The sequence below is a fragment of the Spermophilus citellus genome (assembly GCF_964194105.1).
Source record: "Spermophilus citellus genome assembly, chromosome: 2".
In the NCBI taxonomy this organism is placed as follows: domain Eukaryota; kingdom Metazoa; phylum Chordata; class Mammalia; order Rodentia; family Sciuridae; genus Spermophilus; species Spermophilus citellus.
In genome coordinates, this window is record NC_138183.1 from 37604434 (window position 1) to 37748612 (window position 144179).

General features: G+C 40.1%; 2 protein-coding genes and 1 pseudogene across 7 annotated transcripts; 1 reads left to right on the plus strand and 2 right to left on the minus strand.

The window, feature by feature from the left end:
• Positions 1 to 9854: 9854 nt before the first annotated feature.
• CIMIP2B (ciliary microtubule inner protein 2B) lies at positions 9855 to 12411 on the plus strand. 2 transcript variants are annotated; one of them, XM_081281518.1, is made up of 6 exons: positions 9855 to 10627; positions 10975 to 11198; positions 11285 to 11502; positions 11697 to 11748; positions 11823 to 12020; positions 12279 to 12411. In XM_081281518.1, the coding sequence occupies exons 1-6, from the start codon at positions 10566 to 10568 to the stop codon at positions 12365 to 12367; spliced, it is 843 nt and encodes a 280-aa protein (XP_081137644.1). In that variant the 5' UTR covers positions 9855 to 10565; the 3' UTR covers positions 12368 to 12411. The 2 variants fall into 2 exon arrangements, with proteins under 2 accessions (XP_081137644.1, XP_081137643.1); XM_081281517.1 differs by having other exon boundaries at positions 11823 to 12384.
• Positions 12412 to 12476: 65 nt separating this feature from the next.
• RUSC2 (RUN and SH3 domain containing 2) lies at positions 12477 to 72601 on the minus strand. Of its 4 annotated transcripts, none has more exons than XM_081281513.1 (12): positions 72298 to 72601; positions 25842 to 27938; positions 18864 to 19505; positions 18470 to 18655; positions 18156 to 18296; positions 16050 to 16126; positions 15675 to 15849; positions 15479 to 15584; positions 14773 to 14819; positions 13520 to 14351; positions 13290 to 13427; positions 12477 to 13205 (listed from the first exon to the last, which is right to left on the minus strand). In XM_081281513.1, the coding sequence occupies exons 2-12, from the start codon at positions 27868 to 27870 to the stop codon at positions 13004 to 13006; spliced, it is 4575 nt and encodes a 1524-aa protein (XP_081137639.1). In that variant the 5' UTR covers positions 27871 to 27938; positions 72298 to 72601; the 3' UTR covers positions 12477 to 13003. The 4 variants fall into 4 exon arrangements, with proteins under 4 accessions (XP_081137639.1, XP_081137641.1, XP_081137640.1 ...); XM_081281515.1 differs by lacking the exon at positions 72298 to 72601 and adding an exon at positions 49425 to 49800; XM_081281514.1 differs by lacking the exon at positions 72298 to 72601 and adding an exon at positions 35250 to 35471.
• Positions 72602 to 126570: 53969 nt separating this feature from the next.
• LOC308642321 (mortality factor 4-like protein 1) lies at positions 126571 to 128327 on the minus strand (annotated as a pseudogene). Its single transcript has one exon. The product of its transcript is annotated as a mortality factor 4-like protein 1 (transcript).
• Between the last annotated feature and the right edge of the window lie 15852 nt (positions 128328 to 144179).

Genomic DNA, 144179 nt, shown 5'->3' on the forward strand with positions numbered 1-144179 from the left:
CTTTATGTCTCTTACCTAGATTGTTGTAATAGCATACATTTTGGGCTTCCTATTAATGACTTTCCCCCTCTGCAGGACACTCTCTACAAAGCATCCAAAGTTTTTTTGGTTTGTTTTTGTCTGTCTGTCTGTCTGTGATGCTAGGTAAATGCCGTACCATTTGAGTTATACCCTCAAGCTCTGGAGTATTCTTTTTTAAATGTAAAGTCAGATCATTTTACCTCTATTCAAAACCCTCTGCATTTCCCCTCCCTCCCTTCTTTCCCTCTTTCCTTCCTGTTTCCTCAGTGCTGGGTTCCAACTCAGGGCCTCACACATGCCAGGCAAATGTTCTACCACTGAGCCATATCCCCAGCCCAATTTTATTTCTTTCCTTTTAATATTTGCACCTTGATTTCTAGTTTTTACCTAAGACTTTCATATAACGTTGAGTGAATTAGTGGTAGTAGGAACACTTAGTCTTGATCTTTAAAAGAATGTTTTTAACATGTCACTATTAAGTGTGATGTTTACTGTAGGTTTTTTTGGTAGCTCTTTATACCAATCACCACAAGAATGCCATGTAACTAACCATATCAAAACTCTGTTGCATCAAACAAAAATTATTTATTTTCAGAAATCTGTGGGTTGACTGAAGACAGCTTTCCAAACTAGGATCTGCTGGAGAAGTTTTCCTCTGCTCCACCTGTCTCTTGTCCTCCTGGACGGGCTGAATAGCCTGGACACGTTCTTCTTGTGGTGATGAAAAGAGAGGGCAAGAAGATCAGCATGGTTGTGCAACTGCTTTCCTGTTTTTGGGTCACATCAACCCTGTCAACATTCCAGGGACCAAAGTGAGTCATATGGCCAAGCCCAATTTTATTTCTTTCCTTCTAATATTTGCACCTTGATTTCTAGTTTTTACCTAAGACTTTCTTATAACAGGTGATATAAGAAGGAAGAAAATGTTTCTAAAAGGACAATTTATTATATTAATTAATTTTCTAAGGTTAAAGCAACAATTTATTATATTTATAGGATAAGTATGTTATTATGTATATTTGCCGCAGCCTGGCTGGCTGGGCAAACTAACCGGGGGGTGACGAGCAACTTGTGTACATTGATACAGCAGGAGTGGGAGCCGTTTTTTGTAGGACAGGAGGGGTATATATACATTCCACACAGCTTATCTTAATTAACATAAACTAGATACAGCAGTCAACCAATAAGGAATCTCCACACTTAATGGCTTGCTGGCGTTACTTCACAAACCACTCCCGCTGCAAAATGCCAGGCGCCATCTTGACTTGTTTAAAGACTCTAAAATATATTTACTAATTTTCTTACTGGTTTTTGTAGGGATTATACTCATAGTCAAACTGTTGAATAACAAAGATGGAATCTTGAAAGTAGCAAAAGAATGTTTATCATGTACAGGTGCACAACATGGTTTCTCAGGACAGAGTGTGTACATTTAAACTTTTGAGAAAATGCCAAAGGCTTTTGCCTGTCCATTGAGTACTTTTCTTTCTTTTTTTTTTCAATACTGGAGATTGAATTTGGGGCACTTAACCAATTAGCCACAACCCTAGCCCTTTTAATTTTTTTTATTTTAAGACAGGATCTTGCTAAATTGCTGAGGCTGACCTCAAACTTGTGGTCTTCCTGCCTCAGCCTCTTTAGTCGCTGGGATTACAGGCATGTGCCACTCTGTGCCAGTTCATTGAGCTTTTCTTGCTTTATTTTTATATATAGAGGTTATTTAAAATGTTTATTCCAGGGGCTGGGGTTGTGGCTCAGTGGTAGAGCTTTTGCCTTGCATGTGTGAGGCCCTGGGTTTGATTCCCAGCACCATATACAAATAAACAAATAAAAACTAAAGGTATTATGTCCATCTGCAACTAAAAAAATATTTTAAAAAATGTTCGTTCCAACTCAAGGCCTTACACATGCCAGGCAAGCATTCTACTACTGAGCCACATCCCCAGACTGGCTTTATGTTATTATTCTTTATCATAGCTTTGATTTTAAGAAATGTCTTTTTTAATCTTTATTTATTTATTTTTATGTGGTGCTGAGTATTGAACCCACTGCCTCACACGTGCTAGGCAAGCACTCTACCACTGAGCTACAACCCTAGCCCTAAACATATTCTTAAAAGTATCTTTATATCTGATAATTATTAAAAAATTAAACTGATAATTTTGATCCCAAGTCTCTGTGGATCTGATACCATCTTTGTTTCTGTTTATTTCACTCATGATGACTAATTTCCTGCGTATTATGTAATTTTTTTTCATGTAATTTCAATTTTTTGTACTGTAAGCTCCGATTTCTTGAAATTTGTGGGTATTCCTTTTTTTTTTCTTTGTCTTGCATCGAAGGTGGTGGGTACCTCCCTAGAAGATTTTTATTTGGGTTTTGGGTTTTTCCAAGGTCCCTGTGTATATTACTGGTTTAAAATTACTTTAAACTGATTATTATTATTATTTTTTTGTGGTGCATTCTTTTTTAATTTTTTTATTATTAGTTGTTCAAAACTTTTTTTTTAATTTTTAATTTTTTTTAGTTGTAGTTGGACACAATACCTTTATTTCACTTTTTTTTTTGTGAAAAAGCTTTTTTATTCTAAATCAAATTAGTTCACCAATCTAATCATAACAATGCTCAACATTTCCCATTTTTGGCAATTTCTATCACTCTCAATTTTTGGTAAATCTGCCCTGTGTTCCCAACATCATCGCACCCATGGCCCTCAGCAACCATTCCAGAAAACAAAGATGATCTAATTATACTACCTGTTCTTAATTTCATCTAGTAAGTTTAAAATTCTTTCTCTACTAAGAATCATTAATAAAGTGTCCATGCTTCTTATGAAAGGCTTGACATCATACAATGCTCCTGTTTGTTTGAAAGCAAGAACAGTTTTCCACTCTAGTCTTCATCATATAACTGTTAAAGGGGAAAAAAGGAAGGAAGATTTCTTGTTTTTTTTCCCCCCAAACCCTGAATTTCTTCTCAATCTATAATGAACGAAATACAAAATCCATATTTCTTAGTGGAACTATTTTTCTTATTTGAGGTTTTTTTTTTTTCAGATCCTGAATTTCTTCTAAATCTACAATGAAACAACCAGTGGATTGACAACATTGGTTCTGAGATAGACCCACTCGGTAATGAGAAAGTCCAATTCCAACTGGGGAAATTTACCTGAGTCCCAGCCTTTTCAGTTTAACATTACACCTACCACTTAGAAAAATAAATCCAAGTACCCATCTGGGTTGAGAAAAGAGTTACTTGTGACTTTATAAAAAATGGAACTATGTAATGTAAAATTCCAAAAAAGTCAAATGGTGCTACATAAGACATTTTTATTTTTCTTAGGAAAAAGGAGTTATATGGAAACTTCTCATTATCTTTTTCTTCTCTTGTATGTCCAAAGTTGAAAGCAGGTCATACTATAGGGTCCATCTCACCTTCTTATCTAAAAAAACTACTCGTGCTACTTTTCTTCCAGTTTTGGCCACACGGAAAACTAACTCTACTGTGCTATATGACTCCACAAAACAGGATGAATAAAACTGTAATACAGCAGCCTCTCATCTTAGGAAGGTGAACAGGGTTCCATCGTGGACTCAAACTGGGTTGTTCGCTTTTACCATTCTTTTAACTAAATGTAAGCACGCACTCCCTTAGCTGCTACACAATCTGGTCCTTCTGTAGAAGAATGAAAAAATTTAAAAAGAGCAAATGTTCCAAGACTTGAAAAAGTAAATAACAGGTTCTGTCTCCAGGAGAAAAACCCCTCCTTTCATCCAAAAATGTGGATTTACACATGTAAAAATATGTATTTGTACAGAATCTCTTTAGGTATCAGATCTGAAATCAATCTTGATATCTTGCCTTTATGCTTCTTTATCACACCAAAGGGTTAACTGCAAAACTGGACCTTCATTTCTATCCAGTAAATCTGTCACAAGATGAACCAGGATATAGAGATATATGTAACTTTTTAACATCTTTTTCTTTTCAAATTACAACAAATATTTGGAATTTACTGCTGCAGTCTCAAATGTGCTTATCACAATAGTGGCCGAAACTGGAAGACATTTTTAAAAAAACCTGAAGTCATCCATACTTGCCATTTATTAGTCTTCTTGTTTGGAGCAAAAGGCTGAGAATTCACAAATACCACGACCTAAGCACCTTTTTCAAATTAAACGTCAGCCTTCAGCTTGCAAAATAATTTTTTGATAATTAAGCAAATTGCAGAAGACCCATCAATTGCTTTTTTTTCTTCAGGGAGAAGTCAGCAGGATAACTACACCCTAAGGGCTTCTTTCTGTGTTGAATTTGAAAGGTGGAACAAAAGAAAAGCAATCTTTTCCAATCCAAACCATGGAGGTAATGTGTAGAAAGGTATCCATATTTCAGTAGGGAAAGTGGCTGGATAAAAGAAGCAGGACTACCTGCTCTAGAAGACAACATAGAAATACCGGCCACATCCTGAGTTCAGAATTTTGTTTATAAAAAGCACCTAAATGTAAGGAAAGTGTTCATCCTGTGTGACAAGAATTCTCACATGGTCCATCAGACTTAGTCGGCTTCCCGGGGGGCCTGTACGCCCCCGGCCCAGAGGCCAAACGGCCACTTGGCCGAGGCGCTTCTTCTCACGTCTGCCTCTTTTTTTTTTTTTTTCAATGTGGTGCTGAGGTTCGAACCCAGGGTCTTGCACGTGCTAGGTGAGTGCTCTACCGCTGAGCCACAACCCCAGACCTAAATTGATTAATTTTTTAAAAATATTTTTTTTTTTAGTTGTAGATGGACACAATACCTTTATTATTTATTTATTTATTTTTATGTGGTGCTGAGGATCGAACCCAGTGCCTCACACATTTGAGGCAAGCGTTCTGCCACTGAGCCACAATCCCAGCCCCCTAAACTGATTAATTTTTTTGGTACTGGGGATTGAACCTAGGAGTGTTTAACTACTCAGCCATATCCCCAGCACCTTTTTATATTTTATTTTGAGACAGGGTCCCATTAAGTTACTTATGGCCTTACTAAGTTGCTGAAGCTGGCTTTGAACTTGCAATCATCCTGCCTCCGCCTCTCAAGCCACTAGAATTAAAGGTGTATGCCACCGTGCCCATCTGAAATCTTGATAGTATTTCAGACTACTCAAGTGGAGTGAATCCTATTTGCAAAATCATGTATGACCCAGTTTGTAATTGTGAATTTTCAAGAGAGATAAGCTCCTCTTTTCCATTGGTACCAAGTTTTAAGGTAGGCAATTTTCCTTGAGTCCTTTGAGGAAGGGGATAGGGCAGATTAATTTCTAATTCACTTTTAAAATTGAGAGGCAGATCTTTCAGTATGCCAGTTTTATGCTGGAAAGGTTTTCTATATGTTGGGTGGTCACCAAGCATTGATTCCTATTCTCTGCACTTCATGAACCTGTGAAAATGAACCTCAAGTTCATGTGATGGTTAAGACAACATTGAGGGACTGAAGATGTAGCTCAGTGGTAGAGCATTTGCCTGGCATGCATAAAGCCCTGGGCTTGAACCCCAGCACTGTAAAAACAAAACAAAAAAATGAGACAACATTATGACAAAACTGGCTTATAATCTTTGCCTAGTTTTTGGTCTCTGTTGATTTCCCTAGTTTATTTTTAACCACTTTATTAAAGTATGATTGTCATATAAAAAACTGCATGTATTTAGGTGTATTCAACTTGATGAATTTGGAGGTAAGTATACCCATAAAATCATCATCACAATCAATGTCATCAATATTTCCAAAAGTTTTCTCCTGCCCTATTATTTTCAAAGATTTGCTCCTGCACTATTATTTATTTAGTGATAAGAACACTTAACATAAGATCTACCCTCTTGGTTTCTTAGCATCTTAGAAGAGCATGCTTGGGAAAAAAGTCTAACCTCTTAGCAAATTTTTAAGTACACAATAAGATATTGCTAACTAGAAGCCCTGTGTGTTGTATAGTAGATGTCTGGGATTTATTTATTTTGCATAACTGAAACTTTGTTCCTTTTGACCAGCACCTCCCTTTTGTCTCTCCCAGCTCCTTGTAATCACCCTAAGTGGCATCATTCATATTTCTTCTTCTATGTGTGACTTATTTCACTTTCTCATAATGTGCTCTAGGTTCATTTATGTTGGTCCCTACTTTTTAGAAGCTCATGGAATATTTTAAAAATTTTATGGAATGTTTTGTAAATATTTTAACTACTGTTAATTCTTGAGAGATATAAATCGATTGTTTGATGCTTCTGCTGAGTCATGCATAGTGGTTGCTTTTTGGTACACTAGTAATCTTTGATTGTGATTTTAATCTGTAGGAGTCTTATATGAGGGTTTGTTTCAGATTCTCTTGTGGACCAGGGTCACTACTAACCAGAATTACCCAAGCCTCCTTTTAGCTTAATAGCTTCAAGTGGGAATGCCAGCTTCAGTTACCCGCCTCACCCCTGGTCTAATTTTCAGTCCACTCCATGTTACAGCAACTTAGGAAAAGACATCATCTCATTTCCCTACTTCCTTAGAAGGAAAGGAAAGTTGCCCTCCCATGATGTGATTGCTGCCATCCATTAGGTACAAACTGTCCTCAGTACATGTTTAGTATCACACTACCAAGCAAGGGCTGTGCTTAGAGTATCCCCTCTCTTCTATGCTGCTTGTCCCTCCAGCCCCATTTGTTTTGAGTGGTACTGGAGATTGAACCCAGGGGTGATCTATCACTTAGCTACATTACAGCCTGTTTTTTGGAGGGGGGGGGGTAATCAGGAATTAAACTCAGTTGCACTCAAACCCGGAGCCATATCCTCAGCCCTGTTCTGTATTTTATTTAGAGATAGAGTCTCACTGAGTTGCTTAGTGCCTCACTTGTTTTGCTGAAGCTGGCTTTGAACTCAAGATCTTCTTGCCTCCAGCCTCCTGAGCTGCTGAGATTACAGGCGTGCACTGTGCCTGGCTCATTACAGCTCTTTTTGAGACAGGACCTCACTAAATTGCCCAGTCTGGCCTCAATCCTTCTGTCTCAACCTCCTGAGTGGTGTGTCACCACTCCTGGCTTTGTGTTACTTTCCTAACTGGCCCTTCATCTTGAGGGTGGGTACAATCTCAGGTTAAACATTTCTCTTCGCAGTCAAATCCAACATTGGCCACTGCATGTGGCAACTCCTATCAGGAGCAAGTTGTATTTGAATTACCATGACTATCCCCTGGACGAAACCACAGAGGCAATAAGGATTCCAACTATACCTTAGTAATCTTCAATCCTTTTCACAGGTCAGAACATTCTTTAGGTGTTTAGCAATGTTCTTTTTTCTTTTTTTGGTACCAGGGATTGAACCTAGGGGCACTTAACCACTGAGCCATATCCCCAGCTCTTTTTATTTTTTTACTTTGAGACAGGGTCTCGCTAAGTTGCTGAGGCTGGCTCTGAACCTCCGATTCTCCTGCTTCTGCCTCCTAAGCCACTGAGATTATAGGTGTGTGCCACAGTGCCTGGCTATAAATGTTCTTTATACAATGGAAATAATAGTGGTAATAGGCTATGTATCCTAAATAATAAAGGTAATAGGAAATAATAATGGAGTAGGCTTCTTCACAAACCATAAATCTAAGAATAATCCTGTTTCTTTTTTAAAAAAATATTTTTTAGTTGTAGATGAACACAGTATCTATATTTTATGTATTTATTTTTATGTGGTACTTTTATTTTAATTCATCACTTGTTTCTGTCATGTTCTTTTTTGCAGAAAAATGTTGTTCTAGTCCCTACATCCTAATCTATAATCCAAATTCTAATGTTTCTGTTTTTCAATTTCACAGACCCTCTCCCCTAACATCTGTTGTTGCCCTTACCTCTTCCCTTCTCCCCTGAACTGCTTAGTCAGCACTTACAATAAACTAGATTCTGAGATAATTGCCTGTTACATACCATCTTATCTATCTTATCCTACTCTATGAGGTGGTAACATTAAAATTTCCCATGGTATAGATGAGAAAACAGAGGCTCAAGAATTTGGCCAGTGTTCATATAGTGAAACTAGAATTTGTAACAATTACATATGTTTTATGGTACTGGGTATTGAAACCAGGAGTGTTCTCTTATCTCCATTCCAAATCCATGTATATATTTGTATTTTCACTTTATTTGAGGCAAAGTCTCATAAATTGCCCAGGCTGGCCTTGAACTTGTGATCCTCTTGCCTCAGCCTCCCAAGTAGCTGCAATTATAGGTGTGTGCCTGCCTTTTAATTTAACTTTTAAAGTTATGATGTGTTTGGCTTTATGGAAAACAAAACAAAGTGGTCTTAACAATAATGAAATAAAAAGGTGCTTAATTCAGTGGCTCTCCATTACTGTCAAAACCTCAGGTGTTTTATTCTGTCAGCCATCTTTGATGTATTCAGGCTTTGTCTCCAGGTTAGCTTTCCAGGCTACCAAGGTTCTATCCTCACACTCCCAGAATATTTAGAGGCAGAAGTAGCCATTTTTTTCGTGTGCATGTCTTTTTAAGAGCAAAGAAACTTTTCCCAGGATGCTCCCCCAACCTTGCCCCAGCAGACTTTCCCTCATATTGCCCAAAACACCAGAATGCTTACCTAGTTATTGGCTAGGGGATCAGTATGGGCCTAAACTAATTAAGGCTGGCTGTCCCTGAAGTTCCTGGCCGATTGTTAGAAGGGAAATAGAAGTAGGGGATAGAAAATAGATAGAAACTTCGACCGGAAGTGTCTGTCATAGAATCTAAAGTCCTGGTTGTTAACCTTGACAGACTTCTGTTATTCTGGGCTCTCCCCTCAGCTCCTACCTTCACTCTAGCAGTTTTTCTTAACTGTGAGCCAGTCTCCTAAATGACACATGCCAAGGCTATGCTTGGCAGAACAGTGAGGAATGTGAAATGTGTTCCTTGGGGCCCCTGATATCCCCTGAGATGTCAATGTTGTGCATGGTCAGCACAGGCAGTCACAGCCTGGGACTGGGAAGATGAGCAGTGAATCTAGGTGGGAAAGTGGCCAGCCCAGCCCTGACTCAGCCCAGAGCTAAGTTCTAATCATGCTCCTCCTTCTCTCTGCGATTTGGTCTTTATAGTGCTTTTTCTTCTCTTTGAATTTGGTTCATTTTCTTAATAAATTCTAATTTGTCCCTTAGTTTTATACTCCAGTGCTAACCTCAAAGCTCCTTCCCCTGAATTTCCAGTAAGAATACCTATATTGCCGGGCATGGTGATTAAGGGCATATGCCTGTAATCCCAGTAGTTGAGAGGCTGAGGCAGAAGGACAGCAAGTTCAAAACCAGCCTCAGGAACTTAGTGAGGCCATCTCAAAAACAAAATATAAAAAGGGTTGGGGATGTGGCTCAGTGGTTAAGTGCCCCTGGGTTCAATCCATGGTGAAAAAAAAAAAATCTCAAAACCATCAAACAAAAAACCAAACAAACCCCAAAACAAAAAACCTATATCCACTGAATGTAAGACCATTGATCTTCCATGTGTCAGAAGCTGAGAGATAACATCAGACAAAAAGAGGAAACGCAGTTCCGGTGGCTGTGTGCCACTTCTTTCACACATACTAACTTACTTTATCCTTAAGTACGTCAGTAGGTTAGGTTATTTTAACCTTCACATATTGTTTAGGAATTCAGGTTCAGAAGAATTTACCTGCTCTGAGAGTTTGTGTCCACTCAAGGCCACAAGCTATTATGAGCCCACATCTGCCTGGCCTCATGGCTATGGCTATGTTCTTCTCTACACAAACATTTTGCTTTCATAGTGTGTGTGTGTGTGTGTGTGTGTGTGTGTGTATGTGTGTATATGGCCAGGGATGTGGCTTAGTGGTAAGAGTGCTTGTCTGACATGCACGAAGTCCTGGGTTCAATTCCCCAGTGCCCCCTCCAAGTGTACATTAATTTGTACCGTACAGCAAGAGTATAGAGTGAGTAGTGCTGTGTGCATTTGTAAACAGACAGTGGGGTTCAGACATGCCCCAAAGCCATGGAACTTAGCTTTTTTGAATGTGCACATACCACTCTTGGTATGCCAAGCAGAACATTGCATACTTGTTAAGGGGTGATTCAGATTATAACAGGTATTCAACAAATAATGCTTGTTAAACTACTTCAATGAAAAAACTTACTACCTAGAGTTCTCCGGGTTCCTTTTTTCCCCAATCATCTCCCCTCAAGGACCTCACTCACAGGGGCACCACAGCTATACCTCCTCAGGCCCCGATCAGACAGGGAGGCCTCAAGGAAGACTTCTGGTAGAGACCTGAAGGGCCCTAGAGGTTTTTGCCCTCCCACCTCAAGGCTTCCTTTTTCCCGGAGTGGACAAACTGGACTTCTCAGCCTCTTCCTTGCCTTGGTGGCTTGTCCTGTGGCAGATACCGGTGAGCCCATTCTCTGGCTCTGCTGGCCTTGGCTCCCACTAGTCATCACATTAGTGTTACCCTACCCCCTCCTCCTCCAGCTCCGCCTCCTTCCTCTGGCTCCACAGCCTTGGACACAGTACACAGAAGCTCAGCAGAAGGGAAACAAAAGGAACTTCCTGGGTTCCCATGGCTGTGTCCAACAACTTCATCCCAGGACTCAGTCCTCTGAACCCTCATTATATCCCAGGGTAAGACTTCTATTCAGAGTACTCCTCTGCTGGCTTCTGGGACTTAGATATAAGAGTTGGGTCACCTACCCCTTGGGGTCAAGTGGATGTATTGGTTTGAGAGATCCAAGGTATCTATGGTGCTGGGCAGGGAGGAAAAGCAAGAGGATGCAAAGTTCTATGTTGTCTTCTCCATGGGAACAGCAGAGAAGTAGGACTGGAAGCCCAGGCAGAGGCCTTAGAAACACCTGCTCCAAATATCTGCACAGCCAAGTCCAGAAATATCAAGGCTTTAGAGGGCTCTTCTGTCTCTGGGGATGGTGAGGCAGGGGGATTCTGGAGGTGAGTGGGTGGGTCCTGTGCTACAGGTACACTGGACATTGCCCACTACTTCGGTTCAGCATGGGCCAGACCTACGGGCAGCTGACTGGTCAGCTACTTCGAGGCCCTCCTGGCATAGCCTGGCCCCCTACCCACCGCACACTTCTGCCTCCCATTCGTCCTCCAAGATCTCCTGAGCTTCCCAGGAAGAGCCTCCCTCCCAGGCATGGGCATGAAAGGCTCAGCTCCAGCATGATCCCTGGGTACACAGGTTTGTATACCAGCCTGAACAGGGGGTGCCATCCCATAGCATGTGTCCCCAGTACTAACATATCTTCCTTGTTCCCTGCACACCAGGTTTTGTACCCCAAGCACAGTTCATCTTTGCTAAGAACTGCAACCAGGTCTGGGCTGAGGCTTTGAATGGTTTTACTCAGTGGCATGGTGGGCAGGGGAGTAAAAAACTGTCAAAGGAGGCCAAGGGGGAAAAAGACAAGGAGAAAGACCAAGAGCCAATGTCAGAGTTAGAGCTGGAGGCAGAGAAGAAACCAGAGCTGAAGTGGGAGAAACAACAAGTAAGACCAAGAAGACTGGTGAGAAGTGTTGTGGGGTGCTTTTCCTTTGAGTCCAGGCCGGGGGTTGACCATGGGTAGTGTGACTGTGGGTACAGGGGTCGGGGCTTGAATGCCCATGTTCCTGGGAGCTTGTGTAAGAGAACAGGGGCTTAACTTGACAGCATTATTTTTCTTCTATCAATTTCCTTCGCAAGGCTTCTCCCTACTCCATGGATGATACAGACCCTCAGAAGTTCTTCATGTCAGGTAAGGAGGTGGATAATAACCAAAGGCATGGGGAGGCCCACAGGATGTCTAACTCAGTGTCCCCATCCACTCAGGCTTCACTGGCTATGTGCCCCGCGCCCGCTTCCTCTTTGGCTCCAGCTTTCCAGTGCTCACCAACCAGGCACTGCAGGAATTTGGGCAGAAGAACTCACTGGGCAGGGCCCAGAAGGATTCTAAAACTCTGCCCCCGCTTCCCAGGACGTACCTTCAGAACCTAGGTCTTCTACCTCACTATGGGGGCTATGTGCCAGGTGAGACTAGCCTGAGGGAGGCACCGTGGACTGGAATGTTTATGTGTGTGGGATGGGAGGGGGCATGGCTTGGAAGATTAGAACAAATGGGGGGATCTTGGATCATATGATTCAGCTTTATCATTAGACAAAAAAGGAAACTAAGGTAGCTCACAGGGCAGAGTTAGGACCAGAGTTTGGGTGGTCTAGGCAACTGGCTGAGAATTAAATGGCTTTCAGGCTACTGGTAATATATGACAGACTCTCTTGGCCACACAGGGTATAAGTTCCAGTTTGGCCATACGTTTGGGCATCTCACTCATGATGCTCTGGGCCTCAGCACCACCCAAAAGCAGCTCCTGGCTTAGCTTCCTGGATTTCAAGTTTGCCCTTCCTTTTCATTCTATCCCGGCCATATTTTTGGAAGAAAAGAGTTGGCGGGCAGGGGGTGGGGGAGTGGGAGCACAAAGGAAATGGTTTGGAGGCTGAGCACCTTTTTTATTAATAGGTGTAATAAATAAATAAATAAATACATAAACAGAAGCTTGGGCTCTTCCTCCCTCTTCTGACGACCAGGCACTGGCCACAGCCTATTTACAGCTTGAGGGGGCTTAGGGATCTGGCCCCAATACTGTTACATATTCTTATTACCACCTTGCCTAGGGAACCTTGCAGATGGCCTTCTAGGTCATCTCCTGTCACAGGTACTTGCTTTGTCTATGTAGACCCCCGGAAGGGTTGGCCCAGATGGGCCAGGGGAATCCTGGCAGCCCAGTGCTGCACCCCTTCCCTCCTTTCCTGGGTAGAGGTGTGGGCGAGGTCACTGGGACAGTTAAAGGGGAGTAATTAATACTGAGCACAGGGAGCAGGTGCCAGCACAGGGATATGTGGCCCCCAGCTCTCAGTCTACTTTCTGTAGCCAAGTCAGAGGGCTTGGGCAGGGCTCTTGGGCTCTGAGTCTGGGGTTGATGAGGGTCCCTGAGGCCACCAGCATGCACAGGGCCTCAGTTTTGGCTGCTTCCAGGGGTTGGACTTGGAGTTGGGGTCAACGTCACGTAGGCCAGAGGCACCAGGCCAGTGTCAGGGCCACGACTGCAGCGCAGCCAGTCTCCTCCAGCTGGCCCCAGCACCCGCAGGATATCTCCCTTGCGGAAGCTCAGCTGTCCTGGGCCTGTGGCCAGATGGTGGCACAGAGCCTGCACCTCGCTGGAGAAATAACAAACGGAAGTCAGAAAAACCCCACTGATAGTCAAACCCAGCTCCCCAATCCTTCCATTTCTCCTAGCTCACCAGGGGGGCTTGGAGGGCAGGGCTGGAGAGTGTGGCTCCTGCAGGCTTTCCTTGGGCTCTGTCTCGCGGCGGGCACCCATAGTCTGTGCCACTCGTTGGAACATGGACTTGTCCAGGCTCAGCCAGTCTGAGGGCAGCCTAGGGGAGAACAGCCAGGCTCTGTCTCTGTCCATGCCCTGGCTTAGGTCAGGCTTCCCTACTCCACATCCATACTATGGGGAGGATCTCACCTGTTTGTGGGCCGGGCTTCCCGCTGAACTTTTCGGGAACCAAAGAGGTGTCCCCACTTGATGCCCCCAGGAGAAGGCTCTGAGGTCCCTTCCTCATTTTCTGCTGGTGGGGCAGTGGGCACCTCCCTCTCCCGACTGCGTCTCAGCTCAGCGAGCACAGAGTCTGGGGGGCTTCCCATCCAGAAGGGCCAGCCCCTCTCCCGGCCAAGGGCCTCCTCAGGGGCAGGGCAGGCCTCAGCCCCTTCCACTACTCCCTCTCGGGGGGGTGGAGCGTGGGGAGGCCCCCCACTTCCTGCCCCTTTCTTCTTTTCACTGCTGCTGCCACTGTTGCTATTGCTGCTACCTCGAGGGAACCTAGAACCCTCAGTGGAGCCATCAATGTAGACCTGGGAGCTTTGCATGAGCTGGTACCACCAGCCAGCCTGTCCACCTCGGGCCCACCTGCCATGGCCTGAGCCCCCAGATGACTCTGCCACCTCTTCTGTCTCCTCTTCCTCGTCCTCTTCTCCTCCTTCTGGAGCACCTACACCCTTCACTCGCTCCCCATGGGCTACCCTGTCCATGTCTCCAGGGCCCTCCTGGCCACGGGCCCGGGCCAACTGCAACGTTGAGTGGGCAGATAGTAGCAGGTCCTGGGACACCCGCAGCAGTTCCTTGTGCTGCCGCTGCTGTTGCCCACTTTGCAGCAGCCGATGTTGGAAAAGCAAGTCGAGGTTGAAAGGCAGCAGGGCCAGAGGCTGCAGCAGTAGCAGCAGCTCCTCAAAGAGGCCAGGGCACACGGTGTGAGCTGCACTCAGGAAGCCCCAGGGATGGTAGTGGGTCTGGATGATATCTAAGGGAAAGAGAGGGAATGAGCAGAGCCTGACCTGAGTGGGACACTGAGGTGGAGCCACTACACGCTGCTGCCCAGCAGTGTGCTGTTATGGTGCACACCAGGCCCCCTGCAGCGGTGCAGTGTACAAACTCCACTACCTGAAGTGACAGCTTTTGAATCTGAAAGAGAGGAGTTTCTGGTCACTCTAACTTCCAGACCACCTGAGTCTCCTGTTGCCTGCAAGGTTCTAAGTCAAGTAGAAACCAGGGGAGGACTTGGGTCGATGCCCAAAGCTCTGAGGAAGAGGCTGTGTGGTCTGCATGTACCCAACCCGCCCCCACCTCCAGCACCTGAAAATACAGTAATTTCTCCCTCTTTTTGAGTCTCTGAGGTCTGGCCTGTATTGACTTTGAGAGACATAGCAGGTTCTGGACTTTACCTTCATGGTTATAGAGGTGATTAAACCAGAACTCCAGGGACCGGATGCTGTAGGGAGACAGGTGAAAAAAATTGAGTCTTGTGTGGATAGAGCCAGATAATAAGGTACAAAGTACGCAGTACAGGGGTCAGAAACAGAGAGCAAATATAGGTGAAATCTCTTTCTGTGGCCTGAATACTACCTAATTCTGGAAAGTCAGTGGGGACATGAGGAATGGGGTAGACATGTAGTTTACAAGTGAGTCACTTCCCCTAGAAGCCTGCACAAGACCCAAGAAGTCAGCGTGGCTACTAAGTGAGAGGACAGGTAGCCAAAGGGGGTGATCTGGGCCCATACCTAAGAAAGGATACTACTACTGCATGGGTTCTAAGGTGGCCCTACAGTTCAAGAAGAATTTGGAAGCAGAGCTGGAGGTGAATGGATCAGGGATCACAAGATCCAGAGAAACCAAAGCCAATTAATTTCCAAATAAGCCACAATATGGATTTGTAAAAGCAGGAGGCCATGTTGGTGATCATTATCAGAGGGTTGTGGGTGTAAAGGGAAAGCAGTGCCTACTGAGAGGCTGTAGCCAGCTGGGAAGAAAGGAAGCCTGGGCCCTGGCACAGATCTACTCCTTCTATCTCAGTTGAGGGAGCTGGTTCTTGAGAGGAGGCAGAGCCCGACAGGGCTGGCTGTAGAGAAGAGCCTGCTGTTCCACACTCACTTGAGCAGGCCAAGAATGAAGGCATTGAAGCGCATTGTATGACTGGTGAGCTCTGGGAACTGGCTGACTTTGTTGTAGAGGCCATGCAGGACCTTGGTGGATGGGCCTGGGAGGAAGGCAGAGTTGGAGGTTACACAACTGACTTCTGTGGCCTTAAATTCAGTATGGGGTTCCAATATTGCCACCCAAAACTTACCTAGCTGTGTAGAAGCCTCAACTACACTCCACGGCATGTTCTTACGCTGCCCGATGATGACATCTAATACAAAGGACTTGAGCCCATCTTCTAGAATAGCCCGGACCGCAGGGCACAAGTACTTCAGAACCAGATGGCCTACATTGGGGCTCACTGAACTATTTCCCAGCTTTGCCTGCAGATGCAGTAGGGAAGTTCAGGAAATCATGTGAAGTCTGACCTTGGTTCTCTAAGTCAGCCCTCAGGGTTCCTTCTCCTCTTGCCATCCCCATCCCCATCCCCGAGTTCCAACTCTGGGCTCTAAATGCAAGAAAGCAAGGGAAGAAAGCAAGAAAGCAGCATACAGGGTGAAGGTCTACAGATTTTCTTGCCTACCTTTACCCCAGGATCCCGGCTTGTGCCAAAATGGGCCACAATGAGGTCCACAGCTGTGTTAACAGCTTTTACCAGTCCTGCAAGAGAATTTGACAAGTCCTTGAACCAATTCTTAGTCGATCCAGTTGGAATGAACTTCAGTGTGGAAGGGGAAGCGCTCCCACACTTACTTGAAGTGTCCCTGGGTCTCATGGAGACACCCAGTCCTTGCCTTTTTCTGTTTGTGCATGTTCAGGCCCCTCCTGTACTCCCTGTCCCACCCTGGTACTGAGAAATTGAGCCTATGAGTGCTCCACCACTGTGTCACATCCCCATCCTTTTTTTAAAATGTTAAATTTGGCGATGGGGTCTCACTGATTGTGGAGTCTAGCCTCAAACTTGCAATCCTCTTTCCTTGCCTTGCCTTTCCAAGTTGCTGGGATTATAAGTGTGCCCACCATGTCCAGCCCCTTATTTCTTTACCTCCCAGCCTGGGCCCAACTCAGTGCCACCTCTGCCAAGACCCTAAACCTTCTCACTTCCCAGCCTTTCTGATCCTGGATCAATTCTACTATCAATATCTGCTCTGAGAAAACAGGCCACTGACTGAGGATGGAGAAAATCCAGGTCCCTCATGTTGGTGCCAAACAAAGGCACTTCTTTGGTATTTGCCTAGTTAGCACCCTCTGCTAAACCCTTAAGCTGCTATGTCAAATGTTTACTGCACTTCAAGCCCTTGGATCTACTTCACACAGAGAACAGAAGCCACTGGTTATGAATTCCTTTAACTTCCCTCTCCCTCCAAAACTTATATTGGATTTGCTGGGCATAGTGATGCACACTGTAATCCCAGCAGCTCGGAAGGCTGAGGCAGGAGGATCACAAGTTTGAGGCCAGCCTCAGCAACTTAGTGAGGCCTTAAGCAACTTAAATGAGACCCATCTCAAAACAAAAAATGAAAAGGGCTGAGGTTGTGACTCAGTGGTAAAGCAACCCTGGGTTAAATCCCCAGTACAAAACAAAATGAAACTAAGCAACCAACCAAACAAAAAATCTAAACCCTACAAAAAACAGTATATCAGATTTATGTCTCCTCCTTCCCTCCCCCTTATCTTGGAGGCAGTGGCTGTTCCTCTTTTTGCCCATTTCTTTCTTCTCCCTAAGCTTTGGATCTCACCTGCCCAACTAACTTGGGCAAGAAACTTTAGTTTCATCTTTTCCTCCTTCCAGGCTTCTACCCTTTAGCCTGCAATTATACTCAATTATTTCCCCACCATCTCCCTGAAACTGCTCTTTTAATTCAGTGGTCACTTATTTGCCAAATAGGGAGGTTCCTGTCATTCCTCATCTAATCAGATATCACCAACATGCTTCCAGAAGCTGCCAGGTCCTCTTGTCCCTTCAGTATGCCCACTACAGCACGTAGGCACTTATTACACAGTGATCTTCCTCACTATACTTTTTAAAAATATTTTTTAAAAAAATTTATTCTAATTAGTTTTACATGACAGCAGAATGCATTTCGATTCACTGTACACAAATGATGCACAACTTTTCATTTCTCCGGTTGTACATGATACAGAGTCATACCATTCATTCAATCATACATGTACCTAGAGTAATGATGTCCATCTCATTCCACCATCTTTCCTATCCTCATGCCCCATCCCCACCCTCCCCTTTGCCCAGTCCAAAGTTCCTCCATTCCTCCATGCTCCCACCACCCATCCCTCACTATACTTGGCTCAGTAAGGGTAGGGGCCGAGGTCTGGTGCCTAAGCATTTGAAAATGACACTTGCTCACTCACAGTACATGAACCTCTACCTCTTGCTCCAGTGCTCTCCAGGTCCTTCTCAGCACTTTGACTTTTTTTTTTTTTTTTAATTTTTTTAATATTTATTTTTTAGTTCTCGGCGGACACAACATCTTTGTTGGTATGTGGTGCTGAGGATCGATCCCGGGCCACACGCATGCCAGGCGAGCGCGCTACCACTTGAGCCACATCCCCAGCCCAGCACTTTGACTTTTAAGACAGGGAGATATTCTGGAGGCCTAGATAGTAGGGCAACAGGCGTACATAGGTAGTGGCAGCAGAATCCCTGGCCTGAGCTGGGGATTGTATGTACCTTTCTTCTGAAGGAGGTCGATGGAAATGGCTTCTGAGTTGCCATCTGGGGACAGACAAAACTCAGCTGGAGGCTTCTCAGTCAAGGAAAAGGGGTCTTGCAAGTCAGGGCAGGTCAGTGTTAACGGCTTCACTACCTGACCTGTAAATAAGAGAAAAAATCAATCCCAAACAACTCTCTTTCCAAGAGTTCCAGCTCAGTTCACTATCTTAGACCCTCTCTGAGACACATTCCTATGGAACTGATCCCTTTTCCAGCCCTTCCCAGCTGTGGCAGAGCCTGCCCTGGGTGTACTGGGGACTTTGCCCACACACCATTTAGTCGGCAATTCAGATGGCTAGCAGCACTGAAGGAACCAGGGAACTCAAAGATGGGGTTCCTGCGGGCCAGCCGAGCTTCCTGTGGCCTTCGGTCTAGGCTCCCTGACAAACCAGGTGGCCCTAGTGGGTTCTTCCGCCTGTATTCCCGCCACTTGAGGGCTTGAGGGGATAGGTGGTTGGCTGGAAGCAGAAGATCAGCAGAAGAAACAGACAAGCAAGAGTTAAAAGGAGACAGCATTTCATGTCCAACCAGTGGGCCCACTAAAGCCTCAGGGTTAGGGCGCTGGGGAAGGAGATGCAAATATTTCAACCCCTGACCCCAGGCTAGAATATAAGAAACCATTCAAAGGAGAGGTAGAATTGCTTGGGCTGGGGATGAAGTCCATACCATTACTGGGTCTGGAGGCCATGCTGCCCTCACCACCTCTTCGGGTCAGGCTTTCTGCCCGGCTGAAGCCAGATCTCCAGGAGCCCAGAGGTGGCAAGCTTCCTGTTCCATGGAGTCGGTATTCAGCCAAGGTCAGTATCTTCTGATCCTCCTTCTGTGGCTGCTGGGAGGTGGCAGGCCGGACGGTAGGAAGACAGGAGTGGTTCCATGGGGGCAGGCTTTCTGTGGCTGTGGCCTGCTCTGGAGGAGGGGAGCATGAAGTAGAGGCAGAAGAGTCAGTGCTGGGCCCAAAGGGGCCAGCACTCCGGATGGGGGAGTAGCTGCCCAGGGGTGATGGCCGTAAGGTTTCTGGCTCAGGCCCAGCTTTCCTGGCACCTCTGCCAGTGTTTCGGGGTGTGGACACCTGTGGCTCCCCTGAGGGAGCTGGGGCTGGGCCTGGAGCAGTGGGGACAGCTAGTGGGGCAGGCTGCTGTGCACGGCTGCAGCCAGAGAGGCTGTAGAGCTGGGAAAGGCTGTGGAGAGCCCGGGCCTTGGTCAGCTGCTTGGGGAAGTGGTGCTGGAACACGAAGGGCTGGATAGGCAGCGTGGTTGGCCTCTGCTCCTTGCTGTAGCGAAGGACTGGTCGGCTCTCAGCACCACCCCCTGTAGCAACAGGTATGGAGAAGGAATCAGACACTGAAACCCACCATGAAGAAAACACAGAAGCATAGACAGTAGATGATGATGCCCCCTGGGGAAGAGGGGCAGGACCTAGGTTGTTCGAACTGAATAGGGCAGGAGTCATGGGAGGGACACTGTTCCTTCTGTAACATGTTTCCTATGTTTTTATGATACTGGTCTGTTTATATCTCTTTGCTGTTCAATCCTTCTTCATTTTCTTCACTTCAAAGGTACATGTACCTTAAGACACAATTCTTATATCTCACTTCACACTTTCTCTCTTGCATAGAATAGCTTAAGTTCAGACTTTCATATAAATGACTCATGAGCCCACAGCATTAACCTTGACTTCCTTTTTGATCTTTAGATTCTTCTGATGTAGGGCTCTTTCACTAAAAATTTGCTACTTTAAAACAGCTTCCCTAATACTTTCTTCCATTTTTGTTACTGGCAGAAACACCATTTTTTTTCTTTTTTTGGTCCTGGAGATTGAACCCAGGAGTGCTTTACCAATAAGCCACAGCCCCAGACCTTTTTACTTTTTAAATTTTGACACAGGGTCTCACTAAGTTCCTAAGGACCATGCTAACTTGCTGAGGCTGGCCTCAAACTTGAGATCCTACTGCCTCAGTCTCCCAAATTATTGGGATTATTGGGACTACAGGTGTGCCACGCCCCACAGAAACACCGTTTTCTTTGTTTCTAAGGCCTAAACTCTTAAGAGTTAGAGTCACAGATTCTCAGTGTCATGTTATTGACTTTGACAATAACTTTGTTATTGACAATAACTTTGTCATGTTATTGACTCATTCATCATCCTGTCTCCACTCATATCAGCTTGTTTCATTCTTGAGCAAATCACCTTTTTTTTTTTTTTTTTTTTTTAGTACTGGGGATTGAACCCAGGGCCTGTCATGTGCTAGGCAAATAAACACTCTACTACTGAGCTGCATCCCCAACAGTTAGCAAGACAGGGTCTCGATCAGTTGCCAAGGCTGGCCTTGAACTTGCAATCCTCCTGCCTCAACCTTCTAAGCAGCTGGGATTACAGGTGTATACCACCACACCCTGAAAAATACTTCTTTACTTGTAGCAGCCCAAACCAGCCTTCCTGTTATCCTTCTACCCCCAAAGCTGCTCTTCCATGACCCTGGCACTGGAACCTCAGAATCCACATCTGTTCCCTCTGCACAAGCATGTTGATGTCTTGTTCTTTCAGTCAGTCTTCAGGTCAGAAACTTCATGAGGTTCAGAACTAAACACAGAACCCCAGGACCGTGTTTGTGTATATACTACATGCCTAAGAAAACACAGAGCATGTGGTGGACCTGTGAATGAACACAAGGTGGCGCCACAAACATTTTCAAAAACCCTGGGTGTGGCTCACTGAAAGAGTGGCTCAAAACTCTATTATAGAGACAGGACTATATTCTTACTTGACAGTTAGCATTTTAAACTTTAGAGACATTAAGTCATTTGCTCAAGTTCATAGCCAGAATTCTGTCTAGGCCAGATTCTGACTTTGGGGTCTAAGTTCTCTCCACCACATTACACTACTCACAATGTGAAGTCAGCCTGGTTTTCCTACACCTCATCTCTTTTACATCAGTGAGTCATGATGGATGGGAACCACAGCCCCATTAGGGAGGTGTTTCAGAAACATACCCTGGGGACATTTTCAAACTAGATCCTCCCATCGTCCCTAGTGTCATTCTCCCTTGCTTACTTTGTTCTAGCCACACTTTCCTTCTGTCCTTACAAACTAATTTCATTAACACCTTGTTGCCTTTTGCACCCGTGACTGTGACTTCTTTCTTTCTAAAATCTCACTACTCAGACATCAACTCTAATATCATTCCTCCCAGTAAGACCTTCTCTGACCACCCTCACCCCTCTGGCAGGTCACTCTGTCTCATCACCCTGTTTCTTCTTCTTTTTACATTTTAATATCATCAGAAATTATTTGTGTATTTATTGCCTATTACTTTTTGTAAACGCCCCAGAAAAGTAGGGATTATACTGTTCTTTGCTGTATCCCCAGGGCCCAACATAGGGCCTGGTACATAGTAGGTAATGAATAGTTGAATGAATCCCCAGTTTTGATTCATGCCAGTTTCACTGCATTCACAATCACTATACATAAATCAGCTAGCCTTTTGACATAATTTACCTTATTTTATCTCCTGTGGTTTCTAATGACCACAGAATAAAGTCAAATGTTCTCAGGTGAGTAGGTGCCTGCACATGGCATAAATCAGGCTGCTCTTTCCTAGGACTTCCATACTTACCTTCCTTAACTCTGTTCTCCCTACCCATCCCCATTTCCTTCTTTCCTTTCTTTTTCTCTCCCTCCCCACTTCCTTCCCTTCTTCTTTTTTTTTTTTTGAAATCTCTATTTTACTTTATTGACATTTTAAAGGTTTTTTAAAAACATTTTTTAATAAGATGCCTTTATTGTAGCCTTTGAAAAGAGCAACTTTTGCTTATTTCTGTTTTAGCACGTTTCTTTGTATGGGTTTTGAGCTACAAAAGCAGAGATTTAAGTTCCTTCCCTTCTTTTTTGGCACTGGGAATTGAACCAAGAGACTGTCACATGCTAAACAAGTGCTCTACAAATAACTATGCTCCCAGTCCTTGAAAAAAATTGAAAAAAAAATTTTTGAAACAGGGTCTAAATTTCTCAGGGCAGCCTGCAATTTGTGATCCTCTTGTCTCATACTGGCAAGTAGCCGGATTACAAACCTGCCCTTCCATGCCCAACTCCATCCCCATTTTTAAGCACACTGCTATCTCCATTGGGAACATCATCCTTCTTTCTACTTAATCACATTTCAAGGCTGAGCTGATGCTGACTATCAGATTAGGTCCTCTCAACCACAGCTTTATTGCACCAACTACACAGAGTATGTCTGAATTAACTATTTATTCCTACTCTTTAAAAAGCCTCCTTATAATATCCCAGGGTGTAAATTGGGGCAGGAGAATCAGATAAGGAGGAGGCCCACTCTGGGGAATATGTCTCATTTCTCTCAGGGAATATAGAGAGCAGGTTTTATCACTTTTCTATGTGATAGTCCTTAAGAAAATTAGAGACAGAGGCTATATTCACTTGAGTTTGTTGTTCTCTGGGTGAACAGCCCAAGTCTTCCAGTTTCTTCTTAAAATGTAGTGCCCAGAACTCTATGGAACACCAGTAAGCACTCATTGGGTCAGAAGTGTGGGGAAACTATCAGCTCTTCCCACTGGAATCTATGAATAAATCTATGATTTTAACTTTGAAAAAAATTATATATATATTTTGTAGTTGTAGATGGACTGAATGCCTTTATTTTATTTATTTTTGCTAAAGATCAAACCCAGTGCCTCACACATGCTAGGTGATTCTCAGCACCACATAAAAACAAATAAACACACAAAAAAAGGTATTGTGTCCATCTACAACTAAAAAAATAAATATTTATAAATAAATAAATAAATAATAAAGGTATGGTGTCCAACTACAATTGTGTGTATCAAGTTAGGATAAAAGCCCTGTGGTAGGTTACTAGAGACTTTAAAAAAATTTATATTTTAGTTGTAGGTGGACACAATACCTTTATTTTATATTTATGTGGTGCTGAGGATCGAATCCAGTGCCTCACACATGCTAGGCGAGCGCTCTCCGAGACACAACCTCAGTCCACTTACTGGAAACTTATAGAAGAGAACCATATCTCACTGATAGAAACAAATTTTGAATGCCTCTCTTTTCTCTGACCAGACTTTTCATGCTCATGGAATGCCAGCCACAGCATCTCACTAAATACACCCACAGACGTTGTAGTCTAAGAAGAAGTGGGTTCCAAATTGTTCTCTCTGGCCAATCCCTGAACCTGCCTCTTCCCTACAGACCTCCTTGTCAACTCTGCCCCAGGGCAGCTGTTTATGTATGTTTGGGTGTGTGCAGTCTTCTGATGGGTTGAGATCCCCAAGAGCACAGGTGACTTTTTTGAAAACACTCTTCTTTTTGGGGATCAAACCCAGGGCCTCACGCATGCTAGGCAGCTGCTCTACCACTGAGCCACACTCCCAGCCCAATACTTTTAACCCCTTTCCTTTGAGAAGCCAAAAGACCCAACCTAAGGCTGCAGTGTGGCTGTGGGAGAACTTGTTCCCTTTGTATTCCCCCCTCTCCTTCCAAGCTCTCTGAGATCTGGCTTCTGCCCTCAGTACTCCTACAGTTGCTCTCAAGATCTGTCCGCATTATCTTGCGGTGATTTTTCTTTTTCACTCTCTTATAGGTTTTCTTCTATTTTCTGGCAAAGTCATCTTAAGTCAGCACTGCCCTTCCAGCACTAGGGATTGAACCCAGGGTCCTCTACCACTGAACTAGACCTCTAGAACTTTTTATTTATTTTTTTAAAATTTTGTTATAGGGTCTTACCAAGTTCTTGAGGGTCTGGCTACATTGCTGAGACTGGCTTCAAACTTGCAATCCTCCTGCCTCTGAATCCTGAATCACTGGGTTTATAGGCGTGCACCACCACACCTGGCTTCACCTCAATCTTTTTTTTTTTTTGTGGTGCTGGGGAATTAAACCCAGGGCCTTGTACATGCGAGGCAAGCACTCTACCAACTTGAGTTAATCCCCAGCCCAACATCAATCTCTTTTGAAGGTTGCTCTATTCACCCTTAAATCGTAGTGTCCCCAGACCTTTATCCTTGTTGGCTTTGTAACTCCACACATTCTTCCTGGATGCTCTTATCTACTCACATAGCTTCAACTATTTTTATTCCACAAACTTTCCAATCTATATGGTGGTCTCTCCTGATTTCCATGGAGACACCCTTTCAGTCCATTGCCCATCCAAACCACCAGTGAACTTTAAAATTAGACTTGGATCTAAGCAAACAACAATAAACATTAAGAGCAGTAACAAAGCTACTTCCCTGATTAAAATCCTTTTGTGCTTCCATTCCCATCCTACAATGGCTATACTGAATTACTACTGTACTTGCAATTCCTGGGACACATCAAGCTATTCTGTGCCTTTGTGGTTTTGTACAGACTATTCCATGAGCCCAGAACATTCTTAAAAGTCTCCACAAAACCTAATGCTCATCATTTTTCTAGATTGGGCTCAAATGTAAACTGTGCTAGCCATCCTCCCCTGAAATTCCATTCTGATTTAGATAACCCTCTCTCTGACCAGCAGCATATACTGCCATCTTTGCATTTGAATGATCTGTTTCCTTCCTTAGTTGGATTTCCTTGAGGGCAGATTGTCCTTCTCATTATTTCTGTCACCAGCACCACCTTAACACAAAGGCTGATATAAAATAATAATACTTAAAACACAATAAAATGAATAGGGAAAAGGCTGGCCTAGGGAGGCTAGGTCACAGGTTCTTTCTCTTTTTAAATTTTTACTTTTAGAGACAGGGTCTCACTATATTGCCTAACTCCTGGGCTCAAGCAACTTTCCTGCATAAATGTACCAAGTGGCTGGGACTATAGGTGCGTGCCCTGGTCCCTAGCTTAAATTTCAAGTTCTTAGGGTAGCTCTAATAATTGATAAAGAATGGACTCCACTGCTATCCAGTGCGGTTTTCCTGTTGGACACAGCCTTTGGTTGTCTCTTAAGCACTGCAAATTCCTAAATATCCAAAATTGAACAACTCCTTTGTCCTTTTTTTTCAATAATTCTACTTCTGTTTCTGGGCTGGGGTGTGGCTCAGTGGTAGAGTGCTCACCTAGCATGCATGAGGCACTGGGTTTGATCCTCAGCACCACATAAATGTAAAATAAAGATATTGTGTCCACCTAAAACTTAAGAAAAAATATATTTTTAAAAAAATCTACTTCTGTTTCTAATCCCTATTCAGGGTACCATCATCTTTCCAGTCATCTGGGTTGAGAATCGCAATCTTATGAATATTTTGTTTCCTAATACATCAGTATCTAAGTCCTGTAGATTCCATCTCTTCAGTGTGTTTTTTTTTTTAACTTTTTTATTTGAATTTGTTATAAAGGCCTTTTCTTTTTTCTTTTTTGGTGGTGCTGGGGATTGAACCCAGGGCCTTGTGCATGCAAGGCAAGCACTCTACAAACTGAGCTATATCCCAGCCCTCCAGTGTATTTTTTAAGCCTCTCTCTTCTTCCCTCTGCTCCCCACCCCTGCTGCCCCCTCCAGGGCAGAAGGACATTGCCCTGAACTGGAAAGATAATAGATCTAGCCTGAGGAATCCCTCATGGTATGGATGGGGTGGTTGTTGGGGACCTATCACAAAGGAGGTCATGCATATATCTTGGTATTCTCCAGCCTCTGAGTTCCTTACCGTCAGCTCTAACTCTTGCATCCCTCTGGGTATGGCTGTTGGCTGGGCTCCCAGGGAGAGCAGACCCTGGATCCATCAGTGGGGCCAGGGGAACCTGCCCAGTAGCTCTGAGGCCAGCTGGTGGAGTCTCACTGGACTGGGGGCCCTGACAGACCTGAGTGGACCAGGGCTCTGGGCCAAGTAGGTCTAGGCCTGGCCCCAAAGGCATGGGTGGAAGGCTATGGCTACAGCGAGTACCCTCATCCAGTGGGTCCACCTTATCTTGCTGGGCTTCTTGGATGGGTGAGAACTCCTGGGAGGAGTCCCCAACGCTCACCCGAAGTGGTGGGGACCCAGAGCTTGCAGTTTTCTTCCGGCCCTTGGCTAGCTCAGCAAAGGAGGTGACTCTCTTGGGTGGGGAGCTGGACCCAGCCAGGGCTGCAGATCCCTCACTCAAACGTACTGGGCAACTCAACATGCGTTCCAGTGAGCCCAGGCGGATAGGAGGGCTGCGCTCAAGACTGCGGTCGTAGCTTCGAGAGCGCTGACGTCCAGTGCTGAGGTTGGGGGGTGAAGTATTGGTGTACACTTGCCCCTCGAGCACAGTGGGGCCCATGGCAGCTACTGCTTCTGTGGAGGAGCCCACTGTCTCTTGTTCCTCTGGCTGAGCTTCTGGCTTCTGGAAGAGGTAATACTCAGAAGGCTGGCTGGGGCCTGGGTCTGGGCCAGGGCCTGGTGGGGGACTTATCTTGGTGTGTTCCTCAGAGCAGCTAGTGATAGAAGAGCCAGCTGGGCTTGGGGATGATTGGGAGGACAGGTCACAGGTGACAAGTTTATAGTAATTTTGTGTGGCCACAACAAGACGGGCCTGGCTCTGGAAGCAGGCTGTGAGGTCAGCCACCACTGGGCAGGGCTCACAGTGTGGGCGGTAGGAGTTACAGTTGGCATCAAGCTCAGGAGATGAGGTGTGAGGACAACCACAGCCCACTTCCCTTCCTCCACTTTCAGGGTGGTGGGACTCACAAGACATCTTAGACTCAGCTGGGGAGGGATGCAGGTCCAGGTAGAAGGCGCCAGGGTCTGAGTGGCTGCAAAAGGAAGAGTCGCTGCAGGACTGTGGGGCTGAGTTGAGATTGGCACGGGAGTTGCCATGCATCTTGTTGTAGAGGGCGCTGAAGGTGACCAGCACACCATCTGAACTGTTGCAGGAGGAGTCACTGACATAGCCCATGGACTGGTCAGCTGCCTCAGACTGACTGGATGTGCTACTGCAGCGGCAGTGCTGAGCTCCTGAGCCAGAGTGTCCAGGGTTCCTTGGGGATTCATCTGAACTAAGTTTCCATTCCTGGTCAAAGGAAAAGCCAGAGGTGTCACTGGCTCCCCCTCCACTGCCACTTCCACCATGTCCCCCACACTCATCCAGCTCCATGGTCTCTGTTTCAAGCTCTGGCCGGCAGCAGTGGCTAGTGCTGCACTGCTGAGTACCCAAGGTGGTCACTGGCTCCTGTTCTTGTCCCTCCACCACTCCAGCCCGACTGCGTGTTGTTCCCCATGGCCTGCCCCCTCCAGGGCCAGAGGGTAGTAATTGGAAAGAAGATAGATGGAAGGTGGGCTGGCTGGTGCTGTGCAGGTGGAAGGACTGCTGGGTGGCACTGTCACCAATGCTGTCATCATACAGGTCCCCAAGTCCCGGCTCACTCACACCCTCCTGCAGCAAGAAGGGATTGTGTCGTTTGGGGACCCCAGAGCCTCTTCCATCCCGTCCTCTACTTTTGGTGCTATCTGCTGACCGTGTGGATGCCCCTGGAGTAGACTGCAGGTTGTTGTATAGAAGGGAGTCAGCTTGTCCCAAGTCTTGGTCAGGCTGGGTGATGCCCAGCTCGGGTGAGCAGAAAGGATTAGGTCTTGTGCTTCCACTATTTCCACTTGCCCCTCCACAGCACTGCCTGTCTGGAACTTGACAGTGCACTAGGGGAATATGGTGCACGATGAGGGTCTCTCCAGTCAGCTTTGGGGGACTATCCATTCTGGAAAGTTCGAACAAGGGCATCAACAGCACCAGACACTGCCCCTGGAGCCCAGTGGGGCAGAACACATTTCATCAGGAGAGCTTGGCACCTGGAGAGAGAGGGAAAGAAAGGGAACCTAATGTCACCTCCCTGGAAGTCAGGGACAGCCCTTCCCAACAGTATTTTCAGTGGAGAAGAGTCCAGGAGGAAAAAAGGCTCTGGGTCAAGATGAAGCCTTGATAGCACAGCCTGATAAGGCAGGTGGGGACCTCATCATACTTTCTGCATTGCACAGGGTCCCTCTTCATTTTAAGGTCACCATGCATCCAATTGTGACAAAAGACCACATATAAAGATCTGGGGATCTCAGGGACAGCTCTTTCCCCTTCTCTTGCAAGGACCTCGTTCTGAACAATAAACAATGACTAATTCTGCATAGTGACATAATTAAGGGAAAACCATTTAGGATGTCTGAAAAGGTCCAAGACACAGAGGGGATACAGATATGCCTCACACAGAGCTCAGCATTCAAGTTTATGGACAGGCGGAGAAATCAAGACCAATACATTATATAGTCATAGCTATAAATTTGTAAGAAATGAATATATTTATTTTGTAGACTGAGTATTGAACCCATTGGCATTCCACCACTAAGCTATACCCAGAGCCCTTTCACAGGCTGCCCTTGTATATAAGGAAGTCAGCCTGAGATTCAACTCCCTCAGCTTCCTGAATAGCTGGGATTATAGGCATGTGCCACCATGCCCAGCAAGAAATGTATTTTTAAATATACTATATTATTTGACCAAGTGGCTGTCACCTCTGACCCCCTTCTCCTCCTAAAAATCCCAGAATACTTGTTCTTCTCCTCTCTAATGACTATGAATTCTAATATTCACACTACTATACTGGGGCTTCTTGAGTGTAAGCTGAAGTGGACATTAGGGCGACTGCAAGTATGGTTGATGCTGGCCTCTTCCCTCCTCCATGGGGGTGGGGACTATTTTTATCTCTTTTGTTTCACTCTATCATACCATTACATAAGGCTTGGCACACATGATGGGCCTAATATATTTCTGATATTTGTCTAAGGGTACAGACCTCCTGAACCATCCAAATTCTGCTAAGTTTGAGCCCAGAACTTTCACTACTAGAATTCCCTAGAAAGTCTTTCTTTCCAAGTTCACCTCTGATACCTTGAAGTTCTCTCTTGTTGCCTGGCTCCAAGGACACAGAGTCCATTCTGAGATTCTCTGGTCTCTTGGCTGTACCATGGCAGAGTGGCTTCCTCTAGTTCCAGTCTCTGTACCTCCAAGTGCAGGTCCCCACAGTCTTCTCTTCACTTAGACTCCTCATATATCATTTTCCCTGATTCATTCATTTCTTTTCTTTCCCTTTTTATTCCTATCATTTTCTTTTTATTTACTCTTGAGTCTAAATCCCCCACTATCTTTCTTTTATTCATCATTTAACTGAACCCCTGATATGGATTTCTGAAGATTTCTAACTCATTTTGACACAGGGCCACAGCTCTTCATGAAAAGTACAGGAAAGAGCAAGTAAGTTACACATGCTCAGGGACATGAACAAGTCATACTTGTTAAAGAAAAAATGCAAATGGCTAATAAATATATGTGTGAGGGAAAATTATAATAAAATATAATTATTTATGTTAAATTAAATCATATTAAAACTAAGAAGCAAGTATTTAGATTCTTCCTCCTCCCTTTTCTGAGAAGAAGTCTTCTCTGTTGGACTCTAAACCCTTGTATGTTGACTTGGGTAATGAGGTAGAGATAAAGGAAGGCAGAAACCAGAGAAGCTAAACTGAGTTACAAGATTATGAGTTACAAAAGAAGATACACAATAAATATTTGTTATTTTGAATTAGGTGATAGTTTCTTAGGACACCAAAAGCAAAAGTGATAAAAAGAAAAAAACAGATAAAGTGGATTGCACAAAAATTAAACATCTTTGTGCTTCAAAGGATACCACCAAGAAAGTGAAAAGCCAATTCATTCTATGGGAGAAAATATTTGCGAATTATGTATCTGATAAGATATATATCTTTGAAAGGCAAGCACTCTACTAACTGAACTATATCCCCAGCCTGAAAAGATATATATATCTTATATATCTTATCAAAATATATAAAGGACTTTTACAACTCAATAGATAACACAGAGAATGTAGCTCACTGGTAAAGCACTTGCCTAACATACCCAAGGCTCTGGGTTTGATCCCTAGTGCCACAATCAATCAACAAAGATACACAATTTAAAAATGTGCAAAGAATCTAAACAGATACTTCTTCAAAGAAGACATAAAAATAACTAAAGGCACACAGTATTAGTCAATAGAGAAATAAAAACCACAATGTAGTGCCACTTCGCTTCCACTGGGATAGCTAAAATACAAAATAAAATAACAAGTGTTGATGGTGTGAAGAAACCAGAACCCTCAAACATTGCTGAGGGCATTGTAAAATGATGCAGCCACTTTGGAAAAATGACCCGGCAGTCCTTCAAAATATTAAAAACAGAGTTACAAGATCCAATAATTCTACTTCTAAACTTGTATACAAACATTCAAAGCAGCATTATTCAAGTGGAAACAATCCAAATATCCAAAAACTGATAGATATACAAAATGTGATATGTACATGCAAGGAAATATTATTTGGTGATAAAAGGAACAAAGTCTTGATACAAGCTACAATATAAATGAATCTTAAAAATATCACACTAAGCGGGGTGTGGTGGAGCACACCTGTAATCCCAGTTACTTGGGAGGCTGAGGCAGGAGGATCACAAGTACAAGGACAGTCTTAGCAATTTAGGGAGACCCTGCCTCAAAATAAAAAATAAAAAAGAACTAAGGGTGTAGCTCAGTGGTAAAGCACCCCTTGGTTCAATCCTCAGCACAAAATTAAATTTAAAAAATGAAATAAAATAATGCACTATTTAGCTGGGCATGGTGGGACACACCTATAGTCCCAGCTACTTGAGAGGCTGAGGCAGGAAAATCACTTGAGCCCAGGAGTTCAAGACCAGTTTGGGCAACATAGTGAGGCCCTGTTTGAAATAAATAATAACAATGATGTTGTGTTAATATGATTACTGACTCGGAAAGATGTTTACAAAATGTTTTTAAAATTTTTAGTTATAGATAGACATAATTCCTTCATTTTATTTATTTATTTGGGTACCTCAGGGGCACTTGACCACTGAGCCACACCCCCATACCTATTTTCTATTTTATTTAGAGACAGGGTCTTACTGAGTTGCTTAGCACCCTGTTTTGCTGAGGCTGGCTTTGAACTCACAATCCTTCTGCCTCAGCCTCCACAGCTCCTGGGATTACAGGTGTGCACCACTGTGTCCAGCTTATTTATTTATTTTTTGTGGTGGTGAGGATCCAACCTTATACATGCTAGGCAAGTGCTCTACCACTGAGCTACAACCCCAACCCCACAAAATATTTTTAAGTTTGTGTATGTGGTACTGGAGATTGAACCCAGGGGCTCTCCACCACTAGGTCAGCCTTACTTTTATCTATCTATCTATCTATCTATCTATCTATTTATTTATTTATGAGACAGGGTCTCACTATAAGTTGCCCAGGCTGACCCTGAATTTATGATACTTCTGCAACTTCCCAAGTAGTGGGATTACAGACATATGTCATTGTCATCATGCCATCATGTCTGGCAAGTGTTCACAACATATTATATGAAAAGAGCAAATTACAAACAGCATGTATAGTATGGCACATTAAAAAAATATGTGTATATGCATGGAAGAAAATCTAAAACATATGCAACAAAATGTTAATAGCTCCTACCTCTATTGAATGATTCTGGATTATTTTAAATTCTTTTTGTTTCATCTGTATATTCTAATAAATACCCATTATGAACACAATTTAAGGATTATTATTATTTTTTTTTAAAAGGGAGATTTTTCCCTACATAGAGTGCTATATTTTCCCTAAGATCCAGGCCATAATTCCAAGGCCCGGACTAAAAGGAGTATGGAGAAATTTCGTATACACATACATAATTTTAAGAGCACCTATGGGTTATAGCCACAAATGATTTTTAATGGGTACTTCCCCCTTTTAAAAGTAACATTTTCAAGAACTATTCACAAGTATACAAGAGTTTATGATTCTTTCCCTAGAACAATCACCAGCACATGCATGTATTCATATGGCAAAACACTGATGCACAGATACAGTCTAGAACACTGGTCCTCTAAACTGGGGATAAGAACAAATATATATGGAAGGTAGCACAGGAGCCCTTGGCTGGAGGGCACTGACTGTTTTGTTTTGTTTCTGTCTCCCAGTTTAGAATGCAGGTCAGAGGTTAGAGACTAACACAATCAACTCTGTGTCCCTAGAACTTACTACAGTGTTTGAAATCTGGTAGGTGCTTGATTATCTGAGGACTATTTTACTCATTTTTCAAAAATTGAGTTGTCTTTTCTTTATTGAGTTGTAGGAGTTTTCAAATTTATTTTGGATACATGTCTTCTGCAGGTACATGTCTTATGAATATTTCTTCTCAGTCTATGGCTTGTTTGTGTGTCTGAGTCCTTCCCCACCCTTATTTCTCTTTTCAATCTCAGCTTCCACAGCTCGAGGACCCTTGTTTTGCATCTGTGGTGGAAAACTGTTTATTTTATTTCTTTTTAGATATAGATGGACATGATACCTTTCTTTTATTTATTTTTATGTGGTGCTGAGAATCGAACCCAGTGCCTCACACATGCTAGGCAAGCGCTCTACTACTGAGCTACAAACCCAGCCGCTGTTTGTTTTCTTAATGGCATTTTTTTTTAATTGTTAGAAGTTTTTAATTCTTATAAAGCTCAATTTTTCAGTTTTTTTCTTTTAGGGTTAAAACTTTTTGTATCCTGAGATATCTTTATCTAACCCAAGATCATAAAGAATTTTTTTTTTTTTGCTTTTATTCTAAGAGCTATATAGTTTTGGCTTTTACTTTAGGTTATATGGAATCTTACTTTAAGTATCAAGCCCCTTTACTCATGATTTCACTTATTTTATAATTGTGTATCTCAGAGAAGATCTTAACTCCTTCCCAATCTCCATATAACCAGGGCAATGCTTGCCAACACTTCCTCCATGGACAATTCAATTTGATCAACTATGGAGAAGTTCTGCAGGTATCTCATGAAATCTTGTATTAATGCCTCACCTCACCCCCTTCACATTTTTTACAAAGCACTTTTTATATATCATATCTCATTGATCCTCATACCAACTTACCAAAGTAGGCAGGGCCATCTTAATTTTTAAAAATAAGGAAAGTGATACCCAGAAAAATGAAATTTCTTACTTAAGATTACTTAGAGAATAAATAACGGAATTAAGATAGGATCAGGAATCCCAACTTTTGAAAAATTTTCTTGTTCAGTTAAGAATGTAATGAGAGAATGTTGTATATTTGACTTGATTTCAAATAACAGAAAACATTTACTGAGAGCACATCTAAAATTCCTAGGACTGACTTGTCCTATGTCAAGACAGTTTTAATATTGTGGCCCATAACTCTGACAAAGGCAGCAAGAAAACAGGTGGAAAAGCTCATTCCAGACTTCTTTTCTACCCTGATTAATGGAGAGACATGGAAGATGAAGCTGGAGAAGGAATAGAAAATCTAGAATAAAAAGAAAGTTGAAGGAAGCTCTCTCAGATGAGCCCTCTAGCTATGGCTATTGGTTAGCTAGTAGAGGGGTGGGCTCAGCCAGCATGAGGTGGTGTAGTCTGCCTCTCCAGATCCAGGGAAAGCTTTCTGTAAGAGCCCTTCTACTGACTCTGGTCCCAAATGGGTCTCTTGGTCTATCAAAACAATGCTATTTATTAGTGACCATTTACACAATAGGCATCCACTATAACACTTTCAAGTAGACATAATAATTCCCATTTTACAGAAGAGAAAATTGAAGCTTAGTAGTTTCCACACAACTATAGTTGAGATGGGATTCAAACCCAAGTTTGTCTAATTCTCAACTATTTCCATCATAATTGCCTCCCAAAGGGGGGAAAAAAATATCTGGGCCACATCCTCTTCCTAAAGTCTAAGTGACTACCTTGTTCCCAGAGCAGCTACTTTCCACCTCCTGGGCAGGCCTACACTTTAACTTCCCCGGTTAGAGCCCATACCTACTCACCTCTATTCTCTGAGCCCATAGTCTCTTTCCTATTACTGCTCCCACGCTCTTCTACTCTGTAGAGTCCTCAATCCTGTCCTTCCCGCTCCAGTTCCCAGTCCTTGTCTCCCTGCCCCATTCATGGTCCCACAAACCCCCTTTCCCCTGCTCTGTTGTTCATTCCTAAATACTTTCTGGGAACTAAACACTCCCACGAGTTTCCAGTGTATACCTCAAACACATATCTGCACACCAGGGAACGCTTGTCTCCTATTACCATGTTTCTGAATTCTCAATCAAGGTGGTTAATGGAAACAGAAATTTAAGGGACTCTTTACCTGCTCAGCAACAGGAAAACCTCAGAAGAAAAGTTTCCCTGTCTTTGGTCATCAATATCCTACTGCTAGTCACATTCCCTCACATACTGCTATAACCCATTCCTTCTTTCTTGGCCTCCTGAAGGAAGGGGGTGTGTGTGGGGGGGTAATGTACTGTCACTATTCTCTAACAACCTGACCTTGACTTGAGGTCCTGTGGTGAGCCTTTTTCCTGAATGAGTTTTCTCTAGGGCAGGGATGAAGGGAAGAGAGAAGGATGGTGGACTGGAGAATGTTAACTTAGCTTATGCTTTGGTCTCTTTCTGCTAGGAAGAAGCTAAGTCTGTATAAGAAGGCTGATTATAAGAATCACTACAATAACTGTTCTCCCCCCATACCCCCTCTCCCTACTATGGGGTTTTGGTCAACATTCTTTCTTAATTTGGGCTGAGTGGTTCCCACAGTGCCAGAAGATAAAGTGACAGTGCATGCGTCTATGTGCACACATATATGCATGAGTGTGAAGCGAAAGGCTGCCCAGCCCCTCTTGAAAGCTTTGTGGATCCCAGTATAGTCTCCATCATAAACTTACAGTAGCTTTAGGGGTCTCCTCCCATTAAACCTTTGTTTCTAGACCTAACACCCCCAATCCTGATTATACTGGCTACAGCAGCTTCATTACAAATGCCCAGAAAGGAAGCATAGGATCTTCTGCTTCTTGACAAAATGGCATAATAGCATTAGCCCAAGCCTCTGCACTTCCCCATTCCTGCATGGTAGCCAAATGCATGCACGGATGAGCTTATCTGGAACTTGCTAATACTCGCTTTCACAGACAAAGCCAACCCTCAGAAGCCAGGGCCCAAATGTTGATCAGAGATTCTTAGGCTCTGCCGCTCCCCTCCCCCCAGTACCGCTGAGCCATACCTCTGTAAAGAGCCTTGAGCTGGACCAAGAGGCTCCTGTCCTTTTGCACTCCCACCGAGGTCTACCTGGACAGCTCCAGCTGAGGCATTGTTCACAGGATCACAGAGGGGTGGGGTGGGGTGGAGGAGAGCTGGGATGATTTCCTAAGATCTGATTTCTGCTAATACAATGGCATCCTAGCTAATGCAGGGAGGCTGCGCAATCCCAGCCCGTCTCCTTGCTGCTGCCGCGGCTGCTGGTACTGGTGCTGCGGGTGACGTTGCTGCTAAGGGAAGGGGGGAGGGAAAGGAGCAGGCATGCCCACAGTACAGCCACTCAGCCTCCCTCCCCATCAGTCCCTCTGGGCCTGTTAGCCTAGGGAACGGGAGGGTGGAGAGAGAAGTCAGTTGCAGAGGGCAGGCGGTGCCGGAAGATGGAAGATCTCAATACAGCAAAGGAAAAATAAGGAGAGCTGGCCTGGGCCTAACTCCTCTGCAATTCTTAGGAGTGTCAGGGAAATAGCCTGGGCAGAGCCTGGGAGCTTCCTTCCTTTGGCCCTGCTTTCAGACCTTAGTCAGAAACCTCTCCCCCACCCCTGCTTTTTGTCCACTTTGAATGGCTCCTTGTTTTCCAGCTTATTCCTCTCACTAGGATTCCAGACTAGCCTTAGGGTGGAGTAGTCAGTCTGGGAGGGGATTCCTGATGTCCTGAAGGCAGGCTGCAGGGACCATTCTATCAGAAGGAATTCAGTTCTTGTGGATGCCTGACCAATCTTAGCACCAGGCTTCCTCGGGGGCTCCTCAGGCAAATGGATGGGGTCTATTTAAAAGGACTGGGCTATAAGAAGGCTTCTGTACAGAGTGATTGTGGGCCTTAGGACCAATGTGGCTGCAGGTCCCCCTCCTAATACACAGTTCGATTCAGTTCCCTAGATCTTCAGGTCTACCAGCTGAAGCAGAACTGGGCTTCTCACATACATCAGTTTTTGGTCAGTCCTGAATTGGGTCAAAGTGGGTTTCTATGGAGGAAGAATCCTTCAGCCAGACTGAGAGGGCAGGAAGCCCATCTTCCCTGGGGAAAGGAAGGCTGAGGAAAGGGAGTGGTCTCTCTCAGGCCAGAGAAAAATTTCAGTTGTCTATAGAACTCCTGAGTTCTCCGCCCTTTTCCTGTCCAAGTTCTGTGGGAATAAGAGTAGAGAAACCACAGCAAGAGCTACTTGTACAGTAAGTGGCAGCACTTTGTCCATTTCATGCCACTGCTCCCTGCTGCTATCCTTGAATATAGAGATGCTCTCAAAGTGGGCTGGGTTCCCAAGCAGTATCCCTGACTATAGAGTGCCTCCCAAGGTTCCCTACAGTCATCCTTTGGTATCTGTGAGTGTGTGGGGACTAGTTCCAGTTCCTCTGTGGATATCAAAGTCTGAAAATGCTCAAATCCTCATATAAAATGGGATAGTATTTGCATCTAACTTAGACTTACTCTCCTGTATACTTAAAGACATTTCTAGATTACATATAATACCAAATACAACATAAATGCTATATAAACAATTAGTATACTGCATTATTCAGGTAATGACAAGGAAAAAAGTCTGTACAAACCTTTCTTTTTTTCTACCAAACAATGTTCAGTGCAGACACAATTTTTCCCTCCGGAATACTGTGATCCATAGTTGGCTGAATCTGCAAATACGGAACCTACAGATCTAGAGAGCAGATACACTGTCTGGACTCCACAGTGAAGCCTTTGGATTTCAGGTCCTCAATAAAGAAGCCTTCAGAGAAACCACAGTCCAAGACCATAGCAGCTACCTCTCAGGATCCAGAAGAAATGTAGTTTTCTTTCTCTTTCTTACTTCTTCTATTTCTCCATGAAGCCTATATCCTCTGACACCAGGGTGACTAAGATGAATTATAGAAAAGAATGAAAGTGGATAAAAAGACCACTTTGGCTTGTTTGAGGGGCCATGGTCCCCTGATCCTACAAAGCAAGAAACAATGAGGAAGGGAAGAAGGGAGAGAAGCTCTTGTTCATAAAACTAACCAACTATTAGCAGTCTCCTCAGGGAGGCTGAAAGGAGCAGAGATTTTGGTCACCATATTCATCTCTCCCTGAACTGGTATAGACCACTAAGAGGACTGGATAAACAGCTGTAGGCTAGGCAAAGTAGGTATTCCTGACCAAGTGCCTGGAGTTCTAGCTGCTTGTTGTGAGAATTCTCAGCCCATAGTCTTTGACCCTGAAATTTCTGTGAGGCTAAACCAACCACTCTAATGTGCCTGGGAAAGGGTTCCAGTCACCTATGGAAGGCAGCATACTTTCAGTGCTTGATTTAATTTTACCACATCACAGACCACATTGAAACCTATTTCCCAACTAAAAGAACCCCAGTTCTTATTTGTTTATTTATTTTTATTTTGAGATAAAGTCTCACTAAGTTGCCAAGGCTGACCTCAAACTTGCCATCCTCCTGCCTTGGCCTCCCTATTAGCTAGGATTATGGTCATGTGCCACCATGCCCAGCTAGGACTGCCAATTTTTTAATTGGTTCAGGAGTATCACTAAAAACAAGAGTATCAAAACAACTCTCCAAAAAGCCAACAATCTATATGGCTTTTGATGAAAGATCAAATTATTTTATAACCAGAAACAAAATACAAATATACTATAAACTTCAACAGCCTCTTAGTTTTCCCACCTGCAATTTACCTTCCAGTACTCCCAGATTCATTTTCCTAAAGCACCATCTTTCTTCAACATATCACTTCTCCTGTCCCTTGTAATGGTTTGTCATTCTCAGAAGTTGAAGCTCCTGATTTTGGCTTCCAGGGTCCTTCACCTTGGCTGTCTATTCTCCTCCACCCAACCTTACTTTGAATAGCTTCAAACCTGTTTCATAAGCCCATCTCCTCTTTACTGCCTCTGTTCATTCAGATTTACACTTGGCCACCTTCAGAATTATCTTAAAATCTACAAAACTCTAAGCAACTCCTCCATCAAGTCTTCACCAATCACCTCAGAGCCAGAAATAATCACTCTCTTTTCTGAACCAGTGATTTTCAGGTTGACTTCAAAGACAAGAAAGCAAAATTCCCATCAAAACTGTGGCATCAAGCTGGATGCGGTGGCATACACCTGTGATTCCAGCTTAGGCAGGAGGATTGCAAGTTCAAAGCCAGCTTCAGCAACCTAGTGAGGCCCTAAGCAACTTAGGGAGATCCTGTCTCAAAATAAAAAGGGCTAGGGATGTGGCTTAGTGGTTAAGTGCTCCTGGGCTCAATCCCTGGTACCAAAAACCAAAACAACACATACACATACACACACACACACACACACACACACACACACACACCAAAAAAAAAAAAAAAAAAAGCAACACCCAAAACCAAACCAAACAACAACAACAAAAAAAACATACCCAGGGGCACTCTAGAACTCTACCATTAAGCTACAACCCCTGTTCTTATTTATTTATTTATTTTGAGAAAAAGTCTTGCTAAAGTTGCCAAGGCTGACCTCAAACTTGCCATTCTCCTGCCTTGGCCTCCCTACTAACTAGGATTACAGACATGTCATGTGCCACCATATCCAGTTAGGACTGCCAATTTTTTAATTGTTCAGAAGTATCACTAAAAACAATATCAAAACAACTCTGCAAAAAACCAACCAAACAAAAAAAACCTCTATCAACTGTCATCACCATTTCACAAGAGAAAGCATACTGCCATTATTTTTCTAATTACATTGTGTTATAGATGCAAACATTAACAGAAACTAACAAATTATCTTTTTTTTGGTACCAGGGATTGATCTCAGTGTTGCCCGACCACTGAGCCAAATCCCCAGCCGTATTTTGTATTTTATTTAGAGACAGGGTCTCACTGAGTTGCTTAGCACCTCACTTTTGCTGAGGTTGGCTTTGAACTCACCATTCTCCTGCCTTAGCCTCCAGAGCTGCTGGAATTATGTGACTGTGTAGTTCCCCTGAGTTCAATCCCTGGTAGCAAAAAAAAAAAAAAAAAAAAAAAAAAAAAGGCAGCTTAGGCCAGGTGCATGGCACATGCCTGTAATGCCAGTGACTCCAAAAGAAATAAGTTCACAGGAGCATTATTCATAATATTTTTAAAAATGGGAACAAAAACCAACATACTCAAAAGATGAAAGGATATCCACATAATGGAAAATTATTCAGCATAAAAAGGAATGAAGTACTGATGCATGCCACAACACAGATGAACCATGAAAACATTATGTTTTGTGAAAGTAAACAAACATAAAACAATCACTTTTTAAAAAATTCCATATATATAAAATGTCTGGGCCAGGTATATGTATAGAGATAAAAAAGCAGCAGCAGCCTTCTAAGGGGTGTTGCTTGGCTCCATAGAGGCAGAAATCTATGAGAGCCCTGTAACTGGGGGAATCTCAGGTGAACCAGAAAGCAGAGGCTATCACTGGCATGTCAACTCAGACAATCCTCTCTTTCTTTTGCCCTTTCAACAACAAAATTCTTAAAAGAATGGCCTGTTAACTCTATTTTCTCCTTCACCATTTCTTTCTTTTCTTTTTTGGTGCCACGAATTGAACCCAGGGGTACTTAACCAACTGAGCCACAACCCTAGCCCTTTTTATTTATTTTGAGACAGGATCTCTCTCAAAGTTGTTTAGGGCCTTGCTAAATTGCTGAGGCTGGCCTTGTACTTGTGATCCTCCTGCCTCAGCCTTCCAAGTTGCTGGGATTATGCATCATTTCTTAACTAGCAGAAATCTGCCTTCTTGTAATATTTGAATTGTGTAAAGCAGCTTTAATTTTTTAAACTTATAATATCTTAATTGATTTGACATGATTAGCCATCTTCTCCTACTCTAACACCATTCCTTCTGGTTTCTGTTAACACTAATCCTCCTAGTTCTACTTCTTATATCTTTCTTTCCTCATTATTTAATAAAACAATTCTTGGCCCATATTCAAATGCAGACTTACAGAAAGTTTCAGATCTGAAGTCTCCTTCAACTTAAGCTGGGTTTAGTCCTTCCCATATCTTTGCTATTGATATAAAAAGAAAAACCATTTATTTTTTAGTTGTAGGTGAACACAATACCTTTATTTGTAGTGCTGAGGATCAAACCCAGTGCCTCACGCATGTGAGGTGAGCACTCTTCCTCTGAGCCACAACCCCAGCCCTTTGCTATTGATTTTTAAATCTACATTCTTACTGAACTTCCAGAAGCAAATCTCCAGTAGCCTATTAAACACCAGATCCTGTCCCCATTACTATCATCCTAGTTTGGTCCTGCATTACCTCTCTTTTGAATTATTGTAGTCTTCTAACTAGTTTTCTTGCTTTTCTTCTGGCTCTGTCCTCCCCCAAGTATCATATATGTTGACACAAATTTAACTTCCCCAAAGTAGTACCTTCAATGTGTTCCTCTACTGGTAAAAAACCATCAGTGGCCCCTGCCATCCAAGGATAAAGCCAAATTCCTTAAGGAGGCAATCAAAGTTCATTCTTATCCTAACCATGTTCCATTGAAATCTATTCCAAATTTTTAGCGTTAGTTCATGCCACTGGGAAGATATCTGGACTGTAACCCCTATTTCTCTTGCTATTTTTTAAAAAAATGTTCTAGCTCAGATTCTACCATGTCTAGAAACTTTTATCATGGAAGTTCTCCTGAACTTCTTCAGTACAACTCATTTAGTATCAAGCCTTGGCCATTTTATTTGACTATTTATCTATTGATAAAAGGACATTTTTAGAGAATGAGACTATGTCTTATACCTTGATAGATACTTCTGAGCACAGGATCTTAACACATAGTAGGGCACCAGTTTGTTTGATACAGCTACTGAATGATATGCAGAGCAGGCTAGCTGGAACTATGTCAGCTTGCAGGTTAGCATAACCTGCAAACAGCTTATAAAATGGAGAAGAGGAAAATAAGGAAGAAAAAAACCAAAAAGCTGAGTCCTAATAAAATTCTTAGTAAATAGATCTTTAATGCCAAGATCTTAAACTCTGAACTATTCACTTTATTTATTTGCCTGGCTCCTATAAGGCTTTTGAGTTAGCAACCTTTGTCCTAAAGTAACAGTTACCTTTTCCCTTATACCCTCATGCCCCTTGACTTACTTCATATTTACACAATGATGTTTACTCCAGTATAACTTTTTTTTAAGAGAGAGAGAGAGAGAGAGAGAGAGAGAGAGAGAGAGAGAATTTTTCAATATTTATTTTTTAGTTCTCGGCAGACACAACATCTTTGTTGGTATGTGGTGCTGAGGATCGAACCCGGGCCGCACGCATGCCAGGCGAGCGCGCTACTGCTTGAGCCACATCCCCAGCCCCCAGTATAACTTTTAAAAAATAAAAAATGAGAATATTCTAAATATTTTAAAAGGCTAATTAAAGTTTACCAATATAATGGAAAATAATGAAACCATAAAAATTATTTGTACAAAGAAAAAATTCTCTCTCTCTCTCTACTCTCTCACTCTCTTTAAAAAAAAATTATGTGTACAAAGAAATGTTTAATGGCATTGAAAAAAGCTTATAAGTTAATAAGAAGTAGAATATTAAGTTATACAGAGTTTTGTTTTTTGCATTATTGTGAATGAGATACTATGAGGAACTCTTATACTGAAAAACACTAGGTCCCATATAGTACATATTTTTAAGCACTTCAGTGCTCACAGTAAATAGGAGAAATCTCCAAGGCTACTCTCCCAAACCCCCAAAAGGATGAAAAATCATAAACTGTGTAATAAGAAGGGTTCCTTGTGGGCCTGAGCTAAAAGCATCATTGCTGTTAGGAAGACAAGCCTCGGACCACTGGAAAGGTAAGGGAACTAAATCTGAGACTCCTGCATTAAACTGAGACCCCTGAAGGAAGTTCAAGTGATCTAAGTTTGGTGGTGCCCCATATCTCTTAGCAGAAGGAGACAAAGCTCCTCTGAAGGAAAATACCTCCCAACTTAAGCCCACAAATTCTCAAAATTAAAAAGCATGCAAAAATTAGTTTATAATGTGAAGACAAGAAATCATAAGTGAATAATAAACAATAAAATAATTGATTTAGACTGCTAGGACTTCAAATGTAAAAAAGCCACATATAGCTGGGTGTGGTGGCACATTCCTGTAATCCCAACAATTCAAGAAGCTGAGGAAGGAGGATTTCAAGTTTTGAGACCAACAATTTAGCAAGGCCCTCAGGATTTAATGCCCATAATCCCAGAGGTTTGGGAGGCTGAGGCAGAACAATGAGAGTTCAAAGCCAGCCTCACCTACTTAGGGAAGTCCTAAACAACTCATCAAGACCCTGCTCTAAATAAAACATGAAAAAGGGCTGGGGATTGGCTCAGTGGTTAAGTACCACTGGGTTCATTCCTGGTACCAAAAAAAAAAAAAAAAAAAAAAAAGCACCAATAAATGAATGAAAAAAAGTAATTGTTTCAGTTGTCTATAAGTTAAATTTGTTTATTTGAATCAATAATAGTTTGGAAATGATATAATAGCTATTGGTATGTTGTGTGATCCTGGGTCTAGCTTTTCCTTACCCTCACTTCCTGTAGAATGGTGATAAAAGTTAACACCTACAACATTAAAGAATTAATCCTATTGAATATTTAATATTGTGTCTGACATACAGTAAATATCAATAATTGTAATATACACTATCATCAAGTGATAAGAAAAAAAGCCCCACAAACAAGCCATACAACTGACTAAAATGGGACAGCAACCTTTGGTAAATCTGAATAGACTGAATAAGGGTCCCTCTCTCCACCCCTCAATTCCAACACTCTTCAGAACTCAGTGACTACATGATAACTTTCTTAAGTAACTGAGAAATTTAGGAGTGTTGAAAATAAAGCAGATATGAACACAACCATTGGCTACTGAGTACTTCTATGCCTGGACCAAGCTATTTTAGGGGAAGTCAGTAGGCTAAAAAAAGGATGTGGAGCAGAGAGAGAGAGAGAGAGAGAGAGAGAGAGAGAGAGAGAGAGAGAGAGAGAGAGAGAGAGAGAGAGAGAGAGAGAGAGAGAGACCCTTCGATAGATTTGAAGAGGAACCTACTGAAAAGTGTGTATGAAAGTACTTTGTGTGTATGAAACTACACATTTTACAGAAAAGTAAAGCATTGTTCTTACTCTTTAAAAATGCTAGGAACTAAGCTGGGCGTGGTGGTGCATGCCTGTAATCCCAGAGGCTTGGGAGGATGAGATAGGAGAATCGTGGTTCAAAGCGCTAAGCAACTCAGTGAGACCCTGTCTCTAAATAAAATACAAAATAGGGCTGGGGATGTGGCTCAGTGGTAAAGTGCCCCTGAGTTCAATTCCCACTACCAAAAATAATGCTAGGAATTGGGGCTGGGGCTGTAGTTCAGTGGTAGAGCGCTTGCCTAGCATGTGTAAGGCACTGGGTTCAATCCTCAGCATCACATAAAAATAAATAAATAAAATAAAGTTCATCTACAACTAAAAAATATTTTTTTAAAAATGGGGAACTCGGGCTGGGGATGTGGGTCAAGCGGTAGCGCGCTCGTCTGGCATGCGTGCGGCCCGGGTTCGATCCTCAGCACCACATACCAACAAAGATGTTGTGTCCGCCGAGAACTAAAAAATAAATATTAAAAATTCTTTCTCTCTCTCTCTCTCTCTCTCTCTCTCTCTTCTCTCACTCTCTCTTAAAAAAAAAAATGGGGAACTCTTGGGCTGGGGATGTGGCTCAGGCGGTGGCGCGCTTGTCTGGCATGTGCGGGGCACTGGGTTCGATCCTCAGCACCACATAAAATAAAATAAAGATGTTGTGTCTGCTGAAAACTGAAAAATAAATATTTAAAAAATTGGGCTGGTGATGTGGCTCAAGTAGTAGCGTGCTCGCCTGGCATGCGTGCGGCCCGGGTTCGATCCTCAGCACCACATACCAACAAAGATGTTGTGTCCAGCACCACATACCAACAAAGATGTTGTGTCCGCCTAGAACTAAAATATATATATATATATATATATATATATATATATATATATATATATATATATATAAAATTGGGGAACTCTTAGAGTTATATATTGGATGTGTCCTTATAACTTAGGAGGATCAAAAAGAAAAAAAAATCTGTTTAGGACTTGAGCAGACTGCAGTGGTGGCAGAACCAGAATCTTGTATGTAAAACTTCAAAGAAAAGATATGTATCTATGAAGTTTGAAGTTTTAATAAACAGAGTAAAGGTATACCCTTGCCATCTCTCAAAAATTACTTTCAACAAAAACAACAAAGGAGAACAAATATTAGACACAAAACCAGTGCATACAGAGAGAGATGCTATCAAAGATTCAAATAGATTCACCTCTGAAGAATCCTAGAATGACTCAGGAATTAGAGACCAAGTACTCTGAAAGTAGGGTGAAGTACTAAACAGTTAAAAACCAGGATGTTGGTTCAAGTCTAGAAGCAGCAATTTAAGACTCCCAATCCCCACCATCTACCCTACACTGTCAGGAGATGGACCCCTCTCCTGCTCCCAAAGGGAACTGGAGATTTTCCAGAGAAATTTAAATGGAACTAGGTTAGACTCAGGAAAACAAGGCACAGAAGTAAGAATGACGGGCCAAAATGGAAATTGGAGAAGTGAAAGTCTCCATTGGAGAATTCCTAGACTCCTTTCTATTTCTGGAGAATAACAATAGCTAAACTGATTTATTCTACCCTTAGCCCTGGCAGATAACTTCGCCGTAGAAACTCAATTAATCCAGAGGAGACTATCAGATACAGATTTCTGGGTGTTCCCCCATGAGAAAGCCAGCTTGCTGCAGATGCCCTCCATACAAATTCACCAGCTAATGTGCCTATTCACTCCCACAAGATTTCCAATCAGGTTTTTAATACTTGATTCTTAAATATTAATCAGTAGCTAGATTACCAAACTTTCAAAGACAGACTCTAAAAGAAAGAACAGAGTAGAACAAAAACAGAAAGCAGGAGTCCAAGAGAAACAGACACAATGCAGAGAAGAACAAAAACAAAACCCAACTCAGGAGATTATTTGGTCACTTTATTGATAATGCTAACTTTGAACCTTTGATTATGACAGTATCTGCCAGGCTTCTCCATTGTGAAGTTACCATGTTCTCCTTTGTAATTAATAGGTAACCTATGGGGAGATTACTTTCAGACTGTGTCCTGTAACCCAGCATGTTTTCTTCTAGTTCTTTTTAACAGTCATTGATAATTATTATCCGAATTAGTCAATTACTACAATGGCTGAACATGAAAAATTTCTCTTTACTATTCCTTGTACATTTATTAGTTGGCATTTTAATATAAAAAAGATTTTCCTTTTCCTTCCTTTCTTTTTTTATTTATTTGGTATAAGTATGGATTTTTTTTTTAACTCAGTGAGTCACAATCCATTATTGGTATTGATTTTGATGCTCACACTGTCCCAGATTTGGTACTATTTGGCTTTTTTTTCTTCATTGTGAAGACCTTTATGGTTAGGTAGAAATCTTTAAAAATAAGTCATTTTGGAATAATTTTAGATTTACAGAATTTACACAAAGGGAGTTCAGAGTTTCTGCACATCTTTTTTTTTTTTTTTGGCTCTGGGAATTGAATTCATGTGTGTTCTACCAGTGAGCTACATCCTTAGCCCTTTTAATTTTATTTTGAAACAGGGTCTCACTAAGTTGCCCAGATTGGCCTCATATTTACTTTTTATTATTGATGGACATTTATTTCATTTATTTATATGTAGTGCTGAGAATCAAACCCGGTGCCTCACACATGCTAGGCAAGTGCTCTACCACTGAGCTATAATCCCAGCTCTGGGCCTAGAATTGTGATCTTCCCACCTCATCCTCCTGAGTAGCTGGGATTACAGGTATGTGCACCACAACTGGCTTCTTCTGTACATTCTTTAATTCCTTACTGTTAGCATATGTACCTCCTACATAATTGTGGTACAAACGTTAAAACAAAGAAATGAACACTGAGGGGCTAGGGATGTGGCTCAAGCGGTAGCGCGCTTGCCTGGCATGCGTGTGGCGCGGGTTCGATCCTCAGCACCACATACAAACAAAGATGTTGTATCCGCCAAAAACTAAAAAAAAAATAAATATTAAAAAGTTCTCTCTCTCTCTCTCTCTTAAAAAAAAAAAGAAATAAACACTGAGTATATTACTACTAATTAAACTTGTAGATTTTTTTGAATTTTCCCACTAATGTCCCTTTTCTGTTATTTAGCTTTACAAATAACTTAATACATTATAACTTTTATAAAACATGTAAGTTAATTAAAGACAAAAAAATAGAGCAAACCACCTCCCAAATATAGATGTGTATTGGAGGCTGCTGATAAACAGTTAGATGGTACAACAAGTGTATCTCAGCAGAGAAAAAGATCTTCATTTTTCCACAATCAAGACACTGAGTGGTTTGGAAACTTCCAGACAGGTAATTTGTAACAAAAAGAAAACAGATAAGAAATATAAGATCTTAGTAAATAGTCTCTGGTCTTTTCTAATAAGCACTCAAGCTGACCTTTCACTTCAAGACACTTCTTTAGAAATTTATAGGGGTACTTTCTTTGGATTAACCTAGGCAGGTATCCTTTACATCAGCAACAACCTGTGAGTGGCCATGGTTTCACTTCAGACTGTGTGATTAATTCCAGTAGCCAAGATCAGAAATGGTCAAATTAAAACAAATCCAAATTAATTATGATAAGCTGTACTTTCTTTCCTGAACTAGAAACATTCTGGAGTTATTAATTAATATCACTTAGTGAGTCACTAATCAACCAAGTAAGCCACAAGCATCTACTATTGCATTCCGCTATGTCTAAGGCACTGGCTGATGTTCAGAAGTAGCAGTCCAATTTGAAGGAATAATAATTTTGTTAAAATCATTGTCAATATGCTTCTTGAGGGGGCCAGGGCAGCAAAGAGGACATTTCAGGATGTGAGAAGAGGGTTAGAGTGGTGGTTTCAAAAAAAAAAATTATTTTTTTCCAGCCCAAATACATAAAATAGCTACTCTGGTTGAAGCTGGGGAAGTGAAGGCTCTGTACACTCTGACTCCCTTTCCCCTACTCTGGAGACCCACAAAGGCATCTTTTTTTTTTTTTTTTTTTTTTGTTACTGAGGATTGGACTCGGGTGCTTAACCACTGAGCCACATCCCTGACCCTTTTTTTGTATTTTATTTAGAAACAGGGTCTCACTGAGTTGCTAAGTGCCTTGCTAAGTTGCTAAGACTGGCTTTAAACTTAGGATCTTCCTGCTTCAATCTCCAAAGTTGCTGGGATTATAGGCATGTGCCACTGTGCCTGGTCCTCAAAGGCATCCTGAAGGGATGCTATGGCTTATTAGATCCTGGGCAAAGGCAAAGGCAAAAGCAGCACTGAGCATGGTTTGTTGGGGTTGGGAATACAGGAAGAGAAACAAATGATTTACTGACAGAAATCATCTCTTCTCTTTCTTTGTGGCTGCTAAACCAAGTGTTTATAAAATAATATTGGTTAACTTCACTAATAGCATACTTAATTTTTTTTAAAGAGAGAGAGAGAGAGAGAGAGAGAGAGGAGAGGAGAGGAGAGGAGAGGAGAGGAGAGGAGAGAGAGAGAGAGAGAGAGAGAGAATTTTTTTAATATTTATTTTTCAGTTTTCGGCAGACACAACATCTTTGTTTGTATGTGGTGCTGAGGATCGAACCCAGGCGGCACGCATACCAGGCGAGCGCGCTACCGCTTGAGCCACATCCCCAGCCTCAATAGCATACTTAATTTTCCAGAACATAAATAAACTTTGTCCTGTACATGAACTCAGGAAAGTCAGCTTGTATAACCACCCTCCAGCTATCAAAGTTCTACATCTTTAGATGCCATGAAATTAGACAGAAGCTCTGAGTTTTCTACAAGACAAGTACTTCTCTGTGAAATACGGGAGAGCTGCTGAAAGAATTTGGATAGTTAAGAAGTGGTAGTAACAGGGACTTTTGTGACATCTGAGCCTGAGTTGTAAAAAAGAGAACAAACAAGCTGTTCGATGTCTGCGCACCTGGCTATAGCCTCAGGAGTCTACAAATGAAATGGCAGCCAACGCCCAGGAGGTCATCAGTCTTTCCCTGGGGTAGAGTATAGCTGTTCTTCACTCAGGCTAGTTTCTAACTGGTTTCATGTTATTTTGGTCTCCAAGTAAGGCTGGGAAGCATTCTGGGAGTGTGCTGGAAGGGTCTAGGCTGAAGGCTGTCCCAGACACACCAGCTGCTTCCTATTTAGGATCCCTAATATAGTGTCCTCTTTTGAAGCACAGAAGATGCTTTGCTTTAGACTTCTTACCTATGTTGTAGAAAAGTCCACCCCACCCCTAAAAGTCAAATATAGACACCTTGGAAAAAGCCTAAAGCAAATGGGCTCTTCCCTAGGACTACCTAGTGTGGGCCTACTTTCTTTTCCCCAGGTCTGTTTTCTCCCTTATGAACTGAAAATTTGCAGACACCTTTAAAAAATATCACTGACAGAGAACAGCTTGGGCAGAATCCTCAAAAAGTTCCAAGCCTTTTACTTCCTAGGCTCAGCAGTGCCTCAAGCTCCCAAGGCTCCATTCAATGAATGGAGACTGTAGCACTAGGAAATTATAGCTAGGAAAGAACAGGCTAGAAAATACTGACCCTCATTGCAAAGGGTGGCTTTCCTTTATTCCATAAAAATTGGGAAAAAACTAGCTTTGTTCCAGGGTCTCTTTCTGTCCAAAAGGGACTATTCCTAGAGGGAAAAAAAAAAAACAAAAAACTTCTTTTTTTCCACAGGACCAGTCAGAAAGTGGATGCTTTCTCCACCAGGGCAACCATTTGATTCCCTCCTTAGCTCAACTAACTGTACCCATTTGGAGGCAGAGGGTTCACTCAGATGACCTCTTAAGTTCCCTTTCAGGCCTAATTATAAACTAAGCCAAAATAAAATCTGAAGCCCCAGGGAGGTTCCTGTGCAAGGTGTTAATAAACACTCTCCTTCTCACCCTCCTGCATTCCAGCATGACTGTGTGGACACATGCGCTCCCAAGTGTCTGGCTTCTAACTGCTACGGTTTTAATTCCCTAGAGACTGAGAATTTGCTGTAGATCTTATTTCTTTTGAGGATGTACGTTATGGGGAGAGGGGACTATAGGGAATTAGGAAGATTTAGTTCCTACCTTGACAGTCAGAGTTCTTCAGATGAGGGGACTGAGAATGCAGCAGAGACTACAGGATAACGCCTCTCAATGCTACGTGTAGCTGAGCAGCAGGGAACAGGAAAACACAGAGACCAGAGGTGGATGCTCAAAGCCCCAGCTTGGCCTGCTTTTGCTTGCAGGACAGTTTTCAGGAGTAAGGTGGCTGGAACACAAAAGACTCCTATGCTGCTTCTTAACTGCTCAGTGTGGTTAATACCTTGCTTACTCTTTGGTTGATCCTTTTGGCTTCTGGGCTCTAGGAAGTAAAGTCAGAGTGTTCTCTGCTCTCCCTCCCTCTAGACAGTGGATGAGACATGTAGGCTGGTAAGCTGCTATCCAATCAGTTTGTCCAAAGCTGTAAATAAAAGGGCACATATGCACTGAGAAGTAGGTTATGAGAAGAATCTGGATTGAATTACACAAGCCAGTTGTGGGTCCAGGGTGGGGGAGGTAGGATAAAGTGAGAGGGAAGCGTGGCTGCCTTTCAAGGAAATCTTTTCATTTAAGGGCACCCTTCCCTCATCATGTCCACAAGAAGCCATCAAAGCCTTGCTCCTCTAGGGAACCAAGTTCTGATCTGGTTATGTTCTCAGCAGGGGTCATGTCAGGAGTACTATCAGTCTGTCAGAGTCAAACCCTTTTCCTGGAGGTGTCCTTAATTTCCAATAGACTTTAGACAGTCACCAGGCTTGGTAAAAGCACTTGCCTTGCTAGCAAGTGGTAGCAGAAACCATTTTAATGTACCAATAACTCAATATTAAGTTATAAGATTAAAGTAAGCAAATATTTTTTGTTAACTCTTTTTTTTCTTCCCATAGTAATAGGGATTGAAACAAGAAGTGCTCTACCACTGAGTAACATTCCCAGTCCTTGTTTTTATTTTTTAATTTTGAGACAGGGTCTCATTAAATTGCTAACACTAGCCTGGAACTTGCTATCCTCCTGCTTCAGCCTCCCGAAGCACTCAGATTACAAGCAGGTGCCACTGAGCCCAGCTTGTTTTTTTGTTTTTTTTTACACCAGGGATTGAACCCAGAGGTGCTTAACCACTGAGCCACATTCCCAGCCCTTCTTATCTTGAGATAAGGTCTTGCTAAATTGCTAAAAGTGGCTTTGAACTTGAGATCCTCTTATCTCAGCCTCCTGAGCCACTGGGATTATAGGCGTGTGTCACCAAGCCCGGCTCCAGCTTGTTTTTGTTTATTTTTAAATTTTTAAAAAGCAGGTGGCTGGAGCATGGCCAGTTCTTGAGGCTTCGGGAGCCTATGTTCTATAATGTTCATTGCACGGATTTGGTGTAAAGATGGGCCTGGCCTTAAACAGCTATGTAACTTTGGGAAATCAGTAAACCTCACCAAACCTGAGGTCTTTCAGCTGTAATACTGGCATATTTTCCCTCAAAGGTTTGACGGAGAATTAAATAAGATACTCTATGTAATACCTGACACATGATTAATGCTCAGTAATAAGTCCCTAATATTATTATACCACTGGCAGAGGAAAGAGTCCTTTCCTCTCTCCCAGTTTTAAAGACTCCAGGTCTAGGAAATCGGGGAGCAAAAAATCTCTTTTTGGAGCTGTGGCTCAGTGGTAGAGTGCTCGCCTGGCATGTGTGAGGCACTGGGTTTGATCCTCAGCACCACATAAAAATAAAAAATAAAATAAAGGTACTGTGTCTATCTACAACTGGAAAAAAAAAAGAGTCAAAGGAATAGAAAGAAAGTCATATTCTCTTTTCCCCCCTGCTCTACACTAGGCCTGAATCAGTCGTCTTATGCTCATTATACTGTAGACTGGTAGCTGGCGCTGGGAGCCTCAGGCTCTTGCAGACTAAAGACACTATAGGACTCCATCTCATACCTGTTGTAGGTATGAGCCCAGACTGATGCTGCTTCTCCTGGGGCCCCAGATCACATCCCAGGAGGTGAAGGGGAAGAACACTCTGATCTCAAGATGGCAGGATAGGTCTGACTAGGCTGTTGTCTGTCCATCACAGCTGCCTGTGAGGCCTATAGACTAATAATAGCAACTCTGATGCCAATGGATTAAGACAGACCGTAGGAGGTGTTTATTTTTACACTCTGGCGTCAGTATCAAGTTCTACTGGTTACTGCCCAAATGTAGGACAGCTTTCTGCTATAGGAGTGGCCTCAGGCTTCTCCAGGTTGCTAAGTTGGATTCTGGAGGAAGCCAGCTTTGTTGAAAATCAGTTTAGCATTAACAGTGACAGGGAAGGGGAAGAAACAGAGCTTTCATGGGTCCAGGTATCTAGTCCCAACTCTTTGGGACCAGATGGACCTCAAATTGAAAACTTTTGCTCACAGCATTTTTCAGAGTCTTGTACAAAAGATCTAACACATTGTTTTAGTCAGGGCACACATACGCCCACTCACAAACTGGTTGCATTGAAATGATGAATAAAATCAAGGAGAGACTGCCATTGAACCAACCAAAAGCGGACCCTTTCACAAATCCCAGAGTAGTACAGAGAGTGTTAAGATGAAAAAGAAAAGTCTGCTTGGAGAGTTTTATAAGATATTTGAGACAAAGAATGGGTTAAGCTGGTCCTCAATTGATTTGCATAGTTTTTAGCAGGAATATAAAATTCCTTGAAAATTTGTGTCACCAGAGTTTCTTTCCTAGACATTCATTACACAATAAGATTAAACCACCAAGAAATCAGCCATCATCTGGCCAAGAGCCAGTGCCCAGATGATCCCTCCTGAAAGATTCTTTGTCCCCCAAGGGCTAGGATCCTAGCAACTGTATACTCTGACCATAGCATCTGGAACTCTATGGATATCCCAATTACCTCCCTGAAAGGCAACTCCTGACACATTTTTCTACTTGTTCCATTAGGCAGATAGGAGCCTGAGGAGGCTGGCAGCTGGAGAGCTGATGTAAATAGATGTAGACTGGCCTATGGGACTGTGTATATAGCAGACTTCTTTGGAATGACAAGAATGTACTACACACCAGGTAGGAATGTTGAAGTGCAAAGAAAGCAGTCACGCACACAGAAACAATAACTCTGTCATCTTCCTGACTGTGGCTGACTCACAACCATCATCAGTGACACAACATACCAATACTTTGAGGAGCTAGGGTGCTGGCAGAAAGGCAGGCTAGTGAACCACTCATTCAATACATTCTTTTTGTGTCATTCAAGGTTTATCTACCTGGTCATCAGAAAAACAATGTGGCCCCAAAGCAATGAGATCTGATCACTAGTGATAAAGAAGTTTGATCTCAGTTCTATCTGGAAGCTACCCATGCCTAAGACAGTGGCAGGATGCCCAAGAATAGAAACACTGCTTTCATTCTTGGCTTCTTCCCTGGCTTGCTGGGTCATCTGGGGCAGGGTACCTGCCTTTTCAAGCTCTTTTACTTCCTTGAAAAGGGTCTAATTGTATACATCTTCTGATATTGTAGCAACAAAAAATATTTGAAAAATAAAAACAAATAACAGGAAATGTGAACTCTATCAAATCCTTTAAGTAAAGTATTTCAGAAATAGAACTGTCATTTCATGTATGTAAGTAGAGAGCCCTGGCTGCCTCCTGGGGTTTTCCCTCTTCTAAGTCACAGTGATGTTGGGAAGTAGTCCTAGTCTGTCCATTAAAGTTCAATGCCTTTCTTTCAGGCCTATAATCCCTACCTCTGATTTGAGGAACATGTGCAATAGGAATCTGCTTATGGAGACATAAGAAATTGACTTCCATTAGTTTATATTAGAAAAGAAAGATATAGCTGGGTGTGGTGGTATATGCTTGTAATCCATCGACTTGGGAGGCTAAGGCAGGAGGATTGAAAGTTTAAGGCCAGCCTCAGCAACTTAGCAAGGCCCTAAGGACTTAGTGCCCAAAATAAAAAATAAAAATGTCTGGGAATGTAGCTCAGTGGTAAAGCATCCCTGGGTGGGAACATGGTAGCAAAAAGAAGCATCCTCTTGCTCTATCCAGGAGTCACAAACTGAATTATCCCATATGGGGGGCCCAGTATTCCAATCTGAGGCATGTATCCCACTGATACAGCATCAGCAACAGGACTTACTGAACTTAGCCTAAAAGGTATGAGAAAGCAACACCAACGAAGGGACGTATGCCACTGCTCAGTAAGAACAAAGGCAATACTGTGTTCTAAGCCCAACACAAGCCTTCCGTCTTGCTAGCCTGGCAATTCCTCAGTATGGGGTTAGTTAGCCAGGTCTCCAGAACTATTCTTCATTGATGCTGACACCTCTTTCTGCCAGTGCCTATCCTGGGATTTAAAACAGACATCTAAAACTCCTGCAGGGTCTGATGAGACCCACCTCCTTTTAGAGAAAAGGCCTCTGGATCAGGGATCAGCAAATTCAAAAGACCAGAGATTAGATATCTAGGTTTTGTGGGCCACATTGTTATGCCATATATTCTTTTTCTTATGTTTTGTTGTAAATTGACAATGTATATGTATTTATGGAGTAAAAAGCAATGTTCTGATTTATGAATACAATGTGGAATAATTAAATCAAGCTAATTAACACACACATATATATATCTCCTCAAAAAGATATATATCTCTTTATATAAAGATATATATCTTTATATAAAGAGATATATATCTCCTCAAAAACTTATCATTTTTGTGGTAAGAACATCTGAAATTTAATAATTTGGGAATGTAAAAAACAGCTGGGCACAGTGGCACATGCCTGTAATCCCAGTGGCTCGGGAGGCTAAGGCAGGAGGATCGAGGGTTCAAAGTCGGCCTCAGCAATAGCAAGGTGCTAAGCAACTCAGTGAGACCCTAACTCTAAATAAAATACAAAATAGGGCTGGGGATGTGGCTCAGTAGTCGAATGCCCCTGAGTTCAATCCCCGTTACAAAAAAAAAAAAAAAAAAAAGTAAAAATCACTCTCAGTTTGTGGGCCATATGAAAACACCCTGGCATAGGCCACATTTTGCTGACCCCTACTCTAGACATTAAAGGTCTCATTAGTCAAGGTCTGTATCTCAAAATTCTGATCCCAGAAGATGTTCTTTCTTCTTCCTGCAGGGCTGATGCAGACATTTCAGAGGCAGCTCCCCGCTAAGGAGCCACTGAGGAATGTAAAGGAAGAATCCTGAGGTTATTTGTATTGGGTCTGACAGACTGACTAATTTCCCTCACATAAAGTACTTCAAAAGCATCTGTGGAATTTAGCAGTAATGCAGTAAGCATTATCAGAATGAACTATAAACCATCTTTATTTTTCTATTTCTGCTTAACAATACTATTACATGATTCTACAAGACATTTTTTCCCCCTGCCCTCAGGTTCCAAATCCATACCTCAATTGGCTTAGGCCCCAACCCCTCCCCTACTTCCATATGTGGTACGAATGTGGATAGTAAGAAAACCATTAACAGGAAGATGGGCTTGGACGTGATAAATATCAATGAAAGGTTTGAGGCTGGGGAGAGTTCATTTTGAGCAAAGATGAAGGGGAGATTGTGAATGGAGGTGCTATCACAAATAGTTACAGGCTTTGTAAACAGGAACCAAAATGCTACAGAAGCAACCTAAGAATAATGTACAAATGGTTATAAATCTTTGGAGGAAAACCTCTCAATGTGCCACGAGATAGAAGGAAATAAATGACTTCTTGCAAATAACAAATACTTATAATAATATTAGCTATTTTTATTATGCTACCAACTATACTAGATGTTTGTCATAAATGCATTTCTAATCTTTACTATAACTATGCAAAGTAGATAGTATCACTGCTGTTTGGAGTTGAGAAACCCGAGACTCTTAAAGAGATTAACTTTATCCAAGATCACAGAGCTTGAAATTAGAAGAGTTGGGCTTGGATCTCTTGCCTGACTCTCAAAGCCCTTGCTAATATCTGTGGTAGAGATTAAGCAAATGCCTTAATTTGTACCTTGTTTGGATTTTGTTCTAAATAGCAGCAATATGTTTGGTCTACCCTCTTCTATAATCAGAATATTAATGAATGATAAGATACTTAAAATCACAAATATGGCAATTTTACCTGATAGTGATTCAGATTAAATTAGTATAGCTATATTGATACTTGTGCTGGGGATTTATCTGAACTAAATTGTTTATTCTTCACAATAATAAGATTTAAATGTTAAAGCTGTGCCTACTGATCAAAGTCATCTCTTTTCAAGTGGTACATGTGTACCTTTGTGAAATCTCTGCTCTTTTGTAAACAATTTGCCTGAATCAAATTAGTTGCCCACCTTCCCAGGTGCCAAATTATTAGCTGCCAATGAATTATCCACTCTCCTTTTCACTTTTAATTTAATAGAACCTTGGTATTTGGCTGGATTTGATGCTGCCCAATTAAAATTCTACATTTCCATCTCTCTTACAGTGGGAGTGGCCATTTTACTAAGCTACAATATAAATGCTGTGTGGACTTCTTGGCAGTCCCTTTATGATGAACAGAGTGCATCCTTTTCCTATCCTGCTGCTAGTAGGGTATGAGTGATCATAAAGATGGCCTAAGGATAACAGAGGAAAAATCAGGAAGGAGCCTGGGTCTCAAATGACTATGAAGCTGCCAGGGCTGGCTGTATTTGTTGCTTTTGCTGAGGAAAAAAAAAACTTCCAACTTATTTTAAGTCATCAATTTTGAGTTTTGGTTACTTATGTCATTTTCTACTTTATACATTCTACCGTATTCCAATGATCATCAAGTATTACTGATTCTATTCACCCTTCTCTATCCCTACAGACTAAAGACCAACCTATAATTATTACTTGACTAAATTTCTACATTAACCTTGAAATTGATCTCCTTTTGGAGTTATCCTTTGAAGATGAAGTCTATTTACATCAGCCTCTTTAAACACCTTTAAAGAATAATTTATCATGTATTTTAAAATAGCTAGTAGAGAAGATTTTGAATATCTGAATATTTCCAACACAAAGAAATCATAAATGTTTAAGGTGATGGATATGCCATTATGCTTTACACATTGTATAAATGTTTCAAAATGTCCCACGGTACCCCATAAATATGTACATGAGTCAATTAAAAAAAAAAAACCACTTGGCAAGGCCCTAAGCAACTCAGCAAGACCCTGTCTCTAACTAAAATACAAAAAAGTGCTGGAATGTTGCTAAGTGGTTAAGTGCCCCTGAGTTCAACCCCAGTACAAAAACAATAACAACAACAAAAACCCTTCAAAGGCTTATGGTAGATGCTTAAAATGTTTCCTGAATTGAACTAAGGAGGAACTGAATCTTCACCAAACTAAACTAGAAAAACATCTTTCTCCAGAGCAGAATGTGGTTTATTATAGCCATGTACATGTTTATAGTCCTTCTTGTTAGAGTGTGGGGGTGCTAAGGAGGATACAAGAAATACAAGGGCTGGAGCTGGGGTTGTGGCTCAGTGGTAGAACACTTGCCTGGCATGTGTGAGGCACTGGGTTCAATTCTCAGCATTGCACACAAAGGCCCATTTAAAAAAAAATAAAGAAAGAAATCTCTTTAAAAAAAAGAAAAGGAAAAAGAAATACAAGGGCTGTCTTCTGGAATGTGCAGAGAGGTACCACTCCTCTTTCAGAGTTCCCTCCACACTACACTGTGCTCCCTCTACTGCCTGGATGGGAGCTGCAGCTTGAGAACCAGAACAGTATGTTCCAGCCAGAATGATGGACATCCCTCTCTCCCTCCCTTTTCCTATTTTCCCCATTAACCTTACCAATCTTCAGTTTTGTCCTGTTAGCTGCCTTCAATGGGGAATGCTGAGCAGCTAGGAAAGAATTCAGGATGTGTCTCAAAAAGTCCAGCAGTAGCCGAGGAACAGTTTGTTTTTTCCTAAAAAGGGCTGTCTATAAAGTTATGTAAGATCCAGCTCTTCTCACTGGGAGTGATTCCAGCTCCATCTGGAGGACTCCTTAAGCTGTTTAGAACTTCAGGAAAAGGTTTGGCATTTCCTACTTGGTCACCCTATACTGGTGCCATCTCTAGAGGTAGGGAGGTTCCAGAAGAGAAAGCAGTTAACTCAACTCTCACAGCCAGCTGCAGCCCCACTGAGTTCACCTGGGGACAGGAAATAGCATAATCCATTTATAGTCAGAACCTCAGAACAAGGACGAGCCCCTTTGCCAAAAACACAGCCCATGTGGCATCAAGCCTTGGGGCTCCACCCAAAGAGGTAGGACCTGGGGAATGTAACAGCCTAACCCAGAAGCATACCAGCAGGGCTCTGGAAGAATTTCCTTTCCTGCTTCAGGCAGGTATGTGAAGGAATTTATGATCCTGAGAACCTTGAGATGCCAAAATCTAGATAAGGACTATATAAATTAGTAAAAAATATTAACTGAGCACCAATGAAGTACCAGGCACTGACTGTACTATATGAACAAACAGACCTGGTACCTGCCTTCATGGAGCTTCTAGTTCACTGAGGAAAACCAAACAAATAACCAGGACTATGCAAACTATGAAGTAGGTATTTGAAATGGCTGCATTCAAAAGAAAGACAAGACAGTTAAATCTAAAGTCAGCTCTTTCCAGAGCCCAAAGTGTTATATTTATTAATCAGAGTCCAGTTTATACTGTATTGACAACTGAAATTATGTTTGAATTAAAAACTCTGGCTCTTGAAGATTCACTAGAATTTATCAATAATTTGCTGTCTTATTTGAGCTCCATTTCAATTCCCATTCATTTTGCTGGAGTTTAGTCCCTATTTACATTACATGTGTTTATTTAAGGCATAGGAACTCACTTTAGCTAACTACTAGCCATTATAATGAAAAAATAGAACATTGCTTTGGTTTTTCCAGCTTCCAGTCATTTTCATTTCTTTCTGGTCAATGCAGAGAACTATAAAAAGATGGGCATATAACCCTTCTTAAAAACAAATTATGGGGCTGGGGTTTTAGCTCAGTGGTAGAGCACTTGCCTGGTCTGATTCTCAGAACCACATAAAAACAAACAACAAACAAATAAATAAAATAAAGGTATTGTGTATCCATAAAAAAAAAAAAATACTGCAGTACCAGGCAAGTTCCCTTAGCCCTATGTTTTTACGTTTTTTAAAAAATTTTGTGCTGGGGATTGAACCCAGGGGACACTCTACCACTGAGCTACATCCCCAGCCCTTTTTATTTTTTATTTTGAGACAGAGTCTCACTAACTTGTTGAGGCTGACCTCAAACTTGCAATCCTCTTGACAGACCTTCTGAGTTTCTGGGATTATAGGTATGCACCACACACCTGGCTTCAGATTCATTTCTAAACAACGATGATAATACTTCTATAGATGGGGGTAGGAGTTACAGAAAAGATATATGAGACATCAGGAATTGGTATTGTGTAGGGCTCAGTAAGTGAAAATTTAAATGAATCAGGAATCTTCTTTTCTTGTACCCAAATGCCTGCTACTGCCTTTTTGAGACCCTAGTACTATGCGATTTACTAATTTACAATAGTGAACCAAAGTCATCATCATAGCCAATGTTTTCTTTCCAATACGCATGGTACCTCAAATTCTTTAGCCCTTTTTAATGGCTCTGTTCTTTGTTTCCCTGTAAGATGTAAAAGCAAAGTGATTCTGTCCTAGGAAACATTCCAAAGGAATACAAAGAAAGAAGGTTAGAGTGGATTTGCAAGTTATCCACAAATCAAGAATCTCCTACCAGATAACTATTGTTAAATATATGATGACCCGAACTTTTCACTTTCAACAGAACACAGTGAAAATGAGTCCTCCACATGAATTCATGGGCTGATAAGATTCTCCTTAAAAGGTCTAATTGTTTCTAGACGGAACATCGTGTGGCCCTCCCCAAATCTCATAACTCTGCTTTGGAAAAGAATCTCTTGCTAGGTGTGGTGACACACACCTGTAATCCCAGCAACATGGGAGGCTGAGGCAGAAGGATTGAGCAATTTAGTAAGACCCTGTCTCAAAATAAAAAATAAAGGAGACTGGGTAATCCCAGCAGTTTGGGAGGCTGAGGCAGGAGGATCATGAGTTCAAAGCCAGCCTCAGCAAAAGCAAGACACTAAGCAACTCAATGAGACCTTGTCTCTAAATAAAATACAAAATAGGGCTGGGGATGTGGCTTAGTGGTTGAGTGTCCCTGAATTCAATCTCCAGTACCCCCTACCAAAATAAATAAAAAAGAAAGAAAGAAAGGAAGGAAGGAAGGAAGGAAGGAAGGAAGGAAGGAAGGAAGGAAGGAAGGAAGGAAGAAAGGGGACTGGGGATGTAGTTCAGTGGTAAAGTGTCCCTGGGTTCAAACTCCAGTACCAAAAAAACAAAAAGCTATCCATCCTCTCTTCTAATTCCTACAACCAGTCCTGTAATTTAAGGCCCTCTCTCAAGACTTCTTTCAAGGGCTAATAATTTAGTCTTTGTGCAAAAATTCCTATGAGCCAAAAATTGAGATAACTGCTAGGAATATAGTGGTGAATAATGCAGCAGTATCCTAGTCCTCAAAGAACTTACCATCTAGCGAAGGAAGGCAGACAAACCACTGTACAAATAAAAATACCATTATAAGCTGTGATAAATACCACAAATAAAAAGTATAGGATAATGAGAGGATCTGATTAAGAGAGTGGGTCAGGGAAGGTCTCTGGCAAAATGATGTTTAAGCTTAGTGTTGCAAGAAAGTTGAAGAGATGAAGAATGAGGAACAACATTCCTCAATGCCAAGGAAAAAGGAACTGTCTGACCATTTGGAAAATTAGATTGGGAGGAATACAGATTTGCTAAAGAATTTGGGAATAACTAGGGACAAATACATAGAAGACTAAACAAACCAAAAGACAGTCATGTATTACAAGTTATGCTACAAATTATTTAGTAATAATACGGGTTCATACATTACCCTATTTGACTTCCTAACCACATGCACATAAATTAACTTGATAAAATGTCTCTTTATTTAAAGATAAATTCCCTGACCCCACATTATTGTTCTGTCCTCTCCAATAGACAGCCTTCATTGGCCAACCATGCTGTCTCTACTTACTTGATTTTCTATTCACTTTTTCTTTTTGATAGTACTGGGGGTTGAACCCAGAGGCACACTACCATTGAGCTACATGCCTACCTCTTTTTATTACTTATTTTGAGATAGGGTCCTACTCTACTGCCCAAGTTGGCCTCAAACTTTTGATCCCTCTCCTTAGCCTCCTGAGTCACTGGGATTACAGGTGTGCACCACCATGTGGCATCTTTTTTTTTTCCTTTTTTCCCAGTACTAGTACTTGTTATAATGTAGCTCCAAACAAAACCAATGAAAACATAGTGGAAATTATACCCAAATTTTCACAGGGTGATCAAGAAAGTTTTCACAAAGAAGGTCAAATGTCTAGATTCTTATGAATAGAAATATGGGGGGAGTTGTCAGAGAAGGGATTTCAGTCAGGAAGAACCATGTATATAAAAAGAGTTCTTTGGAGATCCAAGCCCAACAGTCCCAGACTTAGGACATTTGCTGAAAGAAGGGAGTACAGAAATTGCAAGATACAACTGAAGATATGACTACATGGAAATTATACAATTCTGTATGTCAAGACTCAGAAACAAATTTAAAAGCATATAAGCATTACCCACAAATATAGTAAAAGGCCAGTATCCTAAAAACTTGTGAAAATTGACAACTAAAAACTAAGATTTTTAAAAATTATGGTAAGAATTATTAGGTTACCATCCTAACAAAAATTTTTTTTCTCTACCTCTGAGCTACATCCCTAACCCAACCCAGCATCCTCCCGTCTCAGCCTCCAGAGTCGCTAGAATATCAGTTGAGCATCCCTATGCCCATTTCCTAACAAGTTTTTATGTGTAGAGTATTGTTAACTATAACCCCAAAGGTGTACAGCAGATCTCTGGGACTTACTCATCTTATATAGCTGAAACATTATAACCACTGAACAGCAACACCCCATTTACCTTTTCTCCAGCCCTAGGCAATCATGATCACACCTTCTGCTTCTATGATTTTGACTATTTCAGATACCTTATATAGACGGAATCATGCAGTATTTGTCCTTCTGTGACTTGTTTATTTCACTTCAAACCAAAAACATAAAAACAGGCAGGATAAGAGCCAATACTTCACAGAAGAAAGAACAGAATATAGCTAATGAACTACAAGAAGAGTTAATTTTAAAACAATAAAATACCAGACTGGGGTTGTGGCTCAGCAGTAGAACACTTGCCTAGCACTTGTGAGGTACTGGGTTTAATCCTCAGCACCACATAAAAATAAATTAAAAAACATAGAGGTATTATGTCTATCTACAACTAAAAAAAAATAAAAAACAAAACAAAACAACAAAACAATAAAATATCATCTTTTGCCTATCAGTTTTAAGACAAAATAATAATAATTAATTCCAGTGAAGGTTAAGTAATATTGGTACTTTTATACTTTGCCAATATAAATATATTTTGGTATAACCTTCATAATGAACTTAGAATAATAATAATAATATTATTATTATTATTATTATTATTATTATTATTATTTTGTGTGTGTGGTGCTGGGGATCAAAACCAGGGCCTTGTGCATGCAAGGCAAGTACTCCACCAACTGAGCTATGTCCCCAGCCCTGGGAAAAAAATATATGTCTATTTTCAAGTCTTAAAAATGTTCAAATCCTTTAACTCAGTAACTCCAATTTCCAAATTCTATTTTAAAAAACTATCAGAGACAAAGTTTGAGTTAATAAATTATGGTGACCATTGTTTGAAATTATGAGAACAATTGTTTGAATGTGCCATAAGCTATTAAAAATTTGGCTTCCAAGAATTGTTCAATGATATGTTTCATTTTATGCTTGTTTTCACTTTGCAGATTCTACAAAATGAGCAAATATTTTATCTATAATCAGAAAAAAAGAGACAAAATATTTTTCAGATATTATTTTTAAACAAAATAGAGAAGGTTTTTTTTAAGTCCCAAAGGGAAAATGTGTACTTCATGTCATCTTTCTTCATAAAAAGACATTTAAATGTAAGCATTTTCTTGGGTAAAGTCTGGGCAGCAAATAGCATTTCCTTAGAACTATTTTCCACAATATCTTAGTCTTGAATGAGTGGCAGATTTATAATACTAATTCTTTAAAGGAAGAAAACCCAGTATAATATATCATAATTCACACTCTTAAAACAGTGGTGCTATTTTTTTGGTGCATTATGACTTTTTCTTAAAAAAAAAAAAAAAGCCTTTACATTGACTAAGAGCAGTACTACTCAAAGTGTGGTCTGAGGATCAGCAGAATCATCCTCATATGGGAATTTATTAGGCAAGTAGATTCTTGGGTCTCATGCCAGACTTACTAAATCAGTATGTCAGGAATGACATAAAAGTTAAAAAGTTTGAAAGTACGGTCTAGAGGAAACTGGACCAAGAAGTCAACAAAGGAAATGAGCTGCAGCAACATTCAATACATAGATTTTAAGTGTATGTTTAAAAAATGTATACATCATTTAAATATTCTAAAAACAAAGATTATTTTAATATTTTAAGCTAGAAAGCATGGCTAGAAAAATTCTTAACTCTGCGTTTAAACAGGCTGACAAACTAGCACAGATCTTAGGCTACAAGGGATCTACATTTATTGCTGGTTCTATGTAGCTCATTAAATTAAGACAAAGGGCTGGGGCTGGGGTTGTGGCTCAGCGATAGAGCACTTGCCTAACACGCTCGAGGCCCTGGGTTCGATCCTCAACACCACATAAAAATAAATAAACAAAATAAAGGTATTGTGTCTAACCAAACAATAAATGTTAAAAAAAAAAAAAAGTCAAAGGGCAGCCATAATCCCAGCAGCTTGGGAAGCTGAGACAGAAGGACCGTAAGTTCAAAGTCAGCCTCAGCAACAGTAAGGCATTAAGCAATTCAGTGAGACTCTGTCTCTAAAATAAAATAAAAAATAGGGCTGGGGATGTGGAACAATGATTAAGTCCCCTGAGTTCAATCCCTGGTGCCCACCCCCCAAAATTAAGATGAAGCATTTTTGAGTACATATTTTGGTTATTTTTTTCCCTGAAAACATATTTGGCTACTAATGGATATTAACTGAAGATTGGAGAATCCCAAACCCAACCATTTCTTTCAACCTCTTTCTCCCTCGGAGGACTGAGAAGGGAGAGAAGGGGAGGTAGAGAAAAAGAGGGAGATGAAAAAATTAGACTCTAATTCTCCCAATTCCATGCCTTCAATCACAACAGCTCAACTGTTACCTTTTTGTGCACCCTTTCCAGTAAAATATACTTGAACAAAAGAGCTACCCTCTGGATGAAACAAGTTTAAAATTCTCTGTGCTTTACTAGACTGTCATAATCCAATAAAAAGCCATAGCTTCCTTTTCCCTCATTAGATCAGTGCTCCTGTTAGCTATCTATCTCTACTACCTGGTTGTCAGAAAGACTCACAGATGTTTAACAGAGCAGTGGTCCTGTTTCCAGGCCTCCCTTCTCCAAGCACTATAGTTAAGAATGAGTAAGACTGTAGGTTGCTGTGTTGGATATGAGGCAATGAACATTATATAAATCATATGAACTGCAACAAACACTATACTAAGTTACACTAAGAAGTTAATTTATAGCTGTAAGTATAAGGAAAATACTATTTTAAATAAGTAGAATAACTCTTGTACATCCAAATAAGAGAATTGTTCAAAGTAGTTGCTTTGGGAGATTTAATCCATTCCAGCAATGCGCCTATTCAAAATATTCCTAGAACTCCTTTTTTTAAGGATGGGTGCAGAAAACCCACCTCGTCAACCCACAAAATCATGAGTGACAACTAACTATAGTTTTAAGCCATTAAGTTTTAACCACTGAACTATATCCCCAGCCAGCCCTTTTAATTTTTGTTTTAAGACAAGGTCTTGCTAAGTTGCTTAAGGCCTTATATTATTATATAATCATATATTGTTATATAATCATAGATGAGACAGAAATGTTTAAGTCACTCTCCTTTAGGGGATATTAAAAGTAAATCATTAGGGCTGGGGATGTGGCTTAAGCGGTAGCGTGCTCGCCTGGCATGCGTGCGGCCCAGGTTCGATCCTCAGCACCACATACAAACAAAGATGTTGTGTCTGCCGAAAACTAAAACATAAGTATTAAAAAAAACTCTCTCTCTCTCTCAAAAAAAAAAAAAAAAAAAAAAGAAAAGAAAAAAAAAAAGTAAATCATTAGTACCTTACAGAAAAACTCGGTATTCAGAACTCTCAGAAAATAAGATGCTCTGGGTAACAAAATTTGGCTGAATCTTTAAATTAACAGGATACAATAGCATTCAAAGAACAAGAAAAGAACACTTGGGAAGAGAAACAACTCCAGGATGAATGGAACCAGCAGTAGGTCTCCATCTTTCTCTTCAGGGGTTTTTACTTTTTACCTGGGAGTCACCTGAATCCTACCTATGCTGCCTTTAGAAGATTTCTGCTCTCTTTTTTCCTTTTACTTGAGCATGAATAAAAATAACTTTCCATTTTTCCCTAACACTAAATATAATGCTGTATTTTCTTTTTGAAAGGAATTTTATAAGAAAGGAAACACAAAAGTATAAAGACAGGTAAACAAGTCAAATATAGATTTTGGGATTCTAAGACAAACAAGTAAGAATTATCTTAATCCTAAAATAATTAAATTCTGGTCAAAAGTTGACCGGCCCTGTTCTTCTTTCTACCCAGTTATCAGTCCATTTTCCTTGTCCACAGGACCTCACACAAGAAGCCAAAACACAATAGACATTTCAGAGCTCACTGTCTTTACCTTCTAGAAGACAAAAAGACTATCTTATTAGCCCATTAGATCCAAAACTTTCAATTCTGTAAACAAAATACATATATACAAATATTATTTCAGTTACAGCAAGTGTATTTTTTGGGCATGGTGGTGGACGCCTGTGATTCCAGGAACTGGGGAAGCTGATGCAGGAGGATGGCAAATTGGAGGCTGGTCTCAGCAAATTTTTTTTTTTTTTTTTTTTTGGTCTGTGGGGGCAGATACTGGGGATTGAACCTAGGGGTAATTAACCACTGAACTATATCCCCAGCCCTTTTAATTTTTGTTTTAAGACAAGGTCTTGCTAAGTTGCTTAAGGCCTCACTAGATTGCTGAGCCTGGCTATGAACTAGCAGTCTTCCTGCCTCAGCCTCCTGAGTTGCTGGGATTACAGGCAAGTGCCACCATGCCCAGTCAGGCACAGCAATTTAATGAGACTCTCAGCAACTTAGTAAGATCCCTGTCTCAAACAAAAAGGACTTGGGATGCAGATCAGTGGTAAAGTGCCCCTGTGTTCAATTCCTAGTACCAAATAAATAAAAAAATATTATTATTGAATTTAAGTTTTTATAATGATCCACATACAGGAAAAAGTGGGCTAAACCAAGAATTCCAAGGAACAGAGATTTTCTTCCTTATCAAAATTAATTTTTTAAAAAAATTTTAAGTGTTTTGGTTAAAAATCTTTCTAAAATGTATTATACATTTTTGTTTTATTCAGAGTACGTAGGCTATAATTTAAGTACAAAAACTTTTCCTTTCTTTTTTTGAGACAGGATTTGGCTATGCTGACAGGTCTGGTTTGAACTCCAGGGCTCAAGTAATCTTCCTAAGTAGCTGGGATATAGGCATGTACCACAGCTTTTGGCTTAATTTAACGTTTTCAACATTCCTTGGTACCTACTAAGGATTTGCTTACCAAATCATAAAACCCATAAGGACTATGTGTTAAGAATAAATATAGATTACTTTTGCTAGTTCCATCCAATAGTATTGGATGTCTTAGCCTGAGCAATTAGGCAAGAAAAACAAATAAAAGGCATTCAAATTGGAAAGGAAGAAATAAAAATTTTTCTGTTCCCAGATAACATAATCTTATATGTTGAAAATTCTAAAGACTCCACAAAAAAGCAGCTAGAGCTAGGCACAGTGGCACATGCCTGTAATCCCAGTGGCTGGGGAGACTGAGGCAAGAGGATCATGAATTCAAAGTCAGCCTCAGCAACTTAGTGAGGCTGTAAGCAACTCAGTGAGACCCTGTCTCTAAATCAAATATAAAAAAAGGGCTGAGGATGTGGTTTGGTGGTTAAGTGCCTCTGAGTTCAATCCCTGGTTCCAAGAAAACAAACAAAACAAAACAAAAAATCTACTAGAATAAATGAATTTTGCACAGTTTGTAGTACATAAAATTAACACATAAAAATCAGTTGTGTTTCTACATACTAATGATAAAACAAACTGAATGGGAAATCAAGAAAATTATTTCATTTACAGTAACATCAAAAAGAATAAAATACTTGTGAATAAACTTTAACCAAGGAAATGAAAAGCTTGTACACTGAAAACTACAAAATGTTGCTAGAAGAACTAAAGAGAACACAAATAAAAGCAAAGACGTGCGGTTTTCATGGAATGGAAAACTTAATATTGTTAAGATGTCAGGCTGGGGCTGGGTCTCAGTGGTAATGTACTTGCCTAGCATGTGTAAGGCACTGGGTTCAAGTCTTCGCATCACATATAAATAAATAAAATAAAGGTCTATCAACAACTAAAAAAATATATATCGTTAAGATGTCAATGATGGGGCTGGAGTTGTGGCTCAGTGGTAGAGGTCCTGGATTCAATTCTCAGCACAGCATATAAATAAATGAATAAAATAAAGGTTCATCAACATCTAAAAATATATATTAAAAAAAGATGCCAATGCTACCCAAAATGAACTAGTTTCAATACAATCCCTATTAAAAATCCCAACATTTTTTTACAAAAATTTTTTAAAAATCCATTTTAAAATCATATGGAAGCTGGGCATGATGATGCACATTTATAATCCCAGCTATTTGTAAGGCTGAAATAGGAATATCATAAGTTCAAGGCCAGCCTCAGAATTTCAGTGAGACTCTGTCTTAAAACAAAAATAAACAAAGTAAGTAAGTAGGGGCTGGGGTTGTGGCTCAGTGGTGGAGCACTTGCCTGGCACATGTGAGGCACTGAGTTCAATCCTCACACCACATAAAAATAAATAAATAAAATAAAGGTATTGTGTTTGTCTACAATAAAAAAAAACATATATTAAAAAATAAAAATAAATGAGTAAGCGCTAGAAATGTAGCTCAGGAAAAAAAAAATCATATGCAATCTCAGGTGATCTTAAATAGCCAAAACAACAATCTTGAAAAAGAAAAACAAAATTGGAGAACTTGTACTTCATGATTTTTCTAAACTTACTACCAAGCTAAAGTTATCACGATAGTAATGGCACTGGCACAAAGACAGATATATAGACCAATGAAAAACAGCCTAGAAATTATATATTTGGTCAAATGATTTTTGACAAGGATGAGAAGACCATTCAATGGAGAAAGGATGGTCTTTTCAAAAAATGGTGTTGAGAAAACTGGATATCCACATGCAAAACAATGAACTTTTAGCTTGAATCATGCATAAAAATTAACTCAAAATGAATCAAAGATTTAAACATAAGAACTAAAACTATATTAAAAAAACTTAGACAATGATAGAAGCTGATGTCACTGAATTTGGCAATGACTGCCTATTATTCAAAAGCACATTCAACAAAAGAAAATAATAGATAAATTGGACTTCATCAACATTAAAATCTTTTGTGCATAAAAGGACATTATCAACAGAGTAAAAAGGTAATCCATGGAATGAGAGAAAATGCACAAATCATGTATCTGATGATGGATTATTATCCAAAATATATAAAGAACTTTATATCTCAACAACAGAAAACAACCCAGTTCAAAATGAGGCAAGGACTTAAAAAGACATTTCTCCAAAGATATATATAATTATAGAAATGCAAATCAAACCACAATAATAAACTACTTTATACCCATTAGGATGTTTTTCTTTTTAAATCAGAAAATAACAAGTGTTGGCAAGAATCAGAACCATGAAAAATCAGAACCATGCACACTGCTGCTGAGAATAGATAATGATATAGTCACTGTAGAAAATAGTATGGAGGTTCTTCAAAAAAATTAAGCATAAAATTATCATATGATTCTGTAATTACATTAAAACCTGAAAGCAAGAACTCATGTTTGCTGAAGAACATATATGCACACTCATGATCATGACACCATTATTCATAGTAGCCAAAAGGCACAAGTAACCCAAGTGTCCATGAACAAAAAATGGGTGAACAGAATGTAGTGTATAAATACACACACACACACACAGTGGAATATTATATACAATGGAAACTTTTTAGCCTTAAAAAAGGAGGGAAATTCTGATAAAAGCTATAATGTGAATGAACCTTAAAGACATTACCTGCAGTCAAATAAACCAGTCCAAATGGATAAATATCATATGATTCCACTTACATGAGGGTACCTAGAGCAGTCAAATTCACAAAGACAGAAAGTAGAGTGATGGTTCCAGAAATGGAAATGGGGGAAAGTGCGGAGTTAGTGTCCAATTAATTGGTAGAGTCCCAGTTTGGAAAGCTGAACAAAGTGCTAGAAATGGATGGTGATATGTTTGTACAATAGTGTGAATATACATAATGTTACTTTAACGGTAAGTTTTATGTTACGCATATTTTACCATAATTTTTTTTTAAAAGAGTAAATTTGGTACAACAGAGTTTATGCTGAGTTATATTTGTTAGAATCCCACTCCCAACACCCGCCAGCTTTCTCAGAGCAATGTTGACATCTGGCCACTCAAAAAATGCTCTCAAACACAGCCTCATTTGATAGAAGCTAAAATATTACATGCCAGTGTTTGAGTGGGTGTTTTCTGGGTAACCTCAATGCTGAACAATCAGACCATCTTATAGAGCTTACCCTTACCCCAGCATGCAGTGAGCTATCTCTTTAACTGAGTTTTAATAGGATGCACAGTCATTGTGTATGAGTAATAGGAGGAAAAGGGTGAGTTATTGTCCTAAATATTTGCAGGCAAGCCCCAGAGAGAACACATAAGCCTCTCTATGAACTAGGGTTGCCAGATTTAGCAAGTAAAAATATAGGATTTTCTGCTGTTTATCTGAAATTCAAATTTAACTAGGCATCCTGTATTTTATATGGCAATGATCTGAAGTACTGGAAGTGAGGAGAAAATAAAATAATCTAGAGTGTTCTGTGATTATTGATGTCTTACCTTAACAGGGAGCCTAGACAGGAAAATGTAGAAAGTCCATTAAAAACATACTGGTTAGCCAGGTGAGGTGGCGAAAGCCTATAACCCCAACAGCTTGGGAGGCTGAGACAGGAGGATCAAAGCCAGGCTCAGCAACAGCAAGATACTAAGCAACGCAGTGAGACCCTGATCTAAATAAAATACAAAATAGTGTTGGGGATGTGGCTCAGTGGTTGAGTGCCCCTGAGTTCAATCTCCAGTACCAAAACAACAACAAAAAAAGTATTGGTTACCAAAAAAAATTATATTGCTTAATCCAGCTCAGGAGCCCCTCCTCATGTAGGGTTTCCATGATCTATGACTTACTTTATAACAGTATATAACTTACTTTATAACAGGATGACAGAAAGAAATCGGAAAAGGATAAATCAATGCTAGAAATGGGTAAGAACACATCCAGCCACCAGTTAAGGTAGGTTTGGCTTCAATTAAGAAGAAAGCAGAAGGAAATAATGGTAGTCCCAAGGCCAAGCAGCAGGAGGGACACACAGGTAACAGGATACCAGGGATACGGATTGGAATTGCCTTCCTTCCACAAAACCTTACTACCGTTAAGATCTACTGAGCCTCTTAAGAAACTCCAATCTCTTTCTATCTTCCTTTTTTCTTTCCTCCTTTGCTCCCTCCTTCCTTCCTTCCTTTCACGGTGCTGGGGATTGAACCCAAGACCTCCAAGCCAGGCAACCACTCTGCCACTGAGCCACACTCAACCACGGTATTTATTTGCTAAGACTTTGAGCCCATGAACAATAATGCTACCACTACTTAGGCAACTACTTCCTACCTTATAAACTCCTACAGCCTTCCGGCCATTGTTTCACCACTCAGTAATACCACCTATTTTCTTCTGGACCTGGGCCAAAACTGAAGTCCTTGAACCCTGTCTTATCCTCAGGAAATGCAATCTTTTCAGATCATCAACAAAAACAGGTTTCAGGCTCTATGTTTCTTTGAGAATTCCAACTTTAAAAGGCCTGTGTTCTTGTTTATCACCAACAATGTTCTACACAGCGGTAATCCTTGCCTGACTGTGGTTCAAAGTGACATAAATTGTCCACCTGGCTTAATCATAATTTAGTAGCATTTGGGAAATCAATCTCTCACACTACAGCCTGCATGGAATGTCTATTCCAGCAGTCTCTGAAAAGAAGGGGGTATTCAGAAACTAAAGAAAGGGTAAAATAACTGAGGTTCTTCATTTCTCCAATTGTCCCAAAGCACAAGCTGACCAGCTCCACTGAGCCAGCTTTAAAGGGCTGTGGCTGGCCTCCAGAATTCTTCCCCAGAGGGAGCAGCTAGTCTCATGGGAAGAGGAGCAGTAACCCTAGCAAAGCTCTTTCAAGATTACCTGGGTAGCCTCTAAGGAACTAATTTCTGAAGTCAATCCCCAAAAAAACAGATGCTGAATGTTTTCTTTGATATGAGGATGCTGATCCTTAATGGGGATGATGGGGGGGAGCATGGGAGGAATGGAGGAACTTTAGATAGGGCAAAGGGGAGGGAGGGAAAGCTGGTGGAATGAGATGGACATCATTACCCTTAGTACATGTATGAAGGAACGAATGGTGACTCTACTTTGTGTACAACCAGAGACATGAAAATTGTGCTCTATATGTATGACTTGAAATGCACTGTTGTCATAGATAACAAATTAGAACAAATAAACAAATAAAAAAAGAATTTCTGCAGCCCCAGGCCGGCTCGTTTTTGTTTTTTGTAAACAGAAGCAGAAAACAACTGATATACAGAAGCTCTTATGTAAATGAAATTAGATGATTAGATGAAAGAACTGAAGAAAGACTGAAGTAATCCTCTAAAAGTTCTTCCTCTCTCCACTTCATATAACTGGAGGAACACCCTTCCCACCAAAGTACTCTGCCCCACGGCCTCTGCATTGGATTCATTCATTCATCTACTAATAAGATATTTAATAAGTGCTACGATGTGCCAGGCATTGTGCTGGAGACTGGGGAAACAAAGATGAATATTGTAGAGTCTTTGCCTCCTAGAGTAGTCCCCTGTGTCTGCAAGGGCTGGCCTGGCGGTTCACAGTTGGCCTTGGGCAACGGGATCACTGTGCCCTTCGCGGCAGATGAGGGCAGTACGAAGGAACCGGCAAATTGCCAAGCCAAAGATTTTCCCCAGGTAAAACTGGAAAGAGGGAGAACCAAAGCCTGCTCCGGGTAGAGACCAACTTGGGAACCAAGAGCCAAAGGCGCGAAGACCCGGGCTGGAATTGGCTGCACCGTGGTCCCCGCTGCAGTCGCGGGCTGCAGTCCCCGGCTGAGTGCCCGTCGGCCGCGCTCCCCTCCCCAAAGGCTTTCACAGGAAATTTAGGTACGAGGATGACTACTGGACGCAAGTCGGTCTCGGGGGTTCTCCGCGGGAACAGTTTGAGAAGACGGTTGGGGACAGATCTGGGGTAGTGCCCAAAAGGCTGAAAGGTGCTGGATGTCTGTCTGAGGGTTCCGCGGACCATAAAGACCAAGGACTGGGGACCTGATCCACCCAGAGGGTTGGAGATGGCCGGGAGGGTGGGGCTGGGAGGGAAGGGCTAAGGGGCAGGCCGGGGGCGCTGAGGACAGAATGGGTGGGCCGGCAGAGGACCTGGTCCAAGGGGCCACTTGAAACTTGGGGGCAGTGGGTCTCCAGGATCCCGCCAGCCTCAGAAGAGTCGCTCCTACCTCGCTTCTCGCTTCAGCCTCGTCCTTCCGCGCGGGCGGCGGCTGCAGCGGCAGCGTCTCGCGCCCTCCAGGGGTCGCGTTGCAGGCGGTGCACGCCGGCGTTCCCCTCCTCTCCAGACGGGTTGGAAACGCCCGGTCTCCCCTGCAGACGTGGTGCCGATGGTCCGATCTGGGTTGCCCTAGTGCAGCCCTTCTGGACCGCGCTTTGGTTCGGTCCGCTGGGCCCGAGGTGTTCGCCCAGCTCCCCTGCTCGCGCCTCGTTGGGCGCGCCAGAGTCACGCGCCGTGCTTTCCCGCGAGGGGAGCGGCGAGGCTGCAGCCGTGGCCCCGCCTCCTGAGGCCCTCGCCCCGCCCCTGCGGGCGGTGTCCGGCGTGGTACTTCTGTTTGTTGCCGGGCGCTGGAACCCGCGGGAGTGTGGGGCAGCGGCCTGGTGGTTTGGAGGGCAGGTGGTTTGGAGGGCAGGTTTGTGTGGGCTCCCACCTCGCCTAAAGCAACGATATTGAATCCTGGCTCGCGTTGTAAGTTCGTGAGGAAGTATAAAGACAAAAAAACAAAACAAAAGGCCTGACCTCACCAGAGACCAATTGACTTAGTCACTGTGGCAGGGTAAGGTGGGGGCTGGGTGTTGCCCAGGCTTTAATTTGGTGGTGGTGGTGGGGGGGGGGCGGAGTATTGGGGATCGAATCCAGGGGCGCTTTACCACTGAGCCACAACCCCAGTCCTTTTTACTTTTGAGACAGGGTCTTGATAAGTTGCCAAGATGAGCTGAAACTTGGGGTTCTCCTGCTTCAGCCTCCCGTGTACAGACGTGTGCTAGGGCGCCAGGCAGGCTTTAATATTTTTAAAAGTAACGCATACATATCCAGGATTAAGAAGTCCCTGAAAATCTGAAACCCCGTGGGCAGGATGCCTGTGTCTCCTGTTAATTTTAGCAAGAAGAGGTTGGGGGCGGGGGTCATTCAGCAGATAGTTACTGGAAGTCCACTAAGAAGAAGCCATTCTTATTTTTTTTAATATTTATTTTTTTAGTTTTAGGTGGACACAGTATCTTTATTTTACATTTTTGTGGTGCTAAGGATGGAACCCAGTGCCTCATGCATGCTAGGCAAGCACTCTACCACTGAGCCACAAACCCAGCCCAGAAGCCATTCTTATTACCAGATTAAATTGTATTGGCATGCTAAATAAAATCCATAATTTCAATTTTTTTTAAAAAAGCCATTCTAGGTTCTATGCTCTAGCATCTGAGACCCCATGCTCTAGGACTCCCAGCCTTGTCTGATCACAGTCAAGGAAGCTAATAAGTGTCACAAGTATGTAATGCATCCTCGGGTTCACAAAGTGGTGGTAACTGAGTTTTCTGTTTATTTATTTGTGTGTGTGTGTTGGGAACTGAGTTTTGAAGAATGAGTAGGAGGTAAAAGGTTGTGGGGGAATCTACATGTGCAGAAAGGACAAGGGGCAAAATAACTGTAGGACTAAGGTGTGGAAAGAGTGGAGAGTGCCCCGGAGAGATGGTCAGGATTTCAAGATGAAGTGCCTCCTATGACATAGTAAACATTTGGAACTCTCCTGCAAATAGTGGAGAGACAGAAGGGCTTTATGCCGATGGCAAGATAAAATTGAGTTCTGAGGACTTACATGAGAATGAAGAGGGGAGGGGATTGGAAGAGATAAGCCACATATTTGCACAGTGTGATCCCTCTATTAAATGACCCCAGGTAGGGAATTAAACTAAGCCAATTAGAATCCCTTCCCTGAGAATTTGGAATTGGGAGAAAGAGAGCTATACCCCTACTCATGGTTAGACTTGATGGAATATCAAGGGCTGTGGATATCCATCTTCTACTTGCCAAATGGCCTGAATAACCAGAAAACCAGTCTGCTAAGGAACATCATCTGTTGTACAGAGGAGAGCCAGATCTAGACAAAAAGAAACTACTTCCTAGGTTCTTGGGGCTATCCAGAAGCTGGCTGATGTTCAGCTTGATACCTGCCCTGGATGGTGCATCCCTCTTTTTTTGTTATTTATTTATTGGGTGGGGAGGTCTTTTGTTTTTATTTCATTTCTGTCTAGAGACATGTTGCTGGAGTCTCTAGGCTAAAGGCCTGACTCTGAGGATCCATCAAATCAGGTTTGGCCACTTGCCCCACAAAACAAACTTTGGTAATGGTGAAAAGCATGAAAAGAACTTGAAATAGTATAGCTACACTGAGAATAAAAGGCAACCCATATCCTTAGCTCTGTCTTGGAGGGACTGACAGTGACTTTGAGGTTTTATAGAAAGGGGAATGAGGGCAAGGGTTGGAGTTTTGCATAGCTGGAACCTTTCACAGATGCCATAGTAGGTGATCTTGATAAAATCTGGTCATTCCATCATTATCTCAAGATTCTTCAGGGAGGGCCTTGACTCTAGTAAGAAAGTTGCTTTTGTGTAGTGGGCATACACTTGTAATCCCAGTGATTCAGGAGGTTGAGGCTGGAGGATCACAAGTTCAAGGCCCCCCTCAGCAATTTAGCAAGGCCCTAAGCAACTTAGTGAGACCTTGTATCAAAATAAAAAATAAAAAGGGCTTACAATAGGGCAGTGGTAAAGCTTCCCTGGTTTCAATCCCTAATACCAACAGGGAAAAAAAGTTGCTGTTGCCTGGGGTCAAGATGTTTTTTGGGGGCTGGGGATGTGGCTCAAGCGGTAGCGCGCTCGCCTGGCATGCGTGCGGCCCGGGTTCGATCCTCAGCACCACATACCAACAAAGATGTTGTGTCCGCCGAGAACTAAAAAAAAATAAATATTAAAAATTCTCTCTCACTCTCTCTCCTCTCTCACTCTCTCTTTAAAAAAAAAAAAAAAAAGATGTTTTTTGGATCAGACCTTATTGTGAAATACAAGGTGACTCAGAACAGAGAAGATGGACACAAGCTGGAGGTGGGGATGCTAAGTCTTTAATTCTGCTTTTAGCTACCCATCAAACATTTGCAGGCCAAAGGGCAAAAGTGAAGAGTCTAAGTCCTTACAATGACATATTATTCTTCCATCCGTCCAGATAGTCTCATTTTTTTTGGCTGTAGCTAGTATGGGTTAGGTCTTGTTATTTGTGTTAAAGGATAATTTTCAAAAAGATAAAATCACAAATTTTACACAAATATAAAATGAACACATTTCAAAGACATTTTAAACTCACTAATTAATGAGGAAACCAGTAAGATATTAAAACTAGTTCAAACAAGGACTTGATTTTTAGAAATGTCTGTTTGCTACTGGACAAAATCCATTTGCATCACCCAAAATAGGAATCATTTTTATTGTTATGGATGGGAAACATTTTGCATTATCATCAATATTATAAGTTATCTACTATTTCTAAAGAGTTAGAAAATGAGGCCAGGCACCATAGCACATACCTATAATCCCAGCTACTCAGGAGGCTGAGGCAGGAGGATGGTACATTCAAGGTCAATCTTGGGCAATTTAGTGAGACCCTGTCTCTAAAGGACTGGAATTGTAGCTCCATGGTAAAGCACCTCTGGGTTCAATCTCCAGTACTGAGGGGAAAAAAAAAAAAAAAAAGAAAGGAACAAGTGTGAACACAGCCTATGTAAATTGGGGCTATCCTTGTTTTAACTATTAGCAGCAAGTAAAAACACCCTTATTTTGAGAGCTGAACTTGAAAAAGTGCTCATGAGGCTTTTTACCAGGATGGAACAGTGTCTTGTCTTTCTCTTTGGATATCTGCTTTATTCTTCTTTGTATACAAGACTAGATAGATACCTTGGATTACTTGTCTTCTTACTTATAGCAAATCATTGCCATTTTAAAATGGAGGCCCCTCTTCCTGAAACTACTTGAACTTTCGGCTCCTTTCCTCAACACTGACTTAGTTTCTAAGGGTTCTAATTCTGATTCCCAGAGAGAGAAATTATAATGGGTTACATATCTTCTCTTGGCTAGGGGTAGTAGAGTCAACTGGTACACATAAGGCCATCTAGACCCACCACTTCATCAGGACATGTGTCAGAAGAGTCAGTGATCAATGGATTTGATATCCTGATTATCAGAGAGGAAACCATTGAGTGAGTCAATGGGATTATTTAATAAACTAGTGCCTACATTTTCCATAGTCAATCTACAAGTCCTCAGGTTCTCTTTGTGTCTTATTCATCCATTTATTTTTGCCCTGCTACCATTCTATTCCAAGCCACCACCATGCCTAAAACCTTGCAATTGCCTCCTAGTTTCCCTGATGTCACTTGTGTACCCCTGTTCTCCATTAGAGTAGCCTGAGCAATTAAATGGTCTTAAAAACTCTTCATTGTTCCCATGATGTCTAACCACCCTATCCTTCACTCACTGCATTTCATTTACATTGGGCTTCTTTCTTTTTTATATACACAAAGCTTACTTCTAAATGAAGGACTTTAACTATATACTCTGGATTGCCTTTTCATCAATTATTTGTCGGGGGAGGGCATGGTGATTGAACCCAGAAGTCCTTAATTACTCTGCCATATGCCTAGCCCTTTTTTATTTTTTATTTTGAGCCTCACTAAATTGCTGAGGCTGGTCTTGAATTTTCATTCCTCCTGCTTCAGCCTTCCGATTACTGGTGTCCATCACTGCACCCAGCTTCTTCAGACTTTTGTAGTCATTTAGGTCTCATTTTATATGTCATTTTCTCAGAACAACCCTCTCTGACTACTAAATATAAAGTAGTTACCCTTCTCCCACATAGTTTGTCACTGTCAAGAGTAGCTATTGTGGGCTGGGGCTGGGGCTCAGCGGTAGTGTGCCCGCCTAGCACATGCGAGGCCCTGGGTTCGATCCTCAGCACCATGTAAAAATAAATAAAGGTATTGTATCCAACTACAACTAAAAAATAAATATGTAAAATAAAAGAATAGCTGTTGTGTTTATCTTCAGAGCACTTACTATCTGCTAAGGTTGAATATGGTTTGTCCCCTCCAGAATTTATGTTGAAATTTAAAGCTCCTTATGAGATATTAAGACTTGAGACCTTCCCCATGGCTTGGAAGGCTGAGGTAAGAAAATAGCAGGTTCAAAGCCAGCATCAGCATCTTAGTGAGTCTCTAGGTAACTTAATGAGATCCTGTCTCAAAATATTTTTAAAAAGGCTGGAGATGTGGCTCAGTGGTAAAGTGCCCTTTGGTTCAATACCCAGTACTAAAAATAAATAAATAAATAAAAAGTTGGGACCTTTAAGATTAGAGCTCTGCATCCATGAATGGATCAAGCCATTCATATGATTAATGGGTTAATGGGTTATCCCAAGAATGGATCTTCTATAAAAGCTGGTTTGACTAGGTTACTCCAGTATTCCCTGTCCATATCCACATAATGCCTTGTGCTGCCTCTGGACTCTGCCAGTGAGAAGGCCATCATGGGATGTGGCCCCTTGACTTTGGACCAGAATGGTGAGCTAAAATAAACCTTAAAAAAAAAAAAAAAACAGCTTACCAGTCTGGTATTATGTTATCAGCTACAGAAAATGAACTAGGACATTAGCTGGATGATCATGTTTACTTGGTTATTGTCTCTCCTACTAGAATGTGAGCTCCATGGTAATAGAAACTCTTTTTTTTTTTTTAAATCCTTCACTGTATCTACAGCTCCTAGAACAATGCCTAAATGATGACAGATGCCAGTAACTACTTGTTGTATGTAGTAAGGCTGAACGGAATGAAAGAACCTGGAAAGTTCTATACCCAAATTGTGCTTTGAACATAGGGGCCTGAGACAGTAACTCAAATGGTTGCTAATATCTATATGTAATTAGCAAATTTTAAGTCTGTGTATGTGTAAGTAGAACCTTTATATAGGATTTGTGAGGTGAGGGATAACTATAAAATCACTTCTGCTCTGTTATTGAACCCACTTCATGAGACTGTACTTCATGAATTTTCTAGTTTTTTAGGAAGCAACAAGTACTTGTCCCTTTAAGTTTTATTTTAGTAATTAAAATGATTTAATGAAATAATTTTTGAAACTTCAAACTTCATAATTAATGCTTTTACTTATCCCTCATCTTAGCTATATTGCAGTTGTCCATGTTCAGTAGGAAAACAGGGCAGAGCTTAATAGATGTCTATGTTTTTCCCCTTACCTCTCTTCCCTTGCCCAGCTTGCTATTAACCCTTGTTTCTTGCAGGGCAAGAGTAAGAAGAGATGAATGAAGTTCTTCCTTAACTAATACTATTACAAATTAATTTTAGTGCTTGTAGGTTCTTTAGAGATCCCCTCCCTATTGGTGGTGATATTTTTCTATTTTTAGTTACTTTAATATGGGTAAATTTAGCTTCTCTAGTTGTCATAACTCCTTTAAAAATCTGGGGCATTAAAAACTCAAATTTATTGAGGTATAGTTTACATAAAATAAAATATACAGATTGATCAGTTTTGACAAATGTATACACATATAACAACCTCCAAAATCAAGATGAAGAAAATTTACCTCATATCTCTTCCTTCTAATTCCAAATTCCTAGGCATTGGCAGCATATCCCCTGCTTCCTTCTACTGAGGTCTCTTCAAACTTTCAGTGATCTCTCAATAAGATTAAGAAACTCAACCAATTCTCCCTCTGAGATGGCCTGTATCTAGTCTGTGAGAAGCATCCATGCATCCCTTACCCAGAAAAACTATGGGAGCACAGGTCGTCTCACCGCTGTTACTTCATCTTGCTGTGCCATAGAGCACATAGTTAATTGTTCTCACTCTTTAGATTTTAGATTTTCTGGGGATGAGTGAGGTAGTAGTATTCTGTGTCCTCTAAACATGTTAATCACATTAATCTTCCAAGTTATTTCCTTGAAGGCTTTTCATCTTGAACTGAACTGGAGGTGGGACTTAAAGCACACTAATAATTCCTTCCAAAGAACCAGGTGTGATGATGCATACCTGTAATCCCAGCAACTCTGGAGGCTGAGGCAGGAGGATTTCTATTTCAAAGCCAGCTTCAGCAAAAGCAAGGCCCTAAGCAACTCAGTGAGACTATGTCTCTAATAAAATTCAAAATAGTTCTAGGGATGTGGTTCAGTGGTCGAGTCCCCCTGAGTTCAATCCCTGGTACCGCACAACCCCCCAAAAAAATTCTCTCCAAAGTTTCCTCTCCATTAGCAGATTTTCTGGACCTTTACTCAAGGTGGGTGGGGCAATTGACAATTGCAAGCTCAGTTTCTTTTTCTTTTTGTAGTTGTAGATGAACAGAATGCTTTTATTTTATTTTTATGTGGTGCTAAGGATTGAACCTGTGCCTCACATGTGCTAAGCAAGCACTCTACCATTGCAGCCCAAACTTGGTTTTCATAATCCCCTTTTTACAAGCCTTGAGTGGTCATCTCACACCTCACTTTGCAATGTGGCATTTACTGTCTTAGCTCCTTAGTAGAGACACTAATCTCCTAGTATGCACATAAACCACCAGAAGTGGGTGATGATTATTCAGGAGCTTTGGGGGATATTACTGGTCCAAACTGTATTTTTACAGATGCCTTAGTTGGAAGACCATTAATAATTATGTATCATAAAAAGAGGCCCCTAAAGTATAACTTCAAACTAGATACAGAAGGATGAGCTTCATTTTGAAATGAAAGGATAAGAAGCAAGTTTAAGAAAAATAAAAGGTAGTAGATATCATTCACTGAAAAACATAAAAATCTAAGTGCTAGCATTTCTGCTTGGAGAGAGAGAGAATGAATGAGAATATTATTGCCCTAAAAAATATGGTCATTCAAAATGGTCTAGCAGAGAAGGCAGAGAAGTAAGCCATAATTAAAAGGGGCCTATGAATGATCAAATATTCAAACTTTGGAAAATGGAAAGAAAGGAAAGGTGCAAGGTACTCTCGCACAAGAAAGAGGCAGTTAACTCAGAATATGAGATTGTGTTATTTTCCTGGAAGAAGTGACCCAATCTGAGTTAAGAGCAGATTTTAAACAAAGAAGGGATGAAAGTATGGAGAGAGAACAGAAAGAGCCAAGCCATAGATGCTTCTGAAGATGATGGAACCTTTAGTTCTGAAATGATGTGGTATGGCAAGAATGAGATTATATGCCAGATGTGATAGCATACTTTTGTTATACCAGTGACTTGGGAGGCTGAGGCAGGAGGATCACAAGTTCCAGGTCAGCCTCAGCAACTTGGTGAGATCCTGTCTAAAACAGAACAACAACAACAACAACAAAAAGACCTGGGAATGTAGCTCAGTGATAAAGTGTCCCTGGGTTCAATCCTCAGTGTCCCACACATACCCACTCATACCATAGCAGATGTTGCTATAGTAAGAGCAGCAGGATTAAGAATAAGAAAGGGAAAAATTGTCTATAGCCATACCACACTGAATGTACCCAATCTTGGAAACTAAGCGGGGTTGGGCCTAATTAGTTCTTGGATGGGAGAAAGGGAAAAAAATGAAGACATTTCTGATTCAGAATCTGGAACTTACTGAGTAGATTTGGGTTAGAGGAATAGTGGAGAAGAGTCCAGCACAACTTCCAAGTTTCTGGTTTGAGCTCTTGGGTAGTGTTGCTATTTATGAAAATAAGACATACAGGTAGAGAAGCAGAAGACTTCAATATTCTTTCATTCATTCAACAGACATTTATTAAAGATTTAGTGTATGCTGGGTCTAGAAAGAAAATCAATGATTACAATGCCTTCTAACAAGTATGTCTGATAGAGGTATGTATAGAGAAGTAATTGAGTACATAGGGCAAGCATATAAACCACATTAAAGAATTAGGAAAACCTCCTGGAAGAGATGCCTAATCTGAGCCTTTTTTTAAAAAATTGAGGTGAGCAATGCATAAAATTAACCATTTAAAAGTATACAATTCAGTGGTGCTTAATATATTGAGTGGCATCAAACATCATCTTTCTCTTAATTCCAAATAACCTGAATTTGAAGGATGACTAAAAATTCACTAGATAAAGAAAGGAGTGGGGGAAATCATTTTAGAATATGAGAACAGTATATTTTATGACATGAAGACCAGAAATTCATGGCTAGTCATGGAAGACAGGGCTAGAGAGGGCCCAATAATAAAGTGTCCACACTTTAACTTGACCTAGAAAGCTTGGGGAGTCCTCAAAGGATGGTAAACTGGCGCTTGACATGACACAATTTTCCTTTCAGAAAGATTACTCTGGAAATAGTATTATTGATGCTGTTGAAGGGAAAGAATCAGATAAATTAAGTTGGAGATTTTATGCCAGAATCCAAGTTAAGAGGTGATGAAAGTCTGAGCAAAGGCAATGATAGCAATAGTGGAAGGGAAGAGAAAACAAGAAATAAGGATAGAGAATTTACATGACTTGATTACTGACTGGACATCAATCTAGAGGAAGAAGTAAAGGATGATTCCCATCTTTCTGCTTTGGATCACTAGAATGATGGTGGTGGCATCCTTTTAAAATCTGGGGGAAAATGATCAGGTTGAGCAGGTTTGAATTTATGTTTCCAAAGCCTCAGCTAAGTGAAAGATCTCAGAGTTGGTTTAATATATGGATCTATACCTCCCCAGAGAGATGAGGGCTACCATCTTTCTGTTGGTAAATGAAGGCAAGAGTTTGGACAAAGTCACTAAGAAAAGGGGTACAGGGAAAAATGAGCAGAGAACCTATGATCGAGCTTTAGGAACCAATATTTAAGGAATGCAAAGAGGAAAACACTATAGAGATAAAAGGTGTGGTCACCTGAAGCAAAGATAGAGTTTAGCAAGACAGGGCAGAAAAGTGGAACTGAAAAAAAGGGGAGATAGTCAAGAGGGAATAGGTTGGTCTAATTTGAAGGGGGAAAAAGGTGAGGGGGTCTGTGGGAAAATGATATTGCTCAGACTATATTATTATCACTTGGACCCCAATAAGCCACACAAATCTCTTCACTCAAAAATATGCAATTTATTTTACCATAAACTTCTTAGAAACAATATTCCAAATATATACAATTTCTTCTCAAAATAATTTTATGGAATGAAGACAGACGCTCACCAATTATGGTTATATCCCCCTAAGACATGAGTCTAAAAAAATCCTCTCCATTTTTCCCATCCTGGTTCTGAGGTCTGATCATGCATCAGTTCTTGGGTCAAAGGGGTCAAAAGAGAGGGGAAGAAAGTAAAATCTTGAGCAACTTATCCTGGCAAGAACCACATCTTTTTTGGGGGTCCAGAAACTCTCCTTTGGCTTCTCAAGACCAATTCTCCAAAGCTGCCTCCCACTTTTGCTACCAGGGCCAGCAAAATACTCACTCTAAGTCTCCCAAATAAACCTAAGAAGAGTGCTAGGATGGAAATATGTTCCTATGGGCCCCTGGGAAGGTTATACTCTGGGTATGGGAGATAGGGTCCAAAGTAAGATTCTTAGGTCCTATCTTCTTTTTCTCCTTCCCTGCACTGTCCCTCTACCACCTCTACTTCCACATTTGCTTTTCTGGATTAAAACTTGAGAGGGATGGTGGAAGGGAAGCCTGAGATTGATTTTTCTTGAAATGCTACAACTCTGGCAAATATCTGAGGACTCTTTCCTTACCTCTTGCCTTACCTGGGCACAGCTTTTCTGGGGAATGAAGAGGCTGAGTCCCAGTCCTGAGAGTGGAGGAGCAGGTTTATGCTGTTCCCAGGGACTCTAATCCCTCCTTTCTAAATTGCATGTATACAAGGGAGGAAGAACAATAACTGACTGTTTTGGGGTTTCCCTAAGGGCCTCTACTTTTTAAGAGGAAAGCTGTTTTTCTTGGCCTTTGTTGTCTTTCCAGAAGTGATGAGGGCCCCAAAGCCCTGTTTGTGGGAGAATGCATAGGCAGAACGTCGCAGGCCTGGGTGTTTCACTTTGGTCCGGACTTGAACTTGTGGTGGCGGTATCTTGCCGTAATGAATTGTGTCCAAAACCTGTATCCAGAGCATGGGGGACGGGGTTTTATTCACAAAGGCAAAGGGGAAAAGGATTATAAATCATATCTGGGTAGGCTCCCTGTTCCACTTACCTTGTCCACACTGAGAGGCCAAATTAGTGGTTGGAGAAACTGGTACCCAAATGTAGGAATTATACAGAGGATCACACTGAGGATAAGGCCCAGCCACAATTGTGACTGGTTCATAGTGTTTCTAGCCACACCTGTACACAATGAGCAAGGAGGGGTAAGGCAAACAGTCTGGAGAAAGGGGAGAGGTTAGGAGTGGGCAGTATTAGCCAGAACTTAGATACCTCTCTAGTCCAAAGAAGGATGTTATTGGAGACAGTCTGGTCTCCTGAGGAATGATATAAATGCAAAATAATTGCAGTTGGGTCCTTTGTGCGCCAGTCACTGTGAATTTGCATACTTTTGTCTCCCTCTACAGGCCGGGCAGGCAGGAGAGTGGGGGTAGGTAATGGGGAATCCTAGTACATTGGCTTGTATACAAAAATGGGACAGAAAGCTTTAGAGGAGAAAAGTGAGTTAGTGGCCTGACAAGAGAGAGAAGCCAAGGACATCTATTTGGCTACTCTTTCTGTATTTTATCCTCATGAAGTGGACTTGAGACAGAGAGAAATGAATACAGGAGACAATAAGGCAGTAATGCTACAGTATAAAGGATGTTGACTGGAATCAGGAGACCTATATTGAGTCATTTAATTGGAAAAAAACCTCCAGTCTCCAAAATGGTGCTAATAATTCTTGCCCTGCCTACATCATAGTATTCCCGTGAAGATCAAACTAGATATTTGAAAAAAAAAATCATGGAAACTCTAAGGTAAAATATTTTTGAATCCTATCCAGGTAGTCCTACCTAGATTTTGAGTCCCTTTAGGTTAGAGATCATTTCTTATCTCTTTATCCACAGAGCTTAGCGCACAGTAATAGCCTCTCAGTAAACATTTATTTAATAAATATACTTGGTACCTCCCCCACCTACTGGCCAGGGTCTTACCTAGGAATTGAAAGATGGTGGGGAACATTAGACACAAGCCATCACTGTACAGGAAGAATAAGATGCAAAAGTAGAAACCCAGGCTACCCCAGATGAAGAAGTGGCTTATCATCGTCCAGTAGGTTGTCTGCAGGGCAATCTGAAAAGCACTAGGTTATGTGCAATACTCTATAACCTGCTATCTCTATTAGCCACCTCCCTTCTCCAATTCTGTGATGGAGGATGCTCCTTTCTGTCTCCCCCCCCCTCCTTACCTCCCTGTCCTTCTAGATAGCTCCCCATCCAATCCCCTCATTCCCACTGCTACTGGCCACACCTGCACTGTGACCACCCAGATCAAGGAGGTTTGTACTAGCAGGCAAAAGGTCTGGATGTCAGAGATGTCCTTTCCATCACTGCGTGCTGAGTTGTAAATTGTTCCCATGGGGACAAAGAACAGCACAAAGGAACTGTAGATCCCGTGTAATAAACACTTCACAAATTCCTTCTTGTTGAAATAGAGGTTGTGCTGGCCTGGGATATACAGCTCTGGGAAATGTAGGCTCCATGTTTCATTCACATCCTGGAAATACCAGAGAGAAGGAGGAAGGCTCAGAGTCTCTCCATAGAAGGTCCCATCTCCATCAGAGTAGAGGTGTCTCCCCTCATTGTGTCTGCTGCCAGGCTGCCTAGGAGCTTCCTCATGGAGTACTTGAGAAGTGGAACCAGATAACAGGGCAGCGACCACAGACCCTTCCTGAAGTCCTCCTCTCTAGGCAAGGATCAAGGTAGTAGAAGGAAGCTAGGAGAAGGTCAGGATGGTGAGAAGCACTTGGAGGCATTCATGATTAGAGAATTGTGAAAGGGAGTTTGGTTTGGGGGTAGCTGGAAGGGAGGACTGGAGCTTGGAATGGAATGGGGATGGCATTAAAACATGGGTCCCCAAGTGTAAGTGTTCCTTTTGTGTGTGTGTGTGTGTGTGTGTGTGTGTGTGTGTGTGTTAAAAACTAATGGGTAAAGAACAGGAAGCCAATGGGGGACTAGTTAGTCCTTTGGAAACATCCGTGTTCATGATGTTCTTCCTATTCCCTCCCATAGCTACTGATGAACTCAAGGTGGGAGAATTCTCTGTATGAATGATGCTGGCTTGTCTTCATCTTCCAAATATGAAACTTGAAATTCAAAACTTGGGGCATGGCTTCAGTGGTAGATGACTGGAACTAGATCATCGAAGCAGGATAGTACTACTGAGTAACACAATCTATCCCCTTCTTGTCTTTCTGAGGTTTGGCAAGTACTTCATGTAGAATTTCTTTCAGCGCTACTACCCTGATGGAGACTGGGAACCATGATTCCATGATGTCCTATTTCAGTTGCTTTACAACTCTTTGGATGCTCCTTGTCTACTGTGGTGCTCAGGAGTTGAGACTGGCATAGAAGAGGAGGGGAAAGGGGTAGTAGGACCCTCAACATGCAGAAAATTTCTGAGAGGGACAAAGGATATATCCTGGTCTAGCTCCCTGTGACACATGGAATACACATGCTCCCATGCTTGTTCCTTAGAACTCCCCACCTAGTCTTTCCTGCTTGGCTTAGCTCATCCTCATCATCTCGAAATGGTAATCATCTTTGTTTTTTTGTTTTTGTTTTTGGTATGAGGGACTGAACCCAGAGGCACTCAACCACTGAGTCACATCCCTAGTCCTTTCCTTAATTTTTATTTTGAGATGGTCTCATTAAGTTGCTTAGGGCCTCATTAAGTTGATGAGGCTGGCTTTGAACTTTAGATCCTCCTGTTTCAGCCTACAAGCTGCTGGGATTACCGGCATGTACCACCACACCCTGCTAGGGAATCCCCTTTCTTGAAGCCCCTTGCTTTACCCAGTCCTGATCCAATAGCTCTCTTTCATTTTACTACTTTTGGATACACTCAATGTACTATACAGCATAATTTCCATGTTTCTCTCTCTAAAGATAAAGTTGAGACAGGAAAACCTGACTTTTAAAAACTGGTGATTATTTTCAGTGCAGGAGGATTTTTTCTTTTTCTCATGATACCTATTCCAGGCAATAAGCTCCTTTACTTGCTCTAGAAATTATTTTCTTTACAGTTAATTTTGTTGAGTTCAGTTCTTGCTCTTTTCCCCACTCTTGGGAATATTCCTCAAGGGTTCAGGGGCTTCAACCCTGACTGAGAGGCTTGCTGCTGGTCTTACCTGATCAAACAGACTCAAGCCCAGGACAGGGAGGGAGGTGTAAATCAAATTGTAGCACGTGATAAACCAGGTATCATAGACTGCCTGGAAGAATACCAAGGAGATTTTTAAATTCTCCTCTCTCCTCCAAAGTCCCACCTCCACCTCCCAGGCCCAAGATAGCCCTCCCCTGGCTGCCTTAGTCACCACCATACTAACCCAGAGTTAGTATGGATTTCAGAATTTGACTGAGAGCTCCAATTTTTTATTTGATCCTACTGTATGTAGAACCCTCTGTCCAAGGCTGGTGCCAGGCCACATCAAGCTTTTAATGCTGATCTGCACCATAACCTGCTCTGCTGCTTCCTGCAGAGAAAGGACTCAAGAGTGGAGCCACACCCATGCACTACCAGGCAAGTAAACCTTTAGGCTGTTTTCTTTTTCTGCCTTATATGGCTTCAGTGGCTTCTGTAGCACTGGACATCTAACACTGGCAAAGGGAATAGACTCATCAAACCTTCTACTGCTGGGTGTTCCATTCTGGGAACTAGAAAGGAACTCTTTCCTTACTATCCACAAGAGGTCAGCAGCAACACATGTAGCACACACACACACACACCTCCCACAAACCAGACTGGCTTGGCTAGGCCCTGAGGGTATACAGTCTCCCACAGTCCACAGTCTGCTGACTGGTCATTTCTGAGGTGGTTTCTTTTGGTAATCTTGACAGACTCCTGAAAAACTTATAGGAAGGGGACTGCTCTTAAAACATCAAAATTCAGGTGTCACTTTTCCCCAGAATGGTTGTGGAAATTTCATATTTCAAATGAGGAATTAATTCACCCAAGCAGCAACTGTGTGTGTGTGTGTGTGTGTGTGTGTGTGTTTGGGACAGGGGTGCAGGCAGTCAGGGTAGAGAAGGAGAAGTAAAGGGAAGCTGTAGTGAATGTCAGAATAGCTTGTCTGGCAGGACCCAGAGACCTTAGCCTATTCCATAAGGATATTTTGGATGCTAAGAAAAATTCTAGGTCCATCAATATTTCCCATCACATGTGTTTGGAAATTCTAATGCCAATGTTAAAGAAAAAGTGAAACTAACTTATTAGGAAGATTTCTGAAGGTAGGTATTAAGAACAGAGCTAAGCCAGAATCTTTACGGTTTGGAAATCTACAATTAGTGCAGGGTTGGGAGATGGGATCAATATGGGGTGAAAAGCTTTATGGGTTGGCATAAAGCTATGGATGGATGGCAGTGTGTCTCTAGAGGTAGAAAAAGGTCTGAGCTTGTTAAAGTGTGAGTGACTAGAGAAGACCAAGATGATTAGGGTCACATGCCTTTGATCATGCTGACATCATTGGCCCCATCCCCAATGAACTCCTACCTGTGCAGAGAATCCGTTGAAAAAAGCATACCAGAAGTGTACCAAGGTGAAGACAAAATTCTTATAAAAGAAGAAGCTGAGAAATTTGCACATGCGATTATAAGACCAGCGGCCATGTACCAACAGCAGACGTTGAAGGTAGCGGAACTGGGAGAAGGCAAAGTCACTGTTGAGCATGGCCTGCATCCCCTCCTGGCCGCTGATGCCGACCCCAATGTGGGCAGCTGCAGTGAAAGCCCAGAAGATTCTAAGCCACAGAGCTTATTTGTTAGACTCCCACCCTGAGAAATGTAAAGGAAATGCTGGATAATGTTGCATAAACCCCTTGTTTTACATTTGGAAAATACTCAGGCTCATTCAAAATGGCAGTTCCTTAAGTAGAGCCCTTCCCCCTTAATGGAGTGCCCCTCCCCCACAACCTGGAAAACAGTCTCTTTCTGTACTTTTTTTGAATGCTGCCACTCAAGAATGCCTGGTATGGCCAGTAATAACTCAAAAGTTGTCCCAGATATTCTTTGCTTCTACTCTATCCCTTTAGACTCTTTCCCACATCTAGATGTTAAGGTTTAAATATCTTATTATCCATGGAAGTCACTTAAATCAATTAAGGATGCAAAATGGATGCCAATCTAATATAATATTTAATTATTTAAGTTTACCTAAGGGACTGAAACCTGAACTATTGGGAGCAATAGTTTTTCAGTGAAAGATAAACTCTTCAGTAGGTCTCAGGAGAATTTTTCTGGATAAAGCAAAGATTGTACTTGATGGAATATAAGATTGAAGTTCCTAGAAGTTTTAATCAGTCTGTGGTAATTCACTATTCTTCTGGTCAAATTTTCTGATCTGGTATATACCTCCTACTGCACTGCTTAATCTCAGCCTCTAAAGACCAGAGTGATTCTAGAAATTGGTTAAGACAGCAAGAACACTTGATAGTATTGAAATTGAGGCTGGAATATCTGCTAGTGTTTCCTGTGTGGGTAAAGAGATGAGACTAGAGGACCTCTATATTTTGTCCATATCTCCCTGATCAACAAACTGCTGGAGGCTAATAATATTAATCTGAAATTAAAACAAGTAAATTTCAGCCATTTGCTTTTATTGGTCCAAAGTGATCACTAAATCTATTCTCTCCCAGCCAGGGGAGCCAGGGCAAGTTCTTGAGAACACAGCGTTGGGCTGCATTAGGCCTCATAGCCTATATCCTTCAAAAAAAGAGCAGACTATGACTCCTGCCCAGGGGTTCTTTCTGTGGGCCTTGATGTCATCTCAGGTGGTATGGTAGTTGTATAGCTTGTTGTTTTATGAATGAATACACATATTCTTGTGGGAGCCATGAGTTTCTATGTATTTACCTTCATAGTTAAGTAAATGAATCTGAATACTTGCATGCCTGTGGATATGGGCAAATATCTGCAGGTGTAAATAAATGGGAATGCAGGTGTAGAGGAACAGGAATGGAGTTGCAAAACATTATCACTGTGTACTGCTTAATAGGTAGGAGTATGAGCCAGCAATACAATGCCACTCAGATCAATTTTGCCCATGAAGGAAGAAAGAGGCAAGTCATGACTGAGGACTAATGCCCCCCCTTCCGCTCACATGCCTTTGATCATGCTGACGTCATTGGCCCCATCCCCGATGGCCAGTGTCACCACCTTCTTGTACCTCTTCACCAGCTCTACCACCTGGGCCTTCTGGAAGGGTGTCATCCGGCAGCAGATTACCCCCTTGCACATGCTCGCTGTTCGTAGCAGTTCCAACTCCAGGTTCCCTTCTAGAGCATAAGCCTGCAACACCAAGACATACCCACTCTTCAAGTTGCCCAGAAATGACCTTTCGAGTTTCCTCCCCTTGCATTCAAACTCTTTTCTTTCATAGGGTAGGCATAGCTGCTCCCAAGGTAATCTACCCCAAAGGAAGGCCAAACACCTAAGGCAATTCTAGGTATTCTCTGGCTGAGCCTCAAATGGGAAACTAGTCAGGCCTCTCATTAAGTCAAATCAGTTGATAAGGCTATATGAGGCTAAGTGACTTCTTGGAGGTCTGGTTCTGCTGGGTTCCCGTTTCTTCTAAGTGACAGGTCACATCAGTAGTAAAGAATTTGGATCAAGAAGGAGTTTTCCCTTGGCTTTCCTTTCTTCATTTATTCATGCCAAGAATATCTTGGGGAAAGGTGTCTTTCAGGCATTGGCATCTGAGAGATGGGCAATAGGACAGCTAAGAATAGGGAAGAGGTCTTGAAATTTCCCTGAAGTGTGTTGAACCTAGGAAGGGAGTTCCTTGGAAGAAGAGTTATAACTATTGCCTACCAGACTGTAGCCACTGATGATTAAGCCATAGTCGCCAGAGGGCACCTCCTCAGGCATTGTGAAGGACCTTTTGGACTTCCTCTTTAGGTAAATGTTGATTGGGTCTGATTCCAGTAGAGATTCAGGTTTCATCCTGCCCCTTGCTGTCCTAAAAACCAAGAATGGTGGCCAGAGCTTAGGAAAATGTGCCCATGGTGAAAGTAGTCAAGAAAGGTACAAGTACTCTACAAAGCACTGGCCAGGACCTTAGACTTGACCGTCTCTTGAGACCTGCTACTGCTGTAGGTTCCTGAGCACCGTGAACCTCACTTCTCCATCCTCCACACTCCAACTCCTCTAGTCTGAGTGCTTCTTTATAAAATTCTCTCAAATATTCAGATTTTCCTCCCTGCTACATTTCTTCTTTATTCCTTCTGATGTTGTAGAGTTCACATTGGGGGAAGAGATGTGTAGGGAATCTTTGATCTAGGGATTGGCTGTGGTGACCCTCCAAACTGTACCTGAGTTCTTGCAGAATTGTATCACTGTCCTTGCCTTCAATCACAAACACCTCATCCATTTCATCCTCAAATACATTACAGGAGTAGGCAATGTTCACAGCAGTTTCTGTAGGAAAGGCAACACAGATCTCATTTTGGCTGGTGTTTATAGATTGGGACAGGGTTGTCACAGGGTATAGTTTATATACGCACTAACAGTGGGCTTCAACTCCACTTGTCTACATTTGCCTTGGATGCAAAGTGTATTTTTTATTAATCAGTGAAAGTCTCATTCAAACATTGACAGATGAGTGTCTACTTGGTACAGATTTGTGAATAATTTATTAATAACTAGAACCATTCAGGCTTAGCCTTCTCTAGAAAGCCTTTTCCTATTGCTGAAAGTAACATCTGTCTGTATCCACTTCTCTAGGCAATCAGGATATATTTCTTAGAACATGACTGTGCCTATTTATCGCCCCCGCCCTTTTTGGCAGTACTAGGGATTGAACCCAGGAGTACTGTACCACTGAGCTGTATCCCCAGCCTTTTTAATTTTTAAAATTTAATTTTGAAACAGGGTCTCACTAATTTGCTCAGGCTAGCTTCAAAGTTGTGATCCTCTTGCCTCAGCTTGAGACTATAGGGATGTACCACCACATTCAGCTCCATCCTAGACTTTATGGGGAACTGAGGCATGTTTAAGTTGTATCCCTTCTTTACATTAGAAAACCTGGGATTTGAAATAAATTCATACAAAGGAAAACATTTTTAAAAATTAAGTCCTGAACCCTGGCCACAAGTAGTATCGAAATTCAGAAGAGAGATTGCAGTTGTCACAGGAACTTTCTTGAAGGAAGGCCTTGAAGGATGAGTAAGAGTGTTAGGGGTGCTTGCTTTGGCAGCACATATACTAAAATTGGATGGATACACAGAAGTTAGCATGGACACTGCATAAGGATGACATGCCAATTTGTGAAGTGTTTCATATTTTTAATACTTGGGAATAAATCTAACCAAGGAGGTGAAAGATCCCCTAAAATAAAAACTATAGAACACTGAAGAAAGAAAATGAAGACCACCTTAGAAGATGGAAAGACCTTCCATGTTATTGGATATGCAGAATTAATATTGTCAAAATGGCCATATTACCAAAAAGTGTTATACATATTCAATGCAATCTCCAACAAAATACTAATGATATTCTTCACAGAACTAGAAAAAATGGTCTTAAATTCATTTGGAAGAATAAAAAACCCAGAATAAACAAAGCAATCTTGAGCAAGAAGAGTGATGCTGGAAATATAATAATACCTGATCTCAAATTATACTACAGAGCTATAGTAACAAAAACATCACAGTATTGGCATCAAGATAGACATGAAGACCAGTGGAATAGAATAGAAGACACAGAGTCAATCCCACATAGTTAGAGTCATCTGATACTTGACAGAGGAACCAAAAATCTATGTTAGAGAAAAGACAACCTTTTAAACAAATGGTGGTGGAAAAACTGGATATCCATATGTAGAAGAATGAAACTAGAACCCTATCTCTCACCTACTCCAAAAGTTAAATCAAAGTGGATCAATGACTTAAGAATTGGGCCCCAAACTTTTCAACTTCTAGAAGAAAACATAGGTTTAACAGCCCAACATATTGGCACAGGCACCAACTTCCTTAACAAGACCCCTAGAGCTCAAGAAATAAAACCAAGAATCAGTAAGTGGGATAGCATCAAATTAAAAAGCTTCTGCACAGCAAAGGAAATGATTAAGAGCATGAAGAGACAGCCAACAGAAAGAGAGAAAATCTTTGCCAGTTACTCCTCTGATAGGGGATTAATATCCAGAATATATAAAGAAATCAAAAAGCTTAACACCAAACTAAAGCAAATCAAAGCACCCCAAATAATCCAATGAATAAATGGGCAAAAGAATTAAATAGATAATTCTCAAAAAGAAAGAAAGAAAACAAATGACCAAAAAAATGTGTGAAGAAATTTCAACATTACTGGCAATCAGGGAAATGCAAATAAAAACTACATTGAGATTCCATCTTAATTCTAGTTAGAATGACAATCATCAAGAATACAAATAATAATAAATGCTGGTGAAGATATGGGAAAAAAGGTACACTTATACATTGTTGGTGGGACTGTGAATTAGTACAATCATTTTGGAAATATGGAGATTCCTCAGAAGAACAGGGATATTAGCCACTATATATAGATCCAGCTATCCCACTCCTCAGTATTTACCCCGAAGAACTAAAATCAGCACACTATAACGAGACAGGCACATCAGCACAATTTACAATAGCCAAGTTATGGAACCAGCCCAGGTGCCCGATGAATGGATTAAGAAAACATGGTATGTATACACAGTGGAGTTTTACTCAACCATAAATAATGAAATTATGGCATTTGCCGGTAGATGGATAGATCCAGAGAGTATCATGCTGTGAAATAAGCCAGACTCAAAAAATCAAGAGTCAAATGCTTTCTCTCATATGTGGAAGCTAGAGGAAAATAAGGGGAGGGGAAAGGGAAGCTAGAGGAGGGATTGAATTCATAAGAATAGAGGGAAGATCTGTGGAATAGAAGGATATTGAGGGGAAGGAAAGAGGGACAGGAAAGGGGAGGAAATGCAGACTGAATTTGAAAAAATTATGCTATGTGTATATATACATATAATAGTGAACTTCACCTTTATGTATATCTATAAAGCACCAACTAAAAATAAAAAATTAAATAAATAAAAGGAAGGCCAGCAGGGTAGAAGAAGAAAAATAGTGGGTGGGAGGAGGGGAGGGGAAGAGGAGGTACCAGAGACCAAAATGGAACAAATTAAATTTAATGCATGCATGATTATGACAAAATGAACCCAACTATTATGTATAACTATAGTGTACTAATAATAAAAAAGAAATATTTTAAGCTAAAGCTACTCCTCTATCCCCCACAAAAAAAGTGTTTAGGGAAAGGAAAAGGTATTTCAAGTAGGGAAACAACCCAAACATAGACCCTAGAGTAGGAATTGGTTTGTTTGGGACATATTGAAGATAATGGTTATATTAGGATGCAGATAAGGTTGTATAGGTAGCAATGGTTTACCAAGAACTTCCTTTCTTTTTCTTTTTTTTTTTTTTTTGAAGAAATGGAGATTGAACCCAGGGGTGCTTTACCACTGAGTCACACGCACAGCCTTTTTAAAATTTTGATACAGGGTCTGCTAAATTGCCCAGACTGACCTTAAACTTGAATTCTTCTTGCCTCAGCCTCCCAAGTCACTGGAATTATAGGCATGTGCCCCCACATCCAGTTTCAAGGTCTTGAAGATCAGATAGAATCTGACCTTTTAAATGTAGAATCCCTGTAGGTCCCTGAGCAGAGGAGTAACACCATAAAATTTGAAAATTTGAGGAAAATTAAACTGATGATTGTGTATAGGCCATGCTGAAATTAGTAATGGCAAAAGACAGATCAATTCAGAAATTTTTGTAGAACCACAACAGAGGATGAAGGTTGAACTAGGGTGATGACATAGTCAAGAAGATTTTTCAGAAGAATTGATGGGACATGCTAAAATATTGGAGACAACAGAGAGTGTACAAAGATAACTTTAAAGTTTTTAGCCTAGCTACTCTGGAGGCTGAGAAAGGAGGATAGCAAGTTTGAGGCCAGCCTGGGTAATTTAGTGAGACCTTGTCTCAAAAAGGGAAGGGAGGAAGGGAGGAAGGGAGGAAGGGAGGAAGGGAGGAAGGAAGGAAGGAAGGAAGGAAGGTGTGGGGGGGTGTTGAGAATGTAGCTCAGTAGTAGAGCACCTGCCTAGCATACATGAGGCCCTGGGTTCCAATACTGGGTTCAATACTGCAAAAAATAAAAAAATAAATAATAAAGTTTTTAGCTTTTAAGTTCCTGGCTGAAACAGGGGTCATGTTTGATAGATTGATCATCTCTATGTTTTCATTGAAAAATACAGCATCTGGCATACAGTGCATGCTCAGCAAATTGTATATAAAATTAGACATTGAAGGGACTTCATTTGAGTTACAGGTATTTGTCAAGAAAATTGGTAATAAAAAAGGAAAAAAAAAGAGGAAAGAAATGGTTAAAGTAGGTGAGGAAGAGAGTCATGCAGGCTAGGAGCTTTTACCTTGCTTATCACCAGTTAAAACCCATATTTTAATTCTGGCTTTGTTCAGGGTGATGATTGTCTCAGGCACTCCGTCTTGCAGTTTGTCTTCTATGCCTGTGGCCCCTAACAGCTTCGAACAGAGAGATCCATGAGTGAGGAAGAGAGAGAGAGAGAGAGAGAGAGAGAGAGAGAGAGAGAGAGAGAGCGAGCGAGCGCACGAGCGCACTATATGCTACTCAACAACTGAACTGGCACTTCAGTGTTATCTTCAGTGAGCTAGCTCTGTCCTGGAGGATCCTGGTGGCATAGCACTCTGCATACTTTGCCTCTCTACACATACAACTTTTCAACCACACATTGAAATCAAATTTAGAAAATTAGTATTAGGTACCAGAGAGGGAAGGGATTTGCCTGAGTCATTCATAAAGTTATGTACTACTTCTAAACCATCTGTTTCTCAGTACACCTTCACTTCTCCCTTGCTTTACTGCATACTTCCTGTCCTCAAATGTGGCAAGTCTTAAGGAAGGATCTCTGTATCCTACTCCAGTTTTCCCTTCAGCCCTACAAGGGCTTGGGTGTACTTTGCTATTGTACCTATTAGAAATATCTAAGGGTTCCAAGACATTTTTCCACATTAGATTAAAAGAATCTTGATCCAACATCATGCTTTCTCTCTCTAATAACACAACAGTGCGGAGACAAGAATAAGCCCGAAGAACTGACAGATGGATGAATTACTGATTCTGCCAGGCCTGTAGAAGGACTGAATGTAGAAGGAGATTAGGGATCTCTATATTTTCCCTTTGGTGTCAGTCATTTCTGTTTATAGCAGGGCTGGCCTGTATCAGATTGGTCAGAAATGTCGGGGTCATTCTTAACGTTTCTTTTTCTCATCCTCAATAGTCCAATCCATCAGCAAAATCTGTTGTCTCTACTTTTAAAAACCATACATAATTTGACCGTTCCTTGTCACTTCTACTACTTCTGTTTGATTCAAGCCATCATCATCTCTCACCTCTACTATTGTCCTAGAGTATAAATCAACACTGCAATCAGACTAATGACTTTAAAAGCTATATCACTTCTCTGGTTGAACTCTTCCATAGTTCGCCATATTTACCACAAGTCCTTACATTGGCTTATGATGACCCATTCCTACTTGTCACATTGCATGTCCTTTCATTCTCTCCTCCTTACTCATACTGTCCCAGCCACACTGGCTGCCAGCTAACAAGTTAGGCCTGCTCCTGTGTCAGGGTTTTTTTTCTCTTGCTACTACTCTGTCTGAAAAGCTCATTTGCAAAGCCAGAGGGCTGCTTGGCTTACCACATTTTTTCTCCGAGTTTTAAAAAATAGCTTTTGTTTTTTAAAAAATTAATTATGTGCATTACAGGAAACAGAAAAACAGAAGCAAAAAGCAAAGTCAAGTCACAAGCAGCTTAGTTGGATATGTCATGCATATACATATACAACATCCTATTTTGTGTGATTGAGATCATGTGTGTATCATGCTTTTCCACACATCCAAGAATATTCATCAATTCAAAATCCCAAACTATATCAGTATTTTTGATAAATAAGAATACACTATACCAATTCAATCTGTTAAAAAAAATGCAATCCTTTTTTGGGGACAAAAATTTCACTGAAGACAGAAATGGCAACAGGCCTCTAGATAGACATATTGGCAGAGTTATAACTAAAATAATGCAGTCTCTTAATGCTCAATTTAAAATAAGAAAAAGCAACAGAATATACCAAGCATGTTTCTAAGAGCATTCATTATCAGATTTCTACTACTAAAACATTAGCAAGAATGCATGTTTCCAGAATTAAAGTATTCCTATAGTTCAGTCAGAGATGCATACACATCAGTGGATCACATCAAAATGTAGACCCTTGAGCTCTTGATTCCATCTCTCCCTATGTGCTTCCTTCTGCCTATCTGCTGTAGCCTAATAAACAAGTCCTGATATGCACTTCCCAAAGATAAAACAAAACCAAGATGCACCTTTTCTATCAATTATAACAAAAAGATATTTATAAGTTGGCTGATTCACTAGCTCTACTTTTTATGATACACTGTCACCTCAGGACATTTAGAAAGCTTAGATGTTGTGAAATAAAGTATAAACTTTGTGCACAATAAACACAAGTACTTTACCAAAAATGCATGTACAGATCTATGGTTATAATCTAAAACTTTAAAACACTTCCCCTCACACTTTCTCTTCTCCCTCTTCACCATTCCAGTGACTGAGTTCAGGACTACCCCCAGCTCCAAGAGGTGGATTAACAAAGGTCATTCCCAGAAGATAGTTCTTCCTAAAAACTAATAAAATTATATTTATGTAGGGATTATTTTGCTACTTCTAAAAAACTTTGGGCATTAAACTTATTCTTTAATACCTAGTAATATTAACCAAAGTGTACATATAACAATGGCTAGACAAACTGAACTAATCTAAGGGGCACAAATCACTTCTCTCTGCATACTTCTCCTCCCCCCATTCACCATCAAGTGAACCTTCAACATAATATCTAAGATACCAAGTTTAACAATTAATTCCATTCCCCTAAATGCTTGCCACCTTCTTTAGGTCCTCAGATCTCCTCTTTACAGTGAAGACTAACTTCCCTGTTTAAAACAGCAGCAATGCCTCTGCCCCTCCAAAACACACGGCATGTGTTAATACTCCCTCTTCCTGGCTTTATTTTCCCTTGTAGCACTTTCACCATCTGACATACTAACTATATAGATGGCTTTTTGTCTGGTTTCTCGACTGCTATAGGCACAGAATTTGGTACATAGGAGGCACTTAATAAATATATTGAATGAATGAATATTCTTGTCCTGATTATTCCATCAATTTGTTCTGAACTATTTAATCTGTGCATTAGTTGGATCTTGATCTTATAGATTACTTAGTTTTTGTGAGCAGCTCCAGGATAAGAAACAGTGCCAGAAAGAAAAAAAAATTACAATCAGTGCACTTTTCACAATGGTTCAGAACCCCAGTACATACCTAATCAGCTTGGATTCCAATACCCAGCCTCCTTGACCCAAAACTGTGGGCTTTCCTGTTGAGCTGCCTGTCTTTCCTCTCAGAGACAGCCTACACCTGTAGATACTCTGGATGCACTCTTAGAACCTTTGCTTAGTTTACTGGCTACCACCACCACCATCCTTGTTCCCAGTCTGTCCCCAGTATCCTCACACTCACCATCAAGTCTTTCTCGATCTCTTCATAAACAGTTGATAATTTAATTTCCCTATCTTTCACAGACAGACACGCCTCATTGTGCTTCTTTCTCCAGGTCTGGAAGAATTTATCATCCAACTCTCGGTAGGCCACCATGAGGGTGCGAAGACCTTCGCTGGCAAAATCCTGGAAGATATTTGTGTGTACCAATTCTAGTCTAGGTTAATGCTAAGTTTAAAAACTGAAAGATTGACCCCAGAAGCTCCATCTGCCTGCTAAGTAGGATTTAATGGTTAGTACCATGGGATTAGTGCTTAGTTTAAGCAAAAAGCCACTCTTGAACTTCCTCAGCAAAATGTCCCAAGGATGGGGCCAGCATAAACTAAAATATTGAGAATAGTTCTAAGAGAGAAGGTTCTAACCTTTAGCTATAGTTTACCCAGAGTTAGCTATAATTTACTATGTGATTCTGGGGAAAACTAAGACTTCTAGTTTTTTTATAAAATTGGGATAATAATTCACCTTCTACAGAGAGGCTAGTAATGACTGTGGCATGAAAATGAAGAGAAAGCTGGGCATGGGGCACACACCTGAAATTCCTGCAGCTCAGGAGGCTGAGGCAGGAGGATCATGAGTTCAAAGCCAGCCTCAGCAACTTAGTGAGGCCCTAAGCAACTTATTAACACCCTGTATCAAAATAAAATTTTAAAAGGGCTAGGAATGTGACTCAGTGGCAGAGCACCCTTGGGTTCAATCTCTGGTACCAAAAAAAAAAAAAAAAAGGAATAATAAAGTAAAAAGAAGGAGTTCTCATAAAAAACAATGGTGTTACTGTTCTTTTTCAAGCATACATTCATTTTAATTTTTCTTTCTTCTTTCCTTCCTCCACCAAATACTCAATGGACATCTTACATAGCACATGCTTATGTATTTGTCTCCATCAGTTGATTAGCTACAGCCAGCTGTGTTAACAAGGCCACTGTTGAAATATTCTTAGGTGAGGTAGCATGTTTTTACTGTTTGGCCACTGTTATAGCCTAACTAACCATAGCTAAGCATCTGCAGGATGGTCATAAGGAAGGCTGGGTGAAAATATGGGTGGTTTAGGACAAAACTAATATACATGCAAGTGTGGGTTAGAAACAGATTTTTTGTAGGGAGAACTGCACATGAGCAATAATTCTAGATTATTGCCACTATAGTAAACTACAAAATAATTCATGTTGGCATTATAAAAGCAAAGAGAAACATAATTTGAATTATAAGAATTGCATGTGTAATTCATGAGTGTTTGATGTTGACTGTCAGGTGAAATTAATAAAAAGCAATATATGAAAGGAATGTCAACTCTTAAACTTCTGTCCTGTTGGCAGCCTGAGAAGATCTCAGGACACTTGTGGGGTTTTTTTGTTTTGTTTTGTTTTTGGTACTGGGGATTGAACCCAAGGGTACTTTATCACTGAGCTATATCCCTAGTCCTTTTCATTTTTTATTTTGAGATAGGGTCTTGCTAAGTTTCTGAGGGTCTCACTAAGTTGTTGATGCTGGCTTTGAACTTGGTATCTTCCTGTCTTAGCCACTGGAATTACAGGCATTCACCAGTGCATCCAGCTCAGGAAATTTCTTAAGAAGGATATGATAGTGGCAGAAACTGATTTTGTATTGGATAAGGATAAAAGCACTTGACAAGCTTAATAAAACACTGACAGATTCAGTAATCCATTCAACTAATAATTTAGCACCATGCTTTAACATTACCTTTTTTATACCTTTATTTTATCTACTTATTCTTATGTGGTGCTGAGGATCAATTCCAGGGTCTTGCACATGCTAGGTGAGTGCTCTACTGCTGAGCCACAACCCCAGCCCAACATTATCTTTTATCCCTATATATATGTTTTTCTTCTCTCTTAGTACTGGGGTGAACAAACCAGGGCCTGGGGCGAAATATTGTCTGCCCCCTGTTTTTTGTTTGTTTGTTTTTGTTTTTTTTCAGTTGTTGATGGACCTTTATTTTATTTATTTTTACGCGTGCTGAGAATCAAACCCAGTGCCTTACACATGCTAGGCAAGTGCTCTACCACTGAGCCACAACCCCAGCCCTATAATCTATTTTTGTGTGATCTGTTTGCTGATCACTGGCTTAGAGGCCCTGGAGCTGTGCTTCTGCATGAGTGGGTTATTGAAGCTTGACTCTTATAGGTTTGGTATTAGTGGTTAGTATAGTGTAGTCAGGCCTCACTGTAAGTGTCTATTAAGGTGGTAGTAGGAAGCATGTCAAAATATCTAAAACGGTTTTATGAGTTAAGTCTATGCTTAACTTTCTGAGGAAATGCAATTTGATTGTTTTCCAAAATGGCTATGTCATTTTACTTTTCCATCAATGATGTATAAAGTTTACAGTTTCTCTAAACCCTTGTCAATTCTTATTATTGTCTAGTCATCTTTTTTATTTTAGCCATTGTAGTGGGTATAAAGTGATATTTCATGTTTTTTATTTGCATTTCCTTAATGACTAAAGATGTTGAATGTCTTTTTTTTAAGTTTTTTTTTTTAGTTGTTTTATTTATTTATATGCGGTGCTGAGAATCAAACCCAGTGCCTTACACATGCCAGACAAGTGTGCTATGCTACCACTGAGCCACAACCCCAACACCTGTTGAACATCTTTTAATATACTTATTGGATATCTTTTCTTTGACTTCTGGCTATATATTAATGTAGAGTCATCTTTAAATAGCCAAATCAAACAGAATTTTCTTCAATCTATTTATCTTATTTTATATATATAAAAATAAATATATATTTATATTTATATATATTTTCCCCTAATTATATATATACATATTTACACACACACACACACACACACACACACACACACACACACACATATATATGTATATTATTAGGGGAATAAGGAGAGAACAAAGGGCAGGATGGAGAGTGGTTCAGATTTTATATATATATATATATATATATATATATATTCAGATTATATATATATATATTCCAAATATATATATTCAGATTATATATAATATATATTATATAATATATATTATAATATACAGAATATAATATATATATAATCTGAACCACTCTCCATCCTGTTCTTTGTTCTCTCCTCATTCCCCTAATCTTTTGTACACCCATGCTTAGGTGTAGAGACCCCAGATGTATAGATCTGTTTTTCTTTTCTCATGCCAGCAGCTGGAACCAGTCTCTTTTTGATGTATACCAAATACTACAGGGCAGAAGAAGAAGATAGGGAGAAAGGATGTGCCCTTGGGGATTGTAATCCTGTAGACAACAGAGGGAGATATCAAATAGCCTCCTCAGAATCTCATGCCAGGTACTTTCTGCTCCTGTTTTCATCATGGCTTGTGGATAAGGCCTCCCAAATCAGCAGGTCCTTTTCTGAAACAAACACCAGGTCTGACCATGGGACCTCTTAAAGGAGGACAACTCAGGAATCACTGAACAATTCTGATTACTTTAAGTGTTCCCATAAATACAATTCTTGTCATGCCTATGGGGTGCTGTCCTACTCAAGTCTTTGACATAGAAATTGGCAATATAGTCAGTAAAAATACCACAGAATGAGACAGTTTTAGTTTTCTATGAACTAAAGAGACACAGATACCAATATATACCCATAGAATGAAACAGAGTTCCTGAGCTGAGAGAATAAAAACTATCCCTTGGCTCAGCAATGCCAAGGAAGCTGAAACTGCTATGTTCACTGTCCAGTATAGCCTAGCTACATCTACATATCACCTGGCTTTTGTTTCTATAAATTATAACCACTTCTGTGGGACTTGCAGAGAAGCAGTCTAGCTGCTGCTCCTCAGTTTGATCAGATGGCATAAAATTCATTTTTCCATTGTTTGTATATTTTTTATGCAGGTGGGTAGCTGAATCTGGCCAGCTGTGATCCAAGTAGATTCCTTGGCTGCTGGTTACAACAGAAATACATTGACATGGGGACACATTTGTGGACACGTGTCCAGATGCACCATTCCTCTCCTGAAGTCTAAAGACTTACATCCAAATGTTCCATGGTCACTTTATTAAGGGCTACACAGGAACGATGAAGCAGCTCACAGATGATGGTGTCTGCTCCCTTGCAGAACAATATTACCCGATTTTCAGGAGTCCGCACTAAAGATAAATTAAGCAAAACAACCATTTAAGCCTATTGTTATAAGAAATTATCTGGGCCACTGAGGATTGGCAAGAGGCTATTTCCCATGACATTTGTTTGTGTTGCCTTTGGAGGCTAAGAACTCAATGAGTGGTCACATAGGATAAGTGATATGGTGAGGGCTGCTGAGAGCAACAAAGGCATCTATGGAAGGTGTTTAATATCACTTGTGGAAGACTCTGATGCAGAATGACATTTAGCTTATCAATTCCAAGTCTCAGACCAAAGCCCAACTTAGTAAGGACAAAAGATGAAAAATGACCTGCTTTCTCTTCAGTCTGAGGCCAAACTGATAGAGGAAGCCAGATAGTATTAATTTTCCCATATAATCATTTTTCAGTATCCTAGAGTATTGGATACCCCCCCATCCTTGTGGATACCAAAATCCACAGATGCTTGATTCCCTTATATAGAATAACATAATGTTTGCATATAACCTACAAATATATATATATATATATATATATATATATATATATATATATTTTTTTTTTTTTTTTTTTTGGACAGGGAAGGTACTGGAGATTGAACTCAGGGGTACTCAACCACTGAGCCACATCCCCAGGCCTATTTTGTAGTTTATTAAGAAACAGGGTCTCACTGAGTTGCTTAGTGCCTTGCTTTTTCTGAGACTCTCGATCTTCCTGATCTTCCTGCCTCAGCCTCCCGGGGAAGCTGGGATTACAGGTGTGGGCCACCATTCCCAGTATACTTTAATCATCTCTAAATTATGATGCCTAATGCAATGTAGGTACTATATAAATAGTTATAATACTAAATTGTTTAGAGAATGTGACAAGAAAAATGTCTGTACATTTTCAGTACAGACAGAACTTGTTTTTTTTTTCTTTCTTTCTTTTTGGTGCGGAGATTGATTCTCAGGCCTTATTCATGAAAAGCACACTAAGTTACCAATAAACTATGCCCCCAATCCAGATGCAACTTTTTTTTCAAATATTTTTAATCTATGGTTGTTTGAGTCTGATATGGAACCTAAGAGGGCTGACTGTATTATTTGCTTCCATTTCTTACACCATGTTCAGGCTTTATGAATTTATTCTATGTTCTTATTTGACTTTGAGGGTGCTGACAAGCCACTACTCAGAAACACTAGAGAAGGATTTATTAGTACATGGTAGTGAGCTCCTATACACGTATGAGAGAAAATTCAAAAGAGATAAGACAAAGTGGGAATTGGATGTGTGTTTATATTTGAGGCACTATACCTGTGAGAAGACACATGAGTGGGAGAAGACATCTGTGTGTAGATGAAAGAGAAAGTCAATTGTGAATATGTATAAAGGGGAGAGAGAGAGAGAGAGAGAGCGCGCGAGCGCGCTAACTAGAAGGGACACCCACCAATAACAGACATCCTCTTGCGCACATTGTTGAAGTCCAAAATAGCCAGCAGCTGATAGACTCTGGTTTTTCCCATTTCGACCACTGTGATAGTCTCAGACGTGCGGGAACGGAACACAAAGCCAAGGTTTCTGGCAGCAGTGACCAGGGCACCTTCATCTGGGGACTGAGCCTGGTACACCAGCTCACCTGACAGGAGAGAAGAGGGCAACTAGAGCCCACAGAGATGAGCTGGTGAAGTGCACCCAGAAGTGACACTGTCTTCCAAGTGGCTTAAATAAAGATGGAGCCCAGGAGGGTACATCTTTCCTCAAACTTCTTCACAAATCTGGTGCTAAAAGGGCAGGTTGCATAAAACATGTCAATCTCTTTTCCTTTCCAATATTTCCAACTTGTTTTATAGACCTGAGTTAATATCACACGGGTAAATGATATTTGCAATGTATACAAACAAAACAGGCATTCCGTTCCAAATTTATGGGTAAAGATGGTTCAGAGAACTTATTAAAAATGAGGTTCCTGGGCCCCACTCAAACGTAATGAATCCACAATCACAAAATTTGGAAGAAGGACCTAGGAAGTTGAATTTTTAATAAATCTCTTAGTGGATTCTCATGTATGTGGCATAAATTGCCGCAGAAGACTGGCCACACTTGGCTAAACACTGCTATGCAAGATAAAAGACAGATGATTTAGTAAGCAGTTTAAAATAAATGTGTAGATGCATATTATCACCTTTAACTCACCCTGAGAAGTTAAATGACTCACTCTGTTGAATCAGCTTTCAATCTGGTATTAATCAGGATATTTCTAGAACTCCTTTGTTAGACTATTATCACAACATGTATCTTTTTTTTTTTGGCTATTTCTCTTCTGAAGGTCAATTTGATTTTTAAAACAGGCATCATCAGAGTCTTATACTTGTGAACATGGAAGGTAAGGGGATAATTTTAGGTCAGACATAAGAAATATCTACTGGACAATTGAGGCCAAATATGCTTTAAATAATAGCATCTTGTTGCAATGGCAGACACAAAGAAACATGATGGGGAGGCTGCTGTGGTCACAGGGCCAGGAGATAAGAAATTTGGATTCTTATCCATTCATCTATTGAAGGGCATCTGGGTTGAATGTGGCATCTATACACCATGGAGTATTACGCAGCACTAAAAAAATGACAAAATCACGGAATTTGCAGGGAAATGGAGGCACTAGAGCAGATTATGCTCAGTGAAGCTAGCCAAACCCTAAAAAACAAATACCAAATGTCTTCTTTGATATAATGAGAGCAACTAAGAACAGAACAGGGAGGAAGAGCAGGAAGAAAAGATTAACATTAAACAGAGACATGAGGTGGGAGGGAAAGGGAGAAAAAAAGGGAAATTGCATGGAAATGGAGGGAGACCCTCATTGTTATACAAAATTACATATAAGAGGTTGTGAGGGGAATGGGATAACAAACACGGAGGGAAATGAATTACAGTAGATGGGGTAGAGAGAGAAGATGGGAGGGGAGGGGAGGGGGGATAGTAGAGGATAGGAAAGGTAGCAGAATACAACAGTCACTAATATGGCAGTATGTAAAAATGTGGATGTGTAACCGATGTGATTCTGCAATCTGTATTTGGGGTAAAAATGGGAGTTCATAACCCACTTGATTCTAATGTTTGAAATATGATATGTCAAGAGCTTTGTAATGTTGTGAACAACCAATAAAAAAATGGCATGATGGTGCTATATCTATTAAATAAGTAAATAAAAAGTTGAATTAAAAAAAAAAGAAATTTGGATTCTTATCTCTACCCTTCAGGGTTTTTGTTGTTGGTGGTAGTGGGGATTGAATCTAGGGATGTCTTGCCATTGAGCTATATCCTCAGCTCTTTTTTTGTTTTGAGACAGGGTCTCAGTAAGTTGCTTAGGGCCTCTCTATAGTTTGCTGAGGCTGGCTTTGAACCTGTGATCCTCCTTTGGCTTCCTATGTCGCTGAGATTACAGGTGTGCACATGCCACTGCACCTGATTTATCTTTAACCTTCTGAACTATAGGATTTTAGGCAAGTAACTTAATCTCTTTTTAAAAATCAATTTATTTTTTTTTGTAATTGTTTTTGTAGTTGTAGATGGACAGCATGCCTTTATTTTGTTTATTTTTATGTGGTGCTAAGGATTGACATGCTAGGCAAGTGTTCTGCCACTGAGGCACAACCCAAGCCCACAATCTCTTTCAACTTTAGTTTCCTTCTCAGTAAGATTGGGATCATGTTTTCTGTTCTGCCTCAGAACAATAACCTCAGAGGGTTATTGTAAAGATCATAGAAGATAAATGAAAGCTATTTATAAAACTGTAAAGTAACATAAATATAGGGCATTACTGGTGGTAATATTAAGAGACTATTGACTTTAAAGTACACTATTCATTTGGTTGTGTACATTCGCTCTCTCTCTCTCTTTTTTAAGTATGGAGATTGAACCCAGCTGCACTTTACCACTGAGCCACATCCCAACCCCTTTTTCTTTTTTTGAGACAGGGTATTGCTGAGTTGCTGAGGATCTCACTAAGTTGTTGAGGCTGGCCTCAAACTTGGGATCCTCCTCCCAAGTCACTGGGATTATAGGTGTGTACCACCACACCCAGCTATATTTTTTTCTTGTTAAGAAAAAAATCTTAATTTATAATCATTAATTTCTCATTGTTTTTTGAAAAATTTTGGATAAATTAATCAATGATTTTACTACATTTGGTTACTGAAATAACTAAGATAAACTAGATGTGGTAGTATACACATCTGCAATCCCAGCTACTGGTTAGGCTGAGGCAGAATGATAACATTCAACTGTCAGCCTGGGTAACAATATAGCAAGACCCTGTGTCAACAACAGCAGCCAAAAAAAAAAAAAAAAAAGAAAGAAAAAAAAAAAGAAAATAAGAGGACAACTAAACTCACTTTTAGAAAGTCTTGTCAGAGATGGTAGGATTACTCTTGGGGACAATTCAGAAGTTCCCTAAATAGCATTAAGTGTGAAACCTGTTCAATGACTGAATCTTTCTTTAAACCAAGAGGTATCCAACTGAGCATGGTGGTGCACGCCTATAATCTCAGCAGCTCAGGAGGATCACAAGTTCAAGGCCTGCCTCAGCAATTTAGCAATTTTGTCTCAAAATGAAAAAATTTAAAAAGGGCTGGGGATGTGGCTGAGTGGTTAAGCACCCCTGGGTTTAATCCCTGGTACCAAAGAAACAAACGAAAGTCCCCCAAAACCAAGAGGTGGTTTCTTATTTGAGTATCTCCCAGCTAATTACTTGTCTTGACTACATGTTCTATTGCAGGACAATACTCCCTGTTGGAAAGTTCTTTTTCAGATTAAGCCATACAAATCATATCAAACCACCTCACCTCCAACCCACCTACACTATGACACATTCTCAGTCCATGAAGCCTCAGGCCTCCCTCACCTTCTACTTTTTCTTGTGACATCACAGTATGACATAATGAGAGGGAGAGGAAAAACAAGTGCACCCGGTAATCTCCTTTTTTTACTGCTTCCACCAAAGTCTTGTCATTAAATGGAAAGGCAGGACCGGCCAGCTTTTTGAAGTTATCTTTTTCTTTCTGGAACATATAAGCCAGAACAAAGCTGTCAATAGCTTGACATTTTATAGATCAACTTGGGGGTAGTTTCTGGAATGTGATGAGAACTCTTGAGAAGGGAAAAGCAAGATAAATACTGTGCTGGTTTCTCAGGTACTTATAGCTCTCACCTGAACCATCCAGTTGCTTGGGCCACAAGAGATCCTTCCCACAGGAGACAAGCTGAGCACTACCTGGCAGACTCTTTTTTTTAAAAAATTTAAAAATTTTTTTTTATTTGCTGTTTTTAGATATACATGACAGTAGAGTATATTTTGACATATTATACATACATGGAGTACAACTCCAATCAGGATTCCATTCTTGTGGTAGTACATAATACACACTAGTCCATGTATTCATTTAGGAGCAAAGGAAAGTTATTTCGGATTAATTCTGTCTTTCCTATTTATAACCCCTCCTCCCTTCCCTTCATTTCCCTTTATCTAATCCAATGAATCTATTCCTCCCCTCCCTACCCTCCCTTGTTGTGGGTTAGTATCCACATATCAGAGAGAACATTCAGCCTTTGGGTTTTGTTTGGGTTTTTTTTTTTTTTTCTGAGACTGGCTTATTTCACTTAGTATGATATTTTTCCAGTTCCATCTGTTTGAGAGCAAATGCCATAATTTCATTTTTTTGGCTGAGTAATAATTCCATTATGTATATGAACCACATTTTCTTTATCCATTCATCTGGTTCCATAGCTTGGCTACTGTAAATTGAGCTGTTATAATTATGTGGCTGCATCACTGTCCTTTAAGTATAAACTGAGGAGTGGGCCATTGGATCAAATGGTGGTTCCATTAAAAGTTTTCTAAGGAATTTTCATACTGCTTTCTAGAGTGGATGCACCAATTTGTAGTCCCACCAGCAATGCATCAATGAACCTTTTTCCCCACATCCACACCAATGTATCCTTAGTAATTGCCATTCTGACTGGAGTGAGATGGAATCTCAATGTAGTAATGTAGTTTTAATTGGCATTTCTCTAATTGCTTCTTCTGTGCAGTGCCTATTCAGTTTCTTTGCCCATTTATTGATTGGGTTATTTGTTTGGTGTTGAGTTCTATGTATATCCTGGAGATTAATTATGCTCTAGCTGAGGTGCAGAGAGCAAAGATTTTCCCATAGGCTCTCTCTTCACGTCTTTGTTTCCTTTGTTGTGAAATTTTTTAGTTTGATGCCATCCCATTTACTGATTCTTGATTTTACTTTTGGTGCTTTTGGAGTCTTGAGGAAAGTTGAGCCCACATGATCGAGAGTTGGGCCTACATTTTCTTCTGGTGTGCACAGGGTCATTGGTCTAAGGCTTAGGTCCTTGATCTATGAGTTGATTTTTGTGCAGAGTGAGAGGGGTTGGATTTAATTCTGCTATATATGGATTTCCAGTTTTTCCAGCACCACCTGTTGAAGAGGCTATCTTTTCTGCAATGTATGTTTATGGTGCCTTTGTCTAGGATGAAATAACTGTATGTGGTACGCGACCTGTGACACTACTGGAGTGGTCTTTTACTCAGTACTGACCCATGGGGACTTAGATCTCCCCTTGGGAACGATCCCCAGAATTCCCATGTGTAGACTGCCCAAGGTGTGAGATTTCTGCCCTCGCTCTACCAATGGGACAGCTCTCATAGCTCTGGACTTGGGCGTTTCCATTAGGCTTGGACAGCCCACCTCCTACCTTATTTGGCAAAAGAACATTCCATTGAATGCCTTTTGAAGCCCCCTTGTATAAATAAAGTGGGTTCTTGTGCTCTCTCTCTTTCCAGTGTGGAAGCTTGGCCCATAAGGTCATAGAGCAGTCCTGCCCCTGCTTTCTAAAAAATTACTTCCCTATTATGTGGTCTTTTCACCGCCAGCCTTCGCCATGCAGAGGAACTGTTTCCACTGCCTGAGCAGGATGTGAGCGACTGTATTTATGTGGGTTTGTCTCTGTGTCTTCTTTTCTGTTAATATAACTCTGTAGTATAATTTAAGGTCTGGTATTGTGATGCCTCCTGTTTTGCTTTTCTCGCTAAGGATTGCTTTGGTTATTCTGGGCCTCTTATTATTTCAAATGAATTTCATGATTGTTTTTTCTATTTCTGTGAAGAACATCATCAGAACCTTAATAGAAATTGCATTAAATATGTATAGCACTTTTGGTAGTATGGCCATTTTGACAATATTAATTCTGCTATCCAAGAACATGGGAGATCTTTCCATCTTCTAAAATCTTCTTCCATTTCTTTCTTTAATGTCCTGTAGTTTTCGTTGTAGAGGTCTTTCACCTTTTTCATTAGATTGATTCCCAAGTTTTTAATTTTTTTTGAGGCATTATGAATGGGATAGTTTTCCTAAATTTCTCTTTCAGCTGCTTCGTCATTGGTATATAGGAACACAATTGATTTATGGGTGTTAATTTTATACCTAACTACTTTGCTGAATTTGTTAATGAGTTCAAGAAGCTTTCTAATGGATTTTTTTTTCTCAATATAGAATCATGTCATCAGCAAATAGGGATAGTTTGAGCTCTTCTTTTCCTATCTGCATCCCTGGATCGAACCCCACTTGATTGGTGCATTGTCTTTTTAATTTCTTTGTCTAATTGCTCTGGCTAGGGTTTTAAGGACTCTGTTGAATAGAAGTGGTGAAAGTGGGCATATTATGTGTCTTGTTCCAGTTTTAAGAGGGAATGCTTTCAATTTTCAACCATTTAGAATGATGTTGGCCTTGGGTTTAGCACATATAGATTTTTCAATATTGATGTATGTTCCTACCATCCCTAGTTTTTCTAATGTTTTGAGCATGAATGGATGTTGAATTTTGTCAAATGCTTTTTCTACTTCTATCAAGATAATCATGTGATTCTTGTCTTTAAGTTGACTGATGTGATGATTACATTATTGATTTCTGTATGTTGAACCAACCTTGCATCCCTGGATTTGAACCCCACTTGATTGGTGCATTGTCTTTTTAATATGTTTTTGTATTTGATTTGCTAGTATTTTGTTAAGAATTTTTGCATCTATTTTCTTGAGGGATATTAGTTTCAAGTTTTCTTTCATTGATGTGTCTTTTTGGTAACAATGTGATACTAGCAGTGTGATACTCATAGAATGAGTTTGGAAGGGTTCCCTTCTTTTCTATATTGTGGAATAATGGGAGGACTATTGGTATAATTTCCTCATTGAAGGTCTGGTAGAATTCAGCTGAGAATCCATCTATCTGGTCCTGGGCATTTCTTTGTTGGTAGGCTTTAGATGGCATCTTCATTGCTTGAAATTGATCTGTTTAAATTTTCTATGTCTCTTGATTCAATTTGGATAGGTCATATGTCTCTAGAAATATATGGATGTCTTCATGATTTTCTCTTTTTTTTGGAGTATAGGTTTTCAAAGTAGTTTGATTATTGTCTGTATTTCAATAGTGTCCATGATGATATTTCCTTTTTCATCACAAATATTAGTAATGTGCATTTTATCTTTCTTCATTAGCTTGGCTAAGGGTTTATCCATTTTATTGATTTTTTCAAAGAATCAACTTTTTGTTTCATTGATTTTTTTGAATTTTTTTTCTCTGTGTGTGTGTGTTTCAATTTCATTGATTTTAGCTCTGATTTTAATTATTTTCTGTCTTCTGCTTTTCTTGATTTGTTCTTCTTTTTCTAGGGCTTTGAGATGTAATGTTAGGCTATTTATTTGGTGACTTTCTATTCTTTTAAATAATGTGCTCAGTGCAATGGATTTTCCTCTTAGAACTGCCTTCATAGTGTCCCAGAGATTTTGATAACTTGTGTTGCTATTCTCATTACCTCTAAGTATTTTTTTAAAATTTCATCTCTGATTTCTTCTTCAATCCATTGGTCATTCAATAGTGCATTTTTTAGTCTCCAGGTGGCTTTTATTTTTTATTTTATTGTTGATTTCTAATTTCATTTCATTATGATCTGAAAGAATGCAAGGAATTATCTCTATTTTTTTTGTATTTGCTAAGAGTTGCTTTGTGGCCTAAGGTATGGTCTGTTTTAGAGAAGGATCAATGTATGGCTGAGAAAAAAGTATATTTAGTCATTGAGGGATGAAAAATTTTATATATGTCTGTTAAGTCTAAATTATTGTGTTTTTCAGTTATATAGCTTCTTTAGTTTATGTTTGGAGGATCTATCTAGTGATGAGAGAGGTGTGTTGATGTCATCCAGTATTATTGTGTTGTGGTCTACTCAACTCTTAAAATTCAGAAGGGTTTGTTTGATGTACTTAGGTGCTACACTGTTTGGGTCATAAAATTTACGATTTTTATGTTTTGTTGATGTATAATTCTCTTAAGGGGTAGGAAATGACCTTCTTAGTCCCTTCTGATTAACTTTGGCTCAAAGTCCACTTTATCTGATATGAGGCTAGAAACCTCTGCTTGTTTATGAGATCCAGGTGAATGATATATATTTTTTCCTCATCTTTTCACCTTTAGTCTATGGGCGTCTTTGCTTATGAGGCGAGTCTCTTGGAGACAGCATATTGCTGGGTCTTATTTCTAATCCAATCATGGCAGACCCTTCTTGTTCCACTTTTACCCCAGATATTCTGAATGACTTACAGCTAACTTTAAACTACTCTTTGAACTCTCAAATCTTATCCGATAATCAAACCTGAGGATGTGAGGAGGTAAACACTCCCTATTCTTTTTTAAAAATATATATATTTTTTTGTTATCGATGGGCCTTTAATTTATTTAAAGTGCAGTGCTGAGAATTGAATCCAGTGCCTCACACACAAGGCAAGCCCTCTACCACTGAGCTACAACCCCAGCCCAACATTCCCTATTCTTAAGTGATGTTTGGGGAGAGTCTTGTTTCTCATTGTCTTCTGCCTGACTGGGGAGCTGAGAAGGGAACAGAGTGCTAAGTACAGTGGCATCACTGTATTGCACTATTTTTGCTCCACAGGACAAAAGAGGGCTAGAAACAGTAGATGACAGTCCAAATGAACCACTTCTCAGTTGCCAGTCTTTGCTCATATTAAAAACAACTTACAAATGATTAGCTTTTATATCTAATCTCTGATTATTAAAATGTTTATAAAGTTTATTTTTGTCAAAGAGATGCAATTCATTATGATAAAGTATTGCAGAATAAACCTTATTTTGTAACATTTAAAAAAATAGGAATAGAAAGGAATATCGCAAGACAAAGATAAGGTCTCATGACAAAGAATCTGCAGTACATGATTGTTCACAGACTTAATTTTGCTTTCACTTATCAATATACCTGGTACTTCCTGTCTCTGACTCTCAAATATCTTAGGGATTATAGTATGCAGAGTATGAAAGAAATGGAGGAAAATGGATATGTTCTCAGTGAAAGTCATGTTTTAATTTAGACAGGGAGAAGAGAGCCTTTTTATGAAGAGATTGAAATAGCAATTAAGTTTGTTTATAAGAAAAGAAATTCCAGTGATATACAGCAAAGTGTTCTATGATTAATCAGTAGTGAAAGGAAGAAAAAAGAGAAAGAAACTCCAGGGAGAATTTAATACCTAGAAAGTATAACTTTGTTTACACAGTCAAGGTTGCCAAGAAAGCTCCTGAAAAACTATTTATGAAAAGAAGTGATTTTCCTTCCCCTTCCCAATCTCTTTGGATGGGTAGGTAAGGTGGACATTGAGAGTAGAGCCAGCTGTAAGTAAGTCAAATGGTTAAGGTTTGGGGTTGGATCTCTATCAGGACAGGGATACAGTAAGGAGTAACCTGGAGGCAAGGGAGGAAGCCCTGTGCAGGAATGCTTAAAATCAACCCATAAACAAAAGCTGACGTCCAATGCTGCAGAAAATAGTAAAAATGAATAGCTAGAGATAGGAAGAGTGCATAAGATTATTTTTATAATTGTATGCATAAGGACTGTTGAGTTTGTCATGAATCCTAGAAGAAAAAAGATTTAAGATTTGATTACATAAGTTTAAAACTTCTACACAGAAAAAATTATTTAAAAAACCAAACACCATAAAAAAATGTGGCATATATACAGAATGGAATTTACTCAGCAATAAAAGAGAAAAAAATCATGGCATTTGCAGGTAAATGGATGGAGTTGGAGAAGAAAATGCTAAGCAAAGTTAGCCAATCCCAAAAAAACAAATGCTGAATGTTTTCTCTAATATAAGGAGGCTGACTCATAGTAGGGTAGGGAGAGGGAGCATGGGAGAAATAGAATAGAGACTAGCTCTAGATAGGGAAAAGGGGTGGGAGGGGAAGGGAGGAGGCAAGGGGTTAGCAATGATGGTAGAATGTGAATGACATCATTATCCAAAGTACATGTATGAAGACATGAATTGGTGTGAACATACTTTATATACAGAGATATGAAAAATTGTGCTATATATGTGTAATAAGAATTGTAATGCATTCCGCTGTCATGTAGTTAAAAATAAAATTAATTAAAAAAAGAAGAACTAAACACCAAAAGACAAAATGGAAAAAATAAAGAGTTGTTTTTTTACTATATGAAGAGCTCTTTAAATAAGAAAAATAAGGGCAAAGAACAAGTGTAAGTAGGCAATAAAGAGATTTGTAAGGGGAAAGAAAATAAGCACATAAGAAAAATTCAACCTCATTAGAAACCAAAGCAAGGTAAATTAAGAATGCAATATTGCAGGAGAGTGGGATGGGAAGAGGTTGATCAATGGGTAAGTTACTGTTAGGTAGGATCAAGAAGTTGTGGGGCTAGGGATATAGCTCAGTTGGTAGAGTGCTTGCCTCATATGCACAAAGTCTTGGGTTCAATCCCTAGCATCACAAAAAAAAAAAAAAAGTTGTGGTATGCTATTATACAGAAGGGTAATGATACATAATAATAATGTACTTTATATTTAAAAAAAAACTAAGAAAAGAATTTTTAATATTTTCACCAGAAAGAAATAATGTTTGAGTAGATATGTTTACCCTGATATGAATAATACAGTTTATATATGTGTATATACATATATCAAAACATCACGATATTCTGTAAATAAGTATACTTTTAATGTTTTTCTTTATAGTTAAAAATTAATTTCAAAATTAGATATTATTTTTCACCCAATTAAATGTCCTCAGATTAAAAAACTGTTATGACCCAGTACTAACAAAAATATGGGGGAAAAAGAATTGTCATATATTTTGGGGGGTATGTATGTGATACAAATCTGTTTGGAGGGCAATATAACAAAATTAAATGTATTAAAAATAGGGCTACTCTTTGACCAACCAATTTTACTTCTGGGGATTTATTCTAAGAAAGCATAACTATATAATAATGCATATACCAGGTGCTTAACAAAATTCTATTGTAATAGCAAAATGGAAAAAAATAGGGATTGGTTACATTAAAGTACACTAATACAACTGGATACTTATTACATACCCCTTAAAAATAATAAACCATGGGCTGGGGTTGTAGCTCAGTGGTGGAGCACTTGCTTAGCATGTGAGGTACTGGGTTGAATTCTCAGTACCACATATCAATAAATAAATACAATAAAGGTCTATCAACAATTAAAAAAATTTTTAAAAGAAAAAATAATAAACCTATATCTGCTGAGATTGAAAGATGACCTCACTAGAGTTTCAGGTGAACAAAGAGAAGGTGAAAATGGCATTCTATCTATATATCTAGCTATATAGCTATTTGTCAGGAAAACCCCACAAATTTTACATTGGTCACTAAAATTGGATTGAATAGTGTTAACTTTCTTCTTCACATATTTCTATATTATTTGAATTTTTTTTTACAATGAGCACAAATTCTTTTTTTTTTTAAAGAGGAAAAGACAACATAGCTATTTTCATTAAAACCCCAAAATTCCCTCAGATAAACATAGACCATTTACATAAGGGTTTCTGATATTTTGAGGCTAGTAAAAGCTTTAATATTTCGGGGACTGAGTTCCCTTTGTATTAGAGATGCTTCCACGTGGCACAGTCTCACCCAGCTCCCAAATGCGTTTCCCAGAAAGCTATAATCACTCACCTCAGGTAGTGACTCCCTTAGTTCCTCCTTGTTACAGGAATTACCTATTGGTAAGCAAACAGAGTAGAGACTTGGCATGGGGTTTAAAGGAGGGTTTAATTTTAATTGTGGTAAAATACATATAACACAAAAGCTGCCATATTAACTGTAAAATTCAGTGGCATTAACTACATTTACAATGTTGCACAACTATCACCACTATTCCAAACAGAAACTTCCTATTCCTCCCCATCCCTCTCTAGTAACCTCTATTCTACTTTCTATTTCTATGAATTTTCCAATTTTCTGTATTTCATAGAAGTAGAACTCTGCTTTTTATATCTGGCTTTTCACTTTGCATAATGTTTTTTTTATATCAGGCTTTTCAAGGTTCATCTATGTTGTATCATGTATCAAACTTTATTAATTTTTATGGCTGAAATAATATTCCTTTGAATTTATATACTTTTAAAAAATCCATTCATCTGTTGATGGCCACATGAATTATTTTCACCTTTGGGCTATTGAAAATAATGTTGCAATGACTATTTGTATATATCTGTTTGAGTCCTTGTTTCATTTTGTGGGGGATACCTAGGAATGGAATTGCTGAGTCAATGATAATTTAAAGGAGTGTTTTTAAAAACATTTCTTTTGATTCTTCATCTTAGGTTTGTAGTCAAGCTGCCTCGAATCCCCTCAGGCCACCTAACCCTCAGTGCCCCTAGTAAGCTCCTTTCCCTAAACCAAAGACAAGAAGAAGTCTTCTGATTGGGCCCCACTCAGCTCTTTTCCCTTAAGACTCAAGGCCAGGCTAGAGGTTAGTCATTGTATCTTTTGAGAGAATTCCAAACTTAGGAAGCCACTCAATCGAAAAGTTACCTAGAAGAGGAGTGGAATTAATTACAGAGTGTTTAGGATTCTTGACCAGTGGATGGTACAGACAGATGAATGGAGGACAACCTGATGCCAAGTACAGAAATGATCCTTTCAACCTTACCTAGTGCATTCAGGTCGGGAAATGAGCCAGAGAATTATCATCCTCACCTAAATCAACTCATCAAAAAATTAGCCTTCAGAGTTTATACAAATAAAAGCTTGGTTTAAAATAGTAATAGAAAAATATCAGAATGTTCTTTTTTTAATTTAAAATTTTTAATTTTTTATTGAGGTGAAATCCACACAACATATAATGAACAGTTTTAAAGTGTACAGTTTAGGAGCATTTGATACATTCACAATGTTGTGTAGCTACCACCTCTCTCAAGTTCAAAACTTTTTCATCACTCCAGAAGACAATCCCATGTGCTCTAGCTTTTCAGGTGTGATTACCTCCTTCTGTTGTCTAGGGCAGGAGGCATGAATGTTCACACACGTGAGGATTTAATTCTCACAAAAACAAGGTTATGTTTAAGGCATACAATAAATGAAGGACTAGCCATGGAAGACACTAATCAAACCGATAGCTTCTTCTTTTTTTTTTTTGAGAGAGAGAGAGAGAGAGAGAGAGAGAGAGAGAGAGAGAGAGAGAGAGAGAGAGAATGAGAATTTTTAATATTTATTTTTTAGTTTTCGGCGGACACAACATCTTTGTTGGTATGTGGTGCTGAGGATCGAACCCAGGCCGCACGCATGCCAGGCGAGTGCGCTACCGATTGAGCCACATCCCCAGCCCCTGATAGCTTCTTTCAGTACTGTTTGTGGGTTTATTTTGTTCTTTCTAGATATACATGATGATAGAGTATATTTTGCACATTATTCATGTATAGAATAAGTATAACTTGTTCCAATTAGAATCCTGTTACTTTGGTGATATATGATGTGTATTCATATTACAAGAATAAGAAAGATATGTGTGATTCATTTTTCTCTCTTCTGTTCCCATCCTCTTTCCCTTCCCTTCATTCCCCTTTGTCTATTTGTTGATCTAAAGGGGAATCAGGATTAGAGGCTTCAATACTATACTGTTTTATCTGATTTATTTTTATTTATGGTTAATTTTTTTCTTTTAAATTTATTTATTTGTTCTAATTAGTTATTTATGGTTATTTTTTAAATTGACAATTATTTAGGTATATTTATGGATAAAATGTGATGTTTTCATATATGTATACACTGTGAAATGATTGTCAAGTTAATTAACATGTCAAATTAATTATCACTTCCCATGTAATAATATTTGAAATACATTCTTTAAGCAATTTTGAAATATACAATATACTATTGCTAATTATAGTCATTGTGCTCTGTAGTAGATCTCAAAAACTTATTCTTCCTATCTCACTGAAAATTTGTAGCCATTAACCAACACCCACCTGATTTAATAGCCAATGAACTGAGTATATTGTTTTTCCTCAGTACATTGTGAATTCCTTGAGGACAGAGACTAAGTCTCGCACATTTTGGTATTCTCAGTGTCCACACAATGGACTCCATCTACAAGGTACTAAATTTGTACTTTTTGGTTGGAACTGAGTGGGCTGGGTGTTTTTTGCTTAGTGAATAGAAAGGACTATGAGAATAGTAGGTAAATGTGAATTTCAGAAGCCCATAGATTTAAAGCTAGTTTACTCTTTTTCCCCCACCATGGGAGAAAAACATGACACATTTATTTGATAATAGTTTTATATGATAAAGACACTCTCAGATCAAAAATCCAAGACCCTGGATGAATAATTAAGGATCTGAACTAATGGCAATAGATTTGAGTGGGGAAACCTAGCAAGGTCTGTCTGTTCAGATTCTTCGTGGCTACTCAGTTGTGGCCTTTCTTCCTCCTGGGTGTAGTATAGGATCCCTCTGGAATAAGGGTCTTAATTTTTTTATGGTCAGTATAACTAGTTTACTCTTAAACTAGCAAAGCAGAATTTTTCTAGGACTCAGGAAAGCAGGAAGGCATACGTACCATAGACCTTTCCATTGATAGAACACTTGTTGAAAATCATGATGTTCTGAGTCAATGTCCCTGTTTTATCAGAGAACAAATATTTGACCTGGCCAAGCTCCTCATTTAGTGTGGTAGTGCGCGCCTGTGCTGGGGTGTTCTTTGGTTGATAAAACATATTCCGATCCCAATTGATATAAAAACTGTTGCCTAGTCTTATTATTTCAACACTAAGGAGAAAGCAAGAAAAGAAAGGTCTTGGTCAGAGCATGACAAATACATTATCTTGGTTTCTTCTTACTAGTCCCATGGCAGGTCAGGAGCCAGCATCTGAAAATCAGAGCATCTTCTCTAGGAACCTGCCCTCCTGAAGGAACTTTCTTAGCAGGCAGCACATCAAAACTGACCTTGAGAGCTGGGGTGGCTGCTCAATGGTAGAGTGCTCGTCTAGCATGTGTGAGGCACTGGGTTCAATCCTCAGCACCACATAAAAATAAAATAAAGATACTGTATCCACCTACAACTAAAAAATAAATATTAAAAAAAACTGACCTTGACTATCACCATGAAAGGCTTTACCACCTAGATCCAGATATACCTGATTAACTTGTCTGAGTTGCACTCCCCTTTCACTTTTTCTAAAATGCATCCAGGAAAAGTCACAAATTTTTAACTTTTGGAATATTATTTGACTTATAAAAGGCTAAGTTGACCTAATTAAAAGATTAATTCTGCTATATTGTGGAGAAGAGAGAGAAACCTGTCATACTCAGAGTTTCATTGTTTCAGAAGAAGAGAAGAAGCTGTGAAAACCAGAAATGGCTTATGGGCTGACCTGAAAAATTCCTAGGCAGTCAGCCTGCCTGTGGGGTTCCTTTTCCCTAATGGCCTCTCTGTTTCTATCAATTTCCATGTTGCCTTTGTCACATTTGCTCTTCTGCTGCAAATAACATGCATTATAGATATTTTATGGTCAATAACATTTTCATTTTAAAACTATGAAGATTTTTAAGGGACCTCCTTCTTGTCATCATTCATACTTAATGTATGTTAAACTGATTTATCAGTGACCCCTGTCTGAGACAGCAGCATTGAAAAGCCTGAGTCTTTTTCTTTGAGCTGAAGAAAGAATTATTCAAATTCTCATGGGTGACTCTTTATTGATGATCCTCATGCTTGACCCCTTCTAGGCTTTTACCAGCCACATCAGTCTTTCTAAACCCGAACATTTAATCACATTCTTTCTTTCATTAGAAAAATCTTGGCTGGTTCCTTACTGCTTTTAGGATAAAATTCAAACTCTTTGATCTGGAATTTAAGGCTTTTCTGGATCTAACTTGAAATTATCAATCCATACCTTAGTTTAGCTTTTAAAAACCTCTGCACCTTTTGTACATGCTGAACTTTCTGCTTGCAATGTTCTTTATCTGTTTTTCCAAATATCAGTTTGATTATTACCTTTTCTGAAAACCTTCCTCACCTCTACAGATAGAATTTATCTATTCCTTCTCAAGGCTCCTATAGCACTTAAATATTTCAGTTCCATCATTTTTTTCATATTATACCATAATTATTTATTTATGTGTGTGTTTCCATGGCTACACTGCAAGCTCTAGGGAAAGGGATGGCTCCTTATTCATGTTTCTAGTTCTAATACCTAGTATACTGCTTGGCACATAGTAGGTGTTCAATAAATATTTATTAAACAAGGCAATGCTTTTGGAGGCTGGGATGTCATACTGACGGCCTTAGGAAAGGAGGAAACTAAAACACATTTGGGTCTCTGTATGTGCAAAGGAATGCTTAACTCAGAAAAGTAATACCAAAGTATGGTGAAGACTTATTTCATCTATTTCAAATTTTTGTCCAAGGTGCTTATTAAAAAAGGGAAGAGGGGCTGGGATTGTGGCTCAGTCGTAGTAAAGTGCTCACCTAGCATGTGTGGGGCCCTGGGTTCGATCCTCAGGGCCACATAAAAAGAAATGAATGTGTCCAACTACAACTAAAAAAAATTAAATATGTATTTTTTTAAAAAAGGGGAGGAGGGCTGGGGTTGTGGCTCAGTGGTAGAGTGTTTGCCTAGCATGTGTGAAGCCTTGAGTTCAAGTCTCAGCACCACGTACCAATAAATAAAATAAAGGTCTATTAGGAACTAAAAAACTATTAAAAGAAAAAAAAAGGGAGAGGAAACACCCTTCCTCTTCTCCAACTTTTAGGGACTGAACTTAGATCATAACCACACCTATCTACCATTTGCCATCTTGTTTCTATGGGAAAATATACTCTTGAGTACTAAGTGACTGACATATGAATGAATGTTTAGATCCTATCTCATTGGTAATAGACGCTGCCTGGCCTGGCTTCACCCTCTTTTTTCAAATTGTTTCATGTGTTTGTATGTCTTTTTTAGTCACTTGCAGCTTATTTGAGGGCAGAGATGGTTTTCTTTTTGTACAGACCATGTAGTATCTAGCTCAGTATTCTAGACATGGAAGGCATTTATGTACTCTCCATGTATCTCTCAGAATGTTTTATATACCATGCATGTGGAAAGTAAAGAGTAAACAGCATGTAGTATATTCTTTCTATAAGTTCATGCTCTAGTTGGAGAATTAAGCAGGAAGTATGAAGTCAACCCCTTTCCCTATAACCCCAAATGATCAAAGACACCTACCTTACATAAAGAGAAATGGGCACCATGGTGTTGAGAATAATGAAGTAGGACCAGAAAGTGAACATGGCAGAGATAACTGATGAAGAGATATAACTTTCCCATGGCATAAAAATCTGGAAGTGGTAGCCTTTCTTGGTCTCCCAAATACCATGCCCGATTGCTAGGATAATACACATGACGCCTAAAATCAGGAAAATCTATATAACAAAAGAAAATAAAAGAGATGAATTAAATGAACATTTCATCCAAGGTATATGCTGCTTCAGTTCAAACTTATGGAGCCTTATCTTTCAGTAAAATGTCTCTTTCCTTATAGGACAAGGAAGACCTATAGTTCATAGGCCCCAGGCATTAGTACATAAGACAGAAAAGAAAGTCCAGCATGAACCATCCTTGGGGTTTTGAAAATAAATTATATCAAGTACTACTTAATTTCTTTCTTCAATGTTCTATAGTTTTGATTGTGGAGGTTTTTCACCTCCTTCTTTAGATTTATTCTTAGGTATTTTATTTTATTTTTGAAATAAAAGAAAGCTATTTTGAATGGAATTATTTTCCTGACTTCTTTCTGAGCAGATTCATTGTTGATATATGGAACAGCTATTAATTTGCATGTCGATTTTGTAACTGGCTAGTTTGCTGAATTTGTTTATTAGCTCTAGCAGTCTTTTGGTGAGATTTTTGGATCTTCTAAGTATGGGATCATATCATCTGAAAACAATGATAATTTGACTTCTTTTAAAGAAGAATGTTTTGTGGATCATTTTTTTTGTGAGTGTGTCAGTTTTAAGTTATTTGCATTTAAAATCAATACTTTTTAATGGAAACAATTAGACTAAAAATGTATCACAGAATTTTGAGATCCATTAAAACAAAGTTTAATGAGAAAAAAATCCCTCAAGACTTTTTTTTGGGGGGCGGGGCAGCACTGAGAATTGAACTTGGGTGTTCTACCACTGAGCTACATCCCCAGACCTTTTAATCTTTTAATTTTGAGACAGGATCTTGCTAAGTTGTCTAGGCTAGCCTAGAACTTGAACTTGTGATCTTCCTGCCTCAGCTGCCCGAATACCCTGAGTTGCTGGGATTACAGATATGTGCCAACATTCCCAGCTCATGCCCTTTATTTAAAATTATTTAACATTTAATTGTTAATGAACATGAACACACATGTAAAAATCATATAGTTGGGCACAGTGGTGCATGCCTGTAATCCCCACTACTTGGGAGGTTGAGGTAGGAGGCTCCCAAGTTCAAGGCCAGCCTCAGAAACTCAGTGAGACCCTGTCTCAAAAAAACAAAACAAAAAAAGGGCTAGGGATGTAGTTTTGTTGTAGTATCCCTCCACAAAAAGAAATCACAAACATGTAAGTTGATAAATTTTCCCAAAGTCATCACACTAATTAAACTAACAATCAGATGACATTTCCAGCATCCAGAACCCACTGTATGTCCCCCTTCTAGTCACTATCCCCCTAAATTTATATATACTTAAAGAATACAACTTGATACATAGGTACATAAGTATATATGTACATAATGTATATATATACACACACACACATATATACACATATGCCTATGAAACCTTTACCCTACTCAAGGTAACAAAATACTGGCTAGTTTCCTGTGCCCTTTTATAATTCTTCCTTCCCACTCTTCTCTTCTTCTGTTCCCCATACAACTTTAGATCAGTTTGGTTCTTTTTTTTTTTTTTTTTTTGGCGGGAGGGTGGGTACTGGGTATTGATTCTAGGGGCTCTTTACCACTGAGCTACATTCCCAGCCTTTTTTACTTTTTGAGGCAGGGGCTCACCAAGTTGCTTAGGGCATTACTAATTTGCTAAGGCTGGCCTCAACTTGTGATTCTTCTGCCTCAGTCTCTCAAGTCACTGGGATTACAGGCATGTGCCACAACACCCAGCTCAGTTTTCTTTTTTAAGAATTTCATGTAAATGGAATCATATTAGCATGACACTCTTTTTATTGGTCTGACTTCTTTTCACTCAGCAAAATGATTTTGGGATTCATCTATATTTTTGCATCTATCAATGGTTCATTTATATTGCTGAATAGTATTATTTTGTATAGCTAATGCACAATTTGTGTACTAATTTGCCTTTTATGGAACATTGGGGTTGTTTCCAGTTTTTGGCTATTACAAATAAAGCTGCAGTGAACACTTCTGAATAATCTTTTCAAAGACATAAGCTTTCATTTCCTTTGGAAATAACTTGGAGTGGAGTTAGTAAATCCTACAGTAAATTAATGTTTGACTTTTTAAGATACTGCCAAATGTTTTACTGTGCTTATACCACTTTACATCTCACCAGTACTGTATGCTCACATGCCTATAGAGAAGACATGCATGATATTATGTGAATGACCTATAAGTCTACCCAGTGGTCTTCAAATTGGTGATTCTGGTCACAGGTTTAGATAGTTCAAGGCAACCCATTGGTAGATGATCAGAGGTCCTATCTGTGTACCACTGATGAGGAAATCTTTGAAGATAAGAATAGCAAGGCAGGTTGAAATAGAAACAGGTCTGACTGGGACCATTCTTAGAAACTGAGATTTTTTTTAAAAAAAAAAACTTTTATTGTGAAAAATTTCAAACATACATTAAAGTATATAAATAGTCAATGAACCCACGTGCCCAGAAGGCTTCTCTGAAATGTTGGAAAAGATGCAAGCCATGCAGACTTGAGGGAAGACATTGCCAGCAAGGGTAAGCATCCTAAGGCAGGAACAAGTTTGCTCTCTCACTTGATTTGTTGTTTAATTGGAGATATATATATATATATATGTCAAATATCTAAGTCAAAGTCATTTTCACTAGGAACTGTGAAGGAATGTAGCCTACTGGTTTCTAGGACCCAGTGCTGCATGAGAAGTCCCATGCCAATCTGGTTCTCTCTCTCCTCTCTCCTCTCTCTCTCTCTCTCTCTCTCTCTCTCTCTCTCTCTCTCTCTCTTTCTCTCCCCCACCCCCGCCTCGTCCCCCTCTTTTTGTCACCATCTTATTTCTTATCCCTATGAAAACATATGAGGGACTCCTCCTTGCCCAACTCTTCTGTTTAGTCCTCTGTTAAAACAAACAAATCCTCTCATATTTTCTATCTCTTTGTCTCTTTGTTTTATGGTTCAGGGGAGTTTCCTGGCTCAATTTTAGCACGTTTTCTGGCTTTTTAACATTAATAGTCTTGTTTTTACTTTCTAAAATTCCTTTTTATAATTTCTTTTCTTTTAATCTTCCTTTTTTCTCCAAGCAACTTATTATTTCTTGTATGCAACTGCTGCTTCTCTCTAAAAATAGTCCAAAATTTTTTTTGAAAGTTCTTCTCCTTGAATTATAATCTGTTTATTCCAGGGTCAGTTATTGGACCCTTATTCTTCTTTTTGTGCTACCAGGTTCCTCCAGTCCACTTAAAAATATGAACAAAAGTTCATAGTTTGGGGGCTGGGATTGTGGCTCAGTGGTACAGCGCTTGCCTAGCTCGTGTGAGGTGCTGGGTTCAATCCTCAGCACCACACAAAAATAAATAAATAAAGATAAATAATTAAAAAATAGTTTTATCTTTATAGGTTTCTGGTGTAGGTTTTGCTTTCTTTGGTAAATTTTGTCTCCCTAGTAGGGCATTCTCCTGAATGGAGAACCATGAATAGGAAGATAGAACATATTGTTCCTAGGTACACAGGGAACTTTTAGGCACATTTGAACCTCCCTGATTTAAAATTAACTGGGTTTTACTCTGAAGTATTGACACACTAGAAGCCTAGTCCTTGGGATGTGGCTCAGGGATACAAGCAATTGCCTAGCACATGCAGGGCCCTGAGATCTCCAGTAGCACCAGACATAAAAAAACAAAAACAAGGGCTGGGGCTGCAGCTCAGTGGTAAAGCACATGCCTAGCATGCGTGAAGCACTGGGTTTGATCCTCAGCACCAGAAAATAAATATATAAAATAAAGGTATTGTGTCTATCTATAACTAAAAACAAACAAAAAACAAAATCTCTAGCCCTCTTCAGGTAGGTTGTTAAATTTCTTTCAAAAACAGTTTTCTATTTTAGGACTAGAAGGCAAATATATTTGTTTATATAGGTGGTAGGAAGGTACAGCTATTGCCCATGTTTTGTTTTTTGTTTTTTGTACTGGAGATTGAACCCAGGGGCACTTTACCACTAAGCCATATCCCTGACCCTTTTGTTTTTTATTTTGATACAGGGTCTCACTAAGTTGCTTAGGGCCTTGCTAATTTGCTGAGGCTGGCCTTGAATTTATGTCTCCCAAGCCACTGGGATTGAAGGCATGCACCACCACACCTGGCTGTTGCTCATGTTGTTTTATGGACAGTTTTAAAATTAATTACTCTAATTATTGCCCCGCATCCCACACTGCTCTCCATTCCTGCTGATTCCAGCTTGGAGCCACTCTTAAGTGTTACCAAGAAGAATGTATTTCTATGGAAGCATCCCTTACTCTGCTTTATAATCTATTTGCATGCCAAAATCATCTCGGGTCTGCTGATAGGTCTTCATTCTGTGTCCCAAATGTTAGGTATTTATTTTCCATTTGTATTTCTTTACAGTCATTTTATTTAACTTGAATGGGAAGTCTTCACATCCTTCTTCAACTAGATGCCTTGAAGTGAACTCACTACCCCAGAAAACATCCCATGCTTCCTGAAGGAAAGATCCTTATGAAGGACCTCACAAATGCAGGGCCTTTGCAGCAGTTACTAGCTGACAGCCTGAGCAGAGACCCACATCCTCTGAAGACACCTACACAGATCCCTCTCCAAGCCTACTCTGATCTTACTAGTTGTTTTCTAGGCCTGCTGTTTGGCCCCCATCCCGGGGCTTCCTTCCTCTACAGCCATGCTTCCTGGCTTTCTTAGCTGCTTCCTTCTTGGTTTATACTTCTGTCTTATCTTCTGTTTAGCTTGAGTAGAGATTGATCCTCAGCACCAGAAAATAAATATATAAAATAAAGGTATTGTGTCTATTGGATACTTTACCACTGAGTTATATCCCCAAGTCTTTTCCTTTTTTATTTTAATACAGGTCTCACTAAGTTGCTTAGGGCCTCACTAAGTTGCTTACGCTGTCCTCGAACTTGTGATTGTCCTGCCTTAGCCTTCTAAATTGCTGGGATTACAGGCATATACCACCACACCTGGCTTGAGTATACATTCTTGAAGTTTGCTGAGAAAGGATATTTGATGAGTAAATTTTTTTTGTCTTTGTCAAAACCTACTTGACCTCTCCTATTCTCCATGCAGCACTTTTCTAAGAAAATAGAATTTGAAAATCATCAGTTTAAATAAGGTGTTCTGTTAGTTCAAGTGAGTCTTTATTAAAGTGATCATGAGTAAAATTGATTATGAGAAAATAAAAATATATGGATATTTATTTACACTTCAATTTCACTGATAGTTTCAATGGATTTAGACTTAAAAGTTGCAAATAATTTCCTGGAAGACTTTTGTAAGCATTAATAGGTATCTTCTGCTCTTTGCTGTTGAGGTGGTCAAATGTTATTCTGATTCCTGATCTTTGTGTATGACCTTTTTTCCTCCCTGGAAACCTTTAGGATCTCCCTTTTAGTTTCATAATTTCTTTACATGTTAATCTGCCATGTTAAACAGTATTTGCCTTATGTTTTAATTCTGTCTCCCCAAGGAAACAACAAGTATAGCAGAAAGAACATTGATGATGAAGAGTTATGTCTGTTGAATAGATGTGATTACTGAATAAAATGATACATGTAAAGCAACTGGCACATATTGATATTGAAGCCTTCCCCACAATGGGTTCTAAACTTGAGGGCCATTTCTTTCTTTCTTTTTTTTTTTTGAAATTTAAAGAAAAATTTATTGAAGTTTTGAAAAACAATTCCTAAAAGATTTGACTTTTCCAGAAAACTGAAGCTACACAATGCATTGCATCTATCATGTTAAAATGTGCATAAGACACAAATACAAAAACCATGAAACAAGCCACCATTCTTCAACAATTTGAGCAAAGATATAATGCCTAAGGAACAACATGGATGACTTGCGAAGGATGGGCTCTTTACTTTTAAGCACCATTAAAAAAAAAAAGGAGCACAAATGGATGAGTGTGTTCAGTTATATACACTGAATTGAAACTTTGGCACTAGGAATCAGAGCATTTTATCATACAGCATTAACACATATTATAAAAGTGCGTAGTGTCAAAGGAATAGAACCACCAGCATTCAAAAGCAGCTTTGTCAACTAGGCAAACACTCTACAGCATGTCTCTCTGTTGTCTATCATTGAATACACTAGTAGCAACTTTGAAATGAAATTAAAAGAAAGAAAGGAAGAAAGGAGCAGTAACCCCTTTTATTTTCTCTGTTTAAATTCAAACAGAAAACAAACATCAATTTTGTTATACACTAACATCTTCAAAGTACATCATTTGTACAAGAGAAGGACTAAGAACAAAAATGTGTTTTACAGAGATCCAAACACAAATGAATGAAGTACACCTCCTCACACTGCTTTCCGATGGTATTCAGGAAGGTCGACTTCATAATCGCTGGCACTAAAAAAAGTTGCAGAATTCTTTGCCAGGTACTTGAGGAAATCATGAAGATAATTCAGTAATAAAGCAAGGCTCTTCTTATCTAGAGGTATATAGGCCAACATTGCTCCAATTCCTACAAATAATCTCAGTAGATGTGGCGCTCCATACACCTGGGACATGGGTGCATCAGGATGATCTGCAAGGATTTCGGCATACTGTTGTCTCTCAGATTTGTAGAGCAGTTGAGTGCCCAGCATTACATTGAAGTATTCTTTTATTCCTGCCACAACTTCATTAACAGCTACTCCTTATTATCTGTGTTTCCTCGAGATTTCTTGTAATTTGCATAATCCTCCAGAATAGAATCCACATTCTATAAAATGAATTCTATAAAAGAGCTGTTTTTGTCTGGTAATTAAGTCCCAGTCATCAACAAGCCATGGTTTTAGCTCTTCAGGAATCTTTAACTTCAACTCTGTTCATAAATGTTTCTTCATTTTCAACAGTAGGATCTACCCGGGCCCTTTTCTTCCGAGGAGGCTGAGGTGTCTCACTGGTACTGCCACCATCTCCATTTCCAGGTGTTTTCTGTCTGTTCTTTTTGGTTTTCACTTCAACATTTTTCTGTTGCAGCCCCTCTCATCTTCCCCTCTGCATACTGATCCTGATTGGCTTTTTGGAGTTCTCGCTGTTTCTGCAGATTGGTATCCACGTACTTGAGCACTCTGCTCTCTGGAACCCATTTATCCCAACTAGAGGTCAGGAGGGGGTGGTGTACTGAGGGCGCTCCTTCAGGAACAGGAAAAAGGGCTACAATATCCTCATGTGTCTTCAAAGTTTTTTCAGAGCGCCTGGGCCTCACAGCACTTTTTTTTATTCCAACCACTCTAATGTATAAAGTATTTCACTTGTTTGTCCTTTATGGCAACCTTAACGCACTTTGCTTCATAAAGGAGAGGCCCATGAAAGCACAGCACTCGCTCACCCTCCTGGAATTTCTGCTTCGGGTCTTGCTTGGGCGCTATTTATAAGCGATTCGCAGCCTCCTCCTTCTCCCACCACCCGCGACTACCGCCCCCTACTCTCTACCCCACCCAGCTTCGTGTCAGACGCGCTGTCAGGTACAGCCAGCTCTATATCCTCGGCTACAACCATTTCTTATACACCTTTATAATTCTCACTACATCCAGCACATGCTGAGCACATAATAGATTCTCAATAAATATGACTCGATAACTTCATGAGTCATAAACCTGTCTTTGCCATTATATTTCTGTGGAACTTCATGATACTTTATTCTTTCTCAATTGACATGTCAAAAGGGGAAAATCCTTCTTAACTTGCTTATTGCTTATGGATGTAGTGAGGCTGTAATTAATGGTGTGTAAATATTGTGAAAGTTAAAATCCTTCAAAAGCCCTGTCAGGGGAGACGCACAGAGGCGAGGACTTGGCGGTGTTCGCGACAGGCCCGCAGGCGCACCTGGTGCACGGAGTGCAGGAGCAGAACTACTCTGCGCATATCATGGCCTTCGCCGCCTGCCTGGAGCCTGCCTTGAGCCCTACCCGGACTCCACCAGACCCACGGGTGCCTTTGTTGGCCTCAGACTCCAACACTGGGGTGCCAAAGACTCAGGCATGTCCTGGAACCAGGTGACCCTGCATCTCGCTGAGCCACCTCCACACCCAAGCAAACTGCAGATGGGGCCTGCCATGTCACTGCATACAGGGGCAGTCCTCTGTAACCAGCAGCTACATGCTCACCCCTCCCCAGAGCCAACTTTAGGCTGGAGGGGTGGGACAGGCCACCAGAGTGGCCCTGGACCCTTTGCCTGGACATCTGGAAGCTGAGTATAGATCTCTGAACTAAGATTTTTCTGCCCTCCTGGGGCCTCCATTCCCCTGGGAGAGACAAAGCAATAAACGGTTATACAACAACAACCAAAAAAAAAAAAAAAAAAAAAAAAATCCTTCTATAGATGTCAAATACTGCTACTGCCTTTCAGAAGGTATACAAATAGCTGGAACGTTTTTAGGCAGATGGGACACATCCTGTGTTGGAGCCTAGGCCAAAATACCTAGCTAATTGGCTAATGTTACATGTTCCTAATATTGTCAAAAGCATATGTGCCTATATCACCTTTTCTGAATTCTTGACTATGATTGTCTTTTTCATTAAGAAGCTGGGAAGCTGGGCATAGTGGTGCATACCTGTAATCCCAGGGACCGAGGATTACAGTGATCTCAGCAATTTAGCTAGACCTTGCCTCAAAAAATAAAAAAAGGTTAGGGATGTAGTTCAGTGGTAGAGCTTTTCTGGGTTCAATCCAGGGTACCTTAAAAAAAAGCCAGAAAATGGAACTTTGTTCAACTGCTGAAAGTTATACATTCAGTGGCATAAAAAGAAGGATAGTGGATAATTGGTACGGGTTCCAAAGCTGAATGAACTGTCCTAATTTTCTGAAACCATTTATACTAAATCTCAAAGGATTTTGAAAAGAACTGTGCTGTTTCTCATAATAAATGTAGAAGAAAAGGCAGTTTATAATTCAGATATTGATGAGAAGTATACAGAAAGAAAAGGTATTTTTAAAATGTTCGGTTTAGCAACAGAATAAAAATGAAAACAGAAAGTCATGAAATTAAGTGTAGGTATCACTGGAACTGCTCAGTAATGCAAAGAAGTTAAGTGAAGAAATCAATTGTTCTCTATCCAGAAAGAACAAAGGCAACCTATATCAGATAGCATGGACATAAATTATTAATAGTCTTTAATTTAAACTTCTGTTACTGAAGCTGATTTTCATATTTTATAGTGCTTTTATAATTTTATTTCTCAACAGAAGAACCCCCTATTTTTCCAATTGAAATCTTATCAAACAGATAAATGTTAAGCTACTCTTTTTGAAATAGGAACTTTAAATGAGGCTAGAACAAAACCCACTTGACCTCTCCTATTCTCCATGCAGCACTCTTCTAAGAAAATAGAATTTGAAAATCATCAGTTTAAATAAGGCGTTCTATTAGTTCAGTGAGTCTTTATTAAAGTGATCATGAGTAAAATTGATTATGAGAAAATAAAAATATTTTTTAATTTCTAAAGTAGGGTGTTTTGGTACTACTAATCAAAGTGTAATATCTTTTAAAAATATTTTAGTTTTTATTTGTAATTGGACACAATACCTTTATTTTATTTATTTTATTTTTATGTGGTGCTGAGGATTGAACCCAGGGCCTTGAATGGGCTAGGCGAGTGCTCTACCGCTGAGCCACAACCCCAGCCCAAAGTGTAATATCTTATTAAACAAATTTTCACTGTTCTCCACAACGGAAGTATAAACTAGAATCCTTTGTAAATTGGTTCTGTTCTTTTCTGCTTCAGACCTTACACTGTAGAGTCCTAAAACTTGAGACTTTCAAACAACTAAATTACAAGTTGGAAATCTAGCTATTCCTGTGGAAGTCTATTTGTAAACAGAGTGAAAGTTGGGAACACTTATAATCCCAGCAATTCATGATGTTGAGGCAGGAGATTGCAAGTTCAATGCCATCTTGGGCAACTTTGTGAAATGCTGTCTCAAAATAAAAAATAAAAAGGTTTGCAGATGTGTGAGGCTCTATATTCAATCCTCAGTACCACCACCACCAAAGAAAAAAAAAGCAGAGGAAAAAAGTCTTTAACTTACCCAGATCACAAAGAGATTCATGAGATGGTCGATATGTGTTCGTTTAAAGATGGATTTCCCACTGTTCTGCATTAATTTGGTGTCTGGCCCTAAGTAAAACAGAGAGATATCAGACTCAGAGTCTTGAAATTGGATTGAAATATAACTCTATGATTACCTATTCTAACCTCTTATGCAATTCCAGGAGGCAAAGCTCTGAAGAAAAGATCACAGATGGTACGAGTAACTCAAAAGGGAACATTTGTTTCTGAGGATAGTCCAGACTACTTCTGTGAAGTGCATTCATGCTGACTCCTCTCTTTTTAGCACCTCAGACAGTTCTGACATATTTTTTGAGACGAGTTAATTCAGAATAGGAATTCTTAAGCTTCTCTCTTATTACCACCTGGAAAGAATTTCCTGATACAAAGATCTCTGCCTTCTTTTTAGTAACCCCACTGCTGGGCCAGGATATACTTAAAGCTTCTAACTGGGAATGGAATAAAGGAAGAGGCAATGGCAGTGATTTTACTTGAAGTATGAGCTGGAGGCTAAGCTTCTGTGGGGTTGAGAGATGAGAACCTGTTTCTTCATGGAAGGGCAGATAGTAAGTAGAAGTAAGGAGTGATTAATAGCCATTGAGTCTAGAGCTACAAATTATTAATTAGAGATATGGCTTCTGAGAAAGTATAAGAGGATAGAAGACACTAGGTAGCAATTTCTCTAGCCTTTTACCATCTGATCATTATTTTTACATGTGCTCTACAGAGGGAATTTCACCCATGTTTCCCCACAGGAGAACTGTAACTACTGTGGTATGTGGGCAACACTGGGAGTGTACAACATAAAATGTGCCATTCTTTCCTCTGAAGCATTCCTTGAAGGGTTTGAAGTAATGCAAAATTTGGTTCAGAGCCTGGAAGTGACAGGGACCATATCTTCCATAGTCCTTAGAAAGACTGGGCCCACTCACCTCGGTTTCAAAAAGAAGGTGAAGATCATGGTAGAACTTGGCATCATGCAGCAGGAACAGAAACTAAACTCTTTACTGAGTACCTCAGGATGCCCTTGGTAGCATTGGTTCTTTGTGTGGAGCTTCCCAAAGCTGCTCATGACCATGTAACCAACCAAGAATCGGAGGGAAACCTTAACTAAGTTGTGAGAGTAAGCAACCTAATGGCTATTGCTTTGGGTAAGATAAAGAATTTTGGCTGAAAAATTGTCACGATGGCAAAAGGTGCAGCTTATGCAGTCAAGGGGGAGAAATAAAAAATGTCCACACACTTCTCCCTTTGTCAATGCTTTATTCTCTCAAATCACTCAATACAATTTCACTCTATAGGTTCTTAATCAAGGAAATGACAATCCTTAATGCTAGACACTGCAATAGACATAATCAATTCACAGCAAATAACTCTATATTAATTCTAACCACTGCAAACACACTTAATCATGACAGGCTCATGACAGACATTCCCTCTGCGTGCTAAGCTCAAGGGTCAGGTCATAAGTCTAAAGCCTTAGGCTCTAAGTCCAGCAGATGCACACTCACTCAGACCATGGTGATCAGATCAGGAACCAAGGCAGGCTTCTCCTGGGGTGGAGCTGAGGCTGGCTGAGGAGGTGGTCATAGGGAAAAGTCCTTTTCTCACCAGAGTCAAGAGACTGCTGTAGAGTTTGAGAGCAGGGAGAGCAATGCAGAAGGGATCAGGCAGATGAGAAGAGTTGGGATGTCAGTCCAGGTCTTCATCAGGCTCTCAGGCTTGTGTGTATCAGTGTTGGCTGGCTGAATGTCTGTTCATCTGCTCCATCATTATACTAAATTTTGGGGCTTCTGACCACCCTTTCAATCCCTATCAGCTGCTATCATTCATCCTCAGGTTAAAGCATCTGGTCTAGTGGTCTCCACCCTGATTTTCTTGCCTTTCTCCCTTATCACGGTGAGGACAACATGCCAGAGACTTCACTCTGAGTTTGTCAGGGTGGGGAGAAGTGACTTGTATGTGTCTGAGGGCCATACTGGAGGGCTCCATGAGGCATGGCTGGTCAGACTGCAGGTTTCAATCTGGAGTTTTAAAATGAAGTTGCTTAGGCTTGGGCCTAAGGCCATCCTTACAGTCCACCCCCTTGATTCACAGTGTTCACGCTCAGGGGGTGCCCTAAGTGTACGCTGCAAATCAATACAGAGGCATCGCCTATTCCACCCGCCAAAGGCCGGACTCCACATATGTCCAAAAGTCACTTCTCATTATGGATTGTTGTATCATTCCATAACCACCAATAGTGACCATGGTCCAATTACATCTGGTTAATATCAAAGTGGTAGCAATGTACCCAGGGATTATAATTACAATATAATCATAATCAGGAGGTTCAATAGGGTTGAGACATTTGTAAATCTGTCTTGCATATAAGTCCCAATGAACCATTTCTTTTACATTTTCCAGTTGATCCAAATAGTCATTACAAGGTAATCAAATGATCCTGTACAAATTGAAACCAGATATTGGCTAAAATAAAAGAATGTGGGTTGTCACACTGGCTTTACAAACATAGGTTATTACAATACCAGTTTCCATCTGCTTGTGTTCCAGATAGGTGTTGACACAGACAAGAGCATCCAATAGTGTTCTTTTAAGCAGGAAGTTCCAAGTAATCTGCAACATATTCATATGATCTTAAATTTTTTTTCCCTCTGGTTTTAATTTCTGTATTCCACTTAGCATGTATCCTGAAGTTTTTAAGGCTATCATGAATATGAGTATAAGCAGTGCTTAGTGGCCACTTTCTTTTAAGTAATGGAATTTGGCAATTTGGAATGTGCCAGCACAAGGTGTCAAACTTGAGGAGCCTATAGAATGAACTTGTTACCAGTAATGGTAGTGCTCTCTGACATATTTTATGTTGGTTTGGTAGCTGCAAATGTCATTCCAGTACCTGTATATGTGTCCACTAATGTGGCAACATACTTATTATGGAAATCCTTAAGGGGTTCTATGAAGTCAATTTGTTTTCTGTAGATAAAATCTTTATATTCTAGATCTGGTTGGGGAATTTTATGTAGATTAAATCTCAGTTTCATTTTGGGGCATGTAGTACATCTGCATACAGAAGTGTTTAACATTTTTTATTCTAATTTGTTTCATATATATATATATATATATATATATATATATATAAATCAGCAGAATGCATTATAATTCATGTTATAAATATAGAGCACAATGTTTTATCTTTCTGCTTGCATACAAAGTATATTCACACCATTCGTGTCTTCTTCATACTTAGGGTAGTGATATCCATCTCATTCCAGCAGTTTTGATAGCAATCCATTTTACATCTAAGTTCTATTTTTGGAACCAGTCATATAATGCATGTACTTCTATATAACCTAATTGTTCATGTAACTTTATAATATCATGTTCAGCAATGTCTATTATTGTGTTTTCAGGTTTGATATTTTTCCATGTTCCCTTAAATTTAAGTTTACAAGGATCTTTAGTAGGTTTTAGTTCCCAATTCCTTTCTAGCTTGATTGTAGCTGTTTTTGATAATTTATCTACTGTGTTATTAAGTGTACTGGTGTCTGAGTCCCTGTTCGTATGTGCATCTACATGTATAACTTTTATGTTAATTTTTGTACTGGCTTCATGTAGTTCTTTCCATATATCTCTTGACCACAATGGTTTTCCACTGATATAGAAGTCTGAAGAAGCAACACACCATGAATCTGTATAAATATATATTTCCTTACATTTTTTTTTAACAAGGCCTCTCTAATGAGTAATGCAACTGCTATTAGTTCTGCATGTTGTGCTGACATGTGCTCCCCTTGCTCTGTCAAGATTTTGCCTGTCTTATGGTTATATGCTGCTGCTTCCACTTAATAACTCCTTTCATTACTGTACTTTATCCATCTATAAACCATGCATTTTGTATATTTTCATTGTATTCAGGTCTCCATGTGCCTATATTTTTCAATGTGGATTGTATTGGAAAAACAGGTACTAGTGCAAATGGTGGCTTTGCTACTTCTTCTGGATTTATTAAATATGCCTACTTTGGGATCCTCCTCTTATAAAAATTATTGTAGGTACCATCGCCACATCAGGACTTTCTTCTCCCATATAATATTTTGTGTCTCTTTGGGGGTGCATCTACACCAGTCTTTAAGTGAAATTGGAATTCTTAATATAATGTGATCATTGGTCATAGTTTTAGCTTGTTTCAGTGCCTCAAAGGCAACCCATGCTAATTTTTCAAATAATGAATACTTATTGGATGCATATGGGAATGTTTTACAAAAGAATCCTATTGGTTGGGACTTAGTTTTGTTATTATAGAGTCCCCATATACCATAGTCTGGTGTAAAAATGATGTCCACAATAATAAGTTCCTTGGATGTTATGCAGTTTTCTAGATTCTGTTATATACTGTTTCAATACATCTAAAGCTTTTTGGTGATGTGATTCCCAGATAAAGTCTTATGATTTCCTTGTTATTGCATATATTGGTTGTAAAATGAGATTTAAGAATAGTATATGGTTGCACCTATATCCTAATATTCCTATCAATTATTGTGCTTCTTTCTTATTGGTTGGAGGTTGTAGTCCCAATATTCTATCTATAATTTGATCTGGGACTTGCCTTCCTTCTGCTGTGATCAAAACCCCTAAAAATTTTACTGTTTGATCTGGTCCCTGTACTTTTTCTCTGTTGATTGTCCATCCTTTTGCTATCACGTATTACTTCCTCTGACATTTCATGCAAATCTTGTTATCATATCCTGCTATTAGTATATCATCTACATATGTATATACTGAGACATCCTTAATTTTAAGATCCTTAAGGGATTCTGATAGTGCAATATGAGCTGTTAGTGGGCTATTTTTATAGCCTTGTGGTAATCTTTTGAATATTTTGTGATATTGCACAGAATTCCATGTAAATGTGGTCATCTCCCTGGATTCTTCTGCTATAGGGATGGCAAATAACATATCTGAGAAGTCTATAGTTACAAAAAACTTAAAATTGTTGGAGTGTATATGTTGTAATATTGTGGTAATGCCTGGCAGATCTCCCGGCATCTGTGGTGTCAGTGCATTGACTGCTCTATAATCTACTGTAAATCTCCATTTACCATTAGGTTTTAAAACAGACCAAATTGGGCTATTTTAGTCAAATAAGATAGTTCTTTCTATGATGTCTTCCCTCAACAATTCTTCAATTTTATTGGTTATTTCAGTGTGTCCTCCTTTTTTTGGGTATTGTTTTGTAAAGCTATATTTAATTTTAGGGAGTACTATGGGGTCCATCCGTAATGAAGCTAGATGTGCCTGAGACTTAGTCATAATATTTTAAAACTTTTTGTAAGTTATCCATGATGGGAAAATTCTGGGTATAAGATCCATCGCTAGAACCTTAAAAGGTATTTCATCTAAAAGTATCTTGGTTTTAAAGACTTCTCTGTCCTATAAAGGGATAGTTACATTTTTCCATTTTGTATTAATTTCTATATTCTCTACTCCTATTAAATGATACCCCCCAAATAGTTACTTGGCTTCCTATATCTATTAGGAATTTATGTGTTTCTATTTTTCCTGTTTTTTTTTTTTCTGTGAGTATTAAGGGTAAATCTATATATATTCTATTATCCCCAGGCTGTTCTAATATAAAAAATACTGTCTTGACTCCTGAGTTTCCCTGCTGTTGAATGTCATGTTCCTGTTGTAAATTGGTGTATTTGTGTGTCTGAAGTTGCTGTTGTGTTTGGGGAAGTTGTTGTTTTGTGTCCTTTGTCTGTTGTTTGATGTGGGTCATCTGTTCGAAGGGAATCTGTCTCCTGACTGGGATTTCTGTCCTTGTCCTCTAAATGGTGTACTGCTCCTGGGCCTCCTGGGTATGGAACTCCTCCCTCATAGGGCCCTTTGTCTGGGAGGCTCCGTATTTACCCAAGGCTGCCTTTGCTCTCTGTTATAAGAAATCTAATTTTGTTTTGTGAGGACTGAGCTGGAAAACTGAACTGGTGTGGTGAGGGCTGAGCTGGAAAACTGAACTGGTATGGTGAGGGCTGAGTTGGGAAAGAAAAAGATCTGACACCATCCAGCTCATTGGCTTCTTTAAAAGAAGTAACTACATCTTGTAATATATGCATGCCTTCGAGTGCTGATGTTAAAGTTAGTCTGAGATGAGGTGGACCACCTCTAATTATTAGTCTTTTCATCTGAGGTAACAGCTCTGCCTGTGATGGTGTGTTACATGTGTGTATATTGTATATCATAAAGTATATTCTTAATTTCCTAGTTAATTTAATAGCCTGTTGGTGTGTAGTCCATTGTATCTGTGATTCAAAACTGCCTACATCCATCACAGAAAATGCCCTCACCCATGCTAATGCTACCCATTCCAGGATAGTGTGTTCCTGCAATCTTTTCTTACTAGTGTCAGCCACTAAAGCCTCATATATAGATTCATTTTCTACTATAGAGGTTATTATATGCATTTCACCTCCATTAACTCTAATTGCGTGGGCTCCATGCTCCAAAAGTCTTAGTAGAGATTCTACATCTTGCTCCCCATCTGGGCAGATTCATTCCTTAACTGATGCAGCTCTATTCTACTAAAAGTTCTCACTTCAACTTCCTCTTCATTATCACTATTTTTGACCCCTTTTTTCTTGGTGTTCTGGTCATTTTTCGTGTAGTTACCGGTAAAACTTCCCGATTATCTGGGTGAGTTTTCTGTCTATCCAGGGCCTTTCTTTTCACCTTTTGTCCTGTCTTCATCTGTCATTAATAGTTTTAACTAGCAATCCCGGGATTTCTTTTGAAGTGGCTCTAGCCATGACTGGCTGAACTACCTTTGGGTGGGATGGAGGATATCAATTCCTTTAGTTACCTTGTTAAATCCTGGCAGTTTCCCTTGCACTGTTCTTTCTAGTTCTCTACAGGGACTAGCAGAACTAAGTTCCTGGTTACTTTCTTTCTTTTTAAAGATGTTATTGAATTTCCTCATTTTGCCAATATGCTGTAGACTAAATTAATAAACTTTTCTCTACAAAACCACACAAAAGATGTATCTGTCTCTATATGCTGTAGTGCTTTTGCAATTTGATTTTCTAGGTGTTTGTGTAAAGCACTTCTCTATCCAGTTCCTGTGTTATTGAATGAATCTGTCTAGAAAGCAGATTGTGTAATTTGCTATATGATGGTATTATTACCAATTTGATATATGTCTTTGCAGAGGTGTAATGTCCTGTTAGGTTTATTGCTATGATTACCAATGTAAGTATTATAACAAGTTTCACTGTGTTTAGAAAAAGCTTCTGAATTTTATATGTGGTTGTCACACAGGCAGGACAAGACATTTCTCCCAGACATTTTGTTTCCTTGACTGCCGACTAAGCCAACTGTCCCTATGGCAAAAGGTGCGGCTTATGCAGACAAGGGGGAGAAATAAAGAATGTCCACACACTTCCGCCTTTGTCAATGCTTTATTCTCTCAAATCACTCAATACAATTTCACTCTATAGGTTCTTAATCAAGGAAATGACAATCCTTAATGCTAGACACTGCAATAGACATAATCAATTCACAGCAAATAACTCTATATTAATTCTAACCACTGCAAACACACTTAATCATGACAGGCTCATGACAGACATTCCCTCTGCGTGCTAAGCTCAAGGGTCAGGTCATAAGTCTAAAGCCTTAGGCTCTAAGTCCAGCAGATGCACACTCACTCAGACCATGGTGATCAGATCAGGAACCAAGGCAGGCTTCTCCTGGGGTGGAGCTGAGGCTGGCTGAGGAGGTGGTCATAGGGAAAAGTCCTTTTCTCACCAGAGTCAAGAGACTGCTGTAGAGTTTGAGAGCAGGGAGAGCAATGCAGAAGGGATCAGGCAGATGAGAAGAGTTGGGATGTCAGTCCAGGTCTTCATCAGGCTCTCAGGCTTGTGTGTATCAGTGTTGGCTGGCTGAATGTCTGTTCATCTGCTCCATCATTATACTAAATTTTGGGGCTTCTGACCACCCTTTCAATCCCTATCAGCTGCTATCATTCATCCTCAGGTTAAAGCATCTGGTCTAGTGGTCTCCACCCTGATTTTCTTGCCTTTCTCCCTTATCACGGTGAGGACAACATGCCAGAGACTTCACTCTGAGTTTGTCAGGGTGGGGAGAAGTGACTTGTTTGTGTCTGAGGGCCATACTGGAGGGCTCCATGAGGCATGGCTGGTCAGACTGCAGGTTTCAATCTGGAGTTTTAAAATGGAGTTGCTTAGGCTTGGGCCTAAGGCCATCCTCACAAAAATGAATATTTTGTTAGTGAAAACTGTACTTTTAGTACAGTAAGGAAAATAAGTCTATTTTACATCTTTTGAGTTTGGGAACTAGCTTCTAAGCTACCATTTCAGGTAAAAAACCAAGGAAAGACATTCCACCAGGGCCTCCCTGGACTCTAAGCTAAATATATATATATTTATTTATGGGAGGCCACCCCTCAGCTATTATAGATAGCATCTTAACTCAGCCTTGATCCAAGAAGGTTTTGATCTGGCATTGTCCTGGGGCTCCTCCCACTCTGCCTGATGCAGGTGATCACTGCCTTCCCTTGGCTAGGAAGTCTGCTTTCTCATAGCTTTCTCCAGACTTTCTCTGCCTGATTTGGTGAAGAATATTCTATGGAAAAGCCTTTTTTGTATCCCCCATATAAAAATAAACCAGACGTAGGGCTGGGGTTGTGGCTCAGCAGTAGAGTGCTCACCTAGCATGTGCAAGGCCCTGGGTTTGATCCTCAGCACCACATAAAAACAAATAAAGGTATTGTGTCCAACTACAACTAAAAAAATAAATAAATTTTAAATAAATAAATAAATAAACAAACCAACTGTGGGCTCATGCTCTCTCTCTTGCTTATAAGGTCTCAAAGAGCTGCCTTGCCCCGCTTTATAAAAAATTACTTCCATGTCGTGTGGTCTTTTCGCTGCTAGCCTTTCCGCTGCCCAGGAGGGACATGGGGGGGGGAGTTTTAAAAAGAAAGTTAAGTAACACAGTTGTCAATTATCGCTGAGGACATATCACAGAGGCTTCCTTTACTTTCCTGAACCATAATATAATCCAAGAACATCTCTTGCTCTAAGTATTATGCACTGTGATTGTAACTGTGGTACCTTCTGATATGAACTTTTCATATTATACTTTTATTTTTCCATAATGAGCACTATCTCTATTATCTCCTCATGAGAGTAGTCCAAATGAATCTCTCCCCTTTCATATGCAAGTTCTCTTCCTTTCTCTATATGTATACCCTTCACTGTATCCACATTTGGTTGAAAAGACTCATGAATGCTCTGTGATCTTGAACACAAAGCCTTTCTCTAACAAAGGTGGAGCTGATATGTTGGAAGCTCACTGCCTGGAAAACATAAGTCACTTTGTTTTCTAAGAAATAAAAAAATTTTACATACACATATCTACCACTCTGTAGCTACCTATTTCTAAACCATAGAGTACTGATATACAGCTGATGTCGTATCCATATCCTAAAAACTAACTATCCACAACAGATTCCAACAGGCTGAGAGTCTGGTTATGGCTTCAGGGAAACGTACCAGTATAAATGACCAGGCCAAAACACCAATCTGTATTCCTGATGATGCAGCCGCGGAGCAGCAGCTTGTCATGGTCCAGGGGGTAGCTTTTCCTCTTATAGGTCAGGATTCCTGTGAATTTATCTAACTTGTTATTGGGAGGATCACACTTCACTTCTCCTGCAGAAAAACAAAGGAGTGAAAGTTCTGGCTCTGTAATATTTAGGTTTTCCTAACAGGATGGAAGGAGACACAACAGAAAAGTAGAAAGAAAACTCATGACATTTTTTTCCTATTCTGTCTCAGCTGCTCCCTATTTCTTACCAGCTCCCTTCAGAAAAGCAAATAAAAGTTTCTGGACATCAAAGAAAAATAATTATGTATGTGACATGGATCATCCAGAGAGGAAAACTCACATAACTTATTATTATCAGTACTGCCAGATCAGTTGATCTCTAAATGTGAAGAAACAAACAAACAAACAAAAATACTTAAAGAAAACCTAGTATTTTTTTCAAAATGGAAATAATTTAACATCTTCCTGATTAGTACATATATCTTTTGTAAGTATTTATGCTATACTTAAAATGATAAGGTAAAATCTATCCATTGTTTAGAGAAAAGTGCTATTAACCTTTTGAAGAATATCTTTTCAAGTTTTTTTCCCTATACATCAAACATTCATGTTTCCACAAATAGGTTCATGTTACATATACTATGCAGTCTTTCATAACATGCATTTTTTCTCCTACTAATATGGCATAACTATTTTTCTATGTCAATAAATATCAACTTGTGGGCTGGGGATGTGGTTTAGTGGTAGAGTACTTGCTGAGCATGCGTAAGGCCCTGGGTTCAATTCCCAGCAATGCAAAATAAACAAACATCAACTTGTATATTGTCTGTAATGAATTGAGTAGAATTCCCTGGATGGATGTGTTGTATTTTATTTAGCCAGTCCTCTCCTGATGAAAGTTTGGGTGGGTAAACCTATTTCCTAACTTACCATCAAAGACAGAAAGCAGCTCCAGATTATCTTCCAGGTCACCGGTACTGGTGATGGCCTGCTTCACTTTTAAGTTGGTTTCACTAAAGTAAAGGACACAGGATCACTAGACTATAGGATATAAACACAGAAGCAGCACAGGACCATTTTTCCTACTTCTTCAAAGGGTTTTGAAAAATAGATGTTGCCAACAGAGTTTGGGCCAAGGGTTTGAGCTGTTGGAGTCCCTTGCACTGTTCCCTACTCTTGTGGGCAGTACTGAGTGAGACAACTTTGCAAGGAAGCAGAGTGCTAGCCCACTCATTCCCCTCTCCCCCCAGCAACATGTCATCACTACTTAAACCAACCCAGGAGATCTAGCTGGCCAGATGATCTAGACAAGTGGAAGAGACATCACCAAGCAACTTGGAAGTGGCACCTGCTCCCTTCAAGAAAAAAGAGTGGATTTTGGTAGGAGCCTGCACAAACCTCTGAGGAAACATACTCCTGACCTCATAAGTATGCATAGGGACCCACAAAGAAGTCCCAATTAACCATTTGCTGACACAGGAATTTACAAAGACAGAAGCAAAAATAGAAGCCACATTTCAAAAAGTTTGTGGAGGGACAATGAGATAGTCACAAGAAAAAGAAAAAGCTGATAAACACAAATCTCCATAAGACAAGCTCTCTACAGATGGCCCCTATTCTCCTAGACTTTAGCTCTTGTACATTAGTGAATTTCTACTGCAAAGACTCACAGAACATGGCATTTTACTGGTAAATAATTACTTCCACATTCATTTTTTTTTCCCCCTGGAAACTTTGGAACTCTCTTCTGAAAATTTATAGTTCTATCTAGGGTATAAAAGGAGCTCAACAAGATAAGCACCAAAAAAAAAAAAAAAATCCAATCAATAAATGGGCCAAGGACCTGAACAGACACTTCTCAGAAGAGGATAAACAATCAATCAACAAATATATGAAAAAATGCTCATCATCTCTAGCAATCAGAGAAATGCAAATTAAAACTACGCTAAGATACCATCTCACTCCAGTAAGAATGGCAGCCATTATGAAGACAAACAACAAGTGCTGGCAAAGATGCGGGGGGGGGGGGGGGGGGGGGGAGGGGAAGGTACACTCATACACTGCTGGTGGGACTGAAAATTGGTGAAGCCAATTTGGAAAGTAGTATGGAGATTCCTTGGAAAGCTGGGAATGGAACCTCCATTTGACCCAGCTATTCCTCTTCTCAGACTATACCCAAAGTACCTAAAAACAGCATACTACAGGGACACAGCTACATCAATGTTTATAGCAGCCCAATTCACAATAGCTACACTGTGGAGCCAACCTAGATGTCCTTCAGTGGGGGAATGGATAAAAAAATGTGGCATTTATACACAATGGAATATTACTCAGCAATTAAAAAAGAATAAGATCATGGCATTTGCAGGGAAATGGATGGCATTAGAGAAGATTGTGCTAAGTGAAGTTAGCCAATCTCTGATATAAGGGGGGTGACTCAAAATGGGGTTGGGAGGGAGAGCAAGGGAGGAAGATTACCTCTAGATAGGGAATAGGGGTGGGAGGACAAGGAAGAAAGAAGGGGAATAGCATGGATGGTGAAAGGAGACCCTCATCATTATACAAAATACATGTATGAAGATGTGAATTTGGGTCAACATACCTTATATACAATCAGAGATATGATAAATTGTGGTATAAAGGTATATTAGAATTGTAATGCAAAAAATAATAATTAGAGAGCTCATGTATAATGGCATAATTTGGAGTGGACATACTTTATATACAGAGTTATGAAAAATGGTGTTGTGAATGGATAATTATGATTGTAATGCATTCCACTATTGTCATGTATGTAAGAAATAAAAAAAGAAATAAACAAATAAAATTTTAAAATATTTAAAAAAGAGAAAATGTATAGTTCTATTAACCTCTTTCCTGCTACTTAGCATTATGAAATACAGCTGTCCCTCAATATCTTCCGGGGATTGATTCCAGGATCCCCCAAAGATACCCAAATCCTCAAGTCCCTTATATGAAATGGTAGAATATTTGCATATAACCTTGCACACACTCCATACTTAAAGTAATCTCTAGATTGCTTATAATTCTTTTTTTTCTTTTTTGGCACTGATGATTGAACCCACAAGCACTTAACCATTGAACTACATCCCCAGTCCTTTCTATTATTTTTATTTTGAGATGGGTCTTACTAAATTGCTTAGGGCCTTGCTAAGTTGCTGAGGCTAACCTGGAACTTGTAATCTTCCTGCCTCAGTCTCCTCAATTGCTGGGATTACAGGAATGTGCCACTATGTCTGGCTAGATTGCTTATAATTCTTAATATAATGTAAATGCTATGTAAATACTTGTTAATTATTTAGCAAAAGAAGACAAAGAAAAAAGTCTGTACATGTTTAGTAAAGATGCAAATTTTTTTCAAATATTTTCCATCTCTGAGTGGTCAAAGCCACTGATACAGATCCTGTGGTTATGGAAGGCTGACTACTGTCAGAGATAATGTTTCCAGTTTAGAAATGGAGAACATGGAGTTTATTTGCCCAGATTCTGTACCCAGTGGGGGCTCAATCATTGCTGCCAAGAGCTTGGGCTTCATTTTAAGGATCCCAAGGATCTAGTTTCCTGTCTTTTCTCATTTGGATATTTCTAGGCTCTCTGGCTGATATACTACCACTTCCACCTTATAATAAGGTCATTTACCTG

Coding starts and splice junctions, on each gene's coding strand:
- CIMIP2B (XM_081281517.1), top strand. CDS start 10,566: ATGGCTGTGTCCAACAACTTCATCCCAGGACTCAGTCCTCTGAACCCT. Junction 10,628..10,974: donor AACCCTCATTATATCCCAGG/GTAAGACTTCTA, acceptor CCTGTGCTACAG/GTACACTGGACATTGCCCAC. Junction 11,503..11,696: donor TGAAGTGGGAGAAACAACAA/GTAAGACCAAGA, acceptor TTCCTTCGCAAG/GCTTCTCCCTACTCCATGGA.
- RUSC2 (XM_081281513.1), bottom strand. CDS start 27,870: ATGCCCTTGTTCGAACTTTCCAGAATGGATAGTCCCCCAAAGCTGACT. Junction 15,585..15,674: donor TGAGGCTTCTACACAGCTAG/GTAAGTTTTGGG, acceptor CCTTCCTCCCAG/GCCCATCCACCAAGGTCCTG. Junction 14,820..15,478: donor TTCATTCTTGGCCTGCTCAA/GTGAGTGTGGAA, acceptor GTCTCCCTACAG/CATCCGGTCCCTGGAGTTCT.